At 42.1% G+C, this 121,896-nt stretch overlaps 2 protein-coding genes across 3 annotated transcripts; one reads left to right on the top strand and one right to left on the bottom strand.

Moving 5' to 3' along the window:
- Window positions 1–3,708: 3,708 nt before the first annotated feature.
- DESI2 (desumoylating isopeptidase 2) lies at window positions 3,709–48,794 on the top strand. 2 transcript variants are annotated; one of them, XR_011247666.1, is made up of 6 exons: window positions 3,709–4,150; window positions 32,464–32,536; window positions 35,119–35,212; window positions 36,724–36,865; window positions 45,244–47,495; window positions 48,082–48,794. XR_011247666.1 is itself a non-coding variant. In XM_069545508.1 (5 exons), the coding sequence occupies exons 1-5, from the start codon at window positions 4,109–4,111 to the stop codon at window positions 45,475–45,477; spliced, it is 585 nt and encodes a 194-aa protein (XP_069401609.1). In that variant the 5' UTR covers window positions 3,709–4,108; the 3' UTR covers window positions 45,478–48,794. The 2 variants fall into 2 exon arrangements, 1 of the variants encoding a protein (XP_069401609.1); XM_069545508.1 differs by having other exon boundaries at window positions 45,244–48,794.
- Window positions 48,795–74,382: 25,588 nt separating this feature from the next.
- Window positions 74,383–74,882, bottom strand: C12H1orf202 (chromosome 12 C1orf202 homolog). The gene has a single exon (XM_069544372.1). It carries the CDS (start codon window positions 74,880–74,882, stop codon window positions 74,427–74,429), a length of 456 nt encoding a protein of 151 aa, XP_069400473.1. The 3' UTR covers window positions 74,383–74,426.
- Window positions 74,883–121,896: the final 47,014 nt, after the last annotated feature.

Raw genomic sequence — 121,896 nt, 5'->3', positions numbered from 1 at the left:
TTTGTCTTCTATACCTTCCATACCATCATATGCACCTTATATGCTGTTAGTACAGATAAAGCATCGCTCCGACTAAAGGCCAACCCCTCCTTTATGCATTGGATCTCTTCCCCTTCTTACCTCACCCATGGAAATCCCCCCTCTCCTACATTATCAATTTCTCTTTTTACATACAAATGTACTTTGGTACTTGACGTCATGGATGTCTAAAAGGCATCTCCAACTTAAAATGACCAAACCTTAAGTCTTAATTTCCCTCTTCCTCACCTGCTGTTCCCAATTATCATATCTTATAAATGGCACCATCATCCACACAATTTTTGAAGTCAAAAGCCTAGAAATTATCCTAGAGTAGTCTCTCTCTAACAAACTTAATATCCAGTCCATTAGCAGGTCCTGTAGATTCTACTTCCAAAATATTCAAAATTAATTTCTTAGATGTTCCTCACTACGCCAATATCCAAGCCACCTTTTGGCATGCACTTGTGGAATAGCTTCCTAATTGGTTGAAACAATTAGCTTTGCTGTTCCCTTTGTCTCCTGATATTTGTAGGGTTGATTTTTTGTCATTCAGATCTGAGCTTAATCAATCTGATTTTGGTATTGACCATGGTGATGTCCAGATGGTCAATAACGAAATCAGATTGATTATATTCTTTGCAGCCAAAGACGGAGAATTTCTATACAGTCAGCAAAAACAAGACTGGGAGTTGACTGTGGCTGAGATCATGAACTCCTTATTGCCGAAATTGGAGAAGGAAATGGCAACCCACTCCAGTGTTCATGCCTGGAGAATCCCAGGGATGGCAGAGCCTGGTGCGCTGCCGTCTATGGGGTCACACAGAGTCAGACACAACGGAAGCAACTTAGCAGCAGCAGCAGGGAAAACCACCAGACCATTCAGGTATGACCTAAATCAAATCTCTTATGATTATACAGTAGAAGCGACAAATAGATTCAAGGGATTAGATCTGATAGAGTGCCTGAAAAACTGTGGATGGAGGTTCATGATATTGTACAGGAGGCAGAGATCAAGACCATCCCCAAGAAAAAGAAATGCAAAAAGGCAATATGGTTGTCTGAGGAGGCCTTACAAATAGCTGAGAAAAAAAGAGACGTGAAAGGCAAAGGAGAAAAGGAAAAATATACCCATTTGAATGCAGAGTTCCAAAGAATAGCAAGAACAGATATGAAAGCCTTCCTCAGTGATCAATGCAAAGAAATAGAGGAAAACAATAGAATGGGAAAGACAAGAGATCTCTTCAAGAAAATGAGAGATACCAAGGGAACATTTCATGCAAAGATGGGCATAATAAAGGACAGAAATGGTATGGACCTAACAGAAACAGAAGGCATTAAGAAGAGGTGGCAAGAATACACAGAAGAACTATACAAAAAAGATCTTCATGTCCCAAATAACCACAATGGTGTGTTCATCCACCTAGAGCCAGACATCCTGGAATGTGAAGTCAATTGGGCTTTAGGAAGCATCACTACAAACAAAGGTAACGGATGTGATGGAATTCCAGTTGAGCTATTTCAAACCCTAAAAGATGATGCTGTTCAAGTGCTGCACTCAATATGCCAGCAAATCTGGAAAACTCAGCAGTGGCCACAGGACTGGAAAAGGTCAGTTTTCATTCCAATCCCAAAGAAAGGCAATGCCAAAGAATGTTCAAACTACCACACAATTTCATTCATCTCACACGCTTGCAAAGTAATGCTCAAAATTCTCCAAGCCAGGCTTCAACAGTACGTGAACCATGAACTTCCAGATGTTCAAGCTGGATTTAGAAAAGGCAGAAGAACCAGAAATCAAATTACCAACATCTGTTGGATCATTGAGAAAGCACGAGAGTTCCAGAAAAACATCTGCTTCATTGACTATGCCAAAGCCTTTGACTGTGTGGATCACAACAAACTGTAGAAAAATTCTGAAAGAGATGGGAATACCAGACCACCTGACCTGCCTCCTGAGAAATCTGTATACAGGTCAAGAAGCAACAATTAGAACTGGACATGGAACAACAGACTGATTCCAAATAGGGAAAGGAGTACATCAAGGCTGCATATTGTCACCCTGTTTATTCAATTTATATGCAGAGTACATCATGTGAAACGCCAGGCTGGATGAAGCACAAGCTGGAATGAACATTGCCCGGAGAAATATTAATAACCTCAGATATGGAGATGACACCACCCTTATGGCAGAAAGTGAAGAACAACTAAAGAGCCTCTTGATGAAAGTGAAAGTGGAGAGTGAAAAAGTTGGCTTAAAGCTCAACATTCAGAAAACGAAGATCATGGCATCTGGTCCCATCACTTCATGGGAAATAGATGGAGAAATAATTGAAACAGTGAGAGACTCTTTTTGTTGGGGGTGGGGGGTGGCTCCAGAATTATTGCAGGTGGTGACTGCAGCCATCAAATTTAAAAATGCTTGCTCCTTGGAAGAAAAACTATGACCAACCTAGGCAGCACATTAAAAAGGAGAGACATTACTTTGCCGATAAAGGTCAGTCCGGTCAAAGCTATGGTTTTTCCAGTAGCCATGTATGGATGTGAGAGTTGGACTATAAAGAAAGCTGAGTGCCCAAGAATTGGTGTTTTTGAACTGTGGTGTTGGAGAAGACGCTTAAGAATTCCTTGGACTGCAAGGAGATCCAGTCAATCCTAAAGGAAATCAGTCCTGAATATTGACTGGAAGGACTGATACTGAAGCTGAAGCTCCAATACTTTGGCTACCTGATGTGAAGAACTGACTCACTGGAAAAGCCCCTGATGCTGGGAAAGATTAAAGGTGGGAGGAAAACCGGACAGATGATGAGCTAGTTGGATGGCATCACCGACTGGATGGACAGGAGTTTGAGTAAGCTGCGGGAGTTGGTGATGGACAGGAAGGGAAGCCTGGCTTGCTGCAGTCCACAGGGTCGCAGAGTTGGACAGGACTGAGCAACTGAAATGAACTCAACTCTGAGCTTAAACCTCCCGAGCTTACGGAGACCTTCCCACTGCATCCAATATGAGGTTACTCTCAATCACTTCATCCTGTTTGAACTCTCTACAAAGCATATTTTTCTCGTCCTCCCTATTGTTTACACCATAGTCCCCAGGGCCTACATCACTGCCTGGTAAAGGGCAGGTACACAACAAATATTTTTTGAATTGAATGTAAAAGCACCTACTGTTTCCCAGGGTTGTGCTAATCCATGAGCACTGTGCTGTCTTCCCATTTCAGCAGGATAGTTTCATTAAATGTAAAATTCCACAGTGAGAATTAACTGGATGCATGTTAGACCCCTTCCTGCCAGTAACCCACCTTCCTCTATTTTTCTCCCCTTGCAAAATAAAAAATAATAGTGAGGAGGGACTTGGAAAACAGGGTCATCAATGTGGTCTTTTGCCACATTCGTAAGGCTTCATCGAGCTCAACGAGACAGAAACCAATTGCAACAGTAACGGATATAAGCAGCAGAAGAACAACCTCAGGGCCCACAAGGACGGACGGCAAGGCTAGAGCGCACACTGCAAGCACTGCATGCTGGGAGCTGTAGTCGGGCTAGGCCTGGCCAGCAGGACCCGGTCCCCGCAGCATGCTGGGAACTGTAGTCGACAGCTGGAAACGCACCGCAAGGAAGGACCGCAGTTGAGACTCCGCCTCTGCGCTTCCTCATTGCATGCTGGGAATTGTAGTCTTTCTGGGAACACGCTCCTCCCTGGCGGAAAAGCACCAAGGTTGCGCCATCTTAGGTGCGAGTGCGGCAGTGGAGGCTAGAGCGCAGGCGGGCCCAGCCCCGGCCGGCCCCGCCCCCCAGGAGCCCGGCGCCCGCCCCTTGCTCGGGCCCCGCCTTCCCCCACGTGTCTGCCGCCGGGGGAGGCGCTTGAGCCGGAGCGGGCCGCCAGCGGTCCGGCCCGGTAGGCGCAGAGGGTCCTGTCGGCGGCGCCCGGGAGCGACTAGCTTCCCGATGCTTCCGCCCTGGCTCCCGCCGGCCGGGCTGTGCGCTTAGGGCCCGGCTCCGGCCCCCTGAGGCGTCCGCGTGGGTGACAACGGCTTCGGCCCCGCGGAACGGAGCGGCTGGAGCGCGAGGCGGCGGCCGCCGGGAGGAGGATGGGGGCTAACCAGTTAGTGGTGCTCAACGTGTACGACATGGTGAGTACGGCGCCGGCGCCCGACCCCGGCCCCGGCCGGCTTCTCTCGCCGGTGGGTTCGGACCCGGCCCCTCGCGTTTCCAGCCTGGCGTCGCCGCCTCCCGCTTGGTTCACCGGGGTTGGGGGAGGGGACGATTATTTTTTTTAATCCCTGCAAACGTCTACGCGCTTGTTAGCTTTTCCCGGTCTGCCCCGGGGCTTTCGCCAAGACTCGGTTCGCCTCGAACCTCCCTCGTGCCCCGACTTGGCCCGGACCCTGGGCTGGGCCCGACCTTCTGGCCGACGAGCAGTGTCCTTTCCGCGAAGCTTGGGTCGAGGGTCGGACTTCCCACTCCATCACCGGAACTCCGGGGCAACCCCGCTTCTCCCACCCCAGTTGCCCGCTCTGCCGAAGCAGCCCGTCTTCAAAAACTCCCAAGCCCCTCCGAGTCGAGAAAGTCACCGCTTGTCGACGCCAGTGCCAGAGTCTCTTTAAAGGTGAACAGGAGCCGACACAGCCTAGCCTCCAAGGCAACCGCATTAAAATGAATGAGGCTAACATTTATCCAGAAAATAGCCCAGCTGAATTATTTAGGGGTTCACGGCGGTACGCCTTTCCTAGATTGTGGAGACCTCTTACCAGGTGATGCAACAGGTATCTGACGTGGCCGCGGGAGAGGCAGAGAAGAACGGGTTTGTTGTGTCATCTAACTTTTGGAGTACTGCGAGCACTCAGAAATGAGTCAAAACGTTGGTTTGCGTTATTATCGCCATTGGAATAACTGGTACACAGTTGCCGTTGCAGTTAGATGGATGCTTGGGTTTGTTTCTTTTCGGTTGATTAGTTTTTGCTTTATAAGAGGTCACCTCCACTTAAGATGTTTAAAATTTCGTAAGTGGATTGACAAGTGAAAAAGTCCCCAGCGTTGTTTTTGTTGGCTTAAAGATGAAGAAGAGCCAGAATACGGGAGGTTAGGAGTCTTGGTTCTCACTCACCGATCTAAACTTTGTGTTCCCCTGTATTGTTTTTAAGTTTTTACATTTACACTGTAACCTCTTGGGTAGGAAGGAATTCCTATGCCTCAATCTGGGAATTAATGTGAGAAGGCCATAGAGACTGCTTGGGACCTGAGGAGGGTACTCCGCTGAGTTTGCATATAAACTTGGAGGTGAAAGGAGATAGATTCGCATGCTGAGAAAAATGGAGTATGATGGGAGAAAGTTCCAGAGAGGAATAATCAGAACCAGAGATTTTAAAAGAGCGGGGTACTTTGTAAAGTCTTTGGCCTGTGTCACTGGTTAAGAAATAATTCTCTAGATGTAAACTTTTTGTGGCTAGCTGTGGAAGCCTTGATTTTTCAAGAATTTTATTGCCCTTTTACTCTTTCTACCCAGTCCCCCTTGAGTGATCTGAATTTGGTTTTTTATTTATTCATGCAGATTGTTACACACCATCCCTCAAAATATATTCTGTTCTTGAGAGCACAGTATACATTTTCTTCTAGGTTGTTAAACCCCTTTATAAATCAGGATTATGCAGTGGCCAGAGGGCCAGTTTCATTGCCTAAAAGAAATCTGTGAAAGTAGAGGAAGAGAACATTTTGCTTTTTTAAATAAAACTGGAGATACACTGCTTGGCTTATAATGGGCTTCTTTACACTTTAGGTAGTCTATGAATAACAGAAATCATTGCTATGTGGTAAACGTAGGAAAAGCTAGAGATGATTCTCAAACCAGTATGTTTTGAAGGGAGGAGTGTTCTGAAAGATCTTTAAAATGTTAACTAGATAACAGAGATATTATTCTTCATATAGCTTTTGTGACGTAGGTAGTTGCAAAGTAAATAGAGAAAAGGGTACCTGCCCAGAAAAGTAAGTAAAAAAAGTAAAGTCACTCAGTCGTGTCCAACTCTTTGCGACCCCATGGACACCAGGCTCCTCCGTCCATGGGATTTTCCAGGCAGGAGTACTGGAGTGGGTTGCCGTTTCCTTCTCCAGGGAACTTCCCGACCCAGGGATCGAACCCAGGTCTCCCGCATTGTAGACAGACACTTTCCGTCTGAGCTACCACTTGATCTTAGCCAAAAGGCCAAGTACCTGCCCAGAGAGCTACAAATAGGATCTAGAATTTCTAGACCACAGTCTGTTTCATTATTTTTTCTACTGAATAGTTCTGTGTTTATTTCTTATATATTGCTTTTTCCTGTCAACAGGAGGAGCATGTGAATGTTTATCGGAAATGGCAAATAGCTGAGTTACTAGACTTCTAATAAACAGAGTTTGTTTGCTCTCCTGAGGGGCTTTTGGTCTGTAAGTAAGTGTCTTATGTCACTAACTCAGCAACCTACAGTTATTTAGTTAGGACCCTGTAAAAGTCACAAAAATGAATGAATTATGCTTTCTTCTGTAAGGAATTTAGAGTTTCATAGGGGAGGTACACCAGTGGTAACAATTCAGAACAATGCCATGGTTTTGATAAGAGCAGAACAAGATGCCAAGAAGACAGTGCTCTTGTAGGATCATGGAATGCTGAAAAGTAAAGGGGGAAAACCCTGAAGAATGGAGGGTTTCTGCAGGCAAGGAATAGTCAGCACGAACAGACTGGCCGGAGGAGGACAGCACAGGTTGGATTTGGAAAATCCAGTGTAGCTAGAGTGTAGGAGGCATGAAAGGGGACAAAACTTCCAGTTTGGCTAGAATTTTTATTTGGGACTGAGAGGATGGTCTGTGAAACAGGGGGAACCATTTAAAGTTTTCAAGGTGAGGAGCAGTGTGGTCGGAGTTATGTTTTAGAATCAAGACCAGTGGATTGAGGTATAAATTTGTAGCTATTATGCTCATTTTTTCTCAAGTCAGTTTTGGTTTTTGAAGCATCTTTGCTTGATGTCAAGGGCAAATTCCTTTTATCTTTGGTAGTACTTCCTAGTCATCATAAATGCCTTTGATGAGGATTGCTGTGGTCTGTCGGTACAGGCCTGGTATATCAGCTGTCTATCTAGTCTAGACTTTGTAAGCATGAAAATCAGCCTTTGGTTTGTGCTTACAGCCACTGTTCATAGGGACCTCTTGCGGTGTATCCTTGTTCCTCTTTCTCTGTGAGACTGTTGCCTGCTCTAGTTGACTGTGTTTTTCCTCTTCAGTAGATTGGGAGCTGCTGATCATTTCTTTTCCATAACTCTGTCACATGTATTTTGGGAATGAGGTTATTCACATACTGCTAATTTACTGGTATACATAGTAAAGCAAGTGATTCAAGTTAGTTTCAATTGCTGGGCCAGTCTCTGGCATAGTCACTTGTGCACAAGGTCTTCCTTTGTCATAGATTCAGATTTTGTGCTGCTAAATGAATTTTTAGAAACCAAAAATATGCAGTAATATGATGATGTTTGTAGATTTCATTCTATAAACAATTTTCTTCCCGATTTTTAAATAGTATCTGTACATCTTCAGAGTCATAGACACTTCCTAGGAGTCTTCTGATGAAGTTTTTGTCTGGACTCCATTCTTTTGATCCTCCTCACCCCATTGTACTTCTCCAAGAGTGTGAGGCCATTCAGGTATGACAGGATCTGACTTCCTGCACATCTGTAAATCTAATTCCGTCTTCTTGAAGGAGTTTCAGACTCACCTGAATATACTTTTAACCTAAGTATCTTTAAATCAACATATCCAGGAACAAACATTTTCCCCTTTCTCCTTTCCTGGCCTCAGGGCCCTCCCCTCTTCTCTACCCAGTCCTCCCTGCTATATGCTCTGGCGGGCGGGTGCACACACATTTCCTGTGTTGTAATTTTATCTAGATAACTAGCACCTTCTTCTGCTCAGTTTCCCAAGCGAACACCTTGGGAGTAAAACTTAAATTCCTTTCCATTACAAACTCTTCAAGCCCTTCCTGTCTCTTAATTTGGTTAATTTTATCTGGAAGTCAGAGAGAGCTTGATGATCAGTGGCTTAAACTGGAAGGATCCTTAATCCAGAGATTAAACAGTCCCTGTATTAGTTGAGCAGCTCAGCCAAGTCAGCAAGGACCAAGACTCTTTCATCTTTTCGCTCAGCTGTCCTCGGCATGTTGGCTTTTGTTCCTGCGTTGTCCCCTCGTCATTGGAACATGACTGTCATGCGCCATACTGTCCTCATTCACTGAGCTGTGAAGACAGGTAGGTAGGATCTTTCTCCACATGCACCTCTGCTTTTAATAATAGAAGGGAAAGACGTTGCCAGACCCACCTTCCTTTCCTGAGAGATTGTCCAGAGTTGGCTCACAGTGACTGTGATGAAGCTGAGAAGGAGGGTGTGTGGCTTTTCCAGCCTTTGTGGTGAGTTGTGAGTAGGGGGGTAGCTGGGATTCCCTGTGATGTCTATCACATATTTCACTTTCTGAATATTCTTTAAATTAGTTGTCTTATATCCCCATTCCCACTATTGCTTCTCAAGTTCTGGCCCTCATTATCTCTGCTTCTGTAATAGACTTCTTATGAGTTTCAGTCTCAAATATTACTTCATTTTAATCCATCTTTCCTTCTGTGACCAAAGTAATCTTCCTGAAACATAAATGATTGGTGCCATTCCTCTGCTTAAAATTCACCTGTAAGATAAAGTCTGATAACTAAGGCCTTTATTGGTGCACCTGACTATTTAAAAAAACCTTTCCTACCAGTCCCCTGCTACCACCCCTCCACCTAATATTCACTCTTTATGCTCACACAATGAAATTTTTAAGTTATCCAAATAGGCTATACTGTAACTGGTATCTTTTACACATGCTGATCCTTCTGTGTGGAGTGTCCAATTCCAGCGTTGCTCAGCTATTAATACAACCCCTGTTCCTTCCGACTGTAGCTTAGCCTTTACTCATCAGACTTGCCTTAACTTCTGGGCCCTGGTTGTACTTTCTACCTGTCTCAATAACTGCATGCTTTATCATTCTGCCCACCCCACTAGCCTGCAAGTTACTTGATTGTTGTTCGGTCGCCCAGTCGTGTCCGACTCTTTGCGACCCCATGGACTGTAGCATGCCAGGCCTCTCTGTCCCTCACCATATCCTGAAGTTTGCCCAAGTTCAAGTCCATTGCATCAGTGATGCCATCCAGCTATCTCATCCTCTGACGCCCTCTTCTCCTGCCCTCAAGCTTTCCCAGCACCATAGACTTTTCCAGTGTGTCAGCTTTTTGCATCAGATGACCAAAATAATGGAGTTTCGGCTTCAGCATGAGTCCTTCCAGTGAGTATTCAGGGTTGGTTTCTCTTAAGATTGACTGGTTTGATCTCCTTGCATCCAGGGGACTCTCAGGCGTGTTCTCCAGCACCACAGTTCAAAGGCATCAATTCTTCAGCCCTCAGCCTTCTTTACGGTCCAGTCTTACAACCTTACCTGACCACTGGGAAGGCCATTGCCTTGACGTACTGACCTTTGTCAACAGAGTAATGTCCCTGCTTTTTAACACACTGTCTAGCTTTGTCATAGCTTTCCTGCCAGGAAGAAAATGTCTTCTGATTTCAGGGTTGCAGTCACCATCCACAGTGATTTTAGAGCCCCACAAGAGGAAATCTGTGGCTACTTCCGCCTTTTCCCCTTCTATTTGCCGTGCAGTAATGGGGCCGGATGCCATGATCTTAGTTTTCTTAATATTTAGTTTTAAGCCGGCTCTTTCACTCTCCTCCTTCATCCTCATCAAGAGGCTCTTTAATTCTCTTCGCTCTCTGCCTTTCGGGTGGTATCCTCTTCATATCGAGGTTGTTGATGTTTCTCCCGCCTATTATGATTCCAGCTTGTAACTCATCTAGCCTGGCATTTCTCAGCGTATAGATTAAACAAACACGGTCTCTACCGTTTATGTCCTTTATTGTGCCCATCTTTGGGCACAGTGTTCCCTTGATATTTCCAGTTTTCCTGAAGAGCTCTCTAGTCTTTCCCCCTGTTGTTTTCTTCTAGTTCTGTGCACTGTTCATGGAAGAAGGCCTTCTTGTCTCTGTGCTGCTGTTAGGAACTCTGCGTTTAGTTGGGTGTACCTTTCTCTTTCTCCCTTGCTTTTCACTTCTCTTATTTCTTTGGCTGTAAAGCCTTCTCAGATGACCACTGTGCCTTCTTGCTTTTCTTTTTCTTTAGGATGGTTTGGTTTGCTGCCTCCTGTACGGTCTTACGGACCTCCATCCAGAGTTCTTCAGGCACTCTGTCTACAAGATCTAATCCCTTGACTCTATTCATCAACCGTCACTGCATATTCATAGATGATGTGATCTAAGTCATACCTGGCTGACCTAGTGGTTTTCCCGGCTTTCTTTAGGCCTGAATTTTGCTATGAGAAGCTGATGACTGATGATCTGAGCCACAGTCAGCTCCAGGTCTTGTTTTTGCTGACTGTATACAGCTTCTCCATCTTTGTCTACAAAGAATATAATCAAATTGATTTCAGTATTGTCCATTTGGTGATGTCCATATGTAAAGTTGTCTCCTCTGTTGTTGAAAAAGGGTATTTTGTATGACCAATACATTTTCTTGGCAAAATTCAGTTAGCCTTTGCTAAGTCGCTTCAGTCGTGTCCGACTCTGTGCGACCCCATAGACGGCAGCCCACCAGGCTCTCCCATCCCTGGGATTCTTCAGGCAAGAACACTGGAGTGGGTTGCCATTTCCTTCTCTAATGCATGAAAGTGAAAAGTGAAGTCGCTCAGTCATGTCCAACTCTCAGCGACCCCATGGACTGCAGCCCACCAGGCTCCTCCGTCCATGGGACCTTCCAGGCAAGAGTCCTGGAGTAGGGTGCCATCGCCTTCTCCACTGCTTCATTTTGTTCCCCAAAGCCAAACTTGCCTGTTATTTCAGATATCTTTTGACTTCCCACTTTTGCATTCCAATCCCCATTGAATAGAACATCTTTTTTGGTGTTAGTTTTAGGAGGTCTTCTGAGTCTTCACAGAACTGATCGGCTTCTTTGGCATCAGAGGCAGGGGCATAGACTTGGGTTGCTGTAATGTTGAGTGGCTTGTCCTGAGAATGAACCAAGATCATTCTGTTGTTTTTGAGGTGGCACCCAAGCACTGCATTTCGGACCCTCTTGTTGATTATAAGGGCTATTCCATTTCTTCTATGGGGTTCTTGCCCCAGTAGTAGATACAATGATCATCTGAATTAAATTCGCCCATTTCCATCCATTTTAGTTCCCTGATGTGAACTAAAGATGTCGATGTTTTTTCTTACCATCTCTGCTTGACCACGTCCAATTTATCTTGATTCATGGACCTAACATTCCAGGTTCCTGTGCAATACCATTCTTTGCACCATAGGCTTTTGTTTTCATCACCAGACACATCCATAACTGAGCGTCGTTTCCACTGTGGCCCAGCCGCTTCCTCCTCTCTGGGCTGTTAGTAGCCCAGTAGCATGTGGGACACCTTCAGACCTGGGGGACTCATCCTTCGGTGTCATATCTTTCTGTCCTTTTACACAGTTAATGAGGTTCTAATGGAGTGGTTTGCCACTCCCTCCTCCAGTGGATTACGTTTTGTCTGAATTCTTCATTAGGACCCGTCCACCTTGGGTGGCCCTGCTCGGCATGGCCCGTAGCTTCATTGAGCAACACAGGTCCCTTTGCCACAGCAAGGCAGTGATCCGTGAAGGGGAAACTACTTGGTAGCATTGTACTGTCACCAGTGTTTAGAACAGGGCCTGTCACTAGAAGCTGTTCTGTAAGTAATATTTGCTAAATGAATGGGATTTTAACTAGGCAGTTTTATTAGGAATGGTGCCATTACTTAAATGGTATGAAAAAGTCATCTGATCCCTCTTCTCCTGTGTCAGATGCCTGTTTCTGGGTTTGTTTGTTTGTTTTCTGTACTTTTACTTAGTTTATTGTAGGATTTTAGCTTTATTGTTGGAATTGGGTGACCAAGAAGGGGAATAGGATAGGAAAAAATATCAATTATTGTTCTATGGCATAGCTTTTTTCGGGGGGAGGGAGGTTGTTTTAAACACTGTGGAACTACACTGAAGAAATGTTCTTAACTGGTTCATTCTTTGAACTTAGGTGTTAGTCACTCCTTGGAAGATAATCCCTCCAAAAATATTGTCAGTATCTGATTAATAGGAACTAATTCCTGATTAATAGGGACTGGTTAATAGAAACTAGTCTTAATTTTCTTGTACCAAGTATGCTTTTTGGACCAGTGACTTTCCTACCACTTGTTCTAAAAACAGTGACCCACAGATCTAGCTTTAAAAAAAAAAAAAAGGGACAGTCATAAGTCTGCCCTCTTATGTTATCCCTAACAGTATCTGCTTTTTTTTTTTTTCCTTCCTTTTTTTGGCGGGGGGCGGGGAGGGGGGTTGTTTAGAATGTAAAAGAATCCAGTGCCTCTATATGTTTGTTTTATATCCCCACAATAACAAATTGCCCCAAACTTAGTGGTTTATGACAGTGCAGATTTATTCTCTCACACTTGCTTAAGTCAGATGTTCAGGTAGAGTAGGCTGGTTCCTCTCTTCTGGGTCTCACAAGGTTTGAAAGCAGGTTGTCAGCTGGCCTAGACTGCAGGGACAAATCTGCTGCCAAGCCTGTTAGAGTGTTAGGAAAATTCAGTTGCCTGCAGTTGTAGGACTGAGGTCCCATTCCTTGCTGTTGTGTCAGCCAGGCCCCTCTCAGATGCTTAAAGCCTCTTGGATTCCTCACCTGCATCCTTCATCTTCAAATCGGCAGTAATGCATTGAGTCCTTGTCACACTTTAGATAGCTCTGGCCTCCCCTCTGCCACATTGATTCCACATCCATCCAGAGGAAGTTTTCTGCTTCTGTGGGGTTTTATAAGTAGATGAGACCCACGAGGATATTCCAGGGGACTATCTGTCTTAAGGGCTTCCCTGTTGGGTGAGATGATGAAGAATCTGCCTGCAATGCAGGAGACTCAGCTAGAGGGGACCCACGAGGGTATTCCAGGGGAATATCTGTCTTGAAGTCTATAACTTTACTTCTGAAAGTCCCTTTGCCATGTAGTATGGCATATTCACAGGTTCTGTAGACCAGGATCTAGACATCTTAAGAAGTCATTCTGCCTACCACACCATCTGTGAAAGATATTTTGTAAACCCCAAAATGTTCAGGGTTCCCTTTCAGCAGTCCTTTGACTTGCCATGGAATAAATGCTAACCTAGTAACTTAAAATGGAAAATCTGATGTTCAGTCATCCCCCAGTATCCTTGGGGGAATTGGTTCCAGGCCCCACCCCAGATACCAAAATCTGCAGATGCTCAGATCCCATAGTTGTCCCTCCCTGTGCACAGATGCAGAAACTGGATTCAAAGGCTGACTATATTTATTGGGAAAAATAAAGTCTACATTTCAGGTGTTCCCATGTTGTTAAAGAGTCAAACATATTCAAAAAGTAAAGTATGGAAGCTTTTTATGATTGACAAGTACTCAGATATTAAGGGTCCAAGCGTGTTAATGACTGCAGATCCTTCAAAATACAGTGGTGCAGTGTATATCAATCCCAAGGTCACGTGATGAGGGATAAAATTAACAAAATAGAATTTAGTGAAACTTATACATTACTTTTAAATACCAGGGAGAGCCTACTATTTTAGGTGAATTCTTTTGTTAAACAGGTTTTTCTTAAGACAAGTTATACTTTGCATTTGTTGACTGTCAAGATTTTCTATAAGATATTTAAATTCCAAAGCACTATTATTCATATATCACCCAGTTGGTTATTAGAATATAAAGAGAAGACTGCCAAAATAATATTATTTTTAGTGTTCAGTCACTAAGTGGTTTGACTCTGCCACCCCATGGACTGCAGCACAGCAGGCTTCCCTGTCCTTCACTGTCTCCCAGAGTTTGCTCAAATTCATGTACGTTGGATTGAGGATGCTATCTAACCATCTCATCCTCTGCCTCCCTCTTCTCCTTTTGCCTTCAGTCTTTCCCAGCATCACCATCTTTTCCATTGAGTCTGCTCTTTGCATCAGGTGGCCAAAGTATTGGAGCTTCAACTTCAGCGTCAGCCCAGTGAATATTCAGAGTATTAAACTATGAGAAAGGCAGGGCAATAATAAAGGGAAACCAGATATGTGTAAAACAGTTTCGTTTCTATTTATCTGGAATGTATTTTAGTATTTGACTGTGATAGTCCCTTACCCATGAAATGAAAACTAAAAAATTAACTAATTGACCCCACATTATTTGAAATAAAAGTCTCTCCTCGCCAAATTGTGATGTCATCCTTATCATAATATTGAATTCTTGCCCATACAGAATTGATTAGTCTCATTACTACACTATTTTAATTATTATAATTTTACAATATATTTAGTATATGGCTGGGCCAGTTTCCGTTTATAGACATTCCAAAGTTTTTGTGGCTACTACTCATTTTCTTTTTTAGGACTACTTTGTAAGGCTCTGAAAAAATTCCATACTTTTTTTGTCTCTCTTTAATTTTATTGAAGTATACATGAAATTTATTGTCTTGATCATTTTTAGCTATGTAGTTCAATGTACATTCACACTGTTGTGCAGCCAGTCTCCAGAGCTTTTTGTCATCTTTCAAAAGTGAAATTATACCCATTAAACAGTCATTTCCCACTTTCCCTTCCCCTCAGTCCCTGGTTATCACCATTCTACTTTCTTTGTCTGAATAGATGCCTCATACAAGTAGAGTCATGCACTATTTGTCTTTTTGTAACTGACCTGTTTCTGTCTGCATAGTGTTCTCGGGGTTCATCCCTGCTGTGGCACGTGTCAGTTTTTTTCTTCTCGAGGCTGAATAATAGTCCACATTTTGTTTATGCGTTTATCTGTTGATTGACGTTGTTTGCTTTCACTTTTTAGCTATTGTAAATAATGCTGCTGTGTTCATGGGTATACAAATATCAGTTCCAGGTCTCTGCTTTCAGTTCCTTTAGCTATATACCCCATAGCCCATAAAATTTTTTAAAGTTTCATTACATTTCAGCCTCGTGTCATCCCTAGAACGGCTTCCACTAGCCTAAAATTACAGAAAGAGTTTATACTTTTATTCCCAAGTGAAAAACCAGTGCTAATTAATGAATGATCCGTGAGTCCCCACATTCATCGGAAGTACATGGTACATTTATCCTATCTTAAATTATCATTCTATATGTCTATTTCTTGACCTTCTATTCATTTATTTAGTTACCTCTTCCTGCACCATTACAGGTGTTTAACTGTAGTATTCTACTGTGTTTTGATGACTGGTGATGAGTTTCTCATATTCTCCTTCAGACGTCTCTTTTTTCCTCCACATACCTATTTTTCAAACAGAATTTAAAATCAGTTTATCAAAAAATTCATAGAAAATTGAAGTATAATGACACTAAATTTGTGAATAATTTTTGGGGAGAATAGATTACAATAGAGTCTTTTCCCGTAATAGTAAGAGCGAACAGTTTTGTGTATTTTCTGTGTGCCAACCATTGTAATAAGCCATTCTCTTGTATCCCTTTTGGTGAAACAGACTTAGTTGAAGAGCCTGCTCAGACTCATGCCTTAAGTGGTAGAGCAGGTTTTTTTAAATTAATTTATTTTAATTGGAGGCTAATTACAATAGTGTGGTGGGTTTTGCCATGCATTGACATGAATCAGCCATGGTTGTACATGTGTCCCCCCATCCTGAACCCCCGTCCCATCCCTCAGGCTTGTCCCGGTGCACCGGCTTTGAGTGCCCTGTTTCATGCATTGAACTTGGACTGGTCATCTGTTTCATATATGGTAATATACATGTTTCAGTGCTGTTCTCTCAAATTGTCCCACCCTCACCTTCTCCCACAGAGTCCAAAAGTCTGTTCTTTATATACGTGTCTCTTTTGCTGTCTTGCATATAGGGTCGTTGTTATATAGGCCATCTTGCATATACAGGCCATCTTTCTAAATTCCATATATATGCGTTAATATACTGTATTGGTATTTTTCTTTCTGACTGACTTCACTCTGTATAATAGGCTCCAGTTTTATCCACCTCATTAGAACTGACTCAAATGTGTACTTTTTAATAGCTGAGTAATATTCCACTGTGTATGTATACCACAACTTTCTTACCCATTCGTCCACCAGTGGACACCTAGGTTGCTTCCATGTCCTAGCTATTGTAAACAGTGCTGCGATGAATGCTGGGGTACATGTGGGTAGAGCAGTTTTGAACCAAGAGCTCTAACACTAAAATCTGTGCCATTAACCACCATATAGCACCCCTCATCCATGAAAAGTGCTATATTTCTCTTTTTATTTGTCCTGATCTTACACACATCAATAAACTTAGTTTCATTGTGCTCTTCAGAACCCGTGAATGGGTAGTGATTTTTAAACATCCCCTACAGCCTCATCCTTTTCTGTAAATGATTTTGTAAATGGTTGGTTTTATGTGTCAACTGGATATAGAGAGCCCAGTTTTCAGTCAAGCAACAGTCTAGGTGTTGCTGTGAAAATATTTTCTAGATTTGGTAAACATTTAAATCCTTAGAGTTTGAGTAAAACAGATTATCTTCCATACTGTGGGTGGGCCTCATCCCATCAGTTGAAGACCTTAAGAAAACAGACCAAGATCCTTTAAAGAAGGAGGAATTCTGCATCAGACAGCTGTAACATCCCTTCTCCCTAGCCTCTCTAGCCTGCTGTCCTGTCCTGCAAGCTTCTCACTTGCCGTCCCCCGCAATTACATGAGTCAGTTCCTTAATAGTCACTTCCGTACTCCCACCGCCCCATCCGAGTTAGGTTCTGCAGCCTACCATTTTAATCACTCCCTCTGTCATACTTGTCTAGCAGCTGCAGTTAAATTGAACTCTGCATCTACTCAACACCTCAGCAGCCAGATGCAGCTAGAGAAAAATATACAGCCATACAGACCAATCTCACTTTAAAATCATGACCGCAAACCCCAGGAGGACCCTAAATGCCATTTGGCAACATTTCCTTATTTCTCTGGTCAACTGACTTACCCACTCTCCAAGACGATTGCAGTATTTCATGCTCTCCTTCCACCTTCTTTACTCTCAGCTGATGACGTCACTGCTTATTTCATTTAAATTTTAAAAAAAATTGAAGAGAATGTTCTCATCCTTCCACTACCACTGTTCATCTCCCTCCTATTATGTGGAATGGGACTGAATTGCCCATGTCCCTGTCTGAGGTCAAGCCTTCCACTCTGTGCTGAAACCCTTACTCTTCTATACAAGGACTTTGCTGTCAGAATTGTCTTCATCTGTTCTCTCCAGTTTTTGTTTTTTGGTTTTTTTTACCCTACTTTCATTCCAGTCAGCATACAAATATGCTGTAATATTTTCCAGCTCTTAGCCATTTGAATCAAGGAGAACTAGTGGGATACTTCAATATTACCTCTGTTAACTGTCCACCATATTGTACCATGATGTTCCCATCATGCTCTCAGCCTGGGGGTTTATGTCATTTTAAATCAGCTTCCAAAGTAATTTATTACTTCTAAGAGGCTAACAAATAGTGAAGCAAGCAAGAGCTGTGATGTCTCAGTTCACATCCATTCTGACCTGCTCTTCTGTCTGTGGGTATCAAAACAATAATGCAGTAGGACTTCCCTGGCAGTCTAGTGGTTGGTAGCTCTCGCTTCCATTGCAGGGGGCATGGGTTCAATCCCTGGTCTGGGACCTAAGATCCTACATGCTGCGTGACATGGTCAACCAAAAAAAAGCAGTTTTTTGCATTTCCTAAGTTATTCTGTCTGCAGTGAACTTGAGGGTAGAGACAGTGTGTTATTCTTCTTTTTATTCCCAGAGCTTGGTACATAGTAATTACAGTACTTTAGAAAGGTTTCTTGGACTTAACCTGAGGTTCCTCTAGGACTTGTCATTCTGAAACAGTTTCTTCCTCCACTGTGTCATCTTGTTCGTGGCGGCTGCTTGCAGGATGGAGAAGCGTGCATGCAGGGTTCTGCATTGCTCAGGTGTCTGACAGGTCTCCCTGGCTAGTCGGGTGGCGAGTGAGAGTCACAGAACATCCACACTGGTTCAGAACAAGAGTATCAATATGAGAAAGAAGGCTGAGGCGGCCTGCCTTCTCCTTGGTCATGCCTACAGTCTGTTACTGAAAGTAGTGAAATGTGTTAATAGTTCTTTGTCTTTGTGATTTAGCCTTGGCATTAGGTTGCATGGATTTGTATTTTACCTCCTGCTTTTCAGCTGTGTGACTTTGGGAAAATTACTTAACTTCTCTGTGCTAGTGTTTCTTTCTAAAATGGGAATAGGATTTCCCTGGCCATTCAGTGGTTAAGATTCCATGATTCCAATGCAGGGGATGCAGGTTCCGTCCCTTGTAAAGGCACTAAGATTCCACGTACCAAATGGTCAAAAACTAAATAAAATGGGAGTAGTACTGTACTTGGCTCATAGGGTTTTTATAAGGATCGTGTGAGTCAATTTATATAAGATGCGTAGAATGATACCTGGTACATGAGCAGCACTAGAAAGTGTTAGCTATTGTTATTGCTTATGTTGTTATTTGCAGGATTGTAAAAGCTTAAGTGAGCTTCGTTCGTATACTTTCAGTAGTTGCAACACCTAACAGCTTGATTTTGGGGATTTCTTCACTTTATCTGAAGGAGAGTTAGTACACAGAGCAAAGCACTACCCCAGTTGAGGCATTAAAAGCAGGTTGTGGTAGATGCAGAGAACAAACTAGTGGTTACCAGTTAGGAAGGGGTCGAGCAATAGAGAGGTAGGGGAGTGGGTACCAACTATTGGGTGTAAGACAGGCTCAAGGATATAATCATATAACATGGAGAATATAGTCAATATTCTGCAACTGTAAATGGAAAACCAACTTGTAAAATCGTATAAAAATTAACAATTTAGATTTTATTCAAGTGGGCTATTGTACATTTGACACTATCTCCAAGATCTCTGTCATCCTAAATAAATAAAATTGGGGTTAATTGTGTACCCTTTTTTATCCCCTTGGGTGTTAGAGTTGACAGCTAGTCTTCAGCCTTTCTGCCGCATGAACTTAATGGAAGTAATTTATAAGTCTTGAAGTATTTATAGAAACTAAAACAATTTAGCTTGAGATTGGTTTGTATACCATAGCGTGATTGTACTTTCTAACTCACTGTCCAACAGTGAGTTAAATGAGCCACCAGATAAGGTTAACAAGTTCATTGTCTCCAGCAGGCCTCAGGGTAATCTGCTGTGTGTGTTGTAATCTGCTGAACAGTATTAAAAGAGTTGTCTGGTTGCAGTACCGTGGAAGTTTCTAGTTTCTAAAAGGAGCACATCTTGTAGATTTTCTCGCTCCTTCACATTTGAAGGTTAGTTATAGTTCCCCAGGGTAGGAGGCCTCTACATTTCTAAACTAGATAAGGTGGGCATATCATACGGCATTTAGGCAAAGAGTAATGATGGCTGTTTTTATTTGTGATGGTACGTGATAGGTCACCAAAATTTCACACTTTAGAAAAACGATGAACTAATATTAATGATTTCCATCTTATTCTGAAGTTGTTCAGGACACTTCAAGACTATGTAAAGAAAACCAAAGCCACGTGAGACTATCTAGGAAATAGTCATGTGATTTAAAAAAGCAGTAGATGAAAGCGAAGAAACCTGGGCTCTATGTATGACTTAGCCACTTATTATGTGGCCTTGGGTGCAAGTTACTTGCTTGAATATCACAAAAGTGATTTACATATTTTGTGTGGACTATTATTATGAAAGAGTAAGTGAGAGCATGTGTTAGAGTGACATCCAAAAAATGAGTTCCTTATGATATATACATATATTTAACACTTAGCGAATTGTGATTGTTTACATTCTTAATGAGTTCCTTATGGACAGGGACTGTGAGTTGATCATCCTTAGATCTCCAGGGTCTAGCAGAGTCCCCAACCATACATTTTATTAATCAAAGTTGTCTAACTTTATTTATAGCTTTGCAGGTAAGTAAAAATTTCAAATAAGATTTAAACTGAGATGCAATTTAGGGGAACCATCTAGAACCATTTCTCAATTTTATCCTGGGCTTCCCTTCTGCCTCAGCTGGTAAACAATCCACGTGCAATGCAGGAGACCTGGGTTCAATCCCCTGGGTTGGGAAGATCCCTTGGAGAAGAGAACGGCTACCCACTCCAGTAATCTAACCTGGAGAATTCCATGGACTGTATAGTCCGTGGTGTCACAAAGAGTCAGACACAACTGAGCAACCTTCACTTTCAACTAAGATAAACGTTTTATATAATACTTACTAAACACACATGTAACTGAAACCAGATATTTAGGAAACACTTCGGTGTGTATGTGATGTCCTCTGATAAGTTCTAATCCACTGTGTTTCGTGCGTTAAGTCACTTCAGTCATGTCTGACTCTCTGCAACCCTGTGGACTGTAGCTCACCAGGCTCCTCTGTCCATGGGATTCTCCAGGCAAGAATAATGAAATTGGTTGCCATGCCCTCCTCCAGGGGATCTTCCCAACCCAGGGATCGAACCCAAGTCTCTTGTGTCTCCTGAGTTGGTAGGTGGGTTCTTTACAACTGGCACCACCTGAGAAGCCCACATTATGTTTCATTCAGTAAAAATAATACTGGCACAGCCCACTGAAGTGATTTCAGGATTTTTTAATGAGTTTTACACCTGCAGTTTAAAAGATAACTTTTCAAGAATGCAATCTCCAAGAGAGCAGAAACCTGGTTATGTTTGAGTCTGTATTGCTAGTTCTAGGGTGTCATAGGTGTTCAATACATATTTCTTGAATGAGTAAAAGAGTGGAGATCCTCTTTTCCCATGTTGTTGTTCAGTCGGTAAGTAGTGTCCAACTCTTTGCAATCCCATAAACTGCAGCACCCCAAGCTTCCCTGTCTTTCACTATCTCCTCAGTTTGCTCAAACCCATGTCCATTGAGTCAGTGAGGCCATCCAGCCATCTCATTCTCTGTTGTCCCCTTCTCCTCTTCCCCTCAATCTTTCCCAGCATCAGGGTCTTTTCTAATGAGTTGGCTCTTTGCATCAGGTGGCCAAAGTATTGGAGTTTCAGCTTCAACATCAATCCTTCCAATGAATATTCAGGACTGATTTCCTTTAGGATTGACTGGTTTGATCTCCTTGCTAAGGAACTCTCAAGAGTCTTCTCCAACACCACAATTCAAAAGCATCAGTTCTTTGGCACTAAGCATTCTTTATGGTCCAACTCTCACATCCATACATGACTACTGGAAAAATCATAGCTTTGACTATATGGACCTTTCTCAGCAAAGTGATGCCTCTGCTTTTTAATATGCTATCTAGGCTTGTCCTAGCTTTTCTTCCAAGGAACATGCATCTTTTAATTTCATGACTGCAGTCACCATCTGCAGTGATTTTGGAGCCCAAGAAAATAAAGTCTGTCACTATTTCCATTTTTTCCACATCTATTTGCCATGAAGTGATAGAACTGGATGACATGATCTTCTTTTCATGAATGCTGAGTTTTGAATTTTAAGCCACTTTTTCACTCTCCTCTTTAACTTTTATCACAAGGCTGTTTAGTCCTTTGTTTTCTGCCATAAGAGTGGTGTCATCTGTGTATCTGAGGTTATTGATATTTCTCCCGGCAATCTTGATTCCAGTTTGTGCTTCATCCAACCTGGCATTTCACATGATGTACTCTGCATACAAAGTAAATAAGAAGGGTGACAATTAACAGTCTTGACGTCCTCCTTCCCAATTTGGAACCAGTCTCTTTCATGTCTGGTTCTAACTTGACCTGTGCAGTTGCTTCTTGACCTGCATACAGGTTTCTCAGGAGGCAGGTAAGGTGGTCTGGTATTCCTGTTTCTTTAAGAATTTTCCATAGTTTGTTGTGATCCACACAGTCAAAGGCTTTAACGTAGTCAGTGAAGCAGAAATAGATGGGGTTTTTTGGAATTCCGTTGGTTTTTCCCATGCTCTTTCCCATGAGTCACATTTAAGGATAGGACAAAAGAAAAAGGATTACATATTCCTTGCTCCATTTCAGCTGATCAAGAATTTGAATGATCTAAGTGTAATACAATACACTAAGCAACATGGAGGGTACAGATTTAAGCAAGACTTTGTCTCAGATCTCATGCAGTTTTAGAACCCAATCCAGGAGGATAGTCAAATACAAATAGGCTCCTTAGAAGGAGTTTCAATGTTTTACCAAAATATTTCACACAACTAAATTAAGTTCTTGCTAGGAGAGATTTGCCAAGAACTTGGTTTTCCAGTATAGTTGTGGTTCAGGACCAAGAACTGGTAGTACCCTCTCCCATCTACTAGTAGAGTCAAACTGTGGATCATATAAAATAGGTTTAGTTTTGAAAATATTCATGGTGCGTTTGGTTCACTGTTGATTTGACTTTTAAAAATCTATTCTCCTTTAAATAACTTACTTCAGAGTCATCTTGTATCTAGCTGGTTGTGGGTTTTAGAAATTGGATCTTTTGGTAAACATAGTAATTTGTTTTTGAGAATTAGTTTGCCTAATCAATAAAGAGGAGGAAACTTCAGCCCTGTACAAAATACATGTCACCGCATTTTCTTTGCTTTTTAGATTATCATGTCAGTATATATATATATTATCATGCCAGTATATCATGTTAGGCATATTCACACTCATGAGATCAGGACAGTACTTGGGAGCTTTTAAGACTCAGTACAGTCCCTAAGAAGGCCAGTCTTAGGCTAACTTTGAAGATGCAGTCTAAATAGTTATATTGAAGCAAGTGTAAACTGAGATTGTCCCAGCAAACAAGGAAGTTTGGCCGTAGCTTTTGTGCATATGTTTATTTTGGCTATACTGTCAGTCTTAGGCTAACTTTAAATTTTATCATCAGAACTGAGACTTGAGAGTAAAACCCTAGTAACTAAAAGACTACTGACAAATCTTTCATAATCAGGAGATATTACATACTCCAAAAGATTAAGGCTTAATACTTTAATTACTGTTATCAACAATTTATAAATAATTTTGAAATGAAAATGTTTTTGATACGTAGATAATTTTCTTTTCCCTAAGACAGAGAAGGTCAGCCATGTGCTTATCAAATAGTATTTTCTGGTAGTGAAGAGATTGGACATTTTCTTAGAAATAGTAATAAAATAGCATCTATACTATATAATTCTTATAAAGCAAATTAACAGACATAGATGGGTATTCATTATTTCATCTAAAAAATACTGGAAAATCTCAGTTCATTTGGTGCAATTTTATTGTCTCTGGTTTATGACCAGCCTGTTGTTAAAGCACCATAGAAAGCATTTAATATGATTTACTGTTAAGTAGCATTTGTGGTAAGATTGTCTTGGAATATATCCTTTGGTACCAAAAAGACTTCATAAGGTAGCTTAACAGTGTGAACATCAAGGACAGTTTTATATGAGAAGGCACTATAATAATTACCCCACAGTCTCTACTTGTCACAGTTTATTTTGGATTTTTAACTCAGTAATTGAAATATCTTGTCCTAAACACCTTTTGGGGGGAATAAAGTAAATTACTTTTAATGCCATGAACACTGATTCTAGTTTTTAGGGGAAACAGTCATATGTTATATCATTTAATATGCCTTTTAAGGAAATCAGACCCAGACTCTAAGTGATTATATTAAATGTTTTAAGTTCCAGACTAGGGAGATAGCATTTATCATAGTTGTTGCTTTCAAGCAGGAAGCATAACATTTTATTAAGTTGATAAAATAAATCACTGACTAAAATGAAGTTTAATGAAAGTTCTCTATCAGAAGAACTTAACATTTAAACATATGACTGTAATATAGTACAGTCAGTTCAGTTCTGTAAACAATGCTTTAGAAATAATAAATGGAAATATTTAGGCCAGTTTTTTGCATTGAAGCAAGATTGAGTTCAAAAGTAGCTGCAGTTATTTATGTATTTATTGCTTTCCCATATATTTCAAGATGATGATTTTTCTGTGAATTGTTTCCTCTTTTTATGTTAATACTCTGGAATATTCTGATAAGCCTTCTAACCCTCAGGGACACTGCAGGTATCAGAGGGGGTTAGACATGTTCTAGCGGTCCTTCCTTGGCCCTCTTCTCTTCACTGACTTGCCATCTCTGTGGATTTAAGATGTTCAAGGCTGTAAGGTCCTAACACCAAAGTGAGATTAGTTCTCCAGTCCTCTGCTCGTGTCCTTCTTGAATATATAAGAACCCCATAAAACCACTGCCTTATAGAGACCTTTTACTTAGATCTGTACTTCTCAAGAAGATAAATAATTGCTTATAGGTATCATAAAGCAGAGTCGAATTAACTGTGCCATTGTTTTCCATTCAGTTTAGTGAGTCACTGCTCTTGGTAATGTGACATAACTCCCAAATCTTGAAAGTTCTGAGAACTAACAGATAGCCAGAACCAGTCTGCTATTTACATGTGCATCCAGCCCTTTATCAGTGTGTAGAGCAGAGCATGAGGGAAAAATCCTACCAACGTGTGTTTGCTGCCACTAACACTTGATGTCTGTTGTAGGTCAAGCGCTCTTCTAAGTACTTTATACGCACTAATGTATTTAGTTCTCATAGTAGTCCTCTGTGGAAGACTCTGTTTATTATCCCCATTTTGTAAATAAGGACAAAGAGGATAGGTATCTTTCCCCAGATCACACAAATAGTAAGATAGTGAAGTGAGAATTTGAACCAAGGGTGTGAATTGGAATCAGTGTCTCTTTTTGAGACATTGGGAACCTTTAAAAGTTACCAGATGTCAGAGTCAGGGAGGGATAGATTGGGAGTTTGGGATTGACATATACACCCAGAGAGATGTTGTGGGGAGGGAGGTGGGAGGGGGGTTCATGTTTGGGAACGCATGTAAGAATTAAAGATTTTAAAATTTAAAAAATAAAAAACTAAAAAAAAATAAAATAGCCAACACAGACCTACTGTGTACCATAGGGAACTCAATATTGTGTAAAATAACCTAAATGGGAAAATAATTTGAAAAAGAATAGATACTTACATGGGTATAACTGAATCACTTTGCAGTATACCTGTAACTAACCCATCATTGTTAATCAACAAAACTCCAATATAAAATAAAACTTAAATTGAAAAAAAGTTACCAAATATCTGTGAAGAAACCAAGGCAAAGAACCCCCATCTCCTGACACTCAGCCCAGTGTCTTTCCACTATAGTTCAAATGCTCCAGCATTGTTCGTTGTGATGCTTGGATCAGCCTTTTTCTATCCAAGCAGTAAACTCAAGTAAATTCTAAGATGATAGAAACAATGTTCTTGTGATCCAGACTGGAACACAGAGATGTTGTGAGCTTTCCTGTTGGATCCTAAGGGAATGATGGTGTTAGATGAAGCTGACCAAATAGCTTAGTAGATGGTTGACATGGACGTGTTTATGGTATCTCTGCTGTTATTTCATGGTTTGAGAGAGACTGTTTTGTGGTAGCAGCTGGCTTATTTACTGTTTTCCTTTGGTATATTGGGAAGAGTTTGAGAAGAATCACATTGTAAACCAACTTTCAAATGAAAGCGTCTGATCTTCATATAATCCCTCAGGGATTATATGGTTGTCAGCGTTGGGTAAACTTGAACATAAAGCTTCCTTTAGTGGATCACCCCCAGTGTTCCATGTCACTCCACCCTCACACAGCCCTGTGTGGTAAACTTTCTCTGCAGGCTGGCCCCAGTGTCCCTATGTATATACCTCTTCATCCCAGCTTCTGCTGTTGTCTCAGAGCAGTATATTCAACTAGTCTCTGAATACTGGTTATACTCTTAGACTTGGACCCAACTCTAGAAATAAAAGTGGTCTTTTCCCAATTCAAATAAAAAGCTAAGCCTTTAAATAAAATTGTCCTTTTTCCCCAAGTATGTAAGTTTAAAACTTTTGGCATCTGCTGCTACTTAGACAACAAAATCAATGAAGACATATCCAACAGAAATTAACAAAAATCTTGCTAACATCCAGTCATGTCTAATTCAGCAGCTTGGTTTGTTTGTTTGTTTTTCATGGATACATGTTCCTGGCTGTGATTTCATGTTGCATATTTATAATACATCTTCTGTTGGAAAATATCAATGTTTTATGGTTCTACAAAAGCATGAATTTCCACATAGTGAGTTTGAGAAGCTCTGTTGAGCTTTGTGAGAAGACGTTTATTCTACAGATACCGTGTGAAATGTTTCAGCAGTGGTAGGTAAATAATTTTTTAAAGACAAAGGATGGAAATCAAGTTAGAGGAGCATTGAGAAACACTGCTATAAATCTTAAACTGTGAGACGATAATATTACTCAACATGAGTAAATCCCCACAGCAAGTCATTTTAGGGGGTGTTTCACAGCTAAAATCATTCAGTAAAAGACTAAGTCCTCATATACAGTCAGCTCTCTCCATATCCACATATGCAGGGGGCTGCCTTTACCATGCCGTTTGAAATGAGGGTCTAGAGCATCTCGGCCTGGGGAGTCTGGGGGGCTTCTGGAACCAGTCCCTTGCAGATACCGAGAGACTGCTGTGTTTGTTTTGTTTGTTTACAGTTATATCATGCGTCTCCACTTAAAATAGGCATCCTCCATATTGTCTGCATAGCCTTGGCAGGACTTTGAGGCAGAAGGACTCGATAAGGCTTGCTGACCTTGAATTAAACGCTCGTCTCCCGCAGGCAGCCTGCCCAGTTTTTAAAGAGTAATAAGCCTTCCAGGCGTGTTCTCTAATAATAGAGCAAGGAAGCCCTAACAGAAACAGGAACATTTGGAGAGCATTTCTCACTCTGATGGACTTTCTGTGGAAGTTTTACTCTCTTTTTCTTTGGAGTCCATTCAGAAGAAAAATTTTTTAATCACACCAAGGAGAAACATTGAATATACTTAATTAATTTCTTCAGTAATGTGCTGCTGTTTATAGATGAGAGGTGACTGACCAGAATACATATATATATATATTTAGAGTTTGGGGTTTTATTTTTTGTTTTCTGTCTTCTGGGGGCATGCCCTGCAGCTTGTGGGATATCAGTTCCCTGACCAGGGATTGAACCTGTGCCCTCAGCAGTGAAAGCAAAAAGTCCTAACCACTAGACTGCCAGGGACTTGCCAGTTTTTTCCTGTTCTTGGTATGTTATTTGTTTACAGTCTGTTTTTCACATGTTTTTGAAGGCAGCTGTCTGAAATTAGGAAGGCAATCTGTAATTTGAGGAATAACCTAGTTAAAGGTTTTTGACTAGGAGAGGGGCCTGGCAGGCTATAGTCCATGGGATTGCAAAGAGTTGGACATGACTTAATGGCCAAACAACAAGAGTTCAAGAACTGATTGGACCATCTTTTGAGTTTTTCATTAGAAATGCTTTAAGGTAGCTAATAGTCTTTTCACTTTGGGGGGGGTGGGGGTGGGCGTCAAGTCCCATACTCATAATATGTATATTTTATTTCTCTTTTACTAAAGTTTATATTTTGGATTATTTCATAGAAGAAGGACAAGAAAATGGAAACTTTTTTGTTCAAGAATTTCTTGGTTCTCACTTTGCTAACAGAGAGGAAACTTTGTTATGATGCCAAATTACACTTTTTTAAAGGAACAAAGTATGTATTCTGTCTGAACGAAATTTTGTCCTTGGAGGATTCATGATATTTATAGAAGAGTTTTTGTTTAGGTTTGCCAGCTGTGGAAATTATATACTCTTTACCATTTGGTACAAGTTAGTAGATCTTTTACTTCTATTCCTAGCAACCCACTCCAGTGTTCTTGCCTGGAGAATCCGAGGGACAGGGGAGCCTGGTGGGCTGCCGTCTATGGGGTCGCACAGAGTCAGACACGACTGAAGTGACTTAGCAGTAGCAGCAGCATTTTTTAGACAGTTTTATTAAGACATAGTTCACTTATCATACAGTTCGCCCTTTGTGTACAACTCAGTGGATTTTAGGGCATTCACAGAATTGTACAGCTATCATCCCATTCAATATTAGTCATTTCTCATCACCTCAGAAAGAAATCCCATACCCATTAGGGATCACTCCCGATTTCTCGGCAAACCTCCCAGTCATAAGTAGCCACTAATCTATTTTCTGTCTGTATAAATTTACCTATTTTAGGCATTTCGTATAAATGGAATCATACACGGTGATTGACTTATTTCACCTGGCATAATTTTTCAAGAGTTTCAAGAGTCATTCAGCTGCTGCATGCATCAGGAACGTCTTTCCTTTTTGTTGAGAAATAATGTAGTAAAGGGATGCCACACTGTTCACCACTCACCAGCTGAGGAACGTTTGGGTTGTTTCTGCTTTGGGCCTGTAGAAAATAATACTGCTGTGAACATGGATGGCAGCTTTTTATATGTGTTTTCATGTGTTTGAGCATAAACCCAGGAGTGAAACCCTTTCCATTATTCTTGCCTGGAGAATCCCCATGGACAGCGAAGCCTGGTGGGCTAGAGTCCATGGGGTCACAGAGTTGGACACAACTGAGCAACTAAGAGGCAGCAGCATAGTAACCCTAGGCTTAATATATTTGAGGAAGCACCGGACTTTTCCAAAACTGCTGTAACATTTTACGTATGTACAGTGCAGTATTACTCAGTGATTAAAAAAGAATGAAATGCCATTTGCAGCAACATGATGGACCTGGAGATTATCATACTGAGTGAAGTCAGACAAAGACAAATATCACTTGTATTATATTACAGAGTATTATATATATGTGTGTGTGCATGTATTATATACAGAATCTAAAAAAATATATATGAAATAAACATATTTACAAAACAGAAACAAAGAAGGAACTTACGGTTACCAGGGGGCAAGGGTGGAGGAATACGTTGGGTGTTTAGGATTGACATGTCACACTGCTGTGTTTAAAACAGATAACCAACAAGCAGGTGGCTCAGTAGTAAAGAATCTGCCTGCCAGTGCAGGAGACAAAGGTTTGACCCCTGATCCTGGATCCTTATATTCCTAGTTTGTTGAGTGTTTTGATCATGAAAGCATTGGATTCTTTGTCCTTTCTTCTAGAGATGTGGTATATTACATTAATTGATCTGGGGAGATACTAAATTCACCTTCTGTTCCTAGAATAAATGTCACTTGGTCATGATGTATGTTCCTTTTTACATGTTGCCAAATTCTGTTTGCTAGTATTTTGTTGAGGATTTTTGAATCTGTATTCATAAGAGATTGACCTGTAGTTTTCTTATGATGTCTTTGTCTGGTTTTGGTGTCCCAATTCATGCTGGCCTCATAGAGTGACTTGGGGAATGGTCCCTTTTCTTCTGTCCTTTGAGAGTTTGTGAAGAATTAGTGTTCTTGTTTAAATACTTGGTGTGTGGATGCTCAGTAGCTTCAGTTGTGTTGGATTCTTTGCGACCCTATGGGCTGTAGCCTACCAGGTTCTTCTGGGATTCTCCAGACAAGAATACTGGAGCGGGTTGCCATGCCCTCCTCCAGGGGGTCTTCCCAACCCAGGGATCAAACCCACATCTCTTGCGTTTTCTGCATTGGCAGGCGGGCTCTTTACCACTAGCACCAAATCCCCTGGTTGTAGGATAGCTTTAAAATGACCAGTTCATTCTCTTTTCTTCATTCTCATTAATTATAGATCTATTCAAATTTTCTATCTCGATTCAGCCTCAATACCCTGTCTTCCCAGCAATTTATTCTCTTCGTTTCAGTTATCCAATTTGTTAGTGCACAATTACTCATAGTATTCTTTATAATTGTTTTTTTAAGGTCAGTAGAAATATCTAGTCATAGATCTATAACTAGTAAATAGTTACTTTAATCCAGAAAATAATTCTTACCTTTGGGGCCCTTTCTAAGGATAGAAGATACTTAAAATGCAAAGAACTGTTGAGTCCCTCATTGTTAAACATCAGCGTTAATTCCTGCCTGGCACAGAATATTAAGACAGAGCGTTTGGGAAACCATGTTAAGAGTGGTTAACGTCTGCTTTTTAATACTGTTCAAAGAAGTATCTCTGGGTTAAGAAATCCTTTTCCTAGCAACTTGCAGGCCTCCTTAACCTTGAGCCGAAACCCTTGGCCTGACGGCCCCGCTGTGTGTGTGGAGGTGGCGTTGCCGCTTGCAGAGCTGCCGGGCTCGTTTCTCGTGACAGTGTCTCAGCAGTTCTTCAGAGCCTTACGTAGGTCACATCTCTCATGGCAAACTTCAAAGGACTGACCAGGTTTTTAGGTGATGGATTTCTCTCTCATTTTATTGATTTTCCAATTTATAGAATGCATCGAAACATACTCTTTTGTATTTAGAACGTAAAGTCTTGAGTGCAGGGAAATTTCAGACCAAAGCAGTATATATAGTATATATACCCAGGCAACATGCAGAAGTGCTATAGAGATTATTTTCAGCTGTGGAAGAGCAGAGAGTAAAAGGTTTCCGAGTCTAGGATTCCCCATTCTGACAAGTACCTTCCCATCCTAAACCTGTATTAACTCTTCTGGCCAAAAGTCACTGTGCAGGGTTTTTGTTTTTGTTCTTTCATGAAAACCTTTCTCTCTCCTAATAAAACGTTTAGATTTCCATTATAGAAATCTATTATAAAAGCACTTTGAGGAGGCTATTTACTGGTCAACAAAAGATAAATTGTTAAAATTAATAGTGATGTTAAATGTTGAATGCAAATAAATGTTCAATTTACTAAAAGTTTTAAAATCTTTTGATTATTGCAGACAACTATTACGTATCTCTCTCTTTAAGAGAGGTGCTCATACCATAAAAAGAGAAAACGTAACTTTACATAGGAGCTGTCTGCATCTAGAACAAAAACCTGTAGGTGCCATTGTTAAGGAAGTTAGATAGTAGATCAAATTATTCGTTGTAAACAGTGTAAGCAATGAGATTTCTCAATTGGAAAAGACAATTTAAGTCCTAGAAGTTGGCTATCAGGAAACCACTGAACAAATAGATTGGGGTAAACATTTTTCTATGTCCGATGCAGGATACAGCATGCTTGGGGCTGGTGCATGGGAATGACCCGGAGGGTTGTTGTGAGGAGGGAGGGGGGTTCATGTTTGGGATCGCATGTACACCCATGGTGGATTCATGTCAATGTATGGCAAAACCAATACAGTATTATAAAGTAAAATAAAGTAAAAATAAAAAGTTAAAAAAAAATAAAACTTAGTAATATACATAGTTCATAAAATTGAGAAAAACAATCTTGAAGTGTGTGGAGTCAAAAGTGAATATATCTCTTTACACCCTTGTGTTCACACCCCCATGCTATATTTCTCTGTTCCCCCAAACTGTTAACAGTTTGATCTGTAATGCTTCAAACTTTCTTTTGTTGTAATTGGTGGTAGTTTTGTTTGTTTTGTTTTATATTTAGCCTGTAAACATACACACAGGACCTATTTATTTAACTTACAAAAATGTGATCTTATTACAGGTAATGTATTATGACCTGGTGTCTTTACTTTATGTGTCTTAGGTATATTTTTAGTGCCCTTTTATAGTAACTCATTCTTTTTAGTAGCTGTATGATAGTTCATCATATGGATTTACCATCACTTCTGTAACCATTCTCCTACTGGTATTTAGATTGTTTCCAGTTTTTAGTGCTATAGATAACTGAAGTTAATATCCTAGGACATGTCTCTGCATATGTTCAAGCATTTCTGTAGACTGCCTTCCAGGAGGTGGAATGGAAAATTAATTGTCATTGATTCACATTTGTGCAGTATCTTCTGACATCCTTACCAACACTAAGTATTAGCAATGTTTTGTATCTTTGCCAGTCTGATAGATTAAAAAAAAAAAAAAACAGAAAAACAAAAACCTGGTAGGGAGTTCCCTAGCCTTCCACTGGTTAGACTCCATGCTCTCACTGATGAGGGCCTGGGTTCAATCCCTGGTTGGAGAACTAAGGCCCCAGAGCCAAGCAGACCAAAAAAAAAAAAGAATGGTAGCTTATTGTTTTAACTAGCATTTTTCTGATTACTAATGAGATTGTTGAGCTTCCCTGGTAAAGGGAAGTAAAGAATCTTCCTACAATGCGGCAGACCCAGGTTTGATCCTGGGTCAGGAAGATCCCCTGGAGAAGAAGTATCAACCCACTCCAGTATTCTTGCCTGGGAAATCCCATGGACAGAGGAGCCTGGTAGGCAGTCCATGGGATTGCAAAGAGTCAGACATGACTGAGCATCTGTCACTTTGAGCTCACTTTGATTTTGATGCAGGAAGGCATTCCATATGTTCTATGGAACAATCAAAGGCACAGTGATAGGACTGAATGTGCCGTTATCATGGGAATTTCAGAGCTGTAAGGAAAATACCAAGAAATAGGGTTAGAAAGGCCTAAATATTCAGTAAAAGATTCAAGAAATAGTAGCCTCCTATTAAGTGGAATTGAATTATAAATGAAAAATATACTGAATCTTTTCTTCCCCTCTAGTACTGGATGAACGAATACACCTCTTCCATCGGAATTGGAGTTTTTCATTCAGGAATTGAAGTATATGGCAGAGGTATGTGTGCACACAGTCTAAATATACTTTCTGAAGATTTTTCTCATTTAAAGGGGTTGCAAAATCATGACTGTAACTTCCCTTTTTTTTTTTTTAAGTACCATACTTTATTGTAGAAAGTAGGGGAAAATCTCCCCATATTTGTTTATACTGTATATTAGAAAAATGCCCAAAATTGAATGTGTTTGAGGAGAAAGTACTCAAAGTACACACGTGTACATTGATTTGGTTATCTTTTATTCTAAATCCTGTGTCTTAAAAAATATTTTCCTTTTGAGATTGTTACACCATCATGGTTTTGCCTTAATCTATATTGACCTTCCTAAGAAACCTTGCACTTTAAAAAGATAGCATGATATAAATAATCATTTTGGTTGGAAAAGGATTGGTGCTGAAACGTCAATTTTGAAATACCAATTTCCTGAGGGAATTTCTGTAACTTGTTTTTGTAGACCTACAAATGTATAGTTATAAAGTTTAAAAATATTACTAAGCAAATCCTGCCTTTGAATACATGTTGCTTTTTGCTTAAGAGCGATGGCCTTTGTCATTAATTGAGCCCTTTTTATTCTTTATTACCAATTCATTACGATAAACGTAGCTGGAACCACTCAAACCAAGCAGCTCTGTTTCAGCAGCTTTTTCCTTTGTTCTAATTCTCTCTCTTGGTACAAGATAATCTCCTGACCATGTTGTTCATAAGACAGATCACGTTGCTGATTTCACCAAGGCTGTAATAATATACTAGTTTGAATCATAAGCTCACCCTGTAGCAAAATGCTCTTACTGGCTTCAGCTAGGCAGCCTCTGTGACTTCTTAGATTATGCCACTGCAGTTTCCTCCCAGCTACCCCTGAAGACTACATTTGTCGTTGTTCGGTCGCTAAGTCCTGTCTGGCTCTTTGCGACCCCATGGTACCAGCTTAGCTAATACAAGGAAAAGGCTCATTGATTACATGTGTCAGTGTGTTGTTTTACTGTCCCCTTTTTATATGCTAAATTAGCTGCTTCTAGGTTCAGCATACCATATTAAATATTGGCTATAAAAATCTGCCATATAAGCTCCATTTTACCTGAAAGATTGCCATCTACCAGAAAGCAGAGGGGTTTGTGTTGGAGGTTCCAGTGGTTGGTGTATTGATACAGGTGCAATTGTAGCCTGTGGGCTTGCTCCCTGTTTGATGTGGCTTTTGCCAAAGTGGCATGAATGTTTGTTTTTAACTGAATTTGAGTGGTATGTTACAGTTTTTAAAGTGCCACAGATTTTGGAACCATATGACCACACTACTCTGAGGTAGATTGTAGCATGGGGCATCCATTTTTCAGATGAAGAAACTAGAGCTCAAACCTGCAGAAAGTCATACTGCTAATTAACAAAACTAAGACTTGAACCCAAGTATTCTCATATACTAGTCCATTATCCTTTTATCTGCCTAATCATTGTTCCCATTCATAAAATGACTTATGAATAATTAGAAACATGATTCAAAAGAGTAAAACCTGAACCAACTACATTCCTAAAAGTGAATTATTGCTTCTTGAATAGACGAATAAGTGGGCCTGCAATTTTACTATAATTGAGAACATTAAAAATCAAAATATGATTTTCCATATCTAACCTTATCTACAATGTTTTATAAAGTTCTGTTATTAAAAAGTTGTATGTTTCAGAATTAAATGCTTTCTTATTCTACATTATTGTTGTTTCTTATGAAAGATCTGAATCAAAAGTAAACTTAGAATTGCCTTGTTCTTTCCCATGCCTTGTTCTAAAACCTTTAAGGTTATATTTAATAAATTTAAGTGACTATTAATTTAAGCATTTGTTTAGAATTCTTTAAGTCTACTACGATTTTCCACTTAAATACCAAAGTATCTCATACCATAATTGTCACCAGAAATTTTATTTCCTTCCTGATTTGAAACCATTGTTCATTTTTATTCTGGATGAGAGTTTGTATCTGATCAGTCTGGATGTACATTCACTATAATACAAGTTGCTGTCTCCTCACTTACAGATGTGCTGTGGAGTGTGTGTGTCTGTGTTTCAGTGGCTGTGTATGTTAATTTTTCAGCTGATTTTTTCTTGAATGAGAGGGATTGAATTCCATTTTTCTGGTTTCCTAATGTTTCATTCTTAATCAAAGATAAACCAGGAGTCTTAATCCCAAGAACCTTGAAAACTCATTGTTATTAGACAGGTTTTCCGGTAAAATACTAGTTTGAAATTTGACCACTTTAATTTTTAAATGGCACAACACTGAACTGACCACCTACATACTTTGGCATGGTAGGGAAACACAGGAACTTTTTTCTCTTGAGTGTTAGGCACTCTCCTCTAGCCATTATAAAGTAAACATAGAAGTCAGAATTACCTTTGAGCATCTTTTATTAGAGTTTCAAGTCTTGCGTCAACTATTCTATACAAGTAATAGCTGAATGAGATGTTTGTGAAAGCATTACTAAATTGAAAACTATTTAGATGGTATCAGTATTATCTTCATTATTTATTAAATCTAATTCAGCATACTGGTTAAATTTCATGTGATAAATACTAAGAATCATGAGTTTTCTCTTTTCAGAATTTGCTTATGGTGGCCATCCTTATCCCTTTTCTGGAATATTTGAAATTTCCCCAGGAAATGCTTCTGAACTAGGAGAAACATTTAAATTTAAGTAAGTAGGGAGGATAATTTTTATTACACTGTCTTAGGTGCCAAAACTTGTATTCAGGCATACAGAATTCATTCTGTAGATTAAAAAATATAGGAAGTTAAAGTGTTTCTTCAATGTTGTTTTAGTTGCTAATGCTTTAAAATCAAATCTAAGTTGTTGTGTAAAGATAGTAATCAGCCAGATAAAGTGCCTGAAAGAAGCTAGTCTGTTGCTCTTATTGAGGACCCACGAAAGTTATTTTGTCTGCTTTACAAATGTTTTTACCTTAATGTAAGATTTTGCTTTAACAGACTTTCCTATCTAATGATTGCTTCCCTCAGTCTCCTATTTGGAGGCAGATGGAGGAAAGATTGTGACCTACCTAACACTCTTTAAAATCTCTTCATTTTCCCAGTGAAAGAGACACTATTTATAAACGTGAACTAACTAAAATAATCTGAATAGATTAGCTGAGAAAGTATTGTTATTATATGCACTGATAGACCTAAAATGTCTAGAACATATATATATGAGTGTACTCCGGAGCCTTGGGAGTAATAACAGCACCGAAAACCTACTGCTAATGCTGATATCAAATTGTCATTCCTTAATTAAGTTTTATACTTAAAGTGATATTTAGACTCTTAGTTTCAAGGAGCTTTAAAGAAACTTCTAGGCCTATAATAGTTTCCAAGTGAAAAATAATGAAATGAGGTCATAACACTGAAATTCAGTATAGGGCTGTACCCTTTTATCACTACTAAGTTAATGGTTCTCTTTGCCTATAACCAATTTGAAATATTTACGCACATAAGTGCTATAATGCCAGCCTGAATCCATCTGTTAGGTCTCCCTTTTGTCAAAACTCCTAGATAAAAAGATTTTCTGAGTGTTGTCAGTTTTCTTGGATTCTAACTTGAATCTGACTAAAATTGTACTCTCTGTTGAATAATGTCTATTGCATTTCCAGGGTAGTAGTTTAGAAGTGGTGGGGGGGGGTTGGTTTGTTTTTTAGTTTGGTGTATTGTTTAGAATGGGTTTGTTTTTATGCCTTTTTAAAAAATTAGTCATTTGACAGTTGATCTCACTGCAGCCCAGTGGCAGATAACTTAAAAGATTATTTTTAAGTGAGACTATGACCAGCCATTTGATGGCAGCTGTAATTAAACAAGAATATCTGCAGCATGGATCTAGTCCTCTAGTAATATAAATTCTAATGCAGTAGTAATAAAAATAACTGTGATATTACATTTTTAATATAATACTGTTTAATAAGGGATATGACTTATTTTGCATTTGTATTATTTACAAGTGGTGTACTTAAGAGTTCATTGCTTTTAAAAAGTAGAAACTAATCAGCTTATTAAAATACCTCATTTACTTTTTAGTCTTATTACATTAACCCTGCTTTGTTAAACATCCATCATAATGTTCCTGGAAATAAGCATTTCTGGAAATAAGTCTTTAAGCATGCCTATAATATAACTCACACAGCTATATTCTTTTTTTCTTTTTTCTTTTTTTCCTTTAAGAGAAGCTGTTGTTTTAGGGAGCACTGACTTCCTAGAAGATGATATAGAAAAAATTGTGGAAGAATTGGGAAAAGAATACAAAGGCAATGCCTATCATTTGATGCATAAAAATTGCAATCACTTTTCTTCGGCTTTATCAGAGGTAAATTTTATTCTAAAAGTTCTTCAAATAAATAACGTTTACTCATCTACTTACTGCCCCACTATATTTAGCAAGTTATTTTTTTCCTGTTTATTTACATTATGTAATATATGGTATTTTATTTCTTTTCTGTAACTGTTTCTTATACACAAGTGACCTTTCCAAAGTTGGTAACTTTAGAGTCAGCATAGTTTGGGGTTTTTTTTACTTTATGCATTCAATTCTTTTCAATTATATTTTTATTTTGTATTGGAGTATAGCCGATTAACAGTGTTGTGATAGTTTCAGGTGAACAGCGAAGGGATTCAGCCATCCATGTACATGTATCCGTTCTCCTCCAAACTCTCCCTCCCATCCAGGTTGCCACATAACATTGAGCAGAGTTCCCTGTGCTGTATAGGAGGACCTTGTTGATTATCCATTTTAAATACAGCAGTGTGTACATGTCTATCCCAAACTCCTTTACTATCCTCCCCGCCTCCGACTCTCAACCATAAGTTCATTTAGAGTCAGCACAGTTTTAAATTGTAATTCTAGTCATGACCTAGCAAGTGTGTAGGGTGAGTACAATAATGATTCGCTTCTTATGCTAATTTATTTTATTATAGCCTTATATTTTCACTTAAATTAATGCCAAGGGGATTGGGGGAAAAAATCATAAAAAATTAATGCCTAAGTGACTTCCTCTTCTTAGCCAATAAGATTTCTCTTTTCCTAACTTTTAGTTGCTAACTTCAACTTTTTTCTGGCTCTTACTTATTAATAAGTGATTCATTTCTCTTATCTAGAAATTTTACTCTGCCAGTAATCACACAGGCACTTATTTGCCTTCCCAGTTCTTGGGTGCCGAGCAGAAAACCAAAAGTAGATCCAAATTAAAGGACCTTAAAAAAGAAAATGGAGGAAAGAAAGTTAAAAGATTATAAAATAAGGTCTGGAGAATTAAATCGCACTTGAAACCGCTTCCTGGCTTTCTGACACTTAGCAGATGGTCGCAGTGGCCACATCGAGTACCGCAGGAGTTGTGAAATATGTAAAGGAGAAAATGAGCTGCAGTTTCAGTGACCTTCTCTGCAGAGCTGCTTAGCTAGCTGGCCCTTTTTACTGCCCTCCTGGCTTCCCCAGCATAGCTTCCAAACAGGACTACAGCGCACTGTTGATGTGCCTTGCCAGTTGTTTTCTGAGGACCAGTGGCATTTTTGTAAGATACACACCATGGATGTTGACTGAACCGTGTTGCAGGGGTCCACAGAAAGGGGCTTCTCCTCCATGGGGACCATCTGAAATTGAGCTGCTGAGCAGCTCTGTATTTCTCAGACAGAGACGAATTGCATTCCTGACTTGGTGATTGTTGCCAAAAGCTGCCAGTTAGGGGAGAGCACATCACCAGGCCTGTGACCCCTCCGCCCTGTGACCATTCCTAACAGAACTTACTCTCAACCCCATCTCAGGAATGTTTCAGTGCAGGCCCCTTCATGAGTACCAGAATTGAGTATCAGAATTCATTGCAGTTTGCAGCAACGGAGTGCTCACCTAACTCTGCTGTCCTCCCACCTGTCTCCTGGAGCACCCACCTGAATAAGGTAGCTTGATTACCCCATGCAGCCATCCCCAGAATCAGAGGGATCTTTTCTAGACCATTCACTAGATAAATGACCAGGAGGAAAGGAGGTGTTGGCTATATAAACCCATTTTGAAATTTTCTGGAAATTCAGGATTTAATCCTGACTAATTTCTAACATAATGCATCTAGCTGGTTAAATTATATAAAAATGTTTCCTCTGAAAACTCTTCTGTTCCTCGTATATACTTCCCTTCCAGATCCAGACAAAAGGTCTGGGGGAAAGTAGGGGATTCTTTTTTTAATACGAAGTTACGATTGCTGAATGTGACGTACTGATTTTGTAACAATAACAACAACAAAAGAAAACCCTGGCCCCTGAGGAGACCAGGATGGGTGAAGGCATTAATAATCCCTTCCCTCTCCCTGCAGAAGAACTTTTCATTCTGCCTGCCTCAGCTGCTGCAGGCACTTTGAATTCGCACAGGCCACTGAGCTTGTAGTCACAGTGACGGCCCTGGCTCAGGGACAGCGGAAGGGGGCCCTCTCTCCTGCACTCCCCACGCCGAGCATGAGCAGATGTCTCCACACTCACGAGGCTGATCACCTCGCGTCATGTACAGGCAGAACTGTTTGGAACTGAGTACCTTCAGGCAGTCCCTCTGAACCAAGATGCAGCTCATTTTTCAGACTAATTAGAAACCTGGAGCAGAGGGCCCTGTCCATTTGGGCTGCTGCAGCAAAACATTGTAGACTGCTGCTGCTGCTGAGTCGCTTCAGTCGTGTCCGACTCTGTGCGACCCCATAGACGGCAGCCCACCAGGCTCCCCAGTCCCTGGGATTCTCCAGGCAAGAACACTGGGGTGGGTTGCCATTTCCTTCTCCAATGCATGAAAGTAAAAAGTGAAAGTGAAGACGTTCAGTCCTATCTGACTCTTAGCGACCCCATGGACTGCAGCCTACCAGGCTCCTCCATCCATAGGATTTTCCAGGCAAGAGTACTGGAGTGGGGTGCCATTGCCTTCTCCGGCTGGTGGCTTGTAAACAGTAAGAATTTATTTCTCCCGGTTCTGGAGGTTTGGAAGTCCCAGGTCAAGGAGCTGGCCGACCTCAGGGCCTGGCAAGAGGCCTGCTTCCTGGTCCACAGGCCGTCTTCTCGCTGTGTCCTCACCTGGTGGAAGCAGTGCAGAAGCTCCCACACCTCTTCTGTAAAGCTGCTGACCCAACTCCTGACCTAATTACCTCCCAGAGGCCCCACCTCCAAATACCAGCACAGTGAGGGTTACAGTTTCCGCAGGACTTTCGAGGGGATACAGATATTCTGTCTGTAGCCGGCCCACAGTGCTCAGCACAGTGAGAAGGCACCCTGGGGCCTTGTTAACCCTGTGCTGCCTGACTCATGTTTGCCCTGCTGAGAGTGCCCTGACACCGTAAGCTTAGCTTCTGGTGGCACCCTCTGGTATTTTCCTTCTTCTGTGCGCACCCTGACTCTCATGACGTTGCTTCGGCCCTGAAAAATCTTTCAGGTCAACTTCAGCTTATTGGCCAGCATTGTGCTGTGCCTAAATTGATACCTTAGACCAGATGAAGAAAGCTCAAACTGAAACTGAAACTTTGATGGTTTAATGGAGTTTGTTTCAGCTGGCTAAGTCTGGCACCTCTCAAGAGTGCAGCTGAGCTCAGTACTTCAAGTTGGTCTCCATGCCACAGGGGGTCCTCTGATCATTTCTACTGTGACAGCTTGAGGGGTGAACTGTGTGAAAAAAGTTAGCAAAGCAGCCCGGAGACTGCTGTCCTGAGAAACGCCTGCATACAGAGTCATCCTTGGCTGCCTCTAAGAACTTGGTTTTCAGGAGGGTCCCACCTGCCCCAGACTCCTGCAGGTTAAGGGCTTATGTACCTGAACTGTCTGTGTGACAGTGCGACTTGTGCTAAAGCCCTGCTTTGGTTCTGGGGGTCTAAGTACATGCTAGGAAAGGGTGCCTATATGACCAGGCCTACATGAAAGCCTTAGACTCTAGGTCTCTCATGTCCCCTAGTGTACACATTCCGCGTGTGCTGTCACCGCTTCTTATCCTGTGTGACTCCACTATGAAGAGGACCTTTGAAAGCTTGCGCCTGATTTCCTCTGGACTTCGCCCTGTGCCTTTTTTCTTGCTAATTTTGTATTCCTTTTACTGTAATAAATCATAGCTGTGAATACAACTATGTGCCAAGTCCTGTGAGTCCCCTCAGCAAATCATCTAACCTGGAGATGGTCTTGGGGACTCCTGATACAGTTCCCTAGCATTCTCCAAAGGTTACAGATTTTTTTCAGAATGTAGTATAACTATAGATTCCCCTCCCCCATCCCCAGATTCAAAAATAATTGATATCTTTCAGTTCAGTGCAGTTACTGTCCTTGTCCTATTTTTTATCAATGGGATTCTCTTTAAGTCAGCTTCTGAGTCTTTTGATATGATGCTAATTAAAAAAAAATTTTATTAGAGTTTAGTTGCTTTACAACGTATGTTAGTGTCTGCCGTACAATAAAGTGAACTAGCTATACGTATACATCTATCCCCCCTTGCGGTTTCCCTCCCGTTGGGTCACCACAGAGCTCTGAGTAGTGTGCCCTGTGCTATACAGTAGGTCCTCGTTAGCTATCTGCTGGACACATAGTAGTGTATAGATGTCAGTCCCAGTTCATCCCACCCTGACCTCGGTCATCTTTAACAGCCTTCTTGGGTTTTGGTATAATGAAATATTCCAGGCTCATCTATATATTTCCTACCTCAGAACTGTTTCCTTCTAGTAAATATTTAGAAATCTTAATCTGGGTATTAGGGTTGCTCCTTGCTAATGCGTTGGTGATAGTTTCTAGGTTTTTTTTCTTTTCTGCAGAAGACAGAGCTAGGACTTTTTTACAGATTCATAATGATGTTTCTCGGAGAAGGCAGTGGCACCCCACTCCAGTACTCCTGCCTGGAAAATCCCATGGATGGAGGAGCCTGGTAGCCTGCAGTCCATGGGGTCACTGAGGGTTGGACACGACTGAGCAACTTCACTTTCACTTTCATGCATTGGAGAAGGAAATGGCAACCCACTCCAGTGTTCTTGCCTGGAGAATCCCAGGAATAGGGGAGCCTGGTGGGCTGCTGTCTTTGGGGTCACACAGAGTCGGACACGACTGAAGTGACTTAGCAGCAGCAGTAGCAGTGATGTTTCTACTTAAAATTCAGGCTATAGGATTTTTACTTAACCTTATCAGTAGTATGTATATCTGTACTTTGCTATGCCAGGTATAAAATCCCATTTCTCAACAACATAATTACCCATTCATTTTAATCCCTCTATACCTAAAACAACCTTGAAAGTGAAAGTGAAGTCGCTCAGTTGTGTCTGACTCTTTGCAACCCCATGCACTGTAGCCTACCAGGCTCCTCTTTCCATGGGATTTTCCAGGCAAGAGTACTGGAGTGGCTTACCATTTCCTTCTCCAGGGGATCTTCCCAACCCAGGGATCGAACCTGGGTCTCCTGCATCGTAGACAGATGCTTTACCGTCTGAGCCACAAGCTTAGAGTAATAGTATAGCCACTGCCACCAACAATATGACTGCTGAAAAGTAGAACTGTTTTGCAGTTCTATTTTTAGAGTATGGCTCAATAAAAGTAACAGTGTTTTATAGTTGAAATAATTTTTTTCTTGTGTGGTCATGCCACCAGTTGACTACACAGGGTCCTTGTTCCATTGATCCTCTTTTTGGTTGGGAGGTGCTTTTTTGTTTAATTTTGTGTTTATAAAGTCTTTTCATGGTTCCACAGTCAAATGTGGGAGAAAGAAAAAATGTGTTCATAGCTTTCTAACTTCTCAGTATCCACTCCCCTCCACCCTTCTTCCTTGGCCTCTAGAACTGTAAGAGAAAATACTGAATTGTTTTAGCCACTGAGTTTCTGATAGTTTGTTAAAGTTGCCACAGGGAACCAGTACAGATGCTGGTACCTAGAGATGGGCCGCTACTATAACAATACCTTTACCAATCTGCAGGTGGTTTTAGAATTGGGTGATTGGTAAAGGCTGGAGCAATAATGAGGAGTTTGATAGAAAAAACCTGGACTACCTTGAACAGACTTAGCAGAAATACTGAATATATACATATTAAAGGTACTGCTGGTGAGGGCTCAGAAGGAAATAAGGAACATGTTATTGGAAATTAGAGGAAAGGAAATCTTTGTTATATAGTGACAGGAAGCTTAGCTGAATTTTGTCGAGCAGTTTTGTGGAAAGCAGAACTGTAAACATTAAACTTGAATATTTAGCTGATGAGATTTCCAAGCAAAGTATTCTTTCTGCTTATGCACAGAAGGAAAAAAGAAATGAACAAAGAAAGATAAAATAAGGAAAGAAAAGTTAAGTGACAGAGGAGTCAGAACTTAATGGTTTGGAATTGTTCGGCCTGTCCAGGTGGGAAAGACGGTAAAAGTAGGGGCTTTTCTGTTATGAAAGCATATTGTAGAGAGAAGGCCCAAGGGTGTGACTGGGTAGCTGCTGCTGAAGAGATTAAAGATTCGACTCCTGGATCCTTGGGAAATCAGGAATAGAAATGGAATCTTCCAGGAGAGATCTATAGAGGAACCTCATATCTCGTAGAGTGAATCCCATGATGTACACAGGAGACTCAACATTTTTGAGGTTGTTATGTTAGTAGAAACACTGCCAGCTTGGAATAAAAGGGATGGAGAAAGGACAAAATGAAAGATGACTCTTGGATTCTCAAATTCTATAGGCAGGAAATAGGCTGGTGAGAAAGGATGATTTCATGGGCCCAGACAACAGAACTGAGGACCACAGAGGATTAGTCCCGAGCCTTGAAACCTAATGGAGGTTGCCTGGTCAGATTTTGAAATTGCTTAGGACTAATAATTCCTTCCTTCCTCCCATGTTCTCCCTTTTAGAATGGGAATGTGGGTAATTTACTCTGTGCTTATCCACCATTATATTTGGGGAGCATCCTATACAGACTTTTCTCTACTTTTTTTTTTTTCCACTTAACATTGTAGCATGGAGTTTATTCTCTAACAGCTGAATGATACTCCTTGTTTGGATGTGCCAAAATGTCAGTTTCCTATTAATGACGTTTGGGTTATTTTTAGTCTTTGGCTATTACAAACAGTGCTATAATTAGTAACCCTGTTCCTACCTCTTTTCAGTAAACTCCTAGAAAGAGAGATTACCAAATTGATGCTTAAATGCAAAAGTAATTTTTTTATATGAATCAAATATTTTTTGATCACTTTCCACAGTAAGAAATATATTTTACATCATGATCTAGATGTGTACACATAATTAAAACAAGTATCACAGATACCCTATTATCTACAGATTATTTCATTTTAAGAATTCAAGTTACAGTGCTCAGTGACTTATGAATCTTGACTCAAAGGTTAATAAAAGACATTGGCTTGATCAAGGATCTGCACACATATTCTGAAAGAGCCATATAGTAAGTATTTTAGGCCTGTGGACTACTACTCCTGGATTCCATTCTGTCTCTGCCATGGTAGCCCAGGACGCATAGGCCATAAAAAATGAAGGGGCATGGCTGTGTTACAGTAAAATTTTTATTTATAAAAACAGGTGGCTTTAGTTTACAGAACTCTGTTTTAGGTTAATCTAGCCAGCTCTGGGTTTTGAGATGAAGTACATTCATACATGGAGAAATAAAATTAGGATTTAGGAAAGAGAATGAAGAAAACCGCTTGGATAGTCAACAATTGCTTATTACATTAACCTGACTATTCCTAGTCACCACTTCTGTGGTAACCTTCAAATATACAAATGCCCCTAATTATGTCTTGGGTGTAAAATATAATGGAATACTTGTTTGCCTGTGTTTTTTAGAATAAACAGATAGGAATGGAATAATATCAGGTCATTGCTCAGCTTTCCCCCAGATCTACTTCATGCACATTCTTCAAGTATGTTTAAGTACTGTCTGCGTCTCAGGGCTTCTAGGCAGTGTAATCAAAAATGATCAAAACTTTCTACTTTCCCCCCAGAGAGACCACCCTCTAGGGTTGTAGTTAAGACAGAGACATAGTGTTTAAATGAAGCCATTAAGGCATAGGGCTAAAATGTCACATTGCTTGATTACAGGTGACAGCTTATTTACATTTTAGCTAACTTTTGGACATAAGATACTTTGAAACCAGCGAAGCTAAACTAGCTGATACTTCACTTCTGAATCATAATTATCATTATTACAAAGATTATAATCTTTGACATGGTTGGAGGCAACACCACCACAGGGACAATAAAGCATGGCCTAGTTAAGCCCAGTTTCGACTGTGGAAGGAAAGGAGGGTAATAAAGTTAGTATTATAAAAGACCTAGTTGATACTATTTGCAGTCGGAAAAAGATGAGGCTTACAAGTTCTAAGGATAAGGATGAGAACTGCCTGGAGCTCCTGTTACTTGAATAATATCTTCTTTCACACGTCTTTTCTTCTGTGTTCAAAATACTTCTACAAGCATCTCCAAGCAGTTGCAAAGAGCAAAGAAAGAAAGGAACGAAATGGAATTAGCTTGATTTTATAGATGTAAAAAATAAGCAGCTTAGCAAAGTTCTTCAGAAAGGAAGGGACAGAGCTGACAGTAGGGAGACCCCAAGCTTCTGAGTTAGGGAGCGGCTTGTCATCAAAGGTTGGAAATAATAGCACCAAAGGATGTGGAACAGTGGCTTTTCTACATATCCGCCTCCTCCCTGACCCTCCACTCCTTGGCAGCGAACCAGATAACCTCAATCTCTCACCTAATGCTATGCTTCTCCTCTGTAGATTCTCTGTGGGAAAGAGATTCCTCGCTGGATCAATCGGCTTGCCTACTTCAGCTCCTGTATACCTTTTCTACAGAGTTGCCTCCCAAAGGAGTGGCTCACGCCTGCAGCCCTGCAGTCCAGTGTCAGCCAGGAGCTCCAGGACGAACTGGAGGAAGCAGAGGACGCTGCAGCCTCGGCCTCCATGGCCAGCACCCCCGCAGGCTCCAGACCTGGGCGCCACACCAAACTATAAACGTCTCCAAAGTCACACATTCAGAACTGTCTGTGGCAGTTGACTATCACTAGAGAAAAGTAAAAGAATAAACGTCCTTTGGATATTTTGTATGCAAAGATGGCTCTCCCCCAAATCCCAGTTTTTCAGCTCAGGATTATATTTGTAATCAAAAACAAAACAAAAAAAATAAATCACTTGGCGCAGGAGGGAGAACTTTGTATGAAGCTGCCCTCTGTTTTTTTTACCCACTTGTAAATTTGGATTTACTTCTGTTTTATACAAGCTCTGTTAAGTTATGTTTACAGTATTTTGTATCACTGTTTACAAATCTTGCATGGACTTCTGCCACCATGAAAGAAGAAAATCATGTCTTCAGAACTTAGGCAGGCAATCTTTGTACACTTCTGACCCTTGCCCGAGCTACGGCATACGTCATAGGCACAGAGGAAGGTACCTACACAGTGAGAGTCACCGTGACCTGCTTAAGAATTGTCTTTTAGGTTTGTCTTTGTTCTTGTTACCCTTTGGGCACCAGGATGCACAGAGGTAAGGAGCACACACAGCCCTAAGGGCTCAGGACCTTGGTCTGCGTGAGAGGTGCCCGAGCCCAGGTGCTCTTAGCGCGCCTTCCACTCCGAGTAGCACATCTCCCAAGGTTCCCGCTGAACGGTTGCTTTCATCCCAAATATCCGTCCACCTCCACGGGGGGTGCACTCTCATGTCAGTCTGGCCTCGAAGCCTCTGATTCTGTAAGTAAGATGTTTTTCGTTAAAGATATTCTTGCTGGTAACAAGTGTTTTTGCACATGCATTGGGGAGGGGGGGCTTCATTTTTATTTTAGTATATATCTGTATCCTCCCTGCACAGGATTTTGTACGTGGGGCAGGAGTATCCTAAGTGGTAGCCTTCTGAGTAGCAGTGTGAGTTGACATTCAACTGCTTTTAACTATTCAGGCTACCTTTTATACTACATCTTGAAAACAAGAGTCTAAACGAACACTTTCCCAAAAAGTGAATACTTGGATATTTTAAGCATTTTATGTTCCCTACCAGAAAGACTATGTTGAAGTTTGTTAGTTTGTTATGGGAGTAGTTTCACCTCATATAGAAAGCCTAGTCTCATTGACCTCATGTGGGAAACACATATTTATGTGTCTTAGACTTCATCTTTTTCTGTTCTCCCAAATGTATGTGTCTTACATAACCTACTCTAAGAATGAAGTTGTCACCACAGGTATGTCCTTATTAGCAAGGAATCTGTCTGCTCACGTCTACTCCCAGTTTGACCCTTGGATGTAAGAGCCTCCCAGTTTGACCCTTGGATGTAAGAGCCAAGTCATTACATGTCAGATTCAATTTTTCTGCCTTAAGAATGAATGTCCTATATAAAATATTGGATGCAGTGTATAAATTATCCAAGGCAGTGACTTCAGCTTTATATATATTGTTAGTTTTAAAATCATCTACATTTATTTAAACTTCTAGATGGGATTGTTTGCTATTACTCTTTGTAAAGATACATATCTTTCAGTAAACTACATTTTTAACTTTTCCATAAGCTGATTTTGAGTCGTTTTATCAAATAAAGCACACCCTGTTCATAGGGAAAGTAAACCTTGGGTTTGACCTGAGGAAAATGAAGCCACTTCACCTAATCACGCTTTTGACTGTTCTGCTTCTGGAGAGGAAAGCCTTTATGAGTTATTCACAGTTCTTTGGGAGGGGCAGAGCACTTGTTTTAAGAGATGAGCCAGAAAGGAATATATGATCTTTATGAGACGTCTCAGTTCAGGTCTGAAAGTGAGATAGAGAATAAAATGCAAAGACTCTGATAGTGAATCAGTTCACTCAAAGAAGAGTCCAATCCTAACCTAAAACTCAGGTTAGTGATAAATGTTTAGTGCAGCTTGCTTGGGATATTTTTAAAGAATAATTTGGTGGATTCCAGTTTTCTTGCTATCCATTCAGATAGACGCGATTTTAAGTCTGTGCTGCCGACACCCGTGAAGGAGTGGCCGTTGTCGAGGCACTTCTTGGTGAGTAGCCAGGAACCTTCTACCTTTGCTCGTCCAGATTCCAGCACCTCAGCACACAAACGATTTTATTGTGATTTTGTTGTATTTGTTTTCATCTGCAGCAACTGGGGTTTAAAAATAGTGTAAAGGGTCTTAGTAAAAGTAAATAATGGCCTAAAAGGCCAATTATTGTAGAATCAGCAGATAAAATTCTGAACATGAGATTGTTGGCAGTCTGATTGTACTTGAGGTTGAGGAAATAAGTGTCTTTAGAAAATCTCATTTAAGTCCGTTTGTTCACTACAGTTCAAAATTGAGGATGAATTTGATTAACTAGCGTTTAGCCACCTTCCCTTGCCCTTGAAGGAAAAGCCTCTTGTTCTCAACCTGATCTCTGTTAAGAAAAATCCTATATAAAAAACCAGGTCATTAAGATACACGTGATATGATGGCATCAGATGTTCTCTTTGTAGTTGTAACCAAGTGAAACACATTTCTCATGGTGGGTTGGACAGTAATAGCGTTAAAGAGGGCCAGGAGCTGCTGGTTTCTACTGTTTGTTCTCAGTGCCCTTTGGTTTCATGTTTTCCTTTTTTTCAACCCTAAGAAGGGGCATCAGTTTTGGAAAGCGCAGCCTGTGGAGTGGCAGAAGGCAGTGATGGCAGCAGTGAAGAGAGCCTCCACTTGATGCCTGAAATCCAGCCCACTGTTGCTCTGACCCACAGCAATAGTGCAAGTTACCTTCACCAGCATTTGTACAGAGCAGGGAATTCTGGTTTTCGCCGATTGATAGCATTGTGTGTATGAGGAGATTCAACCCTACAGACGGCTGCGGGACTCTGTATCCATGGCTTCTTTCCATCACAAAACGGGTAGAAACATTTTCACTGCTTCAGGGTTCTCATCTGTGTGTCGTCCTATGGCTCCATTTCTTTAAGATACTCTGTAATTTTGATACATGCTGTATTTTCTTCCAATGACTAAGTTTAAAAGGCTTGGGTTCTGTTCAGCAAATTGGCCATACTGCCATTGTACCCCTTCCCTTCAGTGTGGTTTAGCGTGCAGCTCAGTCATTAGACTTTCATTGTCTACCCAGTCAATACACATCTCCACTGTTTGAAAGGTGTTACAGCAGTGGGAGAATCTTCATGAACCTGAAGATTATTTCTTGTGAATTTGAATGCAAATGTACTGTCATTCATAGTGTTTATATGAAAAAATACCAGGAATCTTCACTTTTGCTACCTTGATATAGCGTTGGGCTATTGTGTTAACAACATTGAAATACATCAATTTATTAAAAAATACTTTTATAAGAAATGTTTTATAGTGCTTTCTGACCTCCAGAAGACTGCAAATGTTACATATGGGGGGGTGGGCGGGGAGTGTACTATTTAAATTTTTTTGTTTGTTTATACACTTTTAAAAGCTATACTCCATTTACAGATTACAGGTACTTGTAGACCGGTGGGGATAAGGATAGGGCCCACCCTGAACACACACTCCCCGTCTAGAAGCACCTGGCTCTGTTCCCCACGTTGGAACAGTGCATTCTGTAGTCTCTCTTACACCCAATAGGGACGTTATTTGTTAAACCCAAGAATCCCGTCTGCTCTGCAGAGACATTGCGCACCCTTCTCCATTGTATATTGGTCTTGAGTTTGCATGTACTTTTACTCTCATGTATTCCTGATGAACTTCAGGTCCATGGACCAGCTCCTCGACAGTCAAAGCATAACCACACATGCTCCCAGGCAGCAGTGCCAGCCCCAGCTTCTAGGCGATGGAGGCAAAGCTGGGGAGGGAGAATATGCCCTCTTGTCTCTGCCAGGAGTGCAGGGGAGACACCTGTAGGGGAATGGCCCCCACTATCCCTGAACACACACTGCCCGTCTAGAAGCACCAAGTGAGCAGGAGCCTGGGTGACTCTGCTCCTAGTTTCTTGTAAACCTATTCTGCTCTGCACCTCTAACCTAACCCTTCCCCCATCATTTTGTACCTAGTCCCTCCACAAACTCAAAAACTTCACAAGTGGTGGCTAGGGCTCCCTGGTGGCCCAGTGGTTAAGACTGAGCTTCCACTGCAGCGGGTGCAGGATCAGTCCCTGGTTGGGGAACTAAGATCCTCATGCTGCATGATGCAGCCAAAAAAAAATAATGATGATGGCCGTTTATGATCTGTCAATGCCTGTTCACTTTCTGCTAACTAGGAATGATCTACAACTCATTTGTTCTCAAGGACAGAAACCAAAGGGGAGCTTTCCCCCAAGTCTAAATAGGTTTTTAATAGACTACCAACTCCAATCTGGTAAAGCAACAAGTCTTACCTGTAGAAAGGATGCCAAATACACTGAGGGGCAATGGTCTTTACTCTCCCATTATCTGTCCCCGAAGTTCTCATCACCCAGATCTCAGTGTGCAGAAGTCTGTGCTAATAAAGATGAATGCTCCATGCTATGCATTGCAAGAAGTAGATTAGAGGCAGGCAGCTACTTCCTTACGGATTCTGAACCCAGAGAACTGCTGAGCCCTCTCAAGCTTGTCTCTTTGATAGTTTCCCTGAAAGAAAGATCCTGCCAAAGAGGATTATACTTTGTTCCTACAGTGGAAAGTGTGAATAGTTTCTGTCTTGTCAAGGCCAAGGGAAAAGCTAAGGTTAAGCAAGTGTGTGTGTAATCGCTCAGTCATGTCCAACTCTGCGACCCCATGGACTACAGCCAGCCAGGCTCCTCTGTCAGTGGGGATTCTCCAGGAGAGCATACTGGAGTGGGTTGCCATGCCCTCTTCCAGGGGATCTTCCCAACCCAGGGATCGAACCCAGGTCTCCTGCATTGCAAGCAGACTTTACCAGCTGAGCCACCAGGGAAGCCCAAGCTTAAGCAAGGCCTGCTCTCAGTTGCAGCTCAGGAATGCATTCATTTCCACTTTGCTGTACAGTAGAAACTAACACAACATTGGAAAGCAACTCTACTCCAGGAAAAAGAAATTTTTTAATAAAAATAGGCCCCAAAATATGTGGCCTCAGCTAAAATATGGATTTGAATTTGCTTTTTGAAAAAATAGAAATATTTGTAATTCCACCACACTGTTTATGTCAATAAATAATAACTGTGATAAAATATTTCCTTCAAGGAGTAAAACTAATAGGTCAACAGCAGAGAAAAATTGTTAAATACTGAAGAATAATGACCTAAAATACATTAAAGCTTGAGCTGAACATGCTTCTTAAGTAGTTAATGTCCAATATTAAATGTTTTATTTAATTGCCCATTGTTTGATAAATATTAATATAAAATATTAAAACCAGTGACCAGTCAGATAAAACAACATGTATTATTTTAAAATGTATTATAAATATTATAACCCAGGTTGTATTGTATATGCTTTAAAAGGTTTGAGAAAAAAACAAAAAACATGACCTTTAAAATTATGTAAATACATTATGAATATTTATTATTTTAAAATTTGAACAGCAATAAAATTTATGATCCTACAAGATCATTCAAGAAAAAATCGGGAAAAAAAAAATCGGGCAGTTGACCTCGGTCAGCTGGGGGAGGTTCTTCTTCCCCTGTGTTTCTCCTTTCCTGTCACACAGAGCATCCTACTGGTGACACTTCTGTCACCAAATGTGTGGGGGTTTTCTCCAAACCAAGCGGTTCTCCACGACACAGGCTGGTGGGTCTACAACTCAGTTCTGACACTGTCTGCCTGGAGATGGCATCAATCCCACAGGTTAAGGGCTCAGTGCCACTAAACTGCCCCCCACTTCAGATGCCAGTCACTAGTAGTAGGGCCCCAGGTTACCCACAATCTCTGTCTGACTTGGCTACAAATTAGAGGTTCCCACAACACCCTCCTTGAGTTTGATTTGCTACAGTGACACACAGAGCAACAGTTCATTTACCAGTTTATTAAAGGATATGATTTAGAAAGTACAAATGAACAACCACATAAAGGGAAATGCAAGGTGGGGTCTGAGAGTATCCAGGGCACGGGGGAGCTTCTGCCCCTCTGGAGCCAGGGTGCGTCACCCTCTTGGTATGTGGATGTGTTCAGCCACCTGGAAGATCTCCAAACCCCATACCATTGGGATTTTATGGAGGCTTCTTCACTTGGGGATGAGTAAGTATTAACTCCACTTTCAGCCCCTCTTACCTCTCAGGTAGGGATGACGGGAAAAGATTCCAACCTTCTAATCATGGTTTGGGTGGCTCAGTGGTAAAGAATCTACCTGCCAACGCAGGACACACAGGAGACGGGTTTGATCCCTGGGTCAGGAAGATCCCCTGGAGAAGGAAATGGCCACCCACTCCAGCATCCTTGCCTGGGAAATCCTATGGACAGGGGAGCCTGTCGGGCTACAATCCATAAGGGTCACCAAGAGTCAGACCCAACTGAGCAACTAAGCATGCAAGCAGTCATGGCTTGGTCTTTCTGGAGACCAGGAGCCATAAGGTGCCCACCCAGAGTGGCCTCAACAGAACAAAAGCTGCTCCTGGTGCTCTTATCACTCAGGAGTTTACAAGGGTTCTAGGAGCTCTGTTCTTAGAATCGGGGCCAGGGACCAACACATATTATTTCGTATTATCTCACAACTTCCAATTTTTTGACCTACATACTCATCACAGCTTGAAGCCAGAGTCACTCTCCATGTTACAACGGGAAAACGTCCTTACTGTTTCCAAAAGCCAATCCTCCTGTATCACTAGGTCCCACCCTCTCATCTCTCAAGGCCTTGTCCCAACTTTATCCCTTGTCCCCTTTGAAACATTAGTTTCCTTTTCTCCACTGGATCATTCCTATCAACATAAAACATGTTCTACGCTTTCTCAACTAAAACCAACAATCCAAGATAAAGTCTTCCTTCACTCCCTCATCCCTAGCAGGGCAACTTTTCCTGATTTCTCTCTACAGCAAAAGTTCATGCACCTTCAAGTCCCATTCACTCGTAAATAATATTTTGGTTTACATACATATATATTTCAGCCTGAAAAATAATGAAATGAACACCTCCCTGTACCCACCACCCAGCTTAAAAAAATAGAACATGAGCAGGAAGCTGCATCTCCCTCCACAGTCACTTCCTGGTCCCTCCACTGAGGGGATGATGACTATCCTGAACCGTGTGTTAAACATTCCTGTTTTTAACAGTTTTTCATACCCACTTATGCATCCCTAGACAGTATATTGTTTGGTATTACCTATTTCAAGACTTTTTATAAATGGAATCACTTTGCATATGTTCTCCCGTGATTTTAAAAAATTTTATATATTTCTTGAGTTCGTGCATATTTATGTGTGCAGTTACAGTCCACTGTCACTGCTGTGTACCTAGAGCACAGTTTTATATATATTCTACTTTTAATGGACATTTGGGCTGTTTACCGAAACAGCCCTAATGCCCTTGTGAATGTTGTTTAGGACATATCTTCTGCTCGGATAGAAAGGTCCCTCTAGGGGTGGAACTTTGAGGCTGGAGGGACCATGGGGGAGGGTTTCCACTTATCTGGGAGAGGAACTGCAGAGTTGGAGGAGATGTGCACATTCAACTTTATTAATTTTTAGGCGAAAAAAATATACTCTTCTTACTGCACTTTCATTAAGTAAGATCTTATTCGGCCCTCTCTTCATCTACTAGTCAAACAGAGCTCCACAGGCTAGTTATTGTCTTGTAATATCATATAATGAAATTTCAGAGCCTGGGCTTGGAAAGTATTTTTTTCATTATTCAAAGGTAAGAGCTGTGCTCAGCTCCCACACAATCCCTAGGAAGACAGCACTCAACATCACAAAAGTCATGCAAAGGATCTGCTTGATTGGTTGAGAACCTTCAACAGAATGTGTCTTGCAGCTCAAAGCAGCAGAGTCCAGATAGACTTCTACGACTAGAAACTGTTGCCACATCCTGTGACAATAACCACTATGTGAAAATAACCTCCAAAGAAACCTATATTTGGTTGCTTGTCTTAATTCACTGACAATTATAATGTTGTAAGTGAGATCCCAGTATTCCTAAAAGTTACAGATACTTGAAAAAAAAAACTTCTCTTACAGATAGGAAGAGGATCATGGCACCTTTTTCCTATGAGCATGAGGGAAAAATGGAAACCCCTGCTAGATATATTATTTAACAAATCATCTGAAAGTCCTTGTATCATCTTGTCAACACTGGGCACCAAAATTGTTTTTCAAGGTGGCCATAACGCTCTGCACTCCCACAAGCAGAAGACTTTCATTCATTCCACTTACTCCACACCCTTGCCAAGATTTCATGTTGACTAACTCTTCAATGTTTGCCAGTCTGGTAGGCATAAAGTGGCATCTAGCTATGCGTTTAATTTGCATTTTCCTGACTATTAATAAGATAAGAATCTATGTCTCTGGGACTTTTTTTCTTTTTTTCCTGTGACAGTTCTGTCCTATCTTTAGCCTATTTTTAAAAAATATTTATTTTGGCTGTGCTGGGTCTTCGTTGCTGCTCGAGCTTTGCCCTAGTTGCAGCAAGCGAAGGCCACTCTCTAGTTGGAGCACACAACCTCCTCCTTGCGGTGGCTTTCTTGTTGCAGAGCACAGGCTTCACGATGTCTGGGCTCAGCAGCTGCGGCTCCTGGGCTCTCGAGCACAGGCTCAGTAGTTGTGGTGTGTGGCTTCAGCTGCTCCACAGCATGGGGGATCTTCCCAGCCCAGGGATTGAACCTGTGTCTCCTGCATTGGCAGGCGGATTCTTTACCTCTGAGCCACCGTGGAAGCCCCTAGCCTATTTTTCTATTAGGTTATTTATCTTTTTCTTACTGATTTGTAGAAAATATTTACATATTCTAATTACTAGTCTTTGACAATTCTATGTGCTACAAATATTTTCTACCAGTTTGAGATCTGTCTTTTCACTATCTTCAGGGTAAAACAAGTTTGTTTTAAAGTATATTATTGACTACACAATAATATTCTCTGTGGTAAATATTTTTTGAATCCTAACAAATCCATCTCTCTACCTAAATTGGAAAGATATTCTCGTACATTTTCTTCTAAATATTTTAATGTTTCCTTTTTTAAGACTTTAATCTAACCAGAACTGATTTGGGTGTGTGCGAGTTTTTTTGTTTTTTTTTTTCTGTAAAGATAACTATTTGCCCTAACACAATATGCTGAATAGGCTTTCCTTTACCCACAGAGCTACAAGTTCCATCTCCATTAATCAGGTTTCCATTAATCAGGTTTCTGGGCTCTCTAGTTCCACTGGTTTATTTACTAGCTCCACTAATGATACACTGTCTTAATTACTAACGCTCTATAATAAGCCTCAATATGTGGTAAAGCAAGTTTTCCCATATTCTTCTGGAAGTTATTGGTTATTCTTGGCCCTTTACTCTTCTGTGTATAATTTGGAATCAACTTCTCAAGTTACATACCCATGTACAAATCCTATTGGCATGCACTGAATTTATTTATCAATTTGTAAAGAATCAATATCTTTATGATATTGAGTCTTTACCAAAGAACATGATCTATCACTCCATGGATACTGATCTTTAGTGTCTCTCGATAAAGTTTCATAATTTTCTCCATAAAGGGGTTTCTTGTATTAAATATTTTGTTAGCTATATCCCTAAGTTCCTTGTATTTTTCCCTGCCAGTGTGATATCTTTTATTTCCTAATTATATTTTCTGACTCATTTTTCACCATATGTAAAAAATACAGTTCACTCTTTTCCATTTTAAAAAAAAATGGTAGATTTTATTTTTTAAACAGATTCGAATTTACTGAAAAACTGATCAGAACAAAGAGTTCCCATATATTCTTCCTCTCACATGCTCACTTTCCCCTACTATTAATATCTTTTATTAGTGCGGCACATTTGTGAACTGACAAACTGATCAATACATTATTATTAACTAAAGTCCATTTACATTAGGGTTCACTCTTGTACTGTTATACAGCACTGTTGTTGTTTAGTTGCCAGTCACGTCCGACTCTTTGCAACCTCATGGACTGCAGCACGCCAGGCCTCCCTATCCCTCACCTCTCCAGGAGTTTGCCCAAGTTCATGTCCGTTGCATCGGTAATGCTGTCCTGCCATCTCATCTGACGCGCTCTGCTTCTACCCTCCATCTTTCCCAGCATAAGGGACTTTTCCAATGAGCTGTCTGTTCACATCAGATGACCAAAATACTGGAGTTTCAGCTTCAGCATCAGTCCTTCCAGTGAATATTCAGGGTTGATTTCCTTTAGGATTGACTGGTTTGATCTCCTTGCTGTACACATAGATGACAAAAATCTCTTTCTTTATCCCTGTTATAATCCTTGTTCTGAAGTCTACTTTGGTATTAATATAACCACACTTTCTTATGATGAGTGGTTTTTATCTTTTCCATCCTTTTATTTTCAACCTGTGTGTCATTACGTTTAAAGTGGTTTTTTTTTCTTTTTTACATACAGCATATAATCAAATCTTACATTTTTATCTCAATGTGACAATTTCTTAGACTGGAGTTTTTAGACATTCACAGGGAATGCAAATATTAATATAATTTCATCTAAATCTACCACTTAGCTATTTTTTAACCACTTGTCCTATGGTGGTTTTTTTTTTTTTTCTGTTTGTTTGGTTTCTTTATTCCTTTTTCCTGACTTTTTTGAGGATTTATATAGACTATTTTAGAGTTTATATAGAATATGTATGTATTTATATAGACTCTTGCCTGCGTAACCCCATGAACAGAGGAGCCTGGTAGGCTGCAGTCCACGGGGTCACTAAGAGTTGAACACGACTGAGCGACTTTCATTTTTCACTTTCATGCATTGGAGAAGGAAATGGCAACCCACTCCCGTGTTCTTGCCTGGAAAATCCCAGTGACAGGGGAGCCTGGTGGGCTTCCGTCTATGAGGTTGCACAGAGTCGGACACGACTAAAGCGACTTAGCATGATAGAATATTTATATAGAATATTTTATTATTAATCTACTTTGTCTGCTTTGTTAGCAATGTCTTTGGGTTTTTTTAAGATTATTTTTCTAGGGCAGTTTTAGGCTCATATGTCTTTGAGTTTGTTTTGCTTCTAGTGATTGCTCATGGTTTACAACTCACATCATTAATTATAACTATCTACATTCAATTAATAACATACCACTTTGCATATATTGTTAGAACCTTAAAAGAGGATACTTCAATTACTTCTCTCCCATTCTCTCTGTTAGTTTTCATACCTTTTAGATTTGTATCTGTTTTAAACCACGCAGTACTTTGCTTTTGCTTTAAAATGGTTATCTTTTAAAGAAACTGTTAAATGACATGGGGTCATTTAACATGGACTATAGCCCATCAGGCTCCTCTGTTCATGGAATTTTCCAGGCAAGAATACTGGAGTGGGTAGCCATTCTCTTCTAGGGGATTTTCCTAACCCACGGATCAAACCCAGGTCTCCTGCATTGCAGGGGAATTCTTCACCATCTGGGTGGCTCAGAGAGACATTAAATGACAAAAAATGTTTTAAAACGTATCCACATATTTACCATTTCCAGGGTTATCTGTGTAGACCCAAGTTTTCATCTGGCATCATTTTCCTTTCGCACGAAGAATTCCTTTAATGTTTCTTGTGATACAGTGGTTTTCTTTAGTTTTCAAAATCTTGAAAAATTTTAGCCATTATGTCTTCAACTACTTTTTCCTGCCGTCATTCCCTTTGACTCCCCATCCTTTCTTCTCTCCTTCTGAAACTCCAGGTATACATATGTTAACGGTTTGGTATTGTCACTGGGTCAGATGCTCTGATCATTTTCCTGGTCTTTTTCTCTGTGTGCTTTTATGCGAATAGTTCTGTTACTATTTGTTGATGTTGATTGATATTTTCTTCTGCCATGCTTAATCTGGTATAAATCCCAATAAATTCATTTAGTATATTATATTTTTAAATCTCTGGAGATATTCCACCTCTCCGCATTCTGTTCATGTTTTCCTTAAAAATCCTTGAACATATTTATTTAATTATATTAAAGTCCTTATTTGCTAATTCTATCATATCTTTCATTTATGGTTGGTTTGTTTTTTAAACTCTGTCTGTTTTATTGACTGGTTTTTCTTCTGGTTATGGGTCACATCTTCCTGCTTATGGCAAACAATATTTTTTGATTGAATGCTGTATATTTCAATGTTTTACTCCTGAGGGTCTGTATTTTAAAGGATGTTGAGGGCTTTTTTTTTTTCTGGCTGCCAATTAAATAGTTTGCATATCAGTTTGATATTTTCAAGGCTTGTTTGTAAGTGTTTATGGCAGGTGCACAATAGCGCATGCTTTTGGGGTGATTCAGCCATCCTATTAAGTGTGACCCTTCAGGTCTCACTGTGGAATACCCCGGATGATTAACAAAGCCTTTCTAGTCTGACTGGGCATTCTTGTGTTTTTCCTGAACTTAGACAAAATGCTTTCAGCTTTTCACCATTAAATATGATTTTTTTGTTCAGTCCCCTCAGTCATGTCCGATTCTTTGTGATCCCATCAAATGTAGTATGCCAGGCTTCCCTGTCCTTCACCATCTCCCAGAGTTTGCTCAAACTTGTGTCCATTGAGTCGATGATGCTATCCAATTATCTCATCCTCTGTCGCCCCTTTCTCCTTCTGCCCTCAACCTTTCCCAGCATCAGGGTCTTTTATGCCCTTTATTATACTTTGTTTGATATGTTCTCTCTCTACCCACTTCGTGGAAAGTTTTTACAATGAATGGATGTTAAATTTTATCACAAGGTTTTTCTGCTTATATTGTGGTAATCATATAATTTTTGTTCTTAAATTTATTAATGTGATGTATCACACTAATTGATTTGCAGATACTGAACCATCTTTGCAGCCCTGGGATAAATCCCACTTGATCATGGTATATGATCCTTTTCATGTACTGTTGATTTTGATTTGCTAATATTTTCTTGATAATTTTTGCTTCTATGTTTATCAGTGATATTGGCCTGTAATTTTCTTTCTCTGTGATATCTTTGTCTATTTTTGGTATCAGGGTGATGCTGGCCTCATAGAATGAGTTCAGAAACATTCTTTTCTCTACAGGTTTTTTTTTTTTTTTAATAGCTAGAAGGAATGGGTGTTAATGTTTCTCTAAATGGTAGTAAATATTTGGTTCTAGTCTTTTTTATTTAGGGGGAATTTTTTTTCAATCAATTTTATTGCCAGTAATTGGTTTGTTCATATTATCTATTTCTTCCTCTAGTAGTCTGCTGTTTCACTATAACTTGTCTGGGTATAGATGACTTTTTATTTACTCTGTTGAGAGTCTTCTGGCTTCCTGCGTCTGAAAAGCAATGCTTTCAACAGTTTTGGAAAATTCTCGGCCATAATCCTTTTGAATATTTCTTCTCGTCTATTCTAATATTGCTTTCTAGAATTCCAACTGGACTTTTATTACACCGTCCCTATGCTCCGTATCTCCTAACTTCTCTTTCCTATATTCCCACTTCATGGTGTTTCTGTTCTGCATCCTGAGTGGCATATGTAGTACTGGTATACGTGTGTCTGCTGCTGCTGCTGCTGCTAAGTCGCTTCAGTCGTGTCCGACTCTGTGCGACCCCATAGATGGCAGGCCATCAGGCTCCCCCATTCCTGGGATTCTCGAGGCAAGAACACTGGAGTGGGCTGCCATTTCCTTCTCCAATAGGTGTATCTACTTTCTAGTTTTTCTGTCTCTATCCTTAGCTTTGTCAGTTTAGCTTTGTTACTCTATCTAACCACTGAGTTTATTTCAGTTATATGTTCGTAGCATGGATTTCCATTTAAATCTTTTCCAAATTCTCTTAGTCATTAAATAATCTTTTGCTCCCTGCTTATACTTTCAAGCTTAATTTTCTTTAAACATACTTTTTAAATTCCCTGTCTAATAAATCCAGTGTCTAAATCTTTATGTGCTTATTGCTGCCAACTTCTCTTTTTCATGCTCATGCATAGAGTGCCTTGCTTCTTTGTGTGCTTCATAATTCTATTTTAAGGTGAGTTCATGTCCCCTGAAACTTTATCTATAGACATTCCCTCAGGCCCGTGCTGAAGCTGTGTTGCTCCCAAGAGGATTTACATGAGCCTCTGCCAGCTGCATATGGGAGCCATCCATTCAGGATCACTGTAACTGAATTCTTCTCTTGATTTTTTGTATCACACTGCTTGCTGCATTCGACACACATATATCTGGAAATATTAAGGCTCAGGAAGCAGAGGTAGGGGCTGGAAAGGAAGAAGTAGACAAAAATTAAGGGCTGCTGTTTTAAAATATTTTATTACAATTGGAAAAAATTTAGATCTTTATATATAGTTGATAAAGGACCTAAGAGATGAGAGGATTCACAGATCATGGTCCAGCCTCTTTTTCCCCAGAGTATATAGTGATCCTGCAGTCACGAAGTTCTTCCGTAAAATTATCTATCTCTGCAGATCATTTTATTCTGCCACACTGGGATAGAAATACCACTCTCAGCAGCAAATGGAAGATCCAGTTCTCACCTTCAGGTACAGTTGCTTTCTCAGGAGAAAGAAATAAGGTGAGTGTCTGCTTTTCCTTTGTTTCCAGCTGCTGTTTAACCCACATATGTTGCCATTTCTGTCCTCCTGTAACACAAAACTGACAGCACATCTCACTCAACAGGCAACGGTGAGAATCACTGAGGTTAATTGCAGAACTGTTGGAACAGAGCCTGGCATGTAGTAAGTGTTAGGGAATGCCAGCCAGTGCTGTAAGTGCTATTTAACCTGGAGTAAATCTTCTGAAGACTCTTCAGAGTCCCTTGGACTGCAGGAGATCCAACCAATTCATCCTAAAGGAAATCAGTCCTGAATATTCATTGGAAGGACTGATGCTGAAGCTGAAGCTCCAATATTTTGGCCACCTGATGCAAAAAACTGACTCATTCGAAAAGACCCTGATGCTGGGAAGATTGAAGGCAGGAGGAGAAGGGGACGACAGAGGATGAGGTGGTTGGATGGCATCACCGACTCGATGGACATGAGTTTGAGCAAGCTCCAAGAGTTGGTGATGGACAGGTAAGCCTGGAATGCTGTAGTCCATGGGGTCACAAAGAGTCGGATATGACTGAGCAACTGAACTGAACTGAAATCTCCTGAAATTAGAGTATCCAAGGATTTCAAAGTAGTAATGATGGTGCCATGTATTAATTTTCCGTATAATTGCATTGCATTACATTGCATTTTGCTTTGTGTGTGATTCAGATTGCATCAAGTGAGTGTGATATACTGGTTACCTTGTGCTACTTGAAAGTCTTTGATTATAAATGTCTTTGATTAATAAAGTGGGGAGAAGACTTCTCTGGTGGTACAGTGGATAAGAATTCGCGTGCTAATGCAGGGGACAGGGGTCTGGGAAGATCCCACATGCCACAAAGCAACTAAACCTGTGGGCCGCAACTACTGAACCCACATGTTTCAACTACTGAAACTGACATGTCTAGAGCCTGTGCTCCACATCAAGAGAAACTACCACAATGAGAAGTCCACCCATCACAACGAAAAGTAGCCCTCTCTTGCTGCAACTAGAGGAAGCCCATATGGAGCAATGAAGATCCAGCACCACCCAAAATAAAAAATAATAAAATAAAATGAAAAAAAATTAAGTTGGGAGAATAAACTTGAGTAAAATACAATTTTTAAACATGAAAGAACAAACTAACAGAAGTAGCCAGGCAGATTAAAGGTTTCAGAACAGGGTCCAAGGACTTCCCAGGTGGTCCCCTCCTCGTAAGGGAGCAGGCATCACCTGTGTGATTCAGCTCCTGTCTCTCTCCAGGTGTGCCAGGGTCCAGCCCCTGCAGGATCCAGGGAAACCCGGAGGAGAAACGGCGTAGGCGATTGCGATTGATTTAGAGAAAGAGAGATAGTTAAGAATGTTGTAGATAAGAAAATAGAGGAGAGAAGAAAAGAGGCTGATGTTCCTTGGTTTATATAGAAAATCAATAAAGTCTCAAGGCAAGAGACTTGCACCGTCTACGTGAGGCCACAGGTGCCCTCCCGGTCTCCTGAGGGAGTGAAGGCGCAGGGCACCTTCCCGTTCAGGTCTTAGAAACCCAGGCAAATAAGTAGACACGGCGGATCTCTGTACTCCAGATGGGAACTAGCCTGAAAGAGAGAGTAAGAGGAGGAAAATGATTGACATGAGATCAAGCTGCTTTGATGAGCGAGATCCATAGCTTAATTTTTAAACGGTACTTATATACTTTTTTGTACATAGAGGGAAATGAAAGATGCAAGGTCATACAGAGTCAGCCCGACATTCCAGCAGTTTTGCCCTTATCGAAACCATGATTTTTTCTGCATACCTTTTCCACAAAAGATGTTGTGTACAGTATCTTCTGGCCTTGGAGGCCTGTGAACATTTCATGACCCTCTTTTGATAAAGGCTGCTCAACCAGAAAACTTTTTTCCCTCAAAGTGTTTTTTCTTTATATTTCTAATCTATGTCAGCCTCAGAAAATGCCAAACAGAGTTAACGTTTTTCACAGAGCAAAGGTGCAGTGAGTTACAAGAATGAACCAATTAGCTCAAAAGTCTGATATGGTTAAATTCAAGGCTACACTTGTTTTTCTTGCATTCTCACTGTGTTAACTAATGCATTCCCAGGTGCACAGTGGATAAGAGATATGGGAACTTAGCAACAAGCATTGGCCCAATAATGAAATCCTACATCAGCACTAGCACTACTCTAATAACTTTTAACTCTTTCAAAGGCTCTACGTTTTAGGCTTTCTGTGCCTCTCACAGTTGGGAAGCTGTAAATAATCACATGCGTAGCTGTAAGAGTCCGGTTATACCTGCCGAGCAAGCTAGAATGTTAACAGAGGGGGTTTGATTTGAAATATTTCTCTCATGTCCAGGAGACTTATAGCCCTAAGTTGATTTTCTCCAGAGAAAGGTGGTCAGGGATAGCCCCCTGTTAATGTCAGAGGAGTTGGGGAAAGTCATGAAACAGTAAAACAGACAGATTCTGGTTTTGGGGTAGATGCTCGAGAAAGCCTAGAGAGCCCCTTGAGTTCTGAAGCCTTGCTTAACAGTTCTCTTCCACATGACCCTGTCATGGGGGGGATCTCCCGTGGCGGCTCCCAGCACAGGTGTGCACCTCGGCTCAGTGAGTGCTCCCCCCGAGTCCCCAGCGGCCCTCGAGGCAGACATTTGTGTGGGTCAGTGACTATTCTGCATGGTCCTCTGTGACCCTGCGCCAGCTACGGGGCCAGATGACCCTGTAAAAAGTCAGGCCTCAGCCATCATGGGGCCTACTTGCTCGTTTCAGTCTCAGCACAGCAGCTCAGGGTGAGAGGCTGTGAGGAAACAAGGCCCTTCTGGCAGGACAAAGCCAGCACCAGGTGGGGAGAGACTCCAGTTCCACAGCCTTTCAAAGTGTGTGGAACTGTGTCACCAAGAATGTGCACGCCTGCTGGAGAGGACCAGGCCAACACCAGGGAAAGACAAGCATACGTGCTAAGCAGACATGCCGAAGACGCAAATAGCTTGTGAGACATACTCAAAAACTCAGAAGATGAGTTAAGTATAGTTAATTAGTTAGTTCTTAGTGAGACATGTTCAATATACAGATCAGTAGAACACGTGTGCTAAACAGCAAGGATGGATAGGAAGACCACAGAAGAACATGAAGTCCCAAATACTCACTATTCACTGTGTGATGCACTGGAACTCCAAATACCACATGGTAAAGCACATTTTTTTTTTAATCAAATACTACAATATGGTCAAATGCAATCTAGGCACCAAAACTCACTAGATATTCATGATGTACGTGAGGTACTCAGTAGTCATGAGTCTTAAATTGGTCATTCCTTTTAAAATATGCCAGGTATGGTAAGACACATGGTGTTTAGGTCGCTAAGTTGTGTCTGACTCTTACTCTATGGACTGTAGCCCAACAGGTTCCTCCATCCATGGGATTTGCCAGACGAGAATACTGGAGTGGGTTGCCATTCCCTTCTCCAGGGGATCTTCCCTATCCAGGAATCAAACCTGCGTGTCCTTCGTCTCCTGCATTTGTAGATGGTCTCCCGCATTTGCAGGGAGATGGGCTTTACCACTTAAGCCCCAGGGAAGGCCAAACATGGTGAGACATGCAGACACAGAAATGACTGTCATGAAGGAAGGCATTTTTACACTCACAAATCCCTAGAAACAGGCATGCCCGTCCACATGGAGAAGCACCAAGGGGAGTTAGGAGGCAGAACAAGCAAGAGGAAAGCATGGGCAAGAGGCTTTATTGCAGTTTTCCTAGAAAGAAACAGGCAAGGAAGGGTAGGCAAACTGAGCAGGCAGAGGATTGGATAGTTTGAATAATTTCTGCAGGCTCCGGGCTATAGACACAGTACCTACTTTTTAACTGCCTGGCCCTGGGGTAATTGGGGGCAGAGGGATAGGGTCCCAGACTATGGGAGCCTAGAGTCTCTGAATTGATTGTTTGCATATCAAAGACAAGATCATAGACAAGTTGTGGGTCATCTGGAGGAATTAGCTAACCCTGGAGCAGCAGTCCCTCCCCAGGTCTGCAAAGCCCCAAAATGTCAAAGCATCATAAAATACAGAAAAGAAAAAAACCATGACTGACACAATCACCCCTTGGTGACATCCCTCTGGCTCCAGCCTACCAGGCAAACTCTCCAGCAATTCCATAGGCAATGGACGAGCGCAACTGTGGCCAGGCAAGCTCGTCCTGCATCTCTCCTCAACAGAAGGAGCGCTGACCTCAAACATCCTCAGGCTATCAGGCCACCTTGCCATCCTCGGCTCTGGTCCTTACAACCCCTCCATCAGTGCAATGAGCTGATGCAGCAGAGAGACACATTGGGATTATCCCTGAAGCTAATGTGGCTTAAGCTTCAGGGCCCCTCACTCCCCAGACTCTTAGTGTTCCAGGTGGGAGGGAATCCAGGCTGCTGGCTTGATGACTGCATAACCATGTGGTCTTTCCACCCCATCTGTGTGTTAACCATCTCATCTTCATTGCTTCAGACAGTGTGTTTTCTTTTCTTTCTTTTTTAAAATAATTTTATTTATAACTTTATTTTTGGCTATGCCAAGTCTTTGTCACTGTACAGACTTTTCTCTAGTTGCGGTGAGCAGGGTCTACTCTAGCTGTGATGCTGGCTTCTCATTGAGGTGGCTTCTATTGTTGCAGAACACGGGCTCCAGGATGTTCGGGCTTCAGTGGCTGCAGTTCCTGGGCTCCAGAGCACAGGCTCAATAGCTGTGGCACACGGGCTTAGCTGCTCTACAGCATGTGGAATCTTCCTGGATCATAGATCTAACCTGTGTCTCCTGCATTGGCAGGTGGATTCTTTACCACTGAGCCACCTGGGCAGCCCCAGGCTGTGTGTTTTCAAATGATTTGATACACCATGTCTCAGCTCGATCTCTGAGCTCTGTTTTTTGGGCTGGGAAAGCTGGCTTAGAGGCAATCATGGGTTAAGGCTGCCTTCCCTCCCTTGGCTGCTTCACAAAAGGAAGTTTTGGGGCAAGAGATAGCCTTTAATCTGCAATCTGCCTCGACCATCAGTGTGCAGGTTGCAGCGCCTGAGGTTTACATAATAGGAAAGTCAGCATGTGTCTAGAATGAGAAAAAGAAGTTAAAGCATGTTACTGGAGTCTTGGAGATTCTGGCTGTTTAGTTTTTGTTCTGTTTCTCAGAACTCCTTAGTCAGTTTACCAGAAACACTTGCCTGGGAAGGGTCCCTGATCACCACCCACCTCCTTCCCCACAAGGACACTGGGGGCCTGACCAATGAGGGCTGTATGTTCATGCTCCTTGCTCACAGTGGGAAAAGACAGAGAACGTTCATTCTAGTCCCAGCCCTGACGTGTGGGACAAATTCACTTCCTTCCTCTGAGGCTGAGTTCCCTCCTCTGTAAATGAAGGAGATTGCTGGTCCCCACAGTCACTGTCTTCTGGTTTAGGGTAACATGCACAGGCAGCCTCAGCACTGTTGTTCAGTCATTAAGTCGTGTCCGACTCTTTGTGACCCCATGCACTGAAGCACACCAGGCTTCCCTGTCCTTCACTATCTCCCAGAGTTTGCTCAGACTCATATCCATTGATTTGGTGATGCCATCCAACCATCCCATCCTCTGTCATTCCCTTCTCCTCCTGCCCTCAATCTGTCCCAGCATCAGGGTCTTTTCCAATAAGCTGGATCTTCGTAGGCCAAACTACTGGAGCTTCAACATCAGTCCTTCCAATGAATAGTCAGGGTTGATTCCCTTCAGGATTGACTAGTTTGATCTCCTTGTTGTCCAAGGGACTCTTAAGAGTCTTCTCCAGCACCACAGTTCAAAAGCATCAATTCTTCATCTCTCAGCCTTCTTTATGGTCCAACTCTCACAACCATACATGACTCCTGGAAAAACCACAGCTTTGGCCATATGGACTTCTGTCAACAAAGTGATGTCTCTGCTTTTTAATATGCTGTCTAGGTTTTGTCACAGTTTTTCTTCCAAGGAGCAAAGCATCTTTTAATTTCATGGCTGCAGTCACCATCTGCAGTGATTTTGGAGCCCAAGAAAATAAAGTCTGTCACTGTTTCCAATTTTTCCCCGTCTATTTGCCGTGAAATGATTGGACCAGACACACAATCTTAGTTTTTTTAATGTTGAGCTTTAAGCCAACTTTTTCATTCTCCTCAGAAGACTCTACCATTAGAGTGGTATCATCTAAATATCTGAGGTTGCTGATATTTTTCCTGGAAATCTAAATTCCAGCCTGGCATTTCACATGGTGTACTCTGGATGGCAGTTAAATAAGCAAGGTAACAATATACAGCCTTGAGAACCCCTTTTCCAATTTTGAACCAGTCTGTTGTTCCATGTCTGGTTCTAACTGTTGCTTCTTGTCCTGCATACAGGTTTCTCAGGAGACAGGTAAGGTGGTCTGATACTCCACCTCTTTAAGAATTTTCCATAGTTTGTTGAGCTTCAACATAGGCTCAGGAAAAGGCCAGCCTGACCCAGGAGGTGGGCCTGGAGAGAAAAGAGGTGAGCCAATGACCCACCGAGGCCTCCCCCACAACTCCCATGCCTCCAAGGTGCTCCCCAAGTTGCAGGCCAAAGAATCTCCTGGGAAGCTTAAAACACAGATTCCCTAGGTGATTACCTGGGCATCACCTCCCAGTTGTCTAAGTCAACAGACTGATGGAGCCCATTATAATATCTTTAGAGTAGTTTCACTGCCCTAAAAACCCTCTGTGGTTTGCCTAGTCATCCCTTCTTCCCTCTTCCCAACCAAGCTCCTGACAACCATTGATCTTTTTACTGTGTCTATAGTTTCGTCTTTTCCATGATGTCATATAATTGTCAAAATCCATAGGATGAACACAAGAGTAAACCCTAACGTGAGCCATGGCAAGTGGTAAACTTTCAATTAATAATGTTATTCTTGGGCTTCCCTGGTGGCTCAGTGGTAAAGAATTTGCCTGTTAATGCAGGAGAAACCAGTTTGATCCCTGGACCAAGAAGTTCCCACAGGCCAAGGAGCAACTAAGCCTGTGTGCCACAACTACTGAGCCCGAGCTCTAGAGCCCTGGAGCCACAACTTCCGGGCACACGGGCCACAACCACTGAAGCCCACCGGCTAGAGCCTGTGCTCCACAAGAGAAACCCCTGCAATGAGCAGCCCACACGTCACAGCTAGAGAGCAGCCCCCGCTCACCACAGCTAGAGAAAAGCCTGCATGGTAACAAGACCCAGAATAACCAAAAAGTTAAAATAATTTTTAAAATTTAATTAATTTAAAACAGACCAGAGACCTACACATATGAGCTAAAACTGTAAAGTTCATAGAAGAAAACACTTGCTTTGGCAATGATTTCTTGGGTATGACAACAAAAGCACAAGCAAGAAAAGAAAGAAATAAATTGGACTACACCAAAATCTTAGACTTCTGTGCATCAAAGAACACAAATCAATAGAGTGGAAAGGCGACCTGCAGCATGGGAGAAAATATTCTCAAATTTTATATATAGAGATATAATATATAGTAAAAGTATATAGTAATATATATGTGTATGTATGCATATATATCTAGTAAAAGAACTCCTACAATTGAAGGAAAAAAACTCAATTAAACAATGGGCAGAGAGCTAGAATAGACTTTTTTCCAAAAAAAGATTTAAAGATTTGTAAATAAACAATAAACACATGAAAAGATGTGCAACATCACCAATCATGAGGGAAATGGAAACCAAAAGCATAATCAAATTCTCCCTTACACCCATTAGGATAGCTACAGTCAAAAAAAAGCAAACAGGAAAACAGAAAATATTACCGAACAAGGGCTTGCTGCCCCTCGTACATTGAAGCCAACACTACGATACCAACTTTTGAGAAAAGAACAAGTTTTGTTGCAAGACTGACTGGCAAGGAAGCAAGAAGCAAGGCTCAAATCTGTCTCTCTAATCCAAGGTTGGGGCAGAAGATAAGGGGTTGGGGCAGAAGCTGATTGATCAGTCTCTAACCAGTCTGTATATATGTTAAGCAGAATACTCGGGCTGCTCGGAGGCTGGGTTTTCCTTATTGAAGGAATTCTAGAATGTGGCTGTGGTTAGACAACAGTTCTAAATAGAACAGTTCTATTCTCTAAATTCCATAGATTGAAGATTCTTGCTTCTGGGGTCATCCTAGAAACATGGGTCCCCTCTTGCTCATGGACAGTGCTGTATCTGTAAGATAACTACAGGTTTGATTAGTCAACAATGTGCTTGAAGGAATCAGAACCAGTTTAACCTAATCCACGCTTTATGTACTCTTTCACTAACGAGTGGTGAGGAATTCAAGAAACTGGAACACTGATGCTCCAATTCTTGGTGGGAAGGTAAAACAATTCAGCCACTATAGAAAACAGTATGGTTATTCCTCAAAAACTTAAACATGGAATATGATTCAGCAATTCCACTCCCAGATATGTACCCAAAAAATTGAAAGCAGGGTCTTAAAGTGGTATTTGTACATCCATGTTCATAGCAGCATTATTCACCATAGCCAAAGGTGGAAGAAACCCAAGTGTCCTTGACAGATAAGCAAAATGTGGTATGTATATATCGTTGTAATATTATTCAGTTTTAGAAAAGAAGGAAATTCTGATATATGCTACAACATGGAACCTAAAGGACTTTATGCTAAGTGAAATAAGCCAAGCACAAAAAGACAAATACTGTGTGATTCCTTTTTTAGAACATACCTAGAATATTCTAAATATGATACCTGGTCAAATGCATAGACACAGAAAGTAGAACCATAGTTGCAAGAGTTTGGGAGGGAGTGTGTAACTGAACTGAACTTTGATCTGCTCGCTTACCATGCAGCAGTCAATTTACTGACGCCAGGTTGTGGTGAAGGACGGTATAGTGTGTATTGCAGGTACCAAGCAAGAAGGAACAGTTTATGCCCCAAAGATCTGAACCTCCCGATGGCTTTCAGGGAAGAGTATTTAAGGCAGCGCTTGTGGTGAGGGCTGCAGGGTGCACGACTTTCTTTGATTGATTGGTGTTGAGGTAACAGGATGATGTTTCAGGAATCTTAATCATTAGCCTTCTGGTTCCAACCAGTCTGAGATCTAGCACTAATGCTCAGCATGCTCCTGCTGGGTAGGGTCTTAGTTAACACAGAACAACCCTGCAGGTACGTCAGATTGTTACATAGCAAACAGGACTCTCTTTTATCATTAAAATATTGTCATTACTCTTTAAAAAAAATTATTTATTTATTCGGCTGTGCCAGGTCTTAGTTGCATCATTCGGGATCTCGATCTTCGTTGCAGCATGCTGGATCTTTAGCTGTGGCATGGGGGATCTAGTTCCATGACCAGGGGTCAAACCAAGGTCCCTTACTTTAGGAGTGTGGAGTCTTAGCCACTGGACTACCAGGGAAGTCCCTGTCATTACTCTTCTTGTTTAATTGTTTTTCCTTAGTTTCTGCTTTCCCTCACTTCCCCAATTAGTAACTGCTGGTGCCTGCTCTTTGGAACTCAGGGAAAGCCTAGGAGACGAATTCCTTCTTTCTGCAAACAAGAAACAAGGGACATGGAGAAGCTTTTGTACCTGGGAAGGCCCAGCAGGAATCCTGCCAGCTTTCAAGGGGAGAATGGAAAGTTGTTGTTTAAGGGAGGCAGAGCTTCAGTTTCGCAAGATGAAAAGGGTTCTAGAGATGGATGGTGTTGATGGTTACACAGTGATGTGAATGTGCTTAACACCACATGGTTCAGATTGATCTCGGGCAGGCTCAACCTGCAGCCACTTGAAGCAGGACTTTGGTTCCCAGGCCAGAGGCTGAAGTCAGGCCACGGCAGTGAGAACACTGAATCCCAGCCACTGGACCACGAGGGCCAGTGACAAGGTCATGGCCTGTTAGCTTTGTAAAAAAGCATTTCTTTCCACAAAGAGACAGAATGTTGTGAAACAAGTGTTTCTAGGAGGAAAAAGAGTACATTGACATGGGCAGACTCAGAGTTGCACCCTTGTGGTCGTTTGAATCACTTATGTGAGGCATTTCTTCCAGGTTTCCTCTGGCCAGTCATCTTGCACTGAGTCCATATTTGGTTTATCTCAGAGTCCTCCCCTGTGCGCGCGAGCATCTCTTAGCCAAGATGGATTCTAGTGAAAGGCCCTATGGCGTCCCTGGTGGCTCAGATGGTAAAGAATCTGCCTGCAATATGGGAGACCTAGGTTCAATCCCTAGGTCAGGAAGACGCCCCTGGAGCAGGAAATGGCAACCTACTCCAGTATTCTTGGGCCTGCAGTGCAGGAAATACAGGTTGAATCCCTGGGTTGAGAAAAGGCCTATGGGTAGGTTGACATCACCTCTGGGGTGGCACTCCCTTCCTTTTTGACCCCTGAGGAGCCTTTCTGCACACGTGTCATCAGGAAGGTCTCCTCAATCTCAAGAATGAGAAATATGAGGTCTCTTTATCTGGGAAGAGATCAGTTCTTCCTTCATCTTGAAGTATCTGTCCACAGAGGACAAACTGCAGTTGTTCAACCTGGGGCCCATCTAGCTCTGCCTCAAGATAATAAACTTCATGTCTATTTTACCACAACTAGAAGTATTTTTTAAATGATTCAAGTCACATAGTAGTTGTCGGGAACATAGTATTGTGACATGGGTTCGATCCCTGAGTTGGGAAAGTCCACTAGGGAAGGGTATGGCAACCCACTCCAGTAGGAGCCTGGCAGGCTACAGTCCGTAATGTTGCAGACTCAAACACAACTGAAGCAACTTAGCGTGGGTGCACACACACACACAAATGTAGATAAAGCAATTCTACCTGTTCCCATATAAATCGGATGGGGGGCGCGGAGAGGCATCTTAAATCTTACTTCTCTCCTTGGCTTCCGAGGTGGCTCAGTGATAAAGAATCCACCTGCCAAGCAGGAAACGCGGGTTAGATCCCTGGGCTGGGAAGATCCCTTGGAGAAGAGCATGGCAACCCACTCCAGTATTCTTGCCTGTAGAATCCCATGGACAGAGGTGCCTGGTAGGCTACAGTCCATGGGGTTGCAAAGAGTCGGACTCAACTTGGCAACTAAGCAACAACAAACAACTCCCTTGGTGGGAGAAGTCTACGTCACATGCCTAAACCTGGGCCTCTATATATCCTTTGGAGACCCCTGGCAGAGCAAAGCCTGGCACGCTGAGCAGGTTGTCCTATTAGTGAGCTGAGGCTCCTCCTCTTGAGCTCCTCACTGGTAACCCAAATCAACAGCCTCCCTCCCTTCTCTTTCAGAGGGTAAAGCGTTTTAAGCTCTCTCTTGAACAGTCTCTAAAACCAAGTAGGACTCTGTGAGGCCCTCCCGATACAAAAGCCTTACAATATACCCCCGTTTCTCATTTGTAAAAACTTTGAAAAAGACTTCAGTCTCATAGACCTTCCCGTAATTCCAAAGGGCAGATTCAAACAGTTACTAATTAAGGAAGTGAAGGAATGCAAAAACAAAGGAAAGGCAGTTAGCAAACAATTATGTGGCAATAAAGCCCAGTCCTAGTTCCTCAAGAGATATATTGATATGTCATGGTGTATATGACAATATATCTTTGAGTTCTACAGGAACCAAGGCCCTCACCCTGGTGGAGGATGGTAACTTTGGGGTGAGTACCAGATTCCTGGAACACCATTACCTCTCCATCAACCAATCAGAAGAAAGTCACATACCCTGCAGCCCTCACCCCAAATTCTGCCTATAAAAACTCTTCCCCAAGAGAGGGCTCAAGAGATGCAGGGGGACAAGCCTGTCCCAGAACTACCTCAAGGTCTGTGGTCTCCTGGATCTTTACAGCAAACATGTTTCCCCTTGAAGTGGCCTGAGGCAGAGCTACCTTACAGAAATCTGGGGTTAGAGAAACCTTGGCAAGAGGCAATGAAAAGAGTTTAACTTAAGACCCAACCTGACCTACCTCCTGTGGCCAAGAGACATGCTTCTGGAATATCTGCACCAGAAAACACTCAACCAAAAGTGGCTGAATAATGAGGGGCTGCATTTCTTTGTGTTGGTTTTCGATTCAAAGGAAAATGGATATAGGAGGAAGAACAAATCACAAGCTGATACTTCTCCAGCCCCAGAGGATCAGAAGTTAACACTGTCACCAGGAAATACTCTAAAATTCCAGGGGAAGTGGGAGAAGAAACCGCCAGCAGGCATTCTGCCCCAGCACCCTGATGTAGCATCCACACCCAAAGGCCATGTTTCTGCTGAAGATGGGCTTTGGCAGGAGATACCCACTGGTATGGGGCTTCCCAAGTGGCACTAGTGGTAAAGAATCCTCCTCCCAATGCAGGAGATGCAGGAGACAAGGGTTCAATCCCTGGATGGGGAAGATCTCGTAGAGGAGGGCATGGCAACCAACTCCAGTATTCTTGCCTGGAGAATCCCATGGACAGAGGAGCCTGGTAGACCACAGTTCGTGGAGTCACAAAGAGTCAGACAGAACTGAAGTGACTTAGCAAGCGCGTACATACTGGCTGGTATAGTAGCCCAGAGTGGTAGAAACTACCACTCTCTTGGCCTAGGAGGAATTCATTATAATCAATGGTCAGGAGGAACCATCACAGGCAGACAGCACTACCAAAAATGTGAGGTTTTGTGTGGACAGAACGAGAAGATTGAACAAATTCTCTAAGATAAACATTTACATTATGCCATGTGCTTATACACAGAGCTGAGATGAGTGTGTGTATGCACACATGTGTGAGTTAGTGGAAATATGTCCACACAGACCCAGGCACAGCCTAGACTAATTTCCTTAGATGTATTGTAGAGGCCATGGCCTGTCAGTCAAAACAAAAAGGCACAACTACATTCAAATTAAGGATCAGAGAAAATTAACTCTGCTTTAGTTTGACTCTTTCCTCTCTGAAATAAACAAACCCAGGAAACATTCAACAGTTGGAATTTCTTTTTTTTTTTTTTAGTTTTTTATTTTTTAAATTTTAAAATCTTTAATAGTTGGAATTTCTTTCACATTATTCAACAGCACCTCTGTTTTGGTATTTGAGGATTCAGTAGTTTGATATTCTTTAAATAGCTTCTCCTTTTATGGTCTCTTAGTTTCAACCGCTCCAAGCAACGAAGATTCCACTGGGCTGCTCCCTACGGAACAGTTTGTAATTCAGGCATCTTGAGATCCCTGGTTCAATCAGCTATAAGGTAAGATAGCCAGACTGGTTTCCTTATAAGGATGGATGTTGACTATGAAGCTTAATGGCTTTTCTGTTGAAAATGCATTCCCCTATCCCAACCCTATAGAATAATCGAAGCTGTCTGGACAATGCTAGGAATTTTAAAAAAAATAGGAGAAGTACAAAATACACCTAACCTCAATCACAGAGAACTGTGTCCTGTAGGACCTCCCTTCCTGGTCCCAGCTTTCTGGCCTTCGCCTTGCTTTTTTCTGCTGTTCTCAGTTTCCTAGGTTCCCGACTCCCGAGTCCTTATTCCTTCCTTACCACAGAAATGAACTGAACAAGGGATGGTCCTCCATGCCCGCTTCCCCGAAGATGACTTTCTAGGTCAAGGGCACGGGGAGACCCCTGGAAGGCCTCAGGAGCTCCCCAACAACATTAGGAACGTCAAGTGAAGAACCTGAAGGCCCACTGCTCAGTGTGTCTAGTCTGTCTGAAGTTGCTTTGGCCAGGTGGGGCAGGAAGGGAGGACAGCAGGGTCAGTAGTGGTCTGGGAGTAGCCTAGGGAGAGACAATTATACCAGTTTAATGAAGACCTTGCCTGCATACAGCTCTTTTAGGGTACTTCGTGCACTTTCACTTCTAATCTTTTACTATCATCCTCGCAGGCCTGGAGATAAAGAGTATCATCAGCAAGTTTTTATTGACAAGGAAGAGGAAGAAGTTAAAGACACATTCAGGAATCTCCCGAACTCCTATCCGTTTGCACTTTGATCTCCAGCACGTTTTCAAACTCCCGCATTAGCCCTCAGGCCTTGGCCCTAATGTTGGTTTACACGGGTTCATAAACGCCTGTAAACGAAAAATCAAAGCAGGATTTGCTCTTGGTAGTGTAAGGTGAAGACTTCGAACATCCCTCTTTAAAAGAAAAACAAAAATGTTTTAATTCCAGAGGGCCTGCCTCCAGTTGAAGACCACTGCCCCTCCCACCTTTTTCTGGGGTGTTCAGGGAAAGATGAGTCCCCGCTTCCTTTCCCAGCTCTTCTTTGCCTGGTAGCAACCGCCAGAAAATATGCTGGGACCAGAGGGATCCCGGGGCCTCCGCGGCGACCACCTCCTGATCCGTTACTTTATCAAGGCCCCAGTCCCCAGAGAAGGAGAATAAAGCCGGTTCACATCACTAAAACCTTGGTTTCAAATGCATGGCCTCCCACCATCCCCGCCAAAAAAAAAAAAAAAAGCCAGCCGTCTTTCATTCAAATGGAACAGAGTTTATCTTCATATCTTGCCTTTACTAAACAAAATGAAAGCTCTGGATGCAGGAGGCGGGGCAGGGTTCCAGGCGGCCGCGGCCTAGTCGCGGGCCTGCGCGCGGTCCAGCCCCAGCAGCGGGATCTCCGGCCTCTAGCACCACTACCTTCGCCCGCAGGTAGTGCCGCCTCCACGCCACCAGCCTCTGCAGCAGCTTCCGCAGGCTCGCGGGGCCCCAGCGGCCGCGCTCCTGGGCCGCTGGCCCGGGCTTCGCTTCGTACCGCGCCTTCTTCCTGCGCGGGCCGCTGGCCGCATCCCGCCGGAAGAGCCGCCGCCAGCACCAGCAGCCAGAGCAGGAGCCGCCGTCGCCGGCCGCGCGCCGCCCCGCCGCCTCGAGCTCGGTGCGCCGCGGGCCGTCCCGCTTGAGCGGCGCCACCCTCTTCAGCAGCCCGTGCCGCACACCGCCGCGCCGGGTGCAGCTGGGCCGCGCGTCCGCCATGCCGGGCCCGGGCCTCCCCTGCGAGCGCGTCGGACTGGGGCCACGGTCTGAGATGGAGCCGGGCGGCTAGACAGCAGCCTTAGGACGCGACAGGGCCGCTCGAGTCCTTTCTGCCCCTTCCCGGGTGCGCCCAATGGCCTTCTCCAGTAGACGTTACCAAGGGGACCCGAACGCTGACCGCACAATGCCCGGTTGAGGCATGCTCTCAGGGTACCCAGCACGAACCCTATCCCAGGATCCAGAGTCCCACATGGTTTCTCCACCCACCAATAAGCCGGCCGAGTTTGCTGTGGAGTGATCTTCAGGCAGGGCCTCAAACAGGCCAGAAGGGCCCTAGGAGGTTCCTGAGGTCCAGAGCCACATTTGCCGCTGCACAGCCTTCACTGGTCTCTTAGAAATCAGTCCCACGCACCTATTGCCCTGGAGGCTTCTAATAGTTTGTGGACTGGTTTCAAGTGTGCTATATTTTTCAGCCAGCAGAGAACCAGAGTTTCTGGAAAACTCTCAAAACCTGATTTTCTTCATCTGGCCTTACCTAAACATCTCTTTCCTTGTAGGATTATCACTGATTTTTTTTTCTTTTTCCCCAGTAATTTTTTCTGATGGCACATGTAAGATTTTTAAGGAATTTTTGAAAAACACGAATACAAAAAAGAAAACATTTTTTCCTGCTTCTTTGTATACATTTTTGCACTTGTTAATTTCGTTAAATTCAAGTAAGAAAAAGCTAAAATAATGGCTACCATGTATCATGCTTATATGTGCTAAGCACTCTAATAATATTTTGCATAATTTTCCCGGTTTGTTTTGTAGCCCACTGACAAATGAGCAGGCTTAGGAGTGAGTCTGCTTGAGTTTGAATTCTGGCTCTCACAGTTACTAGCTTTAACTTTGGGCATGTTACTTAACCTCAGTGCCGCAGTTTATTCATTTGTAAAACTGACATAATAACAATGCTACCTCTCTGGGAGTTGTTGTGAGAATTAAATGAGATAAAATACATAAAGCACTAGGCACATGTTAAGTGTTCAATAAGTCAGTTATTTATACAATCCTCACAACAATTCAAAGTGGTTCCCAAATGAAGGATTCCCACTTTGCTGATTGAGAAAACTAAAGCTTGGAGAGGTAAAATCATTTACCTGAGATAACATAACTTGTAAACTAAGGAGCTATGATTTGAACCCCAGATTCTTTGAACCCAGGATAGTAAATGACTGCTGCTATTGAGCTTTCAACTATTCACCCTACCAGTATAGCATTCCTTCTTCTGGTACATTTATCATCAAAAATGTCCACAGTTAATAATTAAGGGTCAACATTTAATACTTGTGTGGCCTTTAGATTAAAAAAGAAAACACAAAACAGGAGGAGGGGAAAAAAAAAAAAACAACCAACAACCTCAGCTATTCAGCCTTTTCTTCTAGCAACTTTAAAATCTAATCATCTCAACAGGAGCCTTTCCATTCCCATCATCCCTGAGCACACCCTAATAGTAAATGTCCTTCTCACCTTGGCCTGACTACACAGAACCAAACCCCACAAGCCATTTCCCTTTAAGAACGGCTTTATGTTTTGGTTGCTCTTCCCCAACTCTCCATGGATGCCTCTTTCTTGTATTCAGGCCGTCTGTGCTTCCTGCCACCAGAACCAAAGAGTGAGCACAAGGTAAGTCCTAGATGATACAAGTGGTAATGAAACAAGCCCCAATTCAGATTGTTTGCATGTACAGTGCAAGGAAGAGCAGCCAGGGACACCAGCTCCCCACAACCGTACACAGGGCAGCATTGGAACAGAAGGGCCAGGTGACTGCAAAGCACACCCTGTTGCTGAGAAGCCGATGCCATGCTGCAGCTAGTTTACAGGCTGCAACTGGGCCCAAGAGCCGGAGGACAAGGCAGAAAATCTCATGCATCATGGGAACCTGAGAGGGGATAAGAAACTGTCTCACAGCAGCCTCCTAGGAAGAAAGGAGGCAAGTAGAAAATGGCCTTGCTGCTCCTTACAAGCCTTGCATGCCCTCACGCTCCAGGAAGATTACAGAGTGTTCTGCCAAGATTTAGATTCAGCAACAAGTCAAGCCTGGCCTGTGTCCTATGTGGATGTGTACAAGGTCCCCAGGGCACCGTGACAGAGCCATTTCCCTTCACAAGCCAACTCACATGCTTCTGGAATCTTTTTCTGGCTGTTATGAACTGAATTGTGTACCCCACCACCACCAAAGTTCATATATTGAAGTCTGAATCCCTAGAACCTCAGAATGTGATTATATTTGAAGACAGAGTCCAAATAGGTAATTAAGTTACAATGAGGTGGTGATGATGAGCAGTAATCCAATATGACTGATGTCCTCATATGATGCTTAGGACACAGACACTCACGGAAGACCATGTGAAGACACAGGAAGAAAGTGGCCTCCTACTAGCCAAGGAGAGAGGCTGCATAAGAAACCAAACCTGCCAACACCTTGATTTTGGACTTCCAGCCTCCAGAACTGTGAGAAAATCAATTTCTATTGTTTAGCCACCTGATCTATGATGTTTCGTTATGGCAACACTAGCAAACTAACATGCTAGCTGACTGGGTTTGCCTCCTATTTTATTCTGTCTCAAATCCCCTTCTTGTTCCTCGGTCATTCTATTCTGCCAGGAAGGATCACCTTGGCACAGGCTTGGCACCTTGGCATACCTCTGTGCACAGGCTCCTCCTTGTAAGTTTCACTGTGTGGATGCCCATCCATCTGCCACTGCCCTGAGGCCCCTGTGTGCCCAGGCCACATGGAAAGTCTGGGCAGCCTCAAACAGAGCCTCAGGCCTGGCTTAGAATTTGGAATTTTTAGATACCTGTCATCTACACAGCTACTCAGTCCTAGAGGACACTGAGTCTAGAGTTGCCAGATAAAATATAGGATGCTTAGTTAAATTTGAATTTCAGGACTTCCCTGGTGGTGTGCAGTGGATAAGAATCTGCTGCCAATGCAGGGGACATGGGTTCGATTCCTGGTCTGGGAAGATTTCACATGCCACGGGGCAGCTAAAGCCCACGCAGCACAACTACTGAGCCTTCGTGCTGCAACTACTGAGGCCCACATGCCTAGAGCCTAGAACCCGTGCTCTGCAATAAGAGAAGCCACCAAGATGAGAAGCCCGTGCACAGCAGCTAGAGAGTAGCCCCTGCTCATTGCAACTAGAGAAAGTCTGCATGCAGCAACAAAGACCCAGCACAGCCAAAAATAAATTAATTGGTTAAAATAAAATAAAATTATTTTTTTAAATTTGAATTTCAGATCAACAGTGTTTTAGAATAAGTGTATCCTAAATATTGCATAGGCTATATGTCTATTAAAGAATTATTTACCTGAAATGCAAACTTAACAGGGTTTCTGTATTTTCACTTGCTACCCTACTAGGGTCCTGCGGAGAGTCCAGGGCACGCTCTGTTAAGGCACTTTGAGGGGGTTTCCTCCAGGTCCCTCCGCAGATCTTCTGGACCCAACGCTGGCCAGAGGCTGCAGCACTCCCCATGGCCTGGAGCCCAGCAGAAGCAGGCTTCTCAGGCCCACCTTGTCCTAATCCACATACTCAGAATAGCACCAGAGATCTGGAGTCCCCAAAGTTAGGAAGAGCAAGAAGGGACAACAGATCTAAAAGAGACAGAATTAGCATGGTTAAGAGCATTACCTTTGGGGTCATTCAGACCTGATTCAGAGTTAGCAACGTGGCTTGAGTAAGGCATGGAAACTCTCTCAACCTCAGCTGTCTCATCAGAGCATGGAGCTGCTGTTCCCACCTAACTCACGCTATCATCCATTGTGAGGAGCAAAGAGACAGGGCATGTCGGACCCTAAAGCCGTGGCTGACACAAAGCAGGTGCTCGAGAGGCGCTGGCACCACTACTGTGGAATCCTCTCCATCTTCATGCTCCCATCTCCCTGCTCCCATCTCCCACCCCAACACTTCTAGCACACACAGGTTCTCCCAACATGAGTCCCAGCAGAGTCTTCTTTTCTGAAGGCCTATAGCTTATGGCAAGCTCTGGGAGCTCCAACTCCTGGAATCTTTCCCAGGAATATTTGGGACGCAGAGACATGAGATAGAAAACAGATGGCTTCGGTTTTTTGTGGTGTGGACAGTGAAAGGTCAGTGAGCTCTGCGGGAGCGAGCACTGTGCCAAGGGGACCCGGACCATGAGATAACCGTCCTCACCTCTCTAGCCTAACACTCCCCTGTCTCGGACACCTGCTGACTACTCCACCAGGTCCAGGCAGAGCAGCATCAGCTGAGCCCCAGGAGCAGATTATGTCAGCACTCAGATCCAGCAAGGTGAGCTCAGGGACATCATTCCTGTGACACGTGACATGTGAAAAGTGACATGTTTGTTAGCAGAGACATGAAGTGGGAGAGTGAGACCACCAAGGGTGACCCCTGCCATTCCCCAGATAACTGGGCCAGCAGTGGGGTATTTACTGAACAAAATAGAACAGATTTTGCCTCTTCTCTGTGGATGTTGACCTCATTCTAGTATGTAGACTTCCCAAGGTGACTATTTCAAAATCGCTCTTTATTATAAGAACCAGTGTTTTATCCAGATATGTTGAGATAAAATTGTGATGAAATAAATTCACCCTAGGAAAGGCCTGGTTTCCGTATTAGGAAAGTAAATTCTGCATCCAAGGACATTGGGTAATTACACCCTCGAATGTTTGTACCCTACTGAATGTTATGATGACTATGAGGGAACCAGATTCTCTTCCTTTCACCTTGCGTGGGTAGATCTCATCATCAGGATGTCAAGGCTACTGCAATGTTAGTACAGCCTTGTCAAATAGAGCCAACCCTTGGAAGCCCCCCAAACCAGAGCCTGTGGAAATTCAAAGAATTCTTCCCAGGATTTCTGCAACTCCTTTGTCTCCCAATGTACTCCTCTCTCTGACTTTCACAAACTTCTTCCCACATGAAGCATGAAATATTCCAAAGTTCACAGATTTTCATGGAAATGTTGGAGCAGGAACTCAATAACAGGATCACAAATCACAAATGCAAAAATACAAATGACTTCCTGGAGAACGCTAAATGTCAAGGTGTTCCCCTCTGCGGAGGATCCATGGCCTTCTCCGACTTTATCACTCTTCCTAGCTCTTTCCAGCCCTGCCACTGTCTTCTCTGCTCTCCGCTTCCCTTTCCTCTTCCTCATAAGAAGAAAAAGAATATTCCTCTCTCTTGTTCATGGCAAAGTAGTCCCCTTTCCACTGATTCTTCACCATCTGTAGATACCCGACTCCAGGATCTTGCCCACCTTAGTCAGCTTGGAATTTTCCTATAGAGAGATGTCTCCACCTCAGAGAAAAGCTTTTCACCTCCCTACACTGAGTTCATTTCTATTGTTATAGTCTAGACCTTTGAAGGATGACTTTCCTTCAAGATCAGGTGGTGGGTGGGTGAGTGAGGAAGGAGACACAGTCCTGAATCAGCATCAACAAAATCAGGGCCTTCATCACCACCATCATTACATCATCATTACCATCATCCATTTCTTGCCATTTTACACCACACTGTACCATAACGGGTATTACAGGCATGATATCATTTCAGCCCCACAACAGACCTATGAGGTAGAAAGAGTATCCCATTTCACTGATGAGGACACTGGTGTATACTTGGCTGTGGAAGGATCTATGGCTAGCAGAGAGAGCAGGCTATACCAGGAAAGGCTTGTGAACATAACCCTACCTTGTGAGTCAACTGAGAATTCGACTTGCCCTCCCAGGAGAAAGCTAGGTACTACCAGATTGGGGCAGACGGGGCAGAAAGGCTTGAACCAGGCAAAGGTATGGGTTTGCCTGGGGGTTTTGGGGTGGAGGAAGGTTAGGATTTTTTTTTTTTAATGAGAGAAGAAGTTTTCACAGTGTTCTTGGGGGAAGGACAAGATACACAATTAGATGCTATAATGGGAAACAGGAAGGCTCTGGCCCCATGGAAATAGGGAACTGGTAGGAAAGGGACCAAGGCAAAGCTATGCTGGGTTTCTGGGAATAGAATCCAATTATTTTAAACCAGAATGTTCAAAGGAACCAGGTCTGTGTGCTTGGCAATCACATTAGTTAGAGTATGGTCAGTGACCTATAGTTTGTAAACATAATTTTTTTATAATCTTTGAGTGATTTTTGTGGTTTTCCTCATTTCAGTTTTTCTTTTGCTGTCTTTGTTATTCTTTTAGATGATGCCAGCCTACTGTATTTGTTATAAGGAAGATATAAAAAGGGGACTTTTAAAATTTATTTTTAAAAATTTTGATGCAATTTTAAAGGCTATTTCCATTTACAGCTATTACAAAATATTGGCTCTGTTCCTCGTTTTGTGTAGTACATCCATGAGCCTGTCTTACCCTCAATAGTCTGTGCCTCGAACCTCCTCATCCTGGATTGCCCCTGCCCCCTCCACTGGTAAGCACTGGTTTGGTCTCTGTGAGTCTGTGTCTTTTTTGTCGTAATGACTAGATTGTTGTATTTTTTAGACTCCACCTATAAGTGATATCACACAGTACTTGTCTTTCTGACTTACTTCATTTAGTATCCAAGTACATCCATGTCGCTTCAAATGGCAAAATGTTTGCTCTTTTTTATGGCTGAGTAGCACATATTTGTACCATATCTTCTTTATCCGTTCATCTGGTGATGGACAATTAGGTTGCTTCCATATCTTGGCTATGGTAAAGAATGCTGCTATTGCGGGGGTGGTGGTGGTTTAGTCGCTCAGTCTTGCCTGTTGTCTGCCAGGCTCCTCTGTCCATAGCATTCTCAAGGCACGAATACTGGAGTGGGTAGTCATTCCCTTCTCCAGAGGATCTTCCCAACCCAGGGATCGAACTGGGGTCTCCTGCATTGGCAGGCAGTTTCTTTACCACTTGAGCCACCTGGGAAACCTGTAAATTAAGAAGGGGACAACCAAATCTGCTTTATTTCAAGGACAGCTGTGAGGCTCTCAGAGATACCCATTATCATGAAGAAATCAGCTGGACAATAATTTCCAGCCTCTCAACTCCTCGTCAGCCTTTGGCACCAAAAACTTTACTGTCAACATCACGTGGACAGTTGCGGCAGTTTGCTGCGTGATCGTCAGAAGCCCCTGAGGCAGTGGGGCAGAAAATCCAGGCGATTCACCTAAACGCGCCAAACCCTAGATGGTTAGAAGCAGCTTCGTTTCAATCTCCGCTTTGTAGGAAGAGACTTGGCCAAGGGCTGCTTTTGCTTTGGCAAATGTCTTGTTTCAGGAAACCCAAAGCATTTGTTTCAGTCAACAAATTCCTTTTTAAACACTCAATAGCCTGGCAGTTTCAAGAGAAAATATTTGGGTGGGTGGTTAATATTGTTTCTGAAAAGAAACAGAGGCTGAGATGTCTGTGGTTCAGACACTAGCCAGTGAAATATTAGGGCCAGGCATGTTTTGGAAACTTTTCCAGCCTGTGGAGGTGAGGAGAGGGGAGGGGACATCGGAAGGCGTCATTGTGGTATGGCTTTCTTCTTTCTGCACACAGGAGCCGGTTCTCCCAGCTCCCAGGAGCAGCCCCAGCTCTTCATGTTGCTGTGTTTCCTGCAGGTCATCCACAGACCAGACCTCCCACCACGAGGAAGGCTCAGGGGGATAGAGATGGATTCTTGCCCCCCAACCCCCACTTCCCTAAGAACTGCCCCAGCTCCCACTCCCCATATTAAATGACCTCACTCCTCCCAGGACAGAGTCTAGAACTCAGATTACATCAGAGAATTTGTCTCCCTCAGAAACTGGAATTGGGTCAGAGGTTCTGGTCAGGTACATGTGGGTGGACCCAAAAAGTCATGTCAATTCAGGGTGAGGGCCTGTCATTCCTGAGCTTCACATACATAGAAATGTGGAAATACCTCTCTCTTCAATACACTCAAACCCCTGTCAGGTGTGGGTCCCATCCATTCTCAGGGGTAGAACAGACTAAGGTTTTTCAGCAGCCACGTGAAACTATTTCTCAAGGTCATACAATAATTCTCTAGAAAATCAAACCAGAATTTGGATTTCTTAAATCCAAAGTCAACTTGTACCGTATGAATGAGAACTGCTGCCTCCCCTGGGAGGCCACACACACACACACATTCGATTACCAAGATAATGCGAATTAAGCTCTGACAGTGCTGTGGGCTAAGCAGCATTGTAACCAGAAAAATTTAGGGCTATCATCAAAACAGCTAGTATTCAGCAGAAAATTACCAGGCCCTGAAATCACTGTAGCTGGAAGATCTTCCAAATTATGTATATTTTAGGTTATGAATGTTACCTTCAGCCCTATTTTTAGCTTTCCACTCCTACAAAAGCATTTGTAAGAACAGAGAAAAATCTCTGTGACAGAATCTATTAAGTGTGAACTGCTCACCCGGTTATCTCTGAGGGCAGAAACACTACAGTTTCTCTGATTGCACTTCTTTTATTTTTGGAAAGTAATACAAATAGATTTTTAAATTTTCACTGCTTCATAGTAGAACGCTTAACACTTTGTAACATTCCTCAAGGTCTGCAAATGAGATCATTAACACTTCGTCTTTTTCAGGCATGAAGATGTTGAAAAGTCTGAAGAAACAGGATTTGCTTTTTCCTTGACATCCAGATTCTAAAACCACAGCCAGAATGGTGTTCACAACAAAGTACCAAGCTGGTGGCTTAGATTTTTCTGAGGCAGGGATCTAATGCTTGATGATCTGACAATCTGAGGTGGAGCTGATGTAATAATAATAAAAACAGAAAAGTGAAAGTGAAGTCGCTCAGTCAGGTCTGATTCTTTGCGAAATAGAGTGTGCAATAAATGTAATAAGGCGTTTGAATCATGCCTAAACCATTCCCTACCCCTCACCCCACCCCAGTTCGTGAAAGACTTGTCTTCCATGAAACTGGTCCCTGGTGCCCAAAAGGCTGGGGACCACTGCTCTAAGGAGTGTGTAGCATTCGTATTTCCCAGAAGTGGACAAATCACCCTGGTCTCCCTAAACCCCGCATGACCCAGGCTGAATGCATCACCTTCTCTCCAGCAACATCAGCACAGAATGAGTGGTCATCTACCTGAGGAGTTAAGATTCAGGGAGATGAAAAGCTGCAAGTAGAAGGTTAACTGAGGAACAGAAGAAGGTGGGATGGGGGTCCCATGGGATATGGGCCCCGAATGAGGTGGGGCCTGAGAACTGAGGCTCCTCCACCACAGTGCACCTTTCTGGAGGCCAAAACTGCTCCCTCAGGTGCTCAGGGAGGATCAGAACTTTACGCTGCATCTCGAGGGCTTCTTTGCTTGGAGGTTATGAACAGAACCCCACTCGGACCACAGGGGAGAAGGCGCTCTGTGAATTTCTCCAAGCTGCCAGGTGGCAACTGTCACCATCCTTTCTAACCCCTGGGTCACTCACCAGGGTCTAACTAGAGAAGCTAGGGCCTTGATGAAGCCATGATTCACACCCACCCCTGCCATCGGTCACAAGGGGCATCAGAGAATCTGACCCTCAGCAGTGGGTCAAAGGAGCTCTCTTGACACCAGAGCACAGCATGGGACCCCAGGCCTGCAGTCGCAGCAGACATGCAAAGGGTTTTTTCCAAGTCTTAGCTCAGCTATTGTGGGGCCAACTTTCCTCACTTTTCTGAGACTTCAGTTTCTTCATTTGTGAGACAGACTATTATAGTATCATCTTCAAAAGAGTGGGGATTAAATGGGAAGCAAGCAGCAGATGTGGCTTCAATCCTTGGGTCAGGAAGACCCCCTGGAGAAGAAAATAGCAACCCACTTCAGTATTCTTGCCTGGAAAATCCCATGGACAGAGGAGGCTGGCAGGGTCCATGGGGTCGCAAAGAGTAGAACATGACTTAGCAACTAAACCCCACCACCTTGAAAGTACTTTGTTAGGTGCAATAAGATGTGAGACATTATCATGAATTCATGGGGAAACAGAGGTTCATTGTAATACATTCACACCGAACATACGGTCCTGTCTCTTGTTGTTGTTTAGTCACCCAGTCTGTGACCTCATGGACTGTAGCCTGCCAGGCTCCTCTGTCCTTGTGATTTTCCAGGCAAGCATACTGGAGTGGGTTGCCATTTCCTTCTCCAGGGCATCTTCCTGACCCGGGGATCGAACCCGTGTCCCTTGCATTGTCAGGCAGCTTCTTTACCTTAAGCCACCAAGGAAGCCCCAAAGTCCTGTCCGTAGGAAGTACTTAATGAATATTTGAGAACAAGGAAGATTATTTTAATTATTTCAAAGTATACTGATCCCCACCCTCACCACCCACACAAGCCACAGACCAGGGGTGAAAGAGAACGCAAGTCAGAAAGTGAGGGGAGGAGGGCGCACCCTCCGACCTCTGGTGGGAGCTGGAGATTCTAGGGGAGGTTTTTGGAGGTACCTGGGAGCAAGAAGACCAAGCATCAGCCTACTATAGGCATGGATGCTTTCTTTCCTTAAAAAAAAGAAAAAAGTAACAATCTTATCAGGCTTTAGTTTCCAGGCAACCATGTTCTATTGAGTCCCATGTTTTGGCAGTTCTTTGATGCATGAGTCATATTTATGGTGAACTCTATGCAGCAACTCCATGCAAAGGAACACAGCTTAGACCCAAACTGAGAATACGGTGGGGTTTCTTAACTTTTTCTGTGCCATGGACTCGTTTGGCAGTCTGGTGAAGGCTATAGGCCTCTTATAAGAATGTTGTTTCTAGATGTGTTAAAAGTAAATTGCATAGAATTATAAAGGAAACAAATCAAATGTTTTAAAAATTTGTGATAATCTACTTGCTTCATTATTAGCATAATTAATAGCAAGATCGAGTAGAAGTTCTACTGTAACTATCAAAATTGTGAAAGTGATGAGAACAGACAGTAATCCCTGGTACCCCAAGCATCGGGGTGTGACAGAGACTACCTGTGGTTTCTGCTGGCGACAGAGTCCAGGGGACGGCTGGTGCTGCTGTGGTTTGTTGCTGTATTTGTAACAGAGGGAAATGCCGGATTTCATTTGGAGAATGGTAACTTCCTAGGTCCGTGAACTTCTTGAAACCTTTTCATAGTGCCCCCTGTTAGGAATCCCTTCTAAGGAAGCAAGCAATTCCAGGTTCTACCCCAGATGTAGCTTTCTCCCCGCTCCTCCATCCCCTGTTGTCTATCAAGGGTGCATTAACGTGAAATCCAAGTGGGGCTCTGCATGTAGGACCACAGTCATAAGTCTCCATAGAATAAAACTTAGAGAAGATTTCCCTCCAGGACAACAGGACCAACTTATTTATTATTTATTAGCTGGGGCATTAGGAGCCTCTTTTTAAAAAATTTTGTAATTAAAAAAAAATTTTTTTTTTAATTGAAATCCAGTTGGTTGGCTATGTTGTATTTGTCTAGGAGCCTCTTCTAGGCAGAGCCTCAGGAAGCCACGGTGGTGGTGGAGTGTGGGGACGTCACAACAGAAGTTAACACAGAAGCCAAGAGGATTGGAAGCAGAACAGATACATGTGTACGCATGGTTGAGTTCGTTTGCTGTTCACCAGAAACCATTGCAACATTGTTAACTGGCAATACCCCAATACAAAATAAAAAGTTAAAAGAAAAAAAAAAAGACGAGAGGATGACAGCAGGCGAGGAGGACAGACTGCTGAGGGAAAGACACAGGTCTAGAACCAAGGGCATTTTTAACCCGCACCAAGTGCTGCCTTGCTCTGATTCTGAGCAGGGCGTTCTCAAGAAATGCAAAATGTTTGTTAAATTACTATCCCTAAGATCAGAAGAGTAATTTATGGAGCTTCTGAAAAAGAGGAATAGCAAAGCAGAGGTGGGGAACGAGACAAGGGCGCTATCCATTGTATTACCATGAGCCCCCTACTCCAAAACCTACAGTAGAATTCTATTAAAGCTCACAAAATTGTTGGTACAGATGGATTTCCATTGGAACCCAGTGAAGGGACCAAGTTTTATACCAAGGCTAATGTGATGCTATATGAATGCAGGAGGCAGATGGACAGGGAGGCCTTGACTAGCATTTGGATCATATTCCAATAAATGATTGACCAATTGACCAATGTGGACAAGGCACCCCAAACCCAGATGTGGCTTTCTCCCTGCTCCTCCAACCCCTATTGACTATCAAAGATGTATTAAAGTGAAAGTCAAGTGGGGCTCTGTATATAGGACCACAGTCATAAGTCTTCATTGGATAAAACTCAGTTTGCTACTTTGAACTGGGTCTGTTTTTTCATTCACTTCCAGATTAGGTAAATCATCCATTCAGACAGCACAGCTCTGATGACTGGCTTGAATCCAGGTTTTCAACTCTGTGCATTAAGGGTCTAAATGGAATTTCACACCTACTAGTTCCATCATTTATAACTGTCCTCATTTGGGGAGGCATGAATTTTCAGCTAGACTGAAAACAACATGTACAGTCCTCTGGAAACCTCCATCTCACCAAAATTATAATTAAAAAATACAATAGGAAAAATAAGCTTTTTGTTGATAAGACTTGACAGATGCTAGATAAGCACTCCACATACTCAGCTCAAATTTGTTAATTAACACAGACTTTGCTCATTACATTAAGTTAAAATACTGCAAAAGCAAGCAGGTTATGTATTAGAGTTTTTAGAGAAATAGAACCAATTAAATATCGATACAGTGATTTGTTATAAGGAATTGATTCACACAATTGTGGAAACTGAAAAGTCTCAAGATCTGTGGTCAGTGAGCTGGAGATCTAGGATTGCTGAAGGTGTAAGATCCAGCCCAAGACTTGTAGGTTGGAGACCTGGAAGAGCCCATGTTTGAGTTCAAGTCCAAAGACAGGAAAAACTTTGAGTCTCAGCTCAAGACAGCCAGGTAAGGGACTTCCCTAGCAGTTCAGTGGTTGAGAATCCACCCTCTAATGCACGGGACACAGGATTGACCCTTGGTCTGGGAACTAAGATCTGCTGTCCCTTGGGGCAACTAAGACTGTGTTCAGCAACTACTGAGCCCACATGCTGCAACCAAGGTCCTGCGTGCGACAACCCAGACCTGATACAGTCAAACATTAATTCATTGTTTTAAGACAGGCAGGAGTTCTGCTCACTCAGACTTTCGTTCTTTTCAGGCCTTCACTGGGTTGGATGGGCTCATCCACATGCAGGAGGGCAACCTGCTTTACTCCATCTATGGACTCAAAAGTTCATCTCGTCCAAAAATATCCTCACAGACACACCCAGAATAATGTTTGACCAAATGTATGGACACCCCACGGGCCATCAAGTCAGCACATAAATTAACCATCACTGAGTCTAACAATGTATTCCAATTACGTGAGGTGAAAACAGACAAAGCTGTTCCATTCTGTAAACAGTCAAGAGAGGGGCTGCTGCAGAGGGCCTTCTGGTTAGAGGCAGCATCTTACTTCCTGAGTTGATGGTGGTTACACTGGTATCTCATGTTGTGAACATATGCTGAGCTATATACTTGGGATTTATACCCTTTTCTGAATGTACGTTATACTCCAATTCCATAGATTTTAAAGAGAAGGTGTGCGTGGGGGGTACTTGGTCTAATGGGAACATCTGTTGAAATGTGATAGTGAAAGTCGTTCAGTTGTGTCCAACTCTCTGCGACCCATGGACTATACAGTCCGGTGAATTATCCAGGCCAGAATACTGGAGTGGGTAGCCTTTCCCTTCTCCAGGGAATCTTCCCAACCCAGGGATCAAACTCAGGTCTTCTGCATTGCAGGCATATTCTTTACCAACTGAGCCAAAGGGAAAGCCCAAAAATATTAGAGTGGGTAGCCTATTCCTTCTCCAGTGAATCTTCTCAACCCAGGAATCAAACCAGGGTCTCCTGCATTGCAGGTGGATTCTTTACTGAGATATCAGGGAAGCCCAATACTATCAGGGAAGTATTATCTCCAGGAGATAACATGTTTTCTTGGCTGGTATATTTCAGCCTCTCAGATTCCTGGATGGGGAACAGAATCCTACAGTCCCTGCTTTGATTCCCTTAAATGGAAGCCCAGTTGGGTTGAGGAGCATCTCTTTTGCCTCACGTGGAGTTCCTGACAGGAAGGACAAGGCACCCCTTGTCCAGGGGACCTTCACACTACTGCCATAAATACAGGACCCAGTTCATTCATATGAGGCCACAGCTGCAAACTCTAGGCAAAACTGACCACACTAAGTTAACATCATGCAGCCAAGTTTTCTTCCATTTTTGTTTCTGTCCTGCTCCCCCAGAGTCTCCTTCTGAACATTTTTGCTTTGAAATTTCTGGGCAGAAAGAAATTGATTTAAAACCCGATTCATATCTGGCTCTGGGGAAAGCCACAGCACAAATGAGCTTTGGATGATTTTTTGAAGGCATATTGTCTGAAGAAATTTTTTTTTCCTCTTAATTCTTCCAAGTGCATATTCTTTGAGACTCAAATCAGGAGGCACCCAGGGAGATAAAAAAAAAAATTGACTGGCTAGGTTAACCAAGGCAGAGAGCCAAACTAAATTGCTTGGCCTCCAAATTAAAATGCTGGCCTGAATCAAGTGCCTTGTTAAAATTCTTAAATTGAGTTTCTCTTTTCATTTGGTAGAGTGTTTACTTAGGCATCATGTCAATGCTGGGAAAAGTCTAACCTGGTGTGGGACTGTACAGCCACCCACGAGCTGACTGGCCTTCGGCACATTAACTTCTCTGAGGCTGTTTCCTCAAAGTTGAGTGTTGTGGGATGGATTTTAAATATACAAAGTGCTGAAGTCATTATAGTTACTCTGATGACTGATATATATTCATCATTGTTGTTGTTATTTCAACATCCTGAGAAGTCCAATGTGGGTCTGGCTTAAGAAGTCAAGGTAGTTTGAGGTAGCCATTTCTTTCTCCAGACGATCTTCCCAACCAAGGGATTGATCCCAGCTATCCTGCATTGCAGGCAGATTCAGCCCAAATAGAAGATAAACCCTCTATTCTTCAGGAAGAGTTTGTAACTTTCCATTCAACAGCATTTAAATAGAACCTAAACAAGGTTCAAGTCATCAATAGGTCTTGAATCTACCAGATTAGAGTATTCTCAATTAGGTATGCTTGTCTTCAATAAAATAGAATAAATGAAATGTATTTTAAATAGCTTTATTATGCTTGGCTTGGTACTTGTATTATATTTGATTGACTCTTTTGATGACTTGAATGAAGGTAGGAGAGTAGTGCACTTAATTGCATTTTGATGAACTTACGGGTTTTTAAATCTTGGTAATCATAATTCACAATGACAAAAATAATTCAAAAGTACATAATAAATGTATTTAAGAATTGACAGTGAATTAATTTGGGGTGGGGGGATCCAAATTTAACCTTTTTCCTACCCTTAGAAAAATAATTTCTTACATAGTAAGTTACAAAGTATAATAATAACAGTACTGAGGCTGATTTTAACAAGCATTTTAAAGATATGCTTACTGGAGAATATAATGAGGTTCTTCTCCCAGCAGGAACTAGAGAAAGTTTCTCTTCCTTAAATTATCATGTCAGATAAATCCAAGGTATGGGCTGAAAAGAAAATAATTATGTAATCCCTCTGCTTCAACATATCTCTTTTTTTAGGGAACATAAACTATTAGGAATATACTAGAGAGAATTTTAATATATGAGTCATAGCCTATGAATCATGGTAACACATCAAAAGGCTCTGATTGGGAAAAACTGAATTATATTCCTATTCCCACACTAAAATAATAACCCTCTTCTCTTCCCACAGGGCCAGGGGAAAACACGGGTTTTCAGCAGTGAACTTTAACTTCTTTTCTTTATTTCTTCCCAATTTGATTTTTATGGGGATCCAGTCTAGGATGGCTGGCTCCTTGAAGACTTACATTATTTAGGGCCCTTTTCCATCCAGCATGTAATTCACACTCACTCTCCCTCTGTCTCAAATTTCTTGCCCTCATTTGCTGTTATTTCTACAAAGATAAAAAACACTAGGTGATTTTTTTTTTTTAGCTTCCAAGCATTTTTATGATTGTCTCATTGGATCATCTCAGCAACTCTAGAAAAATAGAAGTGATTCCCTATTTCTGCAGACCAGGAAACTTAAGCATGAGAGGTTAAGTGACTTCCCAAGGTCCAAGCCCCATAGTACCAAGTTAAGTAAATCAAGTCCCGCATCATCTTGTGGGCTACAGGCTGCACGGTTGTCACGGCAGGCAGGAGTGACGGATGGTGGGTTGCTAACAGATACAGTCAGGGCACGGACACTTTCTTTCACGGCAAAGAGCACAGAAACTCACAGAGATGGCGACATGGTGCAGGAGACAAGAAGACAAGGCAGAGAGAAGAGCTCTGGGCCCCTAGGCCCTGGACCTCCTCCCCTCCTGTCTAATTACAGCATGTCAGGCCCTCACCCTTGTCATCACCTACCACTGCATCCTGTCTGTAGCTCACTCTCAGACTGCTCTCCTCTCCGCCCCACTAACTCTATCAATATCCCAGTTCTAGCAACCCCGCGACCCCACTGAGACCTACCATCATACAACCTACAGACCTCCCTGCCCCCAGCTTCTTCATGTCGTCTCCTCTCTCCTTACTCACCGGCTTCTGTAACTATTCACTATGATCAGTCGCTCATGCCTCCACTGCTTTGCTCCTCTTAATTTAAGGCCTTCTGATGAAATCATAACTGTGGTTAATTTAACTCTCCACCTGCTCTGGGCCTGCACCTCCCAATGGCTGGACAAAAGCACCCAATCACACTCTCTAGTCACCCTTTAAATTCATGATAGTCAAGTGGGACCAGAATGTGCCCTGTTGTTCCATCGCTAAGTCATGTCCGACTCTTTGCAACCCCATGAACTGCAGCACACCAGGCTTCCTGTCCTTCACTATCTCCCAGAGTTTGCTCAAACTCATGTCCATTAAGTCGGTGATGCCATCCAACCATCTCATCCTCTGTCTCGCTCTTCTCACCCTGCCCTCAAACTTTCCCAGCATCAGGGTCTTTTCCAATAAGTCAGCTCTTTGCATCAGGTGGCCAAAGTATTGGAGCTTCACCATCAGTCCTTCCAGTGACTAGTCAGGACTGATGATGCCCTACAAACATACCATTAATATATTGAGTTGGTAAAAAAAATTCGTTTCAGGTTTTCCATAATATCTTACAGAATGAATATTTTGACCAACCCAATACTTACTAGCCTATTCTCTCTGCCACTCCCAGATTTCATACCTTCTCTTCATTCGCCAAATGTTCAACACCTCCTCCCCAAGCTCCTTCTCAGCAACCTTTCTGTGTATGTCACCAAGCAAATAGAAGCCATCAGGAAAGACCTCCTGCACACTCCCCACACCCCCACCCCCTGCACCTGTGTCTGAGCACTCAGCCTTCTCCCCTGTTACTATGGTGAACCATCCTGCTCTGACCAAGCCCCCTCAACCTATGGGTTCAAAACACCTTTCACCCACTCAAGGAAGTTGCTTCAGCCCATGTCTTCTTTCTCCTGCACCATCACGTCTTCTCTCTCTTGAACCATTCCCGTCAACATGGAAACATCTCTGGACTTCCCTGACAGTCCAGTGGTTGGGAGTCCACCTGCTAATGCAGAGGACACCGTCCGATCCCCGGTCGGGAGATTTCCACATGCTTCAGAGCAACTGAACCCGGCCCCACAACCACTGAGCCCACGTGCTGCAGCCACTGAAGCCCGAGAGCCGAGAGCCTGTGCTCTGCACCAAGCAAAGCCCCCACAATGAGAAGCCCGCCAACAGCAACTACAGAAAGCCCACGTGCAGCAACAAAGACCCAGTGCAGCCATAAATAAATAAATAACACAAAAATTTTAAAAGGAAGCATCTCTATTTCTTCTATCACTGCCTCTTCCAGCTACCAGCCTATTTCTCTTCTTTCCTTTACAACAAAATTCTTTCTGTCCTTCTGACACCACCAGTGTCCCTCCTCTTTCCTCCCTTGAGTCCTCCACAACCAGGCTTTCACTCCCACCACTACTGAGTAGCCCTCAAGGTCAGCAATGGTTTCCTGTCACCTATCAGCCCTCTTTCTGCTCGACCCATCAGCAAAATGTGACACAGCTGATGCTCCTTCCCTCTTGAAACTCTATCTTGACAGCAAGCACACCACGCCACCACACTCTCCTAGCTATCATTCTGCTTTTTAGCCACTTTTCTCAAGTTCCTTTGCTGCTTTTTTTCATGACCATCTTTAAACGGCAGTGTGCTCCAGCGCTCAGTATTGGACCTGTTCGCTCTTGTATCCATAACCAATTCTGAGAGCATCTTGTATGGTTTTAGGGCTTTAAATAATATGTGTATGCTGCTGCTGCTGCTGCTAAGTTGCTTCAGTTGTGTCCGGCTCTGTGCGACCCCGTGGACTGCAGCCTACCAGGCTCCTCCATCCATGGGATTTTCCAGGCAAGAGTACTGGAGTGGGGTGCCATAATATGTGTATAATGACTCTCAAATTTTTAATCTTCAGCAAGAACCTCTCTGCTGAACTTCATACCCACTTACCCAACTGCTACTTGAAACTCACTTGGGTTTTGACCGAACCTCTTCATGGGCTCCTAACTGAGTTCCCAATTCACTCACAAGCCATTCTAGTCATCTTCCCTGTTTTGGCTCAAGGCAAATATATTCTTCTAGGTGCTTAAACCAAAGCATTACTATGATCCCAGACCGCTTCCTTTGTCCCCCATCACATATCAGTCTGTTAGCAAATCTCACTGACTATACCTTGGCATCCAGTCCCATCACTTCATGGCAAATAGATGGGGGGGGGGGAATGGAAACAGTGACAGATTTTATTTTCTTGGGCTCCAAAATCACTGCAGATGGTGACTGCAGCTATGAAATTAAAAGACACTTGCTCCTTGGAAGAAAAGCTATGACAAAGCATATTAAAAAACATTTTTTGCCTACAGAGGTCCATCTAGTCAAAGCTATAGCTTTTCCAGTAGTCGTGTATGGATGTGAGAGTTGGACCATAAAGAAGGCTGAGCACCAAAGAAATGATGCTTTTGAACTGTAGTGTTGGAGAAGACTCTTGAGAGTCCCTTGGACAGCAAGGAGATCAAACTAGTCAATCTTGAAGGGAATCAATCCTGAATATTCATTGAAGGGACTGATGCTGAGGCTGAAGCTCCAATATTTTGACCACCTGATGCAAGGAGCTGACTCACTGGAAAAGACCCTGATGCTGGAAAAGATTGAAGGCAGGAGGAGAAGGAGATGACAGAGGATACGATATGGTTGGATGGCATCACCAACTCAATTGACATGAGTTTGAGTAAGCTCCAGGAGATGGTGAAGGACAGGGAAGCCTGGTGTGCTGCAGTCCATGGGGTTGCAAAGAGTCAGACATGACTTATCGACTGAACAACAACCTTCAAAGCATATCCAAAATCCAACCAGTTTTCATATCCCCACTGCTGCCGCTCTTTTTCAAATTGCTATCATCCTTTGCTTGGATTACTGCAGTAGCCTCCTAGCAGGTCTCCCTGCTTCTGTCCTTGATCCCCTACAGTCTATCCTTATTAGAGCTTCCAGAATGATCTGGTTAAATTCAATCACTCCACTACTTAAAACTTTCCAGTGCATTCCATTTCACAGAGGGACAGGCTTTAGCATGGACTATAGCCCCCACCTGATCTTGCCCCTCAGCTCCTGACCCTCCTCCCCTCTCCCCCACTCATTCTGTTCCAGCCATACCACCCTCCTTGGCCATAAGCCAGGTATCTGCTTCAGTCTGGCACTTTTTGCTCTGCCTGGGAAAAACACTTTTTCTCTCTAAACCTCAGTTTCTTAATCATAAAATGGGAACAATGCCATCCACTTCATAGGACAATTGAAGGATTAAATGCAATAGTTCCTGTAAAGTACTTACTACAGTGCCTGACACATAATAGGCACTTGGAGAATGGACATTAATTTTATTAGCAGTGAGAAAAGTTATAGGAGCTGCAGGAGCATGGCATGGAAAGAATCTTACTGCTAATTGAAAAGGCGGTTATCTGTTATCAAATGGATGCAGACAAGTTGCTTACCATTTCCACGGAAGAAATACGCTTTAGCTACAACAGGGAAGAGTCTCATTCAGCCTAGGAAAGGTGTGCCTCGTTTTTATTTTTACTTTTTATTGATGTACAGTTGATTTATAGTGTTTCAAGTGCAAAGTGATTCAGATATATATATATATTATATATATATATAATATATATATTCTTTTTTTCAGATTCTTTTCTATTATAGGTTATTACAAGCTATTGAATATATTTCCCTGTGCTATATAGTAGGTCCTTGTTGATTATCTATTATGTATAGCAGTAGGTATCTGTTCAACTCAAATTCCAAATTTATCCCTCTCCACCCCTTTCCCCTTTGGTAACCATAAGCTTGTTTTCTATGTGAGTCTCTCTTTTATAAATAAGTTCATTTGTACCATTTTTTTTTTAGATTCCACATATAAGTACTACCATATGCTATTTATATTTCTCTGTCTGACTTACTTTACTTGGTATGATAATCTCTAGGTCCATCAATATTGCTGCAAATGGCATTATTTTATTCTTTTTATGGCTAAGTAATATTTCATTGTATATCTATATCACATCTTCTTTATCCATGCATCTATCGATGGTCATTTAGGTTGCTTCCCTGTCTTGGCTACTGTAAATAATGCTGCTGTGAACACCAGGGTGCATGTATCTTTTCCAATTAGAGTTTTCCTCTTTTCTGGGTGTATACCCTGCACTGAGACTACTGGATCATATGGTAGCTCTATTTATAGTTTTTTAAGGAACTTCCATACTGTTCTCCATAGTGGCTGTACCAATTTACATTCCTACTAACAGTGGAGGGTTCCCAAGTGAGTCCAATGTTAAGAGAAAGTAACTATGCTGCTGCTGCTGCTAAGTCACTTCAGTCGTGTCCGACTCTGTGCGACCCCATAGACGGCAGCCCACCAGTCTCCCCCGTCTCTGGGATTCTCCAGGCAAGAATACTGGAGTGGGTTGCCATTTCCTTCTCCAATGCATAAAGTGAAAAGTCAAAGTGAAATCACTCAGTCGTGTCCGACTCTTAGCGACCTCATGGACTGCAGCCTACCAGGCTCCTCTGTCCATGGGATTTTCCAAGCAAGAGTACTAGAGTGGGATGCCATTGCCTTCTCCAATGGAAGTAAGCTTTTCTAGAGAAGCTCTGACATTGCATTGATACAGACTTTTTTTTTTTAATCTAGTCAGACACCCTGGACCTTTGGGTTGAGAAGTCTAAGATCAGAAAAGAGCCACAAACATGGCTCTTCCTCAAAAAGGCTGCAAACTCCACAGCAAAATGGGGCAGCTGATCAGACCTTTGGAAGCTAATAGGGGTACATTGCAACTCCCATACTCCATTTGTTCAGTTCCCCTCTCTGCCCTTTTTAAAATCTGTATTTTAAATTTTCATCTCTCAGCTTGCATTTTTCCCCGTCTCCAGTCACACTGATGGAATTCAAGCACTTAGCTTTGAAAACCTCAGGTTCGTATAAAGGCTGATGAAAGACAACTCATCAAGATGAGAAGGAGAAAAGCATGCTCTCTTTTCTGGAAGCTGGAGGAAAATAGGTGCTCTTCTGCATCATAAAATATCCTTGCAAATATTGACTTCTAGCAAAAAAAATCTGGTATGATACTGGTATTTGAGAAATTGTCTTGAAAAATAACCTTTAGCCCTTAAAATACTGTTTATCTCACCACCTAATTTGTTCCTTGGTAGTAATTCTATTAAAATTGACATCTCTGTCTTCTAAACACGTGTGAGTTTTATGTGTTAGGCAGGAAGAAGATCATCATCCTTCTTCTCCCACAGGCAAAGAGGTAAAAGAAAATTCAGGACGTCATTGAATTTTTATTTAAACAAGTTTGAAAGTCTGTGTCTCACTTGAATTAATAGCATTAGCAGATCAGGGTGACTGGATCCTCAGCTCATCTATAAATCAGTGGTTCTCAGCCTTGGCTGCATCTTCGAATCACCTAGTGGGGACTGGCTGGATGGGAGATTAGTGAATAGAATTACTAGGGAGTTTAGTCTGGCCCCAGCCTGGGCTAGGTAAAATTAAATCAGAATTTTTGGAGAGGGGATGCAGGCGCTAGTGTAATTTTAAACAAAACGCAGGGGATTCTAATGTGCCTCCGGGGCTCGGAACCACCGGCGCTGCTAAACGAACATTTCGTTGTTAACCTGAAGGAGAGCTTTGCCCGTCATTCATCAGCACTTTCTGATTTGCCAGGACTTTCTTGACAAATAAAAGGCTCCATTAGCAGAAAGAGACTATGATTAACCCAAACTCATACCATTTACAATATAATTCCTCTTATTATTTCCAAATAATAAAAGCCCTTTTATTTTGGTGTTAAATTTTTGTTTAGTAATATCCTACTTTTAGAAAAACAAAGTCCTCAGATTTCTCTCTTAAACACTCCAACTTTTGTCTTTACAAGGAGACTTTTGCCTGGTGGGTAAAAATTTTAAAGGCAATTAACCCTCTTCCTCCTCATAAGCAAAATAAAAGCACTTTAATTTAATCAGAGGATAGCTTTGTTTACTACAACTCTGTCCCAGAAGCAAAGGTGTCTCTATTGTGGGAGTCCTTTGGTGTCTGTGTTTCTATGTATTCTTTTTTTAACTTCTTATTTTGTATTGGAGTAGAGTTGATTCACAATATTGTATTAACTTCAGGCATACAGCAAAGTGATTCAGTTACATGTATGGATGTATCTATTCTTTTTCAAATTCTTTTCCCATTTAGGTTACTATAGAATGTTGGACAGACTTCCTTGTGAGGTACAGTGGGTCCTTGTTGGTTATCTTTCTTTTCTTAATTTTTTGGGTTGCACCAACGTATCTTAGTTCCCCAGCCAGGGACTGAACCCGGGCTCCCTGCATTAGGAGTGCTGCGTCTCAGCCACTGGACCACCAGGGAAGTCCCTGATTATCTATATTAAATACAGCAGTGTGTACATGTCAATTCCAAATTCCCCATCCGTCCCTCCCCCTCCCCCTTTCCCCCTGGTAACCATAAATTCATCCTCTAAAGTCTGTGTGTCTTTCTGTTTTATAAACAAGTTCATTTGTATCATATTTTTTAAGATTCTGCACATAAGTGATATCACATGTTTGTCCTTCTCAGTCTAAATTAGTATGATAATCTCCAGGGCCACCCACGTTACTGCAAATCTGGGTATTCTATATAGAGCTGCACTAATACTGTAGCCGATTATCACATGTGGCTCTTTAAATTTAAATTAGTTCAAATTAGAAATTCAGTTCCTCGGGGAGACTAGCCATGGTGTAAGTACTCAATAGCCACCCGCGGGTGCCCAGATATTGAATATTTCCATCACTGCAAAAAGTCCCTACTGGGTAGCACTGAACTCAAGAGTGTGACTTAGTTCACCCAGCTGTTGCAGGAAGGGGCTCTAGAGTGGACTCTTGGCTAACACTCGAAAATGAATTGTCCAAGGAGGCAACGCACTGACGAGGCAAGATTTTATTGGGAAGGGGTGGCTGGGCGGAGAGCAGAAGGGTAAGGGAACCCTCTACCACAAGGCTCAGTCTCAGATTTTACCGTGGTGGGGTTCGTTTCCAGGTTGTCTCTGGCCGATCATCTTGCTTGGCCTATATTTGGTCTGACTCAGTCCTTCTTGCTGGCCATGGGCATCTCTCAGCCAAGAGAGATTCCAGCATGCAGGATTCTGGGAGGTTGGCAAGACAAATGGGCTGGCATCTCCTCCCTCCTCCTTTTGTCCCCACCCAAATCCTCCTTGTTAGTGTTCAGTGGCATCTCCCTGCTCTTTATGGGGACTGCCTATCATGAGACAACTCAGGCAAGTGATTATTATCAAGCCTGGCCATGGCAGGCAGTTTCAGTCAACATTCCCTAACACAACCGTACATGGTTTCACTCCTGGGCTTTAGTGGAAAACGGAGGCCCACCACCCTCACAGTAGAAGGGTCAGCTTCTCCAGGTCTGAGCTGTGAGGTGATGATGGAAGTGAGAAATCTTTTTCTTCTGAACAGTTAACCCTTCTCAAGCGCTAGTAATATCATTCTGTGTATAAACTGGATTGAAAAGCTGAGCACTCTGTCAATCTAGAGAACAATGTGATCCGTTTAGCTGCAAAGACTTCACCAGGAAAACAAACGTAGCTGCTGACCTGCTGTTCATTTCTCCCCGCTGTCTAACTGCCAGGACCTCTACAGTGAAGGCCGCAGGGAGGTGCATGTGACCTCACCCCACACCAGCACTTCAGACAGATGAATCTCAATGCCACTAGGCGAGAGAGCTGAATACACAGGAGACCGCTGCTCACCAAACATTTGTCAGAGCTGAAAAGTCACCATCTTTGGTTATTTCTTTCCTCTCTGCAGGAGGGCAGGATTCCCAAGCAGCGAGGGCCAGGTGGGCCCTGGGTGCTGCTCTGAGCTTTCCTCCAGTTGGCAGGCAGCACAGCTCTGAGTGCGCGTGTTGCGCTCAGGGCCCAGAGATGAGGGCTCCAGGCTGTGGTCCACTCCTTGGGGAAGCAAAGCAGGGTGCCCTGCCCTGTGCAGAAGCCAAATGGGAGCAATAACACTCCCTGATCCTTGCCATCATGGCTGTGGAGAGTTTCTGCCTCTGTCGGACGCAAAACCAGATGCATATGGGCGTTCACACATATTATTGAGACAGTCGTGTCAGCAGCTCTCTGATCACACATTTTTCCTTTGAGTGAACAGTGGAAATACACCTACATTTCCCTACTTTAAAGTTTCAAAAGTGTTCAAATGTGTAGTAAATGTTCAGAGGAAAGGAGCTTGGTCCTCGGCAAATTGTTGAACTGCAGGGGTTGGCAAAGAGTATTGATAAAGTGGACTAGGGTGACTGGAGGCAGTGACATGGATGGGGAGACCCTCACGGCAAGGCAAATGCAGGATATGTGTGACTTTGAGGCTCCGGAGGTGTGAGGTCTTTGGCTTTGACTGTGAAGGGATCTAACCTCAGATGGCTCCTTCACTGAGTTAGTCATTAGCAGAGCTCGGGAAACAGGCTAACACCCTAAGTTAGCTTATTAAAAGAATTAGGACTCCCTGCATCCACTGCAGCGGGCGTGGGTTCCATCCTGACCAGGGGACTAAGATTCCTCATGCCCTCTGATGCAGCCAAAAAAAAGTTCTGTTCAGCCCAGGAGCCCAGAGCCTGGCTCAGGATACCAAATGTGTAAGGACTGGAATGGCAAGGACTTAACCCATCAAAGTAATAACGACAGCTCTAAAAATATAGTGAGAGGGCTTAATAAGCAAATAAATAAATAGATAAATTTAAAAAAAAAAAAAGAAGAAGAAATAAAAGGCTTCCAATTGGGAAGGAAGAAACCAAATGATCTGTTTTTGAAGATGACATCATCTTACATATAGAAAATTCCACAGGCTTCCCAGACAGCTCCATGGTAAAGAACCCACCTGTCATGCAGGAATCACTTGTTCGGTTCCTGATCTGGGAAGACCCCACAAGCAGCAAAGCAACTAAGCCCTGTGCTCAACAACTACTGAGCGTGTGCTCTAGAGCCTGGGAGCTGCAACTACTGAAGCCTAAGCGCCTAGAGCCTCTGCTCTTCAACAGGAGAATCCACTGCAATGAGAAGACTGCACACAACTAGAGACCAGCCCCCAAGCACCACAACTAGAAAAAAGCCCACGTGGCAGTAAAGACCCAGCACGGCCAAAAATATACAAATAAATAAAACTATAAAAAAGAAAACCCTACGAAACCCAGTAATAAAATACTAGAATTAATAAATGAATTCAGCAAGGTCACAGAATACAAGATTAATGTACAAAATTCCATTTGTATGTATTCTGTACAAAATCTAATTGTTTCAATGAACAACACAAAAATGAAGTTAAGAAAATTTCATTTATAATCGCATCAAAAAGAATAAATGCAACAAAATAAAGGCAAATTTTATATTCTGCAAATTACAAAACTTTCTTGAGAGACGAAGACCAAAATAAATAGAAAGATATCCCATGTCTATGGATCAGAAGACTTGACATTGTTAATTTGGCAATATGCTTCAAATTAATCTATAGATTCAATATAATCCTTGTCAAAATCCCAGCCAACTTTGTGCAGAAATTGGCAAGTTGATCCCAAAATTCACAGTATTGCAAGCAACCTAGAATAGCCCAATCTTGAAAAAGAAAAACAAAATTGGAGGACTTATACTTCCTAATATTAAAATAGGACTGAGCTACAGTAATCAAGACAGTGTGATACTGGCATAAGGACAGACTTACAGATGAATGGAATAGAATTGTTGTTGTTCTGTCACTGTTACATCTGACTCTTTGCGACCCCATGGACTACAGCACACCAGGCCCCTCTGTCCTTCACTATCTCCCAGAGTGTGCTCAGACTCATATCCATTGGGTCGGTGATGCTGTCTAACCATCTCATCCCCTGCCACCCCCCTTCTCCTTTTGCATTCAATCTTTCCCAGCATCAGGATCTTTCCCAATGAGTCAGCTCTTCACATCAGGTCCTAGAGCTTCAGCTTGAGTCCTTCCAATGAATATCCAGGGTTGATTTCCTTTAGGATGGACTGGTTTGATCTCCTTGCAGTGCAAGGGACTCTCAAGAGTCTTCTCCAGCACCACAATTCAAAAGCATCAATTCTTCAGCTCTCAGCCTTCTTTATGGTCCAACTTTCACATCAGCACAGACTACTGGAAAAACCATAGCTCTGACTATATGGACCTTTGCCAGCAAAGTGATGTCTCTGCTTTTTTAATAGCTGTCTAGGAAGCTTTCCTTCCAAGAAGCAAGCGTCTTTTAATTTCATGGCTACAGTCACCATCTGCAGGGATTGAACAGAATTGCAAGTCTAGAAATAAATCCTCACTTTAATGATTAACTTTTTTTGTCACTTGAGTTTTGACAAGGGTGCCCAGACAATTCTATGGGGAAAGAATAATCTTTTCAACAAGTTGCACAGGGATGACTTGATGTCCCCTTACTTATACCACACACAAAAATTAACTCAAAATGGATCATGGACTTAAATGGAAGAGCTAAAACTACAAACTCTTGGAAGAAAACATAGACGTAAATCTTTGTGACCCTGGGTTAGGACTCATAGCATAAGCAGCAAAAGAGAAAATAGATAAACTGGACTTCATCAAAATTGAAGACTACTGTGCTTCAACTGATACCATCAAGAAAATAAAATGCCACCCCACAGACTAGAGGAAAATACTGGCAAATCATGTATCTGATAAGAGATTTGCATCCAGAACATATAAAGAACTCTTGCAACTTAATCATGAAAAGACAACAGAATTTTTAAATGGGCAAAAGATCTGAATAAGCACACTTTTCCAAGGAAGATATACAAATAATCAATAAGCACATGAAAAGACATTCAAAAATGTCTCATTAGCCATTGGGGAAATCCAAATTAAAACCACAATGAGATATCACCTCTCAAAAAGTATAATAAAAGAGAAAAAAATGTTGATGAGCATTTGGAGAAACTGGGACCCTCATACATTGTTGATAAGAATGTGAAACTTTGGAAAACAGTTGGCAGTTGCCCAAAATAATAAGACTAGAGTTAAGATATGACCAGGGATTCTACTCATCAATATACAGCCAAGAGACTGAAGCATGTCCACACAAATACTTGCACGTGAATGTTCATAGCAGCATTGCTCATGATACCTTAAACCTGGAAACAACTCCAAATGCCTCTCAACTGATGAAGTGATAAACCAAATGTTTATATATCTACTCGATGGAATATTATTGGGCAATAAAAAGGAATGAAGGGGGCTTCCCCAGCAGTCCAGTGGTTAAGAATCCACCTTACAAATCAAAGAATTCAGGTTTGATTCCTGGTTGCAAAATTAACATCGCACATGCCACACAGTGTACCCCCCCCCCCGAGAAGGAATGAAATATTGTACTGATACATGCTACAGTATGAATGAGCCTTGAAAATACTGTGCTAAGTGAAAGAAGCCAGACACAAAAGATCACCTATTATATGACTGTATTCGTTTAAAACGTCCAGAATGGGCAAATCTAGAGAGACAGAAAGTAGTTTGGTGGTGGCCTGGGCATTAAGGAGTGGAAGAGGAAAATGATGGCTAATTCACAGAAGTTCTTCAGGATGACGAAAATATTCTAAAACTGATGATGCTGATGGTTGCACAACTCTGAATAAACTAAAACCATTAACTGTACATGAAATAGGCTAGTCACAAAGTCTATAACTTATGTCTCAATAAACCTAGTAACCAAAACAAAATCAAAAATCTGTGATGCCCCCTTCTGAGTGTGAATGCCTATCAATCCCTACTCAGTCCTAAGATAGCAGCCCCCAACCTTTTTGGTACCAGGAACCAATTCATGGAAGACAATTTTTCTATGGACGGAGGTGGGGAGGGGAGGGGGGAATGGTTTCAGGATAATTCAAAAGCATTACATTTTTTGTGCACATTACTTCTATTGTTATTATATCAGTTCCACCTCAGATCATTATCAGGCATTTGATTACAGAGGACTCTTGCCCGAATAGACACTTTTTTCAAGGTGGACCCGCAGGCTCTCAGGCCTATAGTGGGCCTGGTAAACCCCACTCTGCATATTCAAACATCCCTTAAGGTTTCTGCATGCTCAGTTGCTCAGTTGTGTCCAACTCTTTGAGACCCCATGGCCTGTAATCCTCCATACTCCTCTGTCCGTGGGATTATACCAGCAAAAATATTGAAGTGGGTTGCCATTTCCTCCTTAAATCTTCCCCATCCAGGGCTGGAACCTGAAAGTGAAAGTAAAGTCGCTCAGTCGTGCCGACTCTTAGTGACCCCATGGACTGCAGCCCACCAGCCTCCTCTGTCTATGGGGTTTTCCAGGCAAGAGTACTGGAGTGGGTTGCCATTTCCTTCTCCAGTAAGCCTCCTACAGTTCCTGCATTGGCTGGCCAGTTCTTTACCACTGAGCCACCTGGGAAGCCCACATCTTGAGGCTGGAGATACACTCAAAGGCTTCAGGCTCAGGAAATAAAATCTAAAGTAAGAGCTAATCATTGATAGCAAGCAGGAGGATGTACTTAACTTGTACCTAGCTTGTACCTAACTTTTCTGTTTCTTAAATATTACTTAGTGTTTTCTATTTATTTTGTGAATCAAGGGCAGTGCTTTGAGATAGCTAAATGACCACTGAGGAAGTCCCAAATGTTTATACTTTTATTCGGACATAATAGACGTTCTCCTTACTGACCTCCATTTAGCAGGTTCATCCCATTGCTCCTGCTCTCCATGCCTGCCGCAGGCTGCCCTGCCAGGGTTGCGTTGGGAGCCCCTGGAACCTCTCCATGGTGAGATTGCTCTTCCAGACACCGTTACATGTCGGCCCCTTCAGCTAGAAGCATCCTTGGCTGAAGCAAATTGGTTGCTTGCAAACATCCAATTTTGTTACTCACAAATTTATTTATGCTAATCTCACTTATTTTAACTATGAAACCTAAAAGTATATATAGAAACCAATGACATATTAGGGTAAATGTTTCTATGGAAACTAAGTGGAAAGCTTTGGAAAGATGAGATTTAGATGATCTACTATTTTTTGGTTTTTTAGTGCTACCAACGGGAGAGATAAGGGCTTCCGAGGAGGCTCAGCTGTAAGAATCTGCCTGAAATGCAGAAGTGCATGCATGCATGCTAAGTTGCTTCAGTCATGTCCAGCTCTTTGCGACCCCACGGACTGTAGCCCGCCAGTCTCCTCTGTCCGTGGGATTCTCTAGGCAAGAATACTGGAGCGGAATCGAACCTGTGTCTCCTGCGACTCCTGCATTGCAGGCAGATTCCTTACTGCTGAGCCACCAGGGAAGCCTGCAGTGGAGGAGATGAGAGTTCAGTCCTTGGGTCACAAAGATCCCCTGGAGAAGGAAACCGCAACCCACTCCAGTATTCTTGCCAGGGAAATCCTATGGACAGAACAGCACGGCAGGCTACAATTCATGGAAACACAAAAGAGTTGAAAATGACTGTGCGACTATGTAACAAGAAATGGGAAAGATATCCATCAAAAATTAAAGAAAGAAATTGTGATAATCTGGAAGAGTTGAGCACTCAGATTATTGAATATCTGTCTATATTCTTGCTCCACATAAGCAACCAAAACTGGATACTGTTTATAATGAATTATGAATGTGGCTTATGCAAGAAATCACACAGAACTCCAATCAACTGATCCTCAAAAAGAAGGACTCGGCACCAGATCAGCAAAGCAATGTTCATTTTGGGTTTTAGTTTAAAATGTTCAATATAGATCTTTGTTTGTTTGTTTAAAATATAACCAGTGTAGAGCAACTTCTGTTCCTCAAATTTGCTTTTTAAATGTGTGTGCATTTATGTATTTTTGGCTGTGCTAGGTCTTTGTTGCTGAAAGCAGCCATTCTCTAGTTGCAGCAAGTGGGGGCTACTCTCAAGTTATGTCACAGTGCTCAGGCTTCTCATTACAGTGTGAGCACAGGCTCTAGGGGGAGGACTTCCGTAGTTGCTGCTCATGCGCTTAGCTGCTCCACAGCCTGTAGGATCTTAGTTCCCAGACCAGGGATCAAACTCATGTCCCCTGCACTGGCAGGCAGATTCTCAACCCCTGGACCACCAGGGAAGTCCCCTTTTTCTTTAAAATTGAAATATGGTTGACTTACAATGTCATGTTGGTTTCATATGTACAGCAAAGTGATGCAGGTGCATTCAAAGGACGGAAATTATGACTGACAACACCAAGCGTTAGAGAAGATGTAGCTCAGTGGGCTGGGTCCTTCCTTGCAGAGGAAGCAGGTATTAGAAGCACTTTGGTAAACAGTTAAAGATAATAGTGTAAAGCTAAAGACCTAGGTATCCTGTAACTTAACAATTTCACCTTTATTAATACACTTAAGAACACTCTTATACTTTTATACCAAGATATATATACAAAATTGTTCTTAATAGCAGACCATGGGAACAACCCAAGGCCACAGACAAGAGAATGAATAAATGACCTGTACTATAGTCACACAGTGAAACAGTAGTCCACCCAACCACACACAACAATATTGTCCAGTTATTTATCACTGTGTAACAAAACAAGACTTATTTGGCTTAAAATATAAAGGCTTAAAACAGTCACCTTATTATATTTCATGATTTTGTGGCTCAAGAATTTAGGCAGGGCTCACCTCTGCTTAAATTCTGCTCAGTATCCCATGCGATACTAAGGTCACCCATTCAGCTGGTGGATGGGCTAATCTGCAGGGCCCAAGGCAGCTCTGTTCACATATGTGACAGGGTGGCAGTGGTGGCTGAAGGACTGGACTCAGCTGGGAATGTCCATCGAAGAGCCTTCGTGTGGACTCTCAAGCACAGTGGTCTCAGAGTAAAGGGATGTCTTACATGGTGGTCCAGGGATCCCAACGTGTTCAAAGAGACAGGAAGGTTAAGCGACCAGTTTCTTAAAGCATGCACCCCAGAACTGGCACAGCATCACTCCATCTGACTTTACTGGTCACAGCAGGCACAGAGATCACCCAGATTCAAGTGAAGGGGCCAGCAACCTTGCTTCTCATGGGAGAAGGGTTAAAGAATTAGTGACTATCTTTTATCTTCTGTGAATATAGACGAATCTTTTCACTCCAAGTCACATCAAGAAAGTTGCCTATATTTGCACAAAGACAGACATATAGATCAATGGAACAAAATAGAAAGCCCAAAGATAAATCCACACACATATGGACACCTTATCTTTGATAAAAGAGGCAAGAATATACAATGGAGTAAAGACAATCTCTTTAACAAGTGGTGCTGGGAAAACTGGTCAACCACTTGTAAAAGAATGAAACTAGATCACTTTCTAACACCATACACAAAAATAAACTCAAAATGGATTAAAGATCTAAATGTAAGACCAGAAACTATAAAACTCCTAGAGGAGAACATAGGCAAAACACTCTCCAACATAAATCACAGCAGGATCCTCTATGATCCACCTCCCAGAATACTGGAAATAAAAGCAAAAATAAACAAATGGGATCTAATTAAAATTAAAAGCTTCTGCACAACAAAGGAAAATATAAGCAAGGTGAAAAGACAGCCTTCTGAATGGGAGAAAATAATAGCAAATGAAGCAACTGACAAACAACTAATCTCAAAAATATACAAGCAACTTATGCAGCTCAATTCCAGAAAAATAAATGACCCAATCAAAAAATGGGCCAAAGAACTAAATAGACATTTCTCCAAAGAAGATATACGGATGGTTAACAAACACATGAAAAGATGCTCAACATCACTCATTATTAGAGAAATGCAAATCAAAACCACAATGAGGTACCACTTCACACCAGTCAGAATGGCTGCGATCCAAAAATCTGCAAGCAATAAATGCTGGAGAGGGTGTGGAGAAAAGGGAACCCTCCTACACCGTTGGTGGAAATGCAAACTAGTACAGCCACTTTGGAGAACAGTGTGGAAATTCCTTAAAAAATTGCAAATAGAACTATCTTATGACCCAGCAATCCCACTGCTGGGCATACACACCGAGGAAACCAGAATTGAAAGAGACACATGTACCCCAATGTTCATCGCAGCACTGTTTATAATAGCCAGGACATGGAAACAACCTAGATGTCCATCAGCAGATGAATGGATAAGAAAGCTGTGGTACATATACACAATGGAGTATTACTCAGCCGTAAAAAAGAATTCATTTGAATCAGTTCTGATGAGATGGATGAAACTGGAGCTGATTATACAGAGTGAAATAAGCCAGAAAGAAAAACACCAATACAGTATACTAACACATATATATGGAATTTAGGAAGATGGCAATGACGACCCTGTATGCAAGACAGCAAAGGAGACACAGATGTGTATAACGGACTTTTGGACTCAGAGGGAGAGGGAGAGGGTGGGATGATCTGGGAGAATGGCATTGTAACAGATATACTATCATGTAAGAATCGAATCACCAGTCTATGTCCGACGCAGGATACAGCATGCTTGGGGCTGGTGCACGGTGATGACCCAGAGAGACGTTATGGGGAGGGAGGTGGGAGGGGGGTTCAAGTTTGGGAATGCATGTACACCCATGGTGGATTCATGTCAATGTAAGGCAAAGCCAATACAGTATTGTAAAGTAAAATAAAGTAAAAATAAAAAATTAAAAAAAAAGAAAGTTGCCTATATTTGAAAGTGAAGTGATTTTAAATCTAAACCAAAATGACATCCTTGAGTGTTACTGACATTTCTGTGCTGATAAGACAAATACATGGTCAGAGGACCACTGATCGGTTACCAGTTTGTGAATACCATAAACGAAATGACAGGAAAGTAGGCTGTTTGGTCTTCTCAAGGTCAAAACCAAACCAAAGCCAGTTAGCAGACTGGGGCCAGAAGCTGACACAAAAGCCCAATTGTCATGCGTCTTTTGACCTAGAAATCTAACTTCTAGAAGTCTATTCTAACAGTAGTGGATAAATGTGACTCCGTTCAACATCCACCCTTGTGGGGACCATAGTTCTTAGTAACATACTGAGGACATTTTCAGAAATGCATACAAAGGATGTTCATATAGTGGTATAATTGCAGAAAAAGAAGAGACTAGAAAAGGAAAAAAACCTAAGGACCTAGTAAGAGGGACATGAAGTGAAAAGAAAGGTTTTAGACAAATCTAAAACAATAAATAACATTATGATTCTAAACTGTATGGACACACACACAGCTGCTCTAGTCTGTGGAACTCTGCCACAGGGAGCCTCCTGGTCCAAGGTGAAAACTCCCCAAGGGGAAGGGGTGCAGTCCCCACAGGGATAGATGCAAGACAGTCAACACTCTCCACTGCAGTTAAAATAGACTCCTTGAAATGGAATCTCTGAGCCAAAAGTTGCATGCAAGTTGGACTTCCGTTTCAGTATCTGGTCCCAAACTGCTAACCGGCTTTGGTTTAGCCTTGACTTTTGGAAGGTCAAATAGCCTACTTCCATGCCATTGATGTTTGAGGCATTCAGAAACTGGCTGATCGGTGGTCCTGGGATCACTCATCTGTTTTATCAGCATGTCAGTAATGTTCAAGGCGTGCCATTTTGATGTATTAACATTTTCATATGCACTTTCAAATATTCACCCCTCTTCTGGTGTGCCCATATCCACCACTGGTACATGCAGGAGTATAAAGGTCTAGCAATCTTGGCTCAATCCAAGACAGCTCTGAAGGGGAGTTTCTAGTTCCAGAGCTCCTATGCCCCAGCCTGACTTCTTCCTCTACACAATCCAGCTCTGACCCCTTCCAGTCCATTCTCTGTGGTCCCAAGGACACTGCTAAGTAAACATTCTGCTCCCCAGAGAACCCAGCCCGCAACACAGCCCTTAGGATCTGAAAGGCCATTTTGGGACTAGATCTTAAGTTGTCTTGTGTATTTGGTTTTTGCAAGGGCATTTTTGTCTCCACGGGGAGAATGTAAGTTCCTAAAAGTGGAAACTGCCTTGCATATCTTTGGCATCCACAACACACTTTCCCACCTTCAATCTTTGTTCTGAATTAAACACAAATATTTGGCAACCTAAAAGCCACGTGTGGGCTTTCCAGGTGGCTTGGTAGTCGAAGAATCCACCTGCCAATGCAGGAGATGCAGGAGACGTAGATTTGACCCCTGGGTTGGGAAGATCCCTTGGAGGACGAAACGGAGGAGGAGGAAATAGCCACTCCCGGATTCTTGCTTGGAAAATCCCATGGACAGAGGAGCCTGGCAGTCTATAGTTTATGGAGTCTCAAAGAGTCAAATACGACTAAGCAACTGAGCACACGTAAAGGGCTTTTTGAAAAAGAAATATGCAGCTAAATTGTTTGAAAATCAGAATGGGGAAAGTATGGACACTTGTCTTAGTCTGCTCAGGTTGCTGTAACAAAATACCATAAACTGGGTGGCTGGAAACTTCAAGATCAAGGTACCAGCCAATTAGATTCCTTGCCACTGCTCTCCTGCCTTCAGATGGCTGTCTTTCTTTCTGTATCCTCATGTGAGAAAGAGAGAATAAATCTCAAGTCTCTTCTCATATTATAAGGACATTAGTCCCATCCTGAGGGCCCTACTCTCATGACCCCATCTAATCTTAATCACCTCCTAAAGGCCCCACCTCCAAATGTGGGGATTGGGGCTTCAACAAATGAACTTGGGAGAGACACAAGCATTCAGTCTATAGCAATTTTGTTTCCTTAAAGGAATTATAGCAATGAAGGTCAAGCATCTGCCTTCCTGTATATGCCAAGTAAACGGTGAAGTAGGAAAAAAAAAAATCCCCTCTTACTGTGGTTCCTCTTTTACTGGTCTTCTTATATCACCTTCTTCACCATTTTAATCCTCATTATGCTCCCTGGGCTATTTCGAGTTGCATGATACACTTCCGGTTTTTTTTGTTTTGTTTTTGTTTGTCTTTTCTCTAATTTTATTTTATTTTTTTACTTTACAATACTGTATTGGTTTTGCCATACATCAACATAATCCGCCACGGGTGTACATAAGTTCCCACTCCTGAACCCCGCTCCCACCTCCCTCCCCATACCATACACTTCTTTTTAAATTAGCTTGGTTAGCAATCCTTGGAGAACTCAGTAAATTCACCAATGGAAGAAACACGTGTAAGTGTACTTTGGCGACACCTCGTGGTAAGATATGCAATAACATTGTGAGCCGCCTCTAATGGCGGATTGCTGGTTTAGTCCTCATGAAAATTAAATAAAAAGGGAATTTTAAGAAACAGTCCATAGAGTTAGCAACAAAAAAGAAGTGTACTTGCAGACATGCTTGCGTGTGTGTGTATTCCTCCTTGTGCACTAAAGATAGAAAAAGTCTATCATTCTATGAAGGTGAATCTCAAGCTTGATCACAAGCTTGATCAAGAATGTGTCTTTTATTCTGCTGCTTCTATTCTGACCTCATACAAGATACTGAACCATTTGGGGGCTCACTTTTTCATCTATAAAACAGGAAATTTTAATAACCTCTACAGAGTTCACAAAACTCTGTTAAGTGAACTAAGTGGTAAGTGAAAAATATTTTGTGAATTGTATGAACGTTATGCTATACAAATGTTAGCTCTCAGCCACAAAATTTTTCCTTCAAAGAATTTTAATATTACTTAAAGACAAGACAGAATTAATCTGGACCTTGTACCTTACAACAAGTTCCTTTCATGCAGGGGTTAACTGAAATGATAATGAGTCCAATCACGAAGATGAAAACAGCAATTTCTAGGGCAGTGGTTCTCAATCAGGGGTGATCACCCTCCAGGGGACATTTGGCAATGTCTGGAACTTTCGGTGGTCCCTGGGCGGGGTTGGGGGGAGGCTTACTGGCATCCAGCAAGTAGAAACCAGGGATGATGCTAAACATCCTGCAAGGCACAGGACAGCCCCCACAGCAAAGAATCAATGGCCTGAAATGTCAACAGTGCCAAAGTTGAAAAACCCTGGCTGAGGGAACAGGAGGGAGAAAGTCCAGCCTTCTCTTTCCCTCCAACTGTCCTCATCACCATCACCACCAGCTATGGGTCATAAATGAGAATTTATGTGCAAGAGAGTTGCATTCTGTGCAACACATATGTGCAAGAGAGTTCAGAGTTTGCAGGTTGAATTTTATTAGGTAGGCATTATGAAATGTTATCTACTATTTGTAATTCATCTCAACATGGACACAGTTGGTCATATTCTTTCCTCCTCTTTTATAGGAAAATGAACCTGAGCTTTTGCTGGAGAGACATGGAGATAGACTAGTGGTAATCACTAAATGCATAGTTACTTGTGGAATTCAGTCCAAATGAGAGCTAGAAGAGATTGCGTATAATTTGTAGCGGCCGTGTGCTCTGACAATGTAGATACAGTACAGCTGCTTTTCTCAGTGGTGTAAGACCAGGGTATGGAGCATACCAAAACAGGGCTTGTCTGTGTCTTTTTAACTCTCTATTTTATAAAGGAGTATAGTTAACAATGTTGTGTTAGTTTTAGGTGTTCAGTTCAGTTCAGTCACTCAGTCGTCTCCGACTCTTTGTGACCCCTTGGACTGCAGCACACCAGGCCTCCCTGCCCATCACCAACTCCTGGAGTTTACTCAAACTCATGTCCATTGAGTCAGTGATGCCATCTAACCATCTCAACCTTTGTCGTCCCCTTCTTCTCTCGCCTTCAATCTTTCCCAGCATCAGGGTCTTTTCAAATGAGTCAGCTCTTCGCATCAGGTGACCAAAGTATTGGAGTTTCAGCTTCAACATCAGTCCTTCTAATGAATATTCAGGACTGATCTCCTTTAGGATGGACTGGTTGGGTCTCCTTGCAGTTCAAGGGACTCTCAAGAGTCTTCTCCAACACCGCAGTTCAAAAGTATCAATTCTTCGGCACTCACCTTTCTTTATAGTCCAACTCTCACATCCATACATGACTACTGGAAAAACCATAGCCTTGACTAGACAGACCTTTGTTGGCAAAGTAATGTCTCTGCTTTTTAATATGCTGTCTAGGTTGGTCATAACTTTCCTTCCAAGGAGTAAGCGTCTTTTAACTTCATGGCTGTAGTCACCATCTGCAGTGATTCGGGAGCCCAAAAATAGAAAGTCAGCCACTGTTTCCACTGTTTCTACATCTATTTGCCATGAAGTGATGGGACCAGATGCCATGATCTTAGTTTTCTGAATGTTGAGCTTTAAGCCAACTTTTTCACTCTCCTCTTTCACTTTCATCAAGAGGCTTTTTAGTTCCTCTTCACTTTCTGCCATAAGGGTGGTATCATCTCATATCTGAGGTTATTGATATTTCTCCCGGCAATCTTGATTTTAGTTTGTGTTTCATCCAGCCCAGCGTGTCTCATGATGTATTCTGCATATTAGTTAAATAAACAGGGTAACAATATACAGCCTTGACATACCCCTTTCCCTATTTGGATGCAGTCTGTTGTTCTATGTCCAGTTCTAACTGTTGCTTCCTGACCTGCATACAGATTTCTCAAGAGGCAGGTCAGGTGGCCTGGTATTCCCATCTTTTGAAGAACTTTCCACAGTTTATTGTGATCCATAAGTCAAAGGCTTTGGCATAGTCAATAAAGCAGAAATAGATATTTTTCTGGAACTCTCTTGCTTTTTGGCCTCTGGTTGGCAATTTGGCCTCTGGTTCCTCTGCCTTTTCTAAATCCAGCTTGTATATCTGGAAGTTCACGGTTCACGTATTGTTGAAGTCTGGCTTGGAGAATTTTGAGCATTACTTTATTAGTGTGTGAGATGAGTTCAATTGTGCAGTAGTTTGAGCATTCTTTGGCATTGCCTTTCTTATGGGATTGGAATGAAAACTGACCTTTTCCAGTTTTAGGTGTACAGCAAAGTAATTCAGTTATTTATATACATGTTATCTATTCAAAAAGGTTTTTATTTTAAAACAACTGTTTTTGCTAATCATATCAGCAGTGGTGGTGTTGTAGCCCACGCGTTCCAGGAAACAAACTCACTCAGAAGGACAATGCAGATAGTGGAGTACAGTTTATTACACCGGCGGGCCCGAGGCAGAGTCTCCTCTTAGCCAAGGACCCTGACCAACCAGTTTTTGTGAAAACCTTATATACCCTAAGTGTACATGCCCAAACCCACCTCCCCAAATTCCCTGAAGCAGAACAAAGGAAAAGAAAGATAACAATCAAAGTTAACCTGTGATTCATATGCCTTAAGCCTAGGTAGTTAACAGTGGACAATTATCAATAGGCCTGTGGTCATGCCCCCAATAAGCATAATAGAATTTATGATTCTATTCTGTTACACAGATAATTAGGGTATTTTTTTAGGCAACAGAGAGTCTAGGTACCGAGCCCTGGGTCTCTTCCATCTAGGGGGTCTGGTTTCCCAGGTGGTATGTCATTTCCATAGATATTGGGCATATAGGTCAAAGTCCACAGTCCAGCCCAACAGTCCTGCTTTCATGATGGAGCCTGTTCTGTCTGTTTCCTCCTTCAGTGGTATTAATATTATTGCTTTGAGATTGCTGTATGAGTAATACAGCATAAAACAAATGAGTGAAGGCTGATTCCCGGCTTGGAGCAGGAAATACACACATTGACCCTTAAAGTATCATCTCGTCAGATCAGATCACAATGAAGCTATGGAAAACCACTAGGTCTTATAAAGAGAATTTAGGAGCCAATTGGAAGGGGCGTTCACTAACCAAAGATGCGGCAATCTATAATTCAAGATACAAAGGGACTGAAATTGCCTAAATCACTTTTAAAAATCATTTTATACTTTTAAAAATTGTATTACATATGTATATATTTAAAAAGCTTAAGTCATATTTGGAGACTATTAGGGGACCAATCAAAAGGGACCTAATTAAACTTAAAGGCTTTTGCATAGCTAATGAAACCATAAACAAGACAAAAAAGATAACACACAAAATGAGAGAAAATATATGCAAACCATGCAATCGACAAGGAATTAGTCTCCAAAATTTATAACAGTTCATGTGGTTCAGTATCAAGAAAACAAACAATACAATCAAAAAGTGGGTCAAAGATCTAAATAGACATTTCTCCAAAGAAGACATACAGATGGCCAAGAGGCATCTGAAAAGATACTCACATCGAAAATTATTAGAGAAATATAAATCAAAGCTACAACGAGTTACCATTTCACACCAATCAAAACGGCCATCATCAAAAAATCTACAAACGATAAGTGCTGGAAAGGGTGTGGAAAAAAAGGGAATCCTCCTACCCCGATGGTGGAAATGTAAACTGGTACAGCCACTATGGAGAACAGTATGGAGGGGCCTTAAAAAACTAAAAATAGAGCTACCATAATGTTACGTGACAGCCTGGACGGATGGAAAGTTTGGATGAGAATGCATACATGTATGTGTATGGCTGAGTCCCTTTGCTGTTCACTTTAAACTATCACAACAATGTTAATCAGCTAAACTGCAATACAAAATAAAAAGGTTTTTTAATAATTAAAAATTTTAAAACTAAAAGTAAATAAAAATAGAGCTACCGTGTGTGTGTGCTAAGTCGCTTCAGTTGTGTCTGACTCTTATAGTTGTTTTACTCTCTGTAGTAGTTGTTTTCCTCTCTGTAGTAGTTGTTTTCAGTTCAGTTCAGTCACTCAGTCGTGTCCGACTCTTTGCCACCCGATGAATCGCAGCACGCCAGGCCTCCCTGTCCATCACCAACTCCCGGGGTTCACTCAGACTCACGTCCATCGAGTCCATGATGCCATCCAGCCATCTCATCCTCTGTCGTCCCCTTCTCCTCCTGCCCCCAATCCCTCCCAGCATCAGAGTCTTTTCCAATGAGTCAACTCTTCGCATGAGGTGGCCAAAGTACTGGAGTTTCAGCTTTAGCATCATTCCTTCCAAAGAAATCCCAGGGCTGATCTCCTTCAGAATGGACCAGTTGGATCTCCTTGCAGTCCGAGGGACTCTCAAGAGTCTTCTCCAACACCACAGTTCAAAAGCATCAAGTCTTTGGCACTCAGCCTTCTCCATATAGTGATTTATTAATATATGCCTTACAACTAAATTAATGTTAGTTAATCACATTTAACTACATTAAATGTTAATATAATGTTAATCAATGTTAAATATTAATGTGTTAAATATAAGTATTTACTATAAGTATTAAATAGAATATATATGCCTTATAGTGATTCATTACATTATACATTTATTTTTGTGTGATTTTCTGTATCTAGGCTTTGTTTTCCAATAAAAAGTTTTAAAGTAATATAAAGAAATTGCAAGGCAGAAATTTGTGGAATCATCTCACATCAACACAAACACAGTGGGTTTTTGTAACTTTGTTTTCACACTTAACTTTAGAGCTAGAATGTAATGACAATCACAGGAATTGGCCACTAGGGTGTGTTCTTTGTTGCCCAGAGCTTCTGTGTTTCCACTGAGAAAAGGAGGTTTTTAAATGTTTGTGTAATGCCAAGTGATATTAGGATAAAGGACTCATCGTCCTTTGATTACAGTCAATGTAAATTAGTGTCAGTGCTGGCAACTTTTATTTGGAAGATTAGATTCAACATGTAAATACAGTGTATGTACTGAAAATATTACAGCCTTCTCCTCCTTTCAAATAAGTCTTAATTTACTTAAGTTATAATAAAGCCTCATAAACCACTGTAACAAAACATTAGTACCTGACATGTGGAGAATGAAAAGTGAGAAGCTTCCATCCTTGGTCTTCTAATAAAAGACGATAGCCCACTGGTAGCAGGGACAGAAACCCTGGGAGCTATTCAGAACCTCCTCTCAGATCCGTCACCCAGCTCCAGGTGGGAAAACAATAACAGCACACCGGCCAGGCTTTGAGAGGCAATCAGGAAAGAAGCCTGGTCTTTGAGGGGCCAAGGGTGAGGTCACCTATGACTGCTAATCCAAGAAGCATCTTTCTTTATGTGCAGTGAGGAAAGGGCTGCTGTCCATAGGATTTTGTTGATAGGAGCTCATGCTAAGCTTGAGAGTCCTGCATCTTAGGTGAGAAAAAAAGGTGGCTCTCCTATAATAGCTGCTTATCTTTCCTCAAAAGGAGGAACAGGTGATACAGCCTCCTTTTGTTAATAAATGATGGACCTCAGCTGCTTTGTATTGCTAAGAAAATAAAAAGTTTATGAATTGCTCATACATTAAGAAAAAAAAAGACGCTTTCAATTTTAGAATTTTTTCATAAGGCTTCAATAGCTGATACAACGATGTCTTAACCGTTAACATTAATTGTCATCACGGCATTTGCCGTGCCTCTCTAACCATTCTGAAGGTGTGGTACACTGTCTGTGGGTATATTTGTGCATACACTTGTTAGAATGGGTCAGAACTACTCATTCTGGTTCCTTTTTGAGATTTCATGTACTAGATCATTAGAAGCACCTTGGGGTCACATGTCTTTCCTGCTGTGATGACAGATCTTAGTGGCGAAGACGTGGGATGCAGACGGACAGTAAAGAAAGGGAAGCAGAGAGGATGCATGGCGGCGAGATCACATTGGGAGGGTCACAGGTTTAAAAATTTCCACTTGGGTGGACACCACGGCTTTTCCCTAATCCTCAGTGCTCTTTAGGGATCCCATGCCTCAGCCTTCTCTCATTTTAGGACCTTTCTAGGAGCCTCCAGGACACACCATGTCACAGGCTTGCCCCTGGCTTAAGTACCCCACAGTGTCCCCCACCTCTTGGCTTCCTCCGGCCACTGCCAGCCTCACACCCCAGATGGTCGCCTCCTGCCCACAGAAATGCTTCCTCCACCCTTTCATCCTCTATCACTCATGCAGTGGCTAAGCAAATGGACTGCAGCCTCGGAGAGAACAGAGTTAGAATCCCAGTCCAGCCACTTTCATGTGACCTTGGGCAAATTATTTAACCTCTCTAAGCCTCGAATTCCTTTGTCATTACATAAAAATGATGAGGATAATAATATTGACCTAATACTGATTCTTTTTTTTTCAAAGCAAACACTCCCCTGTTACCAACACCTGAATCAAGAAAAAAAAAGCCAGCTCCCAGCACTGCCGCCCCCTCCCAATCACTGACCCCCTCCTCCCTGCAACTTCTAGACCACAGATTTATCTTGGTTTTTGGACTTTATATAAGTGGTCATCTACAGCATACACACTTTTACCTCTGGGTTTTTTCCACTCAAACCTCTGTTTCTGAGACTCACCCAAGTTGTCACATTAGCAGTAATTATTTCATTCTCATTCTGCTGCTGATGAGTAATTGGGTTGTTTCCAGTTTGGACTATTACCAAGAAAGATGCTAGGAACATGCCAGATGTAGCCTCAAGAAGTAGAAAAGAAACAGGATGGGACAAAGTTCTGGACTTAAGTTTACACATGTTGTTGAGTTATTATTGACAGGTAATGAGGGTAATGGAAAAGAAGTTAGGGTTTTAGTTCAAGCACACTTGTGATAAGCTCTGGACTTTCCCCTTACTAATTGTATGACTTGGGCAATTAGTTGATCTCTTTGAGAATCAATTTATTCATCTGCAAAATAGTAATAAAAATATCTTCCTCATTTACAGAAAGAGATGGTCACACAAGAAGGTGTCTTCAGGGGCTTCCCCGGTGGCTTAGTGGTAAAGAACCCACTTGCAAAGGCAGGAGACACAGTTTCGTTCCCTGGTCTGGCAAGATCCCACATGCCACGGAGTAACTAAGCCCGTGTGCCACAACTTCTGAGCCCGCGCTCTAGAGCAGGCGAGCCTCTACTACGGAGCACACGCACCCTAGAGCCTGGGTTCCACAAGCGAAGCCACTGTGATGAGAAGGCTGCACACTGCAACTAGAGTCGCCAGCACTTGATACAGCTAGAGAGTCGCCACCACTTGATGCCACTAGAGAAAAGTCCACATGCAACAATGAAGACCCAGCACAGCTGAAAATAAATAAATAAACTGAAAAAAAAAAAGAAGGTGTCTGCAAAGGCCCTAGCAGGGTGCCCAGCACATATGAAGGTGACTGCAGTATTTTGGGGAGGGAGAGAAACGTGGGTGCAAATGGAGGAGCCCCTTCTCTCCTAGATGCATCTACTTAGGGTATTTATTCAAACGTATCTCCTGGGAACATTTTTATTATAAAATTAACAAAGGGCAGGGAAATTTTAAAAACTTCTAATCGCTTGACCAAGTGAAACAAATGAATGAATCCAGCTGCCCATCAGGTTGGTTGCATATCCACATGAAGACTATTTATAGTATACCCTGGCACACCCTGCCCACCTTGGCAGGGTATACTCCAAGGACAAAAGGTAAATAGGTAGGTAGGTGGATAGACAGATAGATAAGGAAAATCATTATCTTAGAAACCAAGATTGTCAATATAAAAGAAAAGAGACAGGAATATAAAACTCAGAAAATATGGGTAAAAATCCTTTAACTCATTAATATGTACTATTAGTTGGTATACAGTAGTTGTCTACTAAAAAGGCCAAGACGCAACCACATCTAATGACAATGAGCCTCCCTAGTGCCCAGACTGTAAATGTCCTAATTTGAATCTCAGTATAAATTAGTCATTTAACAAAATTTTTCTTTCCATCTCGCCCACTGTAACAGCCTAGATACAACACCACCTGAATAATAGAAAGGCCACACTGTTAGACACAGGAACCAATTCATGGGCCAAAAATGAATCTGGGCGTCAAAAGGATAATGTTTACAATGGATTGAAAAACAAGACAATTATAAAAACCCAAGTGTTCATAATGACATAATCACACACACACACACACACACACACCCCTCATTCCTTGTCTTTGGAGGTGGCTTTGGTATCAACAAGTTTTTCTGAAAATTGGTGAATGAAGGAAAAGAGAAGCATTTATCTTGACCATATCTTTATATTCAGCCTGTTTTTCAAGGTAACTAAATAGTTGATGAAGGAAAGTTCTTCTTTATAGAATTTTGGTTAATAAATCTGGAGGGAATGGTTGTCACTAATTAAATGATGTATTTTTAGGACACAGTTATCAACAGCTACTAAAACCATCCCTGGAAGGTAGATCAGGAGCTTTAAAGTGGTGGGATCAGGTTGACACCACCTCAGTCTCACCTGGCCAGTCTTTGAAAGTGAGAAATGAAGTACCTGGGACCACATAGAAGTATTCTTCGCAGCATACCTGAAACTAATCAAGCCTCTGACTCACCTACCAGCATACAGGAAATAGAAAGATACACGAATAGGTAAATGAACCAGTAGTAATCAATCAGCCAAATTCAACAGAGTGAAAATTCTACAGGCAAATAACCTGGTTTCTTTAAAAAAAAAAAGCATATTTTGGGGAAAATAGCAATTATTAAAATTAAAGTAGACTCAAAAGAAATAGTCACCAAAGGCCGTTGGTAAACCTTGTTTGGGTCCTAATTTGAAGAAATCAACTGTAAGATGACAATTTTGAGACATTCAGGGAAATGTGAGTATAAACTTAGGCCTAGTTAATGTCACTGATAATTCTATTAAATGCAATAATACCGATGAAGTTATTTTTTCCTAAATGCTCTTATCTCTCAGAAATAGCTACCTTAGTATTTATGGCAAAATAATTTAGTCCGTGGTTTGCTTTAAAATATTCTAACAAAACAGGGATGGAATAATATAAATGAAGGAAGATAGGTCAAAGGTTGATTGTTGAAGCTAGATGAAGGATGCCTGACAGCTCATATGTTAGTCCCTCTATTTGGGGGTATATTTAAAGTCTTTCAAAATAAAAAATGTTCAATTCTATTTAGAATTTAAATTTATGTCAGTGGTATAAATTATATTAAATTTCATTAATTTGAAATAAGGACAATCAAGATCAGGCAGAACTAATTTTTTATTATAATTCTAATTTTAGAATAATTGTATTTAATTTCAACAGACTGTATCTTTCTTATGTATAAGTTGATGCAATGACTTGGACTAAGAAGTTTCAAAGAGTTGGTAAATAAAATATCAATTATTGCATCCAGATGTTAAATGTAACCCTTCTCATTGTCAGAGTTTCAGCACGGGTCCCAGAGGCCAAATAGTAAACAATAAGTGTCAAGTTCCCCACTTATAAACTGAGATACTGACTAGGCTAGACCATCTACACCAGACTTGTAAAGGGCAAAATCCAAGCTAGTTCCAGCAGCATTAAATGACCACCCTCTTCCAACCTCTTAAGGGATGAAGAGACTTTGGTGCTGAGCTGTGTGTCCCTCCAAGGGGGAAGGACTGAGGATCCCTCTTTCTCACTCAAGCTTGTGGAGGGACTCCAAAAGGCCCTTGAGAGGGCATGAGGCTGGGGAGACATGCAGGTGGGTGTTGGAAAGGTGAAAGGCCGTGGCAGAACTGCCCCTGTCTGTGGGCAGAGTGAGGGAAGAATCACTTAGAAGTAATCTGTAATTCCTCAATGGCAGGGCAAAGGGAAATGTTCCCGAGGACCACATGTGGACCCCATGCTGGGGTGTTGCCTGGAGTTATCCAAGGACTTCATCTCAGAGCACACACAGAGGCGGCACCACCTAGACAGGAGGTCAGAAAGTCATCCAAGAGCACCAAGCTAGAGGTGGGCTCAGAAGGGCCCCACCTGTGCAGACCACCTCTACAGACAGCCATCGCCCAGTTACAGCCACCCCGGCCACGAGACAGGAGAGACAGGACTGCTCCCTCCCCATGCCACCCTCTCCTCAACCCAACCCAGAAGGGTCAGAAACGGCTGATAGTTTTCCAGCCTGAAGTAGGCCCAAGTTCAGAAAGGGGGGAAATTCAGAATTAAAGGAAATTTGGAGGGCTTCCTGGGTGGCTCAGTGGTAAAGAATCCACCTACCAGGGCAGGGGCTCAATCCCTGGTCTGGGAAGATCCCACGTGCCGAGGAGCAACAAAGGCAGAGCGCCTCAGCTCCTGAACCTGAGCCCTAGAGCCCAGGAGCTGCAGCTGCTGAAGCCCGGGTGCCCCAGAGCAAGAGCAGCCACTGCAATGAGGAACCTGTGCACAGCAACTAGAGGGTAAGCCCCGCTTGCTACAATCAAAGAAAAGCCCCCTCAGCAATGACCCAGCACAGCCAGATAAACAAACAAATTTGGAGTTTCAATATAACCCTTAATGGGATTATAGGCCAATCCAGTGACAGATACAGAAACCAGGAAGGCTATGGGGCATATAGTTTTATCGACAGAATGAGTCCACAGATTAACAATCCAAATTACCTAGGTCCTGTTTTTTTTTCAATAAACCGCATAAAATATTTCTAAATTCTTGACAATAACTTCAAGAGCGAGGAGGGAAATGGCACGGATGAGACTGGAAAATAAGGGGGATGGGTGCTAGGGACTTTGATTCTTTAATTAAAATGATGAAGCGCCATGGAAAGCTTTTAGGTGTGGATCACAAGACAGGATTTTCTACATTGTGGCTGCAGAGTGGACAGGGTGGGGTGGGTGGGAGCTGGCCTGGAGTAGAA

The sequence above is a fragment of the Ovis canadensis genome, chromosome 12, assembly GCF_042477335.2.
Source record: "Ovis canadensis isolate MfBH-ARS-UI-01 breed Bighorn chromosome 12, ARS-UI_OviCan_v2, whole genome shotgun sequence".
In the NCBI taxonomy this organism is placed as follows: Eukaryota; Metazoa; Chordata; class Mammalia; order Artiodactyla; family Bovidae; genus Ovis; species Ovis canadensis.
The sequence above is the reverse complement of the archived record's forward strand: the minus strand, read 5'-3'. Positions and strand labels throughout refer to the sequence as shown.

Excerpts from the sequence above, each read along its gene's own strand:
- DESI2 (XM_069545508.1), top strand. The coding sequence starts at position 4,109 with ATGGGGGCTAACCAGTTAGTGGTGCTCAACGTGTACGACATG. Across the intron at positions 32,537-35,118 it reads AATTGAAGTATATGGCAGAG|AATTTGCTTATGGTGGCCAT; the intron begins GTATGTGTGCAC and ends TTCTCTTTTCAG. Across the intron at positions 36,866-45,243 it reads TTTCTTCGGCTTTATCAGAG|ATTCTCTGTGGGAAAGAGAT; the intron begins GTAAATTTTATT and ends TCTCCTCTGTAG.
- C12H1orf202 (XM_069544372.1), bottom strand. The coding sequence starts at position 74,882 with ATGGCGGACGCGCGGCCCAGCTGCACCCGGCGCGGCGGTGTGCGGCAC.